At 32.8% G+C, this 144,179-nt stretch overlaps 4 protein-coding genes across 6 annotated transcripts in view; 3 read left to right on the top strand and 1 right to left on the bottom strand.

The window, feature by feature from the left end:
• Positions 1 to 483: 483 nt before the first annotated feature.
• Positions 484 to 90,174, bottom strand: LOC132718294 (dynein axonemal heavy chain 7-like). The gene is given in 73 exon segments (XM_060701983.1): positions 484 to 2,264; positions 2,731 to 2,834; positions 3,506 to 3,683; positions 4,082 to 4,234; positions 4,807 to 5,037; positions 14,480 to 14,491; positions 15,427 to 15,564; positions 16,124 to 16,309; positions 16,948 to 17,109; positions 20,638 to 20,649; positions 21,443 to 21,646; positions 22,446 to 22,607; positions 22,912 to 23,088; positions 23,512 to 23,604; positions 23,999 to 24,244; positions 24,545 to 24,823; positions 25,355 to 25,487; positions 25,922 to 26,055; positions 26,450 to 26,641; positions 27,068 to 27,221; positions 27,451 to 27,614; positions 28,313 to 28,427; positions 28,961 to 29,212; positions 29,552 to 29,694; positions 30,412 to 30,536; positions 31,019 to 31,238; positions 31,726 to 31,915; positions 32,248 to 32,477; positions 33,341 to 33,521; positions 42,470 to 42,588; positions 42,989 to 43,102; positions 43,475 to 43,616; positions 44,028 to 44,344; positions 44,970 to 45,186; positions 45,507 to 45,633; positions 46,042 to 46,210; positions 46,738 to 46,893; positions 47,501 to 47,698; positions 49,751 to 49,876; positions 50,906 to 51,217; positions 51,798 to 51,980; positions 52,574 to 52,723; positions 54,715 to 54,794; positions 56,202 to 56,250; positions 56,252 to 56,287; positions 56,597 to 56,724; positions 57,737 to 57,839; positions 58,247 to 58,415; positions 58,838 to 58,947; positions 59,348 to 59,701; positions 60,054 to 60,359; positions 60,697 to 60,970; positions 61,331 to 61,479; positions 61,949 to 62,212; positions 62,521 to 62,656; positions 63,671 to 63,807; positions 64,054 to 64,200; positions 64,835 to 65,138; positions 65,430 to 65,557; positions 68,492 to 68,506; positions 74,651 to 74,764; positions 75,442 to 75,600; positions 77,411 to 77,590; positions 78,182 to 78,365; positions 81,011 to 81,130; positions 81,627 to 81,825; positions 82,354 to 82,432; positions 83,842 to 83,946; positions 84,752 to 84,854; positions 85,147 to 85,276; positions 86,258 to 86,296; positions 87,493 to 87,682; positions 89,976 to 90,174. Coding segments are annotated over 73 exon segments (11,613 nt in total). The 5' UTR covers positions 89,991 to 90,174; the 3' UTR covers positions 484 to 2,057.
• A 2,963-nt stretch (positions 90,175 to 93,137) lies between these two features.
• On the top strand, positions 93,138 to 97,543 carry LOC132718296 (uncharacterized). The gene is made up of 4 exons (XM_060701986.1): positions 93,138 to 93,310; positions 95,093 to 95,241; positions 95,795 to 95,895; positions 97,032 to 97,543. The coding sequence occupies exons 1-4, from the start codon at positions 93,217 to 93,219 to the stop codon at positions 97,153 to 97,155; spliced, it is 468 nt and encodes a 155-aa protein (XP_060557969.1). The 5' UTR covers positions 93,138 to 93,216; the 3' UTR covers positions 97,156 to 97,543.
• A 3,943-nt stretch (positions 97,544 to 101,486) lies between these two features.
• On the top strand, positions 101,487 to 103,204 carry LOC132718297 (uncharacterized protein SCO4629-like). Its single transcript, XM_060701987.1, has 3 exons — positions 101,487 to 101,618; positions 102,076 to 102,199; positions 102,670 to 103,204. The coding sequence occupies exons 1-3, from the start codon at positions 101,514 to 101,516 to the stop codon at positions 103,134 to 103,136; spliced, it is 696 nt and encodes a 231-aa protein (XP_060557970.1). The 5' UTR covers positions 101,487 to 101,513; the 3' UTR covers positions 103,137 to 103,204.
• A 2,622-nt stretch (positions 103,205 to 105,826) lies between these two features.
• The window catches only part of LOC132718298 (tenascin-like), a 47,728-nt gene continuing 9,375 nt past the window's right edge, over positions 105,827 to 144,179 (top strand). The window contains exons 1-11 of one of the 3 annotated variants that reach the window (XM_060701989.1): positions 105,832 to 105,908; positions 112,649 to 112,705; positions 114,268 to 114,315; positions 124,130 to 124,234; positions 124,791 to 124,845; positions 124,882 to 124,943; positions 126,476 to 126,583; positions 128,478 to 128,543; positions 128,821 to 128,949; positions 142,040 to 142,189; positions 143,756 to 143,917. In XM_060701989.1, coding sequence (XP_060557972.1) covers positions 105,887 to 105,908; positions 112,649 to 112,705; positions 114,268 to 114,315; positions 124,130 to 124,234; positions 124,791 to 124,845; positions 124,882 to 124,943; positions 126,476 to 126,583; positions 128,478 to 128,543; positions 128,821 to 128,949; positions 142,040 to 142,189; positions 143,756 to 143,917 — 964 coding nt within the window. In that variant the 5' untranslated portion in view covers positions 105,832 to 105,886. Of the gene's footprint in view, positions 105,909 to 112,648; positions 112,706 to 114,267; positions 114,316 to 124,129; positions 124,235 to 124,790; positions 124,944 to 126,475; positions 126,584 to 128,477; positions 128,544 to 128,820; positions 128,950 to 142,039; positions 142,190 to 143,755; positions 143,918 to 144,179 lie in introns of all 3 variants that reach the window. The other 2 variants (XM_060701990.1, XM_060701988.1) reach the window with 2 other exon arrangements.

Here is a 144,179-nt window from a genome sequence, read left to right on the forward strand (position 1 = left end):
TACTTCAAGTACTAACAGGCTTTCTTACTTAAAGTACTAATAGGCTTTCTTTCTTTAAGTACTAACAGGCTTTCTTTCTTTAAGTACTAACAGGCTTCTTACTTTAAGAACTAACAAACTTATTTACTTTAAGTACATGTACTAACAAACTTAATTACTTTAAGTACATGTACTAACAGACTTCTTACTTTATGTACTAAAATACTCCTTACTTATGTACTAACAGACTCCTTACTTATGTACTTACAGACTCCTTTCTTACTTTAGGTTCTAATAAATTCCTGACTTTAAGTACTAACAGGCTCTTTCCTTGTATTATTCTTTTAAAAAATTGAAAGTGTGGATATGTATTCAATAATATAAAAAAATAAATTATTAGAGATTGCTTATGAAAGAATCACCTTTTAATGAATTATTCAGATAAACTGGACATTTTGTCATGGACTCACCTGCCTGACAGAACAAGAAATAGAAAAAACACAGTTTATTTGTAGACTTTATTGAGAAAACATTAAAAAATACAAACATGATAACTGGACGGCTTTACCAATCACGATATTAATACTCCATTTTCAGCAGCTAGCCAATGTAGAAATAAAAACTCATATGTGCATATTAAGAAAATATCACTAGAAACAAGTGCCGATTTTCCTGTAACACCCCTCTTATATGCAATGAAATATTCCAATAATCCTTCATATAAAGTCCTGTCTATATACAAGGGGGGTGACAGGTTTCAATTTTATAAAATTTCAGATTTCACAATTCAAATACATGTATACGTTTCTGGAAAACCCCGTTCTTAATAAACTAGCATCAGCAGTCAAAACTTCATTTTTCAAAATATTCCTATGAAAATACTTAAAAAAATGTATACTTTCTCTTATTGTTAAACATAATATGGATTTTACTATAAAAAAAAGAGAAAAAAAATACATGTAAAAATCTATTTACAAAATTTATCACAGACAAGTTAGGACTAACAAACAATAACAAAGTCATATACGATCACATTTATGTTTCTGTCGTTAATTATATAAAATGGGGATATCACGGTGATCAGAATATAAAGTTACTTTTGGCAATATCCAACCCAGAAAATAATACCTTTTCAATAATACCTAATTTTTAATTAGTGTCTACATACGATTTTACTGAATCTTATATTCGAAGGCAGCAGATTGCGCCAGTATAAAAAGGTCAGCAGTTTGTTCTCGTAGTTCAGATGTTCCTTTTGGCGAATGTATAACTTCAATTTGAATACTATGTTCCGATCTTAAAAATACTTCAAATACTGTTCGATCTAACATCACGTATAATTAAGCTTCAATAAACAATACTGTTATCACAAAGCAACAATAAAAATATCCCTCTAGAAAATCTAAAAAAAACCACTTGTTTCACATAAAGCACTGCGCGATATTGTCAAAATAAATCAATGGACGGAATGATATCTAGGTCAATACGATATTTAACTTATAGCACATAATTACATATATCACATTTTTATATAGTGTAAACAAAGTCAACAATGCATTTCTATCTTCGTGAAATTTAACACAAAGATTCTGCCATTCACCCACGTAAAAAGTTGTTTTAGCTTGTGAAAATAAAGTCCAGAGTGTATTGTATCACAAAAATATATATAAATGCATTTCTTAATAAAAGAACAAAACAAAAGTAATAAATATATTAATAAGTCCATTTCAATATAAATCACATATTTATATATATATTTATCAAAGTTTTTCAAAGTGTACATTTTTAAATTATTATTATGAATATAAAATCAATATATTGGTCACTCCACCAAAATGGATTGAAATGTGATCCATTCTGTTCTATTTATAGACAAAAACAAATACCAATTGGGTGCCCTGTAGTGTGGATATATAAAATTTCATTTCTCAAGATGAAAACATTTTGGAAGATAAATGTCTATTTCATTTTTTCTTAACTGATGATTGAATAAATTTTCAAAATAGAATGGTTATATCCAAACAATACAAGACAATTGTTCGAGGAAATATAGTGACTATTTTTAGATTCTGCGAGCTTTAATTATCAAGCTGGCAGAGTAAAGCCACGCCTCGCTGTACCCAATGGTCTTCGGGTTTGTCCGTCGGGACTAACATCCCGATAACATAATTGGTGGAATGTCCTGTGGTGGATAACACGCCACGACGTTCACTAGTCTTGTACACCGGAATGTGGTAAACACCGGTCTCATCCAAGTCCTGTTTCTTGCACGGTTTCACCCAGATCTAAAAACAGCCAGTAAATGATTTAATGACATTTGGGTTGAGAATTTATTAAAAAAGTTGCACGTTTTGTAAGTAAAATTTAATTTCTTTAAACTTATATTTAAAAACAAGTTCTGATAATTATGATTGATCACTTAGAATGAAACCTGGTCATGATTCCAGTACATCTGAAAACAAACCACGACCTACATGATATAATGTGCTATATCACCTAAGGTTTAAACTTTTATTATTGATTCTGCATTTGCACCATAGATTCTTAAGAGAAAATACAAACAAATTGCTCTCATACAGGTTCTATTTATAGAATCATTCATTTTTAAAACAGAAACAATACTTCTGTAAACTACAGACATCAGATATATTGCTTTATACACTTTAAAAATAAGACATCAAAAAATTTGGTTACATATATATCTCATATCGTTCTCACTTCTCTATATTACATATATTGAATAGATCTTACCACAGGCATTGGGTCAAATAGTATTTTAGGCTCGGATTCTCCAAGTAAATGAGTTTTACGATCCCATCGTGCGCCTTCCACATATAACCCTTTCACGTACACACCTATAACCAGAACATGACAATTATGATACACAGAATAGTAAAATATTTATATCAACCAAATATTTGTTTGTTTGGTTTTATGGCGCACCAAAACAGTATAGGTCATATGGTGCTAAAACAGGAACGATGATTTTGGCTTACCTCCGGTGTTACAAACTTTAAAGCAATACCAGGGGTCAAAACCACCTCACCTATTGGAGCTAAGAGATGTACAGACATGAGTTATTTCATCTCTTACGATCACACAGGCATAAACGATAGCTGCAATTCTTATGCTTCAACTATCACCAACAACCCAACAACCATATATAAATCTTAAAAGATATTTTGATAACTTTAAACTTACTTAACATGTCATTTTATTTCTGATTTATAATAATCCTTGTTTTAACTGCATATTGCAAAAATCCCTAATCCCTCTATCCCGATAATCTTTAGTTTATAGTTTATATGAATTTATTTTAGTATGATTGAGTTGTAAGCTAGCTATAAGCTTATTGAAACATTCACAAATCCGTTCCTGGAACCAACCAGTACTGCAATGAGTGTAAAGTTTCTTGCTCAAGGAAGCAATGGCTGACCTGCGACATTATACGATCAGGTTCACAAACTCACTCATAGACGATAATGTTAGGCCAATCATATAAATATCGTATTCATAAAATTTTTACCATCATCTGGTGCAGTAGTGTAGTCTTTATCCTCCAGCACTTCGTAATCAAATGTGAGCAGATCAATCGGTATCGTGTATTTACGGGCAAAGTTCTGCTGGGCACCAGTCAAGAAGGCCTGGGTGAAGTAGAATCCAGATATCCAGAAAATGCTCGGAGCGTCGTTGTCAAACCAGTCCTGTAATGATGATAAGACAAAATATTGTATAACCCTAAGATTTAGATAGCTGAGTCTGTTTAAGAGTAAGATGGATATTTATTATATACTTTCAAAAGAAATATTAAAGAATATTGATGAAATAAAATGCATATTTTCATTTTCCATATTTTCACTTGTTACTGCAGTGAAACATATTTCCCGTTTTTCACTTGTGTCTTGCTGAGAAATGACTACTAATTTACATATAGAGAGCTGACTGGTAGATAAGAGGTATTGAGGAGTTTTCTTATTGTTTATGTATTTTATCCACCTTAATTCTTTTGCTATGACAACAATATGAAATGATTCATCTAAAAATAACATATTTAACATTTAGAAAAGCTCAAGGCTGCTTTAAAAATAGAAATAATATATACCTGCAAGAAATTCAATCTGGCCATGAAGTCATTGACGTAGGAGCCGAGGGGTTTCAATGATGGGTACGATCTCTTCATCCACATGCCTGGGATTTTACCCTTCAATATACTCAAGGTCACTTCCTCAAGGTCAGCTGACATGACTACCAGACCCTGTAATGTGAAGTTATGACAATATCTGTTATCTGTTTCTAGTCAATAACCCGTTGCAAGAATTAAGGAATGTTCATTCTTAGATGTACCAAATCAAAGTAAGGCCTCAGTTATTTGAGTCAAAGTATTAACTTCAGTCAAAGTAAGGTCTGACAAAGTATTAGGCCTCAGTAATTGAGTCAAAGGAAGGTCAGACAAAGTAAGGACAGTCAAAGTAAGGTCAGACAAAGTATTAGGCCTCAGTAATTGAGTCAAAGGAAGGTCAGACAAAGTAAGGTCAGTCAAAGGAAGGTCAGACAAAGTAAGGTCAGTCAAAGTAAGGTCAGACAAAGTATTAGGCCTCAGTAATTGAGTCAAAGGAAGGTCAGACAAAGTAAGGTCAGTCAAAGGAAGGTCAGACAAAGTAAGGTCAGCCAAAGTAAGGTCAGACAAAGTATTAGGCCTCAGTATTTGAGTCAAAGGAAGGTCAGACAATGAAAGGTCAATCAAAAGAAGCATGGTATGGTTAACCATTAATGCTATCTATAAACCACAAGAGGTAGCACAAATCTGTCACCAAAAAAAAATCTAACCTTGATAGCTTTCCTTATGTTTGCTAAACTGCTACGGATAACAGACAGTAGTCGGTTAAATCGGACCATTTCCTGCACCAGCACGGTGTTCATACTCTGCGAGTAGGATGTTGGGAATTTACGGAGTGCTGCATCGGTGTCATAATTTGGTGGTAATTTAGACAAGATGTCTGCGGCTACTTCATCTACGATGTCATCAGTGGAGCGACCACCTCCTGATGAAGCTCTTGCCTGCAGAAAACATTACATTCAATCAATTAAAATATGCACTTATTTTTTTTCAACTCTAAAATGAAGAATTTGAATGAGAGCGACAAAAAAGCAACAAAGCAATTAAAATGCCAAAATGTATTCTTTAAGTGCCATAATACACTAAAATTACCATAATCTGTAAATTAAAGGTATATTGAAGATTAAAATCTGAAAATGAGGTTAAACTTGAATTTATTGAGAAGTTCTTAAAATTATTGTGAAGTAAGAGGTTTTAATTCATCACTGGCAATGTAATACTTTAAAATAATGAGAAACTCAACTACAGAATGTTAAATCTTCAATTTCAAGCATTTAAATTAAAACTAAATCAAATTCAGTTGCTGGAAATATCATCAATGTAAGAGATTAAAAGAGATAAAATAAAATATTCAGTTAAATTACAATAAAAAGGGAAGTTGAAAAAATTGCAATTTATTTGAATATCATAAAAAAATGTCTATTCTACTTAAAGACAGGTTTTCTACTTATAAAACTTTATCTAACTAAATGATATACAAGGGAAAGAAGCCAAGGATATATCAGTATTATAATCTAAACTAGCATAACAAGTGTTTTCATTTAATGATTTTTATCTTGTACAAGGTAAAATGGCTTTAGTTTACAAATTAACCCAACGAAGGGGAAATAACATTAAAATCTGATAAATATGGCTTTAGTTTACAAATTAACCCAACGAGGGGAAAATAACATTAAAATCAGATGAATATGGCTTTAGTTTACAAATTAACCCAACAAAGGTAAAATAACATTAAAATCTGATGAACATGGCTTTAGTTTACACAGTCATTAACCCAACAAAGGTAAAAATAACATTAAAATCTGATGAATATGGCTTTAGTTTACAAATTAACCCAACAAAGGTAAAATAACATTAAAATCTGATGAATATGGCTTTAGTTTACAATTAACCCACGAAGGGGAAATAACATTAAAATCTGATGAATATGGCATTAGTTTACAAATTAACCCAACAAAGGTAAAATAACATTAAAATCTGATGAATATGGCTTTAGTTTACAAATTAACCCAACGATGGTAAGATAACAGTTAATTCTGTGTTTACAAAGTAACCTAATGGGGGATAATAATGGAAAAGTCTTTTTTTTAAAAATTAACCCAACTGAGTGACAACAACAGTAAATTATTCAGCGTATTATAAAGGGTTCAGTGAAGAAGCCGGGTAGAACAAAGAAACGGCACAAATGTGCGACACTGATAAATGCAGATGCCAACACCAACACCTAGGTGAGTGATACGGGTCTTCCTATAGTATAACATTTATATATTGTATGTGATACATGGGGATATATATAATATATTTATATATTGTCTAGGTAAAAAATTCATTTGTACAACATTATGGATCGGAATCCAATACCATTTGAGCCATTTGAAACTCTAAGCTCTAACAAAAGAAAGAAGTACGGTATATAAAAGATAATAAACTCTCTATCTGACTATGATGAAAACATATTGGTTAGGTTTTCCCTATTATGTTTCAATACAATTAACGCAAAACATGTTATACCACAGTTTTAACAGATTTCTGAAGCATTATTATTGCTATACAGAACAGAAAATAAACATCATACTGTTATTTTTTATTTTTTTGACCAAGTTTTTCAAACAGTCTAATGGTTTCCAGCTTTACTGGTGGAGAAAGACTTCAGGTGCCACACCATGCAGTATTTCAAGTAAGAACCACACCCGAGTAGAACCACAAACCTTCCGTAGGCTATGTGGATAGCTTCCTCACATGAACAATCCAATGTTCCCAGTGAGATTTAGAAAACTCAACCAAACAAACAAAATAACCAAACCCCAACATGTTTAAAGGCCCATTTTGCACCAGAAATGTTTTTATTTCATTCCTCAAAAGCTTTTTATGTTTGGTGTACTTTTAGATTTCAAAAAGTTATTCATTTTCAAAAAACTTTAACAATCTTTTTCTTCTGTTGCTATTTTGGCAATGAGTGTAGTTTATTGTCTTAGTATTTTGTATGGAAGTCAAAATACTACTTTGTTAACATTTTGCTACTTCTATAACAAAATAATATTTGCACATTTAGCACTACTCCCTTTAGGTAACAAGCATCTAACATTCCTCTAAAATTATCAATTAAACGCTATAAAACTAATTCTTACACATCCTAAAGAAGTAGAAAATTATTCATATCTGAGGCATTATGTGCCTTTAAGAATGTTATTTATAGATAAAAGAGTAAAATTAGATGTTCTAAATATAGATGGAATAAAAAGCTTATATTATTTGAAGTATAGCGTATCTAAGATATTAGTTGCTGAAAATGAAACAAGGAACATCGCAATGCAATGCAACCAGGTTTTCAGCAAAATATTTCACAGAAGCTTTGTCATGAAGGGGCATTTGTTTTTAATTGAACTTTTAGGAGCAATTATGGCTTTTTTAATATTCCTCAAACAAAAATGATTGAGAAATTTTATGTTGTATATTCGCCTTTTTTTCCCAAATATTTTAGAAAGGTAAACAGTACTTTATTTTTGCTTAATTTTTGCATTTTTGCGTCTCTTGTCATTTTCTTTTGTCAACAATATTGGCGTGTGGTGTTTTGTGCGATATCAAGAAAAGTATGTTCACAATTTTAAAAAAATACTTGAATGATGTCTTGGAAGAAACATGGGAATTTAGTGAGCGCCAGGGCACTTGATGACAAAACTTCTGTGAAAGTTTGGTCAAAATCCATTGAGAAATGTAGGAGGAGTTGCGCACTGTAGAAATTGTTCTCTATATATTCTGTATAAGGAAAAAATATACAAAAGGCCATAATTCGGTCAAATATTATCCAATCACAAAACCCCGACAATATGTGCCAGGCACTTGATAACAAAGCTTCTAAGAAAGTTTTGTCAAAATCCGTTGAGAAATGTAGGAGGAGTTGCGCACAGAAGAAATTGTTCACTATATATTCTATATAAGGAAAAAAAACAAAGGGCCATAATTAGGTCAAATATATACCAATTGCAAAACCCTGGCAATATGTGACAGGGCACTTGATGACAAAGCTTCTGAGAAAGTTTGGTCAAAATCCGTTGAGAAATGTAGGAGGAGTTGCGCACAGAAGAAATTGTTCACTATATATTTTATATAAGGAAAAAAAACAAAGGGCCATAATTAGGTCAAATATTATCTAATCGCAAAACCCCAACAATATGCGCCAGGGCACTTGATGACAAAGCTTCTGTGTAAGTTTGGTCAAAATCCGTTGAGAAATGTAGGAGGAGTTGCGCACAGAAGAAATTGTTTACGCCCGCCCGCCCGTCCGCCGACATACCTCAATCTGATAACCAGTTTTTTCCTTCGGAAAACCTGGTTAAAAAACAGAAATCTAAAAGAAGAGAAATCTTAAGATTTTATACATTACGGATATTGAATGAGTGTAGATTTAATACTAAATTTATTGAACTTGTTGAATAAAACAATATTACGCCCGCCAGGTCATCACAATATATGATTTTGTATTCAACTATTCTACACATATCACATATCAAAAATAAGAAGAGTTTTCAATTAAAAAAGTCATTTTTTATTGACACGTCTATAGTGTAATGTTAACATATAGCGATTTAACACCATGTTTGCATATAACGAAAATGACATCACATCAAAGTGTTTTCACAGTAGTTTTTTTTATTAAATGGCTTTATTACACTCCTGCACCTTGGTTTATGTGATAAAAATATTTAAATCTACACAGACCTGACCATTTCAATTTTTAAAGAATTACTAGGCTTAAATGATAACAAGAGGGCCATGATGGCCCTGGATCGCTCACCTGACACAACCGCATCCAAGCAATGTCTTAAACAAGCATCATGACCAAGTTTGATGCGACTGAGTCAAACATGTGACCTCTAGTGTGTTATAAAGATTTTTCCATATTTGGGCAATGTGACCTAATTTTTGACTGGACACGACCCATATTCAAACTTGACCTAGAAATCATCAAAACAACCTTCCTGACCAATTTCCAGGAAATTTGGATCAAAACTGCAGCCACTAGAGTGTTAAAAAGATTTTTCTATGTTTAGCTCCTGTGACCTAGTTTTTGACCAGACATGACCAATCTTAGCACTTGACCCAGAAAACATCAAAACAACATTCTTGACAAATTTCCTGAATATTTGAATAAAAACTGCAGCCACTAGAGTGTAAACAAGCTTTTTCTATTTTTAACTCCTGTGACCTAGTTTTTGACCTGAGATGGCCCATCTTCGAACTTGACCTAGAAATCATCAAAACAACCTTCCTGACAAATTTCCAGAATATTTGAATCAATACTGCAGCCACTAGAGTGTTAACAAGCTTTTTCTATGTTTAGCTCCTGTGACCTAGTTTTTGACCGGAGATAACCCATCTTCGAACTTGACCTAGACATCATCAAAACAACCTTCCTGACAAATTTCAAGAATATTTGGATGAAAACTGCAGCCCCTAATGTGTTAACAAGCTTTTCTATTTTTAGCTCCTGTGACCTAGTTTTTGACCGGTGATGACCCATCTTCGAACTTGACTTAGATATCATCAAAACAACCTTCTTGACAAATTTCCAGAACATTTAGATGAAAACTGCAGCCATTAGAGTGTTAACAAGCTTTTTCTATTTTTAGCTCCTGTGACCTAGTTTTTGACCTGAGATGACCCATCTTCGAACTTGACCTAGAAATCATCAAAACAACCTTTCTGACATATTTCCAGAATGTTTGGATGAAAACTGCAACCATTAGAGTGTTAACAAGCTTTTTCTTTTTTTGGCTCCTGTGACCTAGTTTTTGACCAGACATGACCCATCTTCGAACTTGACCTAGAAATCATTAAAACAACCTTCCCGACAAATTTCAAGAATATTTTAATCAAAACTGCAGCCACTAGAGTGTTAACAAGCTTTTTCTATTTTTAGCTCCTGTCACCTAGTTTTTGACTGGTGATAACCCATCTTCGAACTTGACCTGAAAATCATCAAAACAACCTTCCTGACAAATTTCCAAATATTTGGATGAAAACTGCAGCCACTAGAGTGTTAACAAGCTTTTTCTATTTTTAGCACCTGTGACCTAGTTTTTGACCGGACATGACCCATCTTCCAACTTGACCTAGATATCATCAAAACAACCTTCCTGACAAATTTCCAGAATATTTGGATGAGAACTGCAGCCACTAGAGTGTTAACAAGCTTTTTCTATTTTTAGCTCCTGTGACCTAGTTTTTGACCGGACATTACCCATCTTCCAACTTGACCTAGATATCATCAAAACAACCTTCCTGACAAATTTCCAGAATATTTGGATGAAAACTGCAGCCACTAGAGTGTTAACAAACTTTTTCTATTTTTAGCTCCTGTGACCTAGTTTTTGACCGGAGATGATCCATCTTCGAACTTGACCTAGATATTATCTAAGCAACCTTCCTGACAAATTTCCAGAATATTTGGATGAAAACTGCAGCCACTAGAGTGTTAACAAGCTTTTTCTATTTTTAGCTCCTGTGACCTAGTTTTTGACCAGACATGATCCATCTTTAAACTTGACCTAGATATCATCTAAACAACCTTCCTGACAAATTTCCAGAATATTTGGATGAAAACTGGCAGCCTATAGAGTGTTAACAAGCTTTTTCTACTTTTAGCTCCTGTGACCTAGTTTTTGACCAGACATGACCCATCTTCGAACTTGACCTAGATAAAATCAAAACAACCTTCCTGACAAATTTCCAAAATACTTGGATGAAAATTGCAGCCACTAGAGTGTTAACAAGCTTTTTCTATTTTTAGCTCCTGTGACCTAGTTTTTGACCAACATGATCCATCTTCAAACTTGACCTAGATATCATCTAAACAACCTTCCTGACAAATTTCCAGAATATTTGGATGAAAAACTGCAGCCTATAGAGTGTTAACAAGCTTTTTCTATTTTTAGCTCCTGTGACCTAGTTTTTGACCGGAGATGACCCATCTTTGAACTTGACCTAGAAACCATCAAAACAACTTTCCTGACAAATTTCCAGAATATTTGGATGAAAACTGCGGCCACTAGAGTGTTAACAAGCTTTTTCTATTTTTAGCACCTGTGACCTAGTTTTTGACCGGACATGACCCATCTTCCAACTTGACCTAGATATCATCAAAACAACCTTCCTGACAAATTTCCAGAATATTTGGATGAGAACTGCAGCCACTAGAGTGTTAACAAGCTTTTTCTATTTTTAGCTCCTGTGACCTAGTTTTTGACCGGAGATGACCCATCTTCGAACTTGACCTAGATATCATTAAAACAACCTTCCTGACAAATTTTCCAGAATATTTGTATGAAAACTGCAGCCTCTAGAGTGTTAACAAGCTTTTTTCTATTTTTAGCTCCTGTGACCTAGTTTTTGACCCGAGATAACCCATCTTCGAACTCGATCTGTATTTCATTGAGACAAACATTCTGACAAAGTTTGATGATGATCCAATCAAAACTGTGACTGCTAGACTGTTAACAACCCAATTATTAGAGTGTTAACAAGCTTTTTCTATTTTTAGCTTGTGACCTAGTTTTTGACCAGAGATGACCCATCTTCGAACTTGACCTAGATATCATCAAAACAACCTTCCTGACAAATTTCCAGAATATTTGTATGTAAACTGCAGCCTCTAGAGTGTTAACAAGCTTTTTTCTATTTTTAGCTCCTGTGACCTAGTTTTTGACCCGAGATAACCCATCTTCAAACTCGATCTGTATTTCATTGAGACAAACATTCTGACAAAGTTTGATGATGATCCAATCAAAACTGTGACTGCTAGACTGTTAACAACCCAATTATTAGAGTGTTAACAAGCTTTTTCTATTTTTAGCTTGTGACCTAGTTTTTGACCAGAGATGACCCATCTTCGAACTTGACCTAGATATCATCAAAACAACCTTCCTGACAAATTTCCAGAATATTTGGATGAAAACTGCAGCCTCTAGAGTGTTAACAAGCTTTTTCTATTTTTAGCTCCTGTGACCTAGTTTTTGACCCGAGATAACCCATCTTCGAACTCGATCTGTATTTCATTGAGACAAACATTCTGACAAAGTTTGATGATGATCCAATCAAAAACTGTGACTGCTAGACTGTTAACAACCCAATTTTAGAGTGTTAACAAGCTTTTTTCTATTTTTAGCTCGTGACCTAGTTTTTGACCAGAGATGACCCATCTTCGAACTTGACCTAGATATCATCAAAACAACCTTCCTGACAAATTTCCAGAATATTTGTATGAAAACTGCAGCCTCTAGAGTGTTAACAAGCTTTTTCTATTTTTAGCTCCTGTGACCTAGTTTTTGACCCGAGATAACCCATCTTCGAACTCGATCTGTATTTCATTGAGACAAACATTCTGACAAAGTTTGATGATGATCCAATCAAAACTGTGACTGCTAGACTGTTAACAACCCAATTGTTGACGACGCACGACGCACGACGCACGACGACGGACGCCGGACATAGCCCCATCACTATACCTCACCTTGACCACTTCGTGGTCAGGTGAGCTAAAAATTGAACATGAAATAAAATTTAATGTAACACTGGATATCAAAACTTGAAGTACGATTCATTATTTTGTACAGTATCTTACTTTAATCTTCTGTACAGTGAACATCATACTTATTAGTTTTCTTTACTGAAATAATTTGATTGTAGCTTTAAGGTATGGTATTTTAAACAAAATCAAGAAATTATTGAATTATTTTAATTATTATTTTTTTACTTTATTTTTAAAATAGTACATTTGTACACTTCAGGGAATGCATGTGAATTCTTATTTTCAATTAAAATAGAGAATAAAGCTGAAAAGCAGAATTCTTAGAAGTAGTAGCAAGTATTTTCTAAGTAATAACTTACTGACTAAAATCTTGGTAGTTTTTTGAATAGTGAACATAAATTGTAATGATATCATTCAATTTCATTGAATATAAATGTAATGTATGAAAATAAATGAAATTTATTTAAAAATATTGATGAAAATTCTTACTTTGAATCTACAAATAATTTACATCAGGTAAATAAATATCCAATAGAATGATAATTACCCTATACAAAATTACTTGTACAGTGAAACCTTTACAGAGCAACCACCCCTGTAGAGCAATTACCTCTTAACAAACAAAAATTCTTTCGTGTTTTTTTCGAAATAAAATACTTCAAATCAAATTTTGCATCTCTATAGCAAAACCATCTCAACAACAACCAAACTCATTGTTTCTACCACATAGGGATTTGCTTTATTAAACTTGAAATTGCTACTTTAAAAACTACCAAGATTTCTAAAGTATATGTATATATATTAGGTTATATAGGAGGTAAAAAAAGCTCCCAAAACCATGCATGTATATATTTGATAGAATGTAAATCTAGAAGTGGTTTTGAAGACTACAAAGTTCTAGTCTTGAATACAACATTACATGCTGCTAAACTCCGCCTCGTTCGAGAACGGAGGGCTTACCCGTTTCTGTGAGGCCGATGAATGCCAGCAATGGTTTTTACGTGCATTTTTTTCATGGCCGGGTAGAGTAATGTGTACATACCACCAGGACACGTAAACCAAACAATTAAAATGAAAAAAGAAAGGCAAAAACAATGCATTAGCATAAACAGATGAAAAGAATAAACTTAAAGAAAAAAACAGAAAACTTAAGCCCATGAAAATTAATATAACAAATGAATATGCATGTACATATGTATAATATTGGTGTCATTCTTATCAACACAATATTTCATGCAATTACAGCATTCCTGATTATTTAAACTTATTCCATATGTGTTCACAAACCAAAGATGAAAAATAAGGCCAAATGAGCAAATTATTTCCAAACTATTCTAAAATCCATTCTTAGCCATGCAATTTTTTTGGTATAAAAAAATTTGTGTGCATTTTCATGAAGAGTGGTATAGTATATTAAACATCTATATTCATTTTTTACTACCTGGACATGAAAACTTAAGACAAGGCGAGTGATGTCACGAATAATTAAGTAGCTACGAATCACAAGTCAACATAACATTTGAAGTGAATAAATTCAGTTATTTTATCACATAAAGAAAAGATATCAATTATATTTTACAAACTTTAAAATGTACCTATCTACTGACAAAAGCATGATTTTAAAGAATTTTTACAGAGTTGAAGAGGCCTTAAAAGGGCCCCTGTTACAGAAGGGAAAAAAACCCTCCAAAGTAAATTTAACAAAACCTCATGTTTGATTTTTGATATTTAACTTTCTTTTTGCTATAATCTAGGGTGCTGATCAACATTCAAACAAATTAACATCAAACTTTGGTTTAAAATCTGTTCCGAACATTTTCATTAACAACAACAGAAACAACAGAGTTTCCACTAACCTGGCCCTGCGACTAATCAACGCAATAAAGACAGAAAAGAGATGATTTCATGAAAAAAAGCATCGCAAAAGCAAAAGTTCTATATCTTTAAAACCTTCTGTGAAATAAATTTTCAAATGTGAAAAGCTCAAAACTGTGAACATATATACTGAATGCGTGTAATTTTTTTATAATTGCCAAACACACGAGGCATATATGTATTAAAGTTTCAGACCAGCTTGTCTATCTATGAGAGCTTTTTCTTTACATTTTATTTTTTGTACTTTAGACTCAAGTATTCTAACATTTTTGCTGAACTAATTCTTAATTAAATGAGTCCAATACTGTTAAATTCGTAAGTTTGTAAAATAATTACAAATAATAAGAATATATTTATTTATGCATGTTATTTCTATATGTATAAAAGCATTTTTACATTAAATAACTCAGATATATACATATAAAATATGTGATTATATATATTGTTTAAGTTTCAACTCATTTACATGTATACAAAAGCAAATAAATTCAAACAAGAAGGAAAATTAAAATACAATACAGAATATCACCAAGGTTAACTGTACATAACCAAGACTTTTTTTTCACAAAATATGTTCATAAATCAAAAATGTCCCTGTTCCATATCTGTTAATAAGGTTAAGTTCAGATTTTGAAATTTTCACCTTGACTTTACTGTCAAGGTCATTCAGGGGTCAACGCCAAATTCAATATGTATATAAAGTTTTTGCCCCTCAAATGTATTTGTGCTCAACTATAAGGGGTCTAGCTTGTTAAATGAAAATATTGTGATCACGGTCAAAGTGGTCAGTAAGACGGACTGGCCATTCATGACCAAAAATATACCCAATGATATCAATCTGGGTGTCTTAAAAAAGTTAAAATCAAAAAGAAATTATCACACATGTTAACAAAGATGATCCGCTTTTTTCTAAAATTGTCTCCCTTACCTGAGTCAAGAGAATGTTCTCAAAGAGGGTTCTGGTCTCCTTCTGGTCCTTGGTGATGTCAGCGTTGTCGTGCATGCCAAAGATTCCAGGTTTAGCATTGTGTGGCAAATTATTGATGTATTCAATGTAGGAATCATACTGCAGAACAAAAAATAAAGTCACATGTCATATAGATCTATAGAATATAGATGTAAGTAATAAATTGTATTTTATTTAGGTTTTACATAGCACCAGTGCTGCCAAAGTCATATAAGAATTCTTTTCCACAAGCAAAGCCCCTGATGCCATTTCGTTTATTATTTCAAACATTTGCAGCATGGCACTGTAGAGTCATTTTGTTTATCATCTTTAACAATTCAAACCTCCATCTGATATTATATGTGACAATATTTCAGATATATAACATAGTGTCAAGCATATATGCTGAAAAATCAAAGAAAGGTTGAATGTAACAAAGTGACAGATGTCACAACTTCTTGATATATTTTACATAATATTTGTGGAAGAAACAAACAGTCGAACAACTTTCTGTTATATTTTACAAAATTGAACAAACAAAACTGTCAAGGACAAGAAAGAAACTGTTAAACCAAAAGGTCAAGGTCAAGAAAAAAACTGTGAAACCAAAAGGTCAAGGTCAGGAAACAAACTGTGAAACCAAATGGTCAAGGTCAAGAAACAAACTGTCAAAATTTACCTCCCCATCTGGAGGTGCCTTGTAAAATTTTGAAGAATCAAAGTAGTAGTTATCATCCTTGATGATCTCGGGACAGTAGAATTTGTTCATGATGCTGTGTAGCGTACGACGATCACGATCGTCAGTCACACGACCTCCGTAGTTACATTCTCCCGTCAGGTACCTAATAGCATCGTACTGTACATCCTGGTCACGAGAAAAAAAAAACAAGTTCAGTTTAATCGAAATTATTAAAGTGATAATATAAAACAAGTTCTTGCATTTTACATGTATCACTTTCGAGTCAGGTTCCTGGAACTAACCAGTTACTGATGTCACACTAGGAAACATGGTCGTGACCAGAGTATGGCATAAATCCATGATTCCTTGTTTGAGAGGCAGGCACCTTAACCACGTAGCAAACCTGCTCCTACTTAGCTTTTACTAAGAAAAACAAAATAAACAAGCAAATAAGTTAACTAATATCCCCCAATGAATTAAATACTACGCACACTAAGATAAAAAAAGTCCCCATATTTCACTGCAATATCTCAGTCAACAGATCTAAATACTTAATTTAATCTTTATTAAAATCTGTACCCTTTTTTTAAATTTTTTTTTATATTAACGAATATTTTCTTGCAGCTCAAGGGCAATAACTCTTCAGCATTCATTAATCAAACTGCTTTCATATCTTTTTTCTTTTGACTGGTGGGGAAGGGTGAGACTGGTAAGTAGCCCAGTCTACCTGTAAACAAATTGTACATACAGAAAATGAATGTTTTTTTTTCTCTACTTGTTAAATTAAGGGAAAAAGAAAAGATGAGAAATTTGTTTTAACTTACATCATAATCATTGAGGAACATGTTTAACTGTCGTACACTGATACGTAAATCTGTCTCGTTAAACTCGTAGGGAATGTTCCAACCGAGAGGTCCGAACTTTCTACGCTCCTGTATAATACCATGGAAGAAACACAGTCCGAACAACAGCTTCTTCCATGCATGCTGAAAGATATTCATACACATATAATACAAAATTAGTACTTTATTAAATCATTTGGATTCACATATCATTACCTTTGTGCAGTAATGTGTTAACTCCTTTTAAATTTTATTAGGAGTTAACCTATTACTGCACTAAGGTGACAATATATTATTTAATATTTATTACAAATGAACATCTTAGTGTAAATGTTAAATTTTATGACATAAACAATTTAATTTTTAGTAATGTTGCAAAGCTATGAACATATATGTTATTATACAATCATTAATTATATCATTAAAATGAGTTTTAATGTATTATCTTTACTCCTCAAAATATTGACTATTGTTAGAATATTACAATTATGGAAAGAAGAAATTAATGACATGTCTTCCCCTTAGTGCAATAACAGTCCTTCTAAATTTAATGGCAGTTAATCAATTATTGCACTAAGGTGACGATGTGTGAGTTGGGATTTGTTTACCCTCGCCAATGGAAAAATTACCATATGTGCGAGCATTTTTCTAAATCAAATTATCCTTAAATGACTTTAAAACACAAGTGCTAAAAGACGTGACAGTTTTTCAGTGAAACAAACAAACAAACATGAACACTTCACATAATTAAATTCTGAGGAACACATGCACATTTTAGAACACAATATTACCCAAATCAGGTAAAAATACCCAAATCAGGTAAAACAGTCATTCAAAGGGAGATAATTTGTGTAAAATCTTCAAACAATATAGTAAACAGTGAAATTCGATCAAATTTAAATTATTCATACAACTCCGTCTTACCTTTTGCTACATAAGATATATAATAGTTTTAATTAAAAACTTGAAGAACAAAACTACTACTGTACTTCACAAATGTTTCAATAATTTTACTATTAAAAATTCTGAATATATTTTAACAGTTCCCTGAAATTTTTTATTGCAAGGCTGAAAATAAGGTATTCATTATAAACCATTAACTACTCAAATTTAAATTATTTAACAAGAAATGTAAACATTTTGATAAAAAAAATGTTATGCCCAAATGTTAATACAGACTGGAAAGGTTTCTTACCAAGTGAATTTTTTCAAATTATTTTACATATTTGTCTTTAAGATTTGTTATCTCCTTAATTTACAACTTACAACGTTTTTTCGTTAAAGAATTTTCTTCTTAAAAAAGCATGCATTTCATTTCAACATACATATGTTTTGACTTGACAAAATTGTGACCACGAACATTACAATACTGAAAATACCGTTTGTATGATACGAATGTCAAGATGCTTCTTCTGAAACAAGATTATTTTTCAAAAATAACACTTTTCTTCTAGGATTCTTTTTCACATATAATATCCTCTTCTAGATTAACATACATGTGAACTTTTTTGATGATCAAGTGGGTGATTTTTCTTCAAAAAGAGGGAGATTTTAGAATTTGCAATAAACAAAGAAGGAAGTTCTGACATCAAAAAGAGGGAGATTTCTTTAATTTGTGAAAATACCCCTTATTTTAAGAAAAATCTTTGAAAGTATGGCTGCAGAAAGTGGGAGGCTCCCGCTTAAAGTGGGAGAGTTCACATGTATGGATTAATTTTTTCCAACATAACGTTCTCTTCTAGATTCGTAAAACAAGAGCTGTCCCTAAGACAGTGTGCTCGACTATTCTCAGTGCTTGATAGTAAAACGAGAGCCTGGATAATGTAAAAACCTGGATAATGTAGAATTTTTTAAGTTTGAAAATGGGCCATAATTCTGTCAAAATCTGTGTAAGAGTTGTGACTTGTAAAGTAAACCCCTATTACGCTCATATTTAAGTCTGCGATATTTCAATCCATTACCTTCAGTAATTTTGGAGAGACCAAATTGCATGAAAAAACTTAAACAAAGTGTGACGCCAACGCCTAGAAGGCTTCAATAGCTCTCCCTATTTTTTTAATAGTCAAGCTAAAAATGTTATCTAAAGCAATAATGAAAAGATCATAACCGTGAAGAAAATTTCAACTGCAAAAACTCTTCATCAATTCTAAAAATATTTGATAAGATGTTTTGTTGTCATAAACTATTCAATAAATTTTAAACTTTTATGACATTACAATGATGCTGTTCAAATTGTGTACAACCTGTACCAATTTAATTAGGATGGTAGCATGATAAGTGAAAGTATAAAGTAAAGGCACTACTCTGTAATTTTATCTGTATTTAATATCTAAAAATCTTAAAGTATTATATAAATATAGATAAAAAGGCATTGGTACTCAATACTAAAATTCAAATAACTGGTTATCCAACTCACTGTTCAACTTACCAATATGGCACTGAAATTTGGGGATATTAAAATGGCAACATTAAGTTGACCAGCCAAAAGTTTAGAGATCCCATGTAGGTCAAACTAGGCAAAAAACTGAATAATTACTGTGCTTATTTTACGTAAAACAAGACAATTTTATAATTTATATATCAAAACCTTCACATGCCTGAAATATCTTAAAAAGGTCATTTTTAATATACAGAATAAGGAAATGACAAAAGGAAAAAAAATTGTCTGTCAGGTTGGTCTAAAAACCTTACTTCTCAAAGTTTATACATTCCTTCAATATACAAAAGGCTCTACATTTAATTTACAATGAAAAATGCTACATGACTGTGAGATTGTGAAAAGTACCAATGCCTTTTTTCATTCTCTATACTATAATAAAAATCTGTTTATAATTTCTTGTACTAGATACTTTGTCTAGCTAACTAGTATACAAAAATTTAAGAAGAAAAGAAATATCTAGAAGTCTATTTATCTTTTGTGTTTAATATATAGGACACTTTTTAACATGGATGTTTTAAGCAGTTAAAATGGCACAGAATAAAACTTCTCAATGCTTTTCATAAACTTGGGTAAAGATAACCAATTTGGGTCTCACTGTTTTTTTTTTACCTAAACTGTCCTCTATATGTATCAGGAAACTCTTGATAAACACACACACAAATGCCAGAGAAGGAATGACCATAGACAGTGTCTTCAGAAACAAGAATTCTGAATGGAAGTGGTTAGATCAAGTACAAGTGTCCTACAACACCCAAGGTCCATTGACCTTACAACTCCTAAGTTTAACATGGAGATGCCAAATTAACACTGTCATCTCTATTATAAGATATTTCCACAATATGGCCGACTTTATTCAATCACCTACTATAGTGCTAATAGAATTTAAGGATGATTTCACAGTATCATTGGCTTTATTCAAAACAGAGCCATTAAATTTGCCAGATCAGAACAGACAGTATGCATGAACATATGGCTTCCTATTTAATCATTCTGTAAGACAGTCATTTTACTTTGGTACAATGGGGAAACATGCCATTCAAGAAGTGAATTTACTAAAACATGCTAAATGACCTATAGTAAGTCACGTTTCACCATGCTATGTGTGCATATTTGAAACACCATTCTCCAAAAGTTCTAAACTAGTTTAAAAGTATAGTGTATATAAAAATGTGCTACTTCTTTAAGTAAAGATAGCATTATATATTTGCTACTTTATTTTGTACAGTACTTACTAAATTTGTCGGCTATTCAAATCAAAACAATGCAAAATAATAATATATTTTAATCAATCTTATTTCAAAATCCTATCAGAGTAAGAAAAAATTCCCTTGATCCTATGCATTGAATATTAAAGGAATATAAAATAAAATCCTTATTTACCATATTAACTCATTTACAAGACATTTTTAACCCTTTTACTTAGATGGTTACAATATACATGCCCGACTTATAGGCAGATCACAAAAGTACTAAGATAACTATATGATTCAAAACACTATTGACTTTAGTATAAAATAAAAACCCTTTATGCTTAATACAGAACCAGCATAAAATAAAGAGCCTTTGTATGCTATAAAGGCCATGGAAAATATAGAACATCTACAAAATACACCATTACACTCATGTTAAATATAGATTCTATATAAAATATAAACCCTGACTTATCAGCCTTACGTCTTATATAAGTAAGTAAAAAAGGAATGTTCTGTAAAGATGCCGAAATACTAGTAGCTTCATAAAATATCATAACTTTACCAATTCTTAGTAAAAACAGAAATCAAAATTAGTAGAGAAATAATCAACAATATTTAATCCATGCAAAAACTTCTAAATGTTGTTTTCATTTTTCAACAGATGAAACAAAATTGACAAGCTATTAGACGATTTGTAACTTATACTTATGCAAATAAATGACAAAAAGGGAATGGTATGACATTAAAAAAAAAATAAAAAAATAAAGAAAGAAAAATGAACGGTCCTTAAAATCACATGAAAACTTTTACAAATCAATGTACATATATATTAGGGATACCATACCTTGTTTTTCTCTACAGAGTTGAAGAATTCTGTATCAGAAATTGGGTCAGAAAGGTACGATCTCATAATGTTGAAACGTAGACCTTTTGGCGGCTCATTGGTCATTTTAACACCGTTTTGTAAGATGGAGACAGGGAAAGTGTTTGATGGGTAACTTGTTAACCACAGTCGGAAATCAGGATGCACCGTTTCTGGATTCAATTCCTAAAATAACAAAATTTTAATATTACCAAAATATCTGTTTTGTTTGAAACTATTCATACAAAAACTTTACAAAACTATTTTGTTTGAAACTATTCATACTTTTTCTTGGGGAAAAGAGCTTGAAGTTAATATTGAATCTTTATAGATTCAATATGATGAAGATTCTTACCTCACAGATTTTTTCAAGTGTTGTCATCCAGGAAGTAGCTAAATGACAGTTCTGTAACATAACCCAAGTTCCTTCCTTTGTTCCTTTGTCTATCATTCTGAGGGCAATAGGTCCTTGACCTTGACCTAATGATAGGGAGTCAAACTTGGCACCTCCGAAACCCTGAAATTAGAACAGTTTATAGTAATATCACCTTTGCTAGTGTTATGTACTTGATAGAAATCATGTTTTACTTGGATATGCTATGTGATGTGACAACTTTAAATCTTTTTTAAAGTCTTTATGTACACCAATTTCAATATACATCTTTTTATTGAATTCTCTTTATTACATTCTAAATTAGAACGAAACAATAAACTTTTTCTTTTTGGATTTACGAAACTATCTGTTTTGTTTGGAACTATTCATACAAACAAAGAAAAGTCAAAACTATCTATTTTGTTTGGAACCATTCATACAAACAAAGAAAAGTCTAAACTTTACGAAACAATCTGTTTTGATTAAAGCTATTCATACAAAAACTTTAAGAAACTATCTTATTTGTTTGAAACTGTTAATACTTTTTCTTAGGGAAAAGAGCTTGAAGTTAATATTATACTTTTATTTTTTCAATATGATGAAGATTCTTACCTCACAAATTTTTTCAAGTGTTGTCATCCAGGAAGTAGCTAAATGACAATTCTGTAACATAACCCAGGTTCCTTCCTTTGTTCCTTTGTCTATCATTCTGAGAGCAATAGGTCCTTGACCTTGACCTAATGACAGGGAGTCAAACTTGGCACCTCCGAAACCCTGAAATTAGAATGGTTTACAGTAAAAATACGAGTCATATGCTTGGAAGAGATAATGTTTTACTTCCATATGCTATGTGATGTGACAACTTTAAATCTTTTTTTTTTAGTCTTTATGTACACCAGTATTAATATACATCTTTTTATTGTATTGTCTTCATTACATGCTAAATTAGAACGACAAGATTTTTTTCTTTTTCATTCAGATTTTAAGTTTCATATAACATGAAGACTATTTTCTGTCTGAATCATTTGTTTAAAATCTTCACAATAACAACACAATAGTCACACAAAAACCAACCTACCTGATCTTCTGCAAACTTGAGAAGAGCCGACATAGGATCACCACCAGGGGAGAGAACAAACAGAAGTGGAGCACAACTATTACTGTCACCAAAAGCCTTTGGTAGATCAAACGGAGGCGGCTCAATGTACTTCTTGCCAATTTTCTCCGTCACAAAGTCTTGTATAGCTGGGACAACCTATAATAGAAGAATATAACTGAATTTCTCCTCACTTCGTAACTGTGTAAAATATCTTGAACATCATGAACATTTTCATGGACTTCAAGTGTAGTGTGGTGGCAGTGAAAAGTTACCCTGCACTCATTTTCATCCATAAGCTGGTTTGATATAAATCAATTATCACAAACCCGTGCCGATTTTGCGACTCCGTAAATATGATATTGCACAGCTGTGCATATATTTTGATGCGACGTCATTTACGTTATATAAACATAGCATTAAAGCTCATAAAGGATATACCATTATCGAACATTTTAAAATGAGAATCATATAGAGAAATATCTGGCACTGTTTAATTTTCGTAATTTTATAAAACATTTATTCATCAAATACCTAAATACAAGTTTTGAATTTAGATTTTTTTTTCTTCACATTACTTACCTTGTCAGGTCTCAGACATCTAAGTACCAGCATTTTCTGGAAACTTCCCAGTCTATCTGCCCATTCTCCTGTTATTTTAAACTGTTGTGGCTCCTAAAATATTTAAAATTATGTCTTTAAAAGCACCCAACAAAGTTCAAGTCTAATCTGACACAGTACATTATATAAAACAAAGTCTAAATTAATTTGTTTAAATGCATCAAGTAGCAGCAAAAATCTGTTAATGTTATATGGCAAAATTCCTTTTCTGTTTCTTAATGAAGGAAAGATAAACCAATATTTCTGTGTACGTTATTTCATTTTTTACTATGGTAAAACCCTCAATTGTCATTTTGCTTTCATAAAATAAATATATGTTAAACAAAATGTGCCAAACTTCACGAAACTATACTGAGGACAATTTTCCCTAAACTTCAATACTGCTGCATGTTTAAAACTTAAAGAATGCCTGAAATAGCAGATCAATGTGACCATAGTTTAAACATACCACACTGTCGTAAAGCTCTTTCCACATATCTTTGTTAGCAGCAAATTTTGTTCTCATGTTTTTGAACGCGGGTAACTCATCCAGCCTACAAATCTCGTCCCAGGATTGCTGTGGTAACCATGTGGTGGGGTTAGCATGAGGGTTGTCCAGACCAATACCTCCTGTTAACAGGAAACGCCACTCTTCCTCGTTCACCTCTTTGTTGTGTTTTAGAATGTTCACACATAGCAGGAATGAGAACAGCAACTGCAAACAAAAACAAAAGTCATCATTTCAATAATATCCATTATATTTTTTTCATTAGTTTTCTTTTCATTTTAAAACTTCGTCACATTTTAAAATGGATTTTTTTGATACATAATTCATAAGGTAATGTGTCTAGAAATAACAGATATATACATGTAATTCATTTCTTAAAAATATACAAAATGCTTTGGTAAACAACTATAAAATGAGGATATCATTTTTTTAAACAATAACAAAATAGGAAAGCACTATCAGTCTTATATTGTCTTGTTACCATTATCAATATTTCAGCAGACGTACCTTATCTTTCTCAAACAGGGATCTACAGATGTTACAGTAGAGAGAATATGTGAAATGATGGTACAAGTTGTCCAGACGTTTCTTCAGGTCCTCAGACTTCTCGGCATTCTCGATGGAGAGACAGAAGAGGTTAATAAACCACATGAGCGAGTACTGGTACATAGGTTCAATATTGGCCAGGTCGGCAATAGAGAAGAACAAGATCGTGGAGTGGATAGCGATAGGTTTGTAACCAAGACGAGCAGTGTCAATCTTCTTCTCGGTCTCCTCAGCAATGGCCTGTAATATAGTAAATAATTTCCACGTCTTATATCTTTAAGTCCCTTACATTTTTTGGACTCACACTTTTCAATGAAATACTTAATATATTATAGATATTAGTGATATATACAGTCAAACTTGTGGTAAAAACAACCTCTGAATAAAGATAACCCTGCAAATAATGGGATAACCCTTTATTGATAAAATACATGTAGTTTAAAGTAACCTCCAAAAAAAGAAGGCATGTCTAAAAAAAACAAACTTATTTGTCTCTCCTTTGGCCTTTGTTCTTTGTTCAAAGCGTCATAACACACTTTTCTTAACTAAGAAATTTGGTTTCTATGCATTTCTATGTTGACATATAATACGTGTTTTTGAAAACTTTTGAAAATTCAAGATAAAGAATCTTGAATCCATGACCTTAACTGAGCTTCACAGACTTGCAAAGTTTTGTAATTAACAGAAAATTAAAGGAAAAATAGAAGAAAAAAAATCTTGAGAATTTTTGCACAAAAATTTCTTTAGTATCTATTATAGAAATATACGTACCTGTTTCTCTGAGATTTCATTAGCCAGTACTTTAGAAGATGAGAGTACTTTGATGGCTGTTTCATCTTCTAGAATGTTACCCTCGGATGTTGACAACACCTCCAGAATCTTATCTTCAATCTCCTTCAATTGTCTAAAACACAAAAATTATTACATAAATTGCTAACTATTCTATAAATCATTAAATTTTCAATAAATTAATCTGTGAATATTATTACAGGCATGAAAAGGCACATAAGAAGAACCACCGATGTTCTGTAAGTAAGCGTGTTAGATTCCTCTGATGGAAGAATACAAAGTCCCTAATGGGATTCAAACCCACAGCATATGAGGGACCAGAGACCTTTACCACTCTGCCATGGCCACTCCTTTATTTAACATTCATACTAAGAGATCAATAAAGCCATATCATGAATTCATAATGTCAAATTTTGACACTTTTTATGTCTATGGGTTTTTTATAAATACATGACAACTTTTGACACTTTTTATGTATATGTATTTTTATAAATTCATGATCACAACTTTTGACACTTTATGTGTATATATGTAAAAATGACAACTTACTTCTTGTTTTCAGCACTCTGTAAGATAAGGGCATTCTTCTCCTCCTCCAGTTCAGGTCGTTCCCTAGCAACTACAATACCTAGTAACTGATCCTCTAGACCTTCTGGTGTGATCATAAAGTTCAACAATGTGACCTATATCAAAGACAAAAGATGTTGTTTTTTCTTATAAAAAAATTCAAAGTCTAAATGTTTCCGATACATCATCCAATTAGCAAAACTCATTACTTTAGTGCAGTCACAGGTTAAGTCCTTCTAAATTTAATAGGAGTTAACCAGTTATTGAACTAAGGTGATGACATTTCAAACTTATAATTATTGTTATTCATTCAGAGAAATTGAGTCATTTACTTTATCAGAATTCTATGAACCTAAAATGTTAACCATCGTAACCGGGTCAAGACAGTTTTAGCTTCATAAATGTTTTTCATTTATATACTTTTTTTCCACATTCTTCTTGTAGATTTAAAGATTCAAAATATTTTATTCAAAAGCACTATCACAATTCCGGGATAGTTCTTTATCTCACCTTGACAGAAGTTTCCGGCAGGTAATGAGGGTTCCTTAATTTTGTTGTAATGTAAAACTTGAAGTCTTGTGAGTATTCAATGGTGCTGTCACCAAGACGAATACAGAGGGAGCCACCTTGCTTGAATGTCTGCTTCAATAACAGAGGCTCCAACATCGGGTCCAACTCTTCTTGAACGTTCTCTAGCAAAACCTGAAGTAGTTTTAATATGATAATAAGACATAATTGTGCACACCTGAAGCAGTTTTTACATGATTATAATAAGTTTTTGTACACACCTGTGGAAGTTTTTAGATAATTATGAGCTTTTGTACACAGCTGAAGCAGTTTTTATGTTATTACATGCATGTATAATAATCTACTCTATAGCAGGAGTAATTTTTTTCTTTATTTTTCTAAAAGTTTATTTACTTCACATTTCAAGTTGCCTATAAAATTTATTTTTCAGAGAGAGCCCATGAATACAGAACCTGCCCTGTTAGAAAGGCTACCATGTTTCTTTCACTTGCATGGTGAAGAGCATTAAATTATTACAAAGAAAACCCCACTTAAAAGGAAATGATCAATTTACAAAGTTCATATGAAACAATGAAGAGAAAAAAACCCAACGAAACTTACGGGTGTACCAAACTGTATGCAGTTTTCCAGTGTCCTCACAAAGTCTGGGTTGGTAAGTTTAATCACATGTAGATTATTAGCTTTCTCCATGTTCTTCACCCATTTGTTGGCCTGACCCTGGGGATCAATCATTAACGGCCATCGTCGAGAATTACTGTAAATATCGAAGAAATAAAACGTCTTGACAATATGACAACAAAACCAATAGCATTTAGAAAATATAGCTTAAACAGGAAGCGGATGATCCACAGACCAGAAATTAAATCCCACCGTACGGGACCACATGTTAATGCTGTATACCAAGCAGTTGCTGAGTAAACTGTTACGAAAATTTTTCCCTGCCCACCAGCTGCACCAAAAATCTACATGAATATATAACTTACGACAACATGATTCCGTTGTCCACGGAGAACTGATCTGTTGGTAGACCAGCAATATTCCATGCTCGTATTTTAACGGGTTCACCGAGGGTCGCAATAAGGGAGAAATCATCGGAACAGGGTATACCCTTGTCTTTCACAGACTTAATCCATGCTTCTATCTGGTCCTGAAATATTTAAAATAACAATGACAATCATTCACAACCTCTTCTTAAACCCTAATAATCTAAATATATCTCTGAAAATCTAAATATATCTATGAAATTCTAAATATATCTGAAATTCTAAATATATCTCTGAAAATCAACATTATCAATAACACTGATAGAGATAGGGAACTTGGTTTTACACTTCATGGCTATCTCTGTTGTTTCAACCTACGCTTATACCGTAACAAAATCAACAATTTAAGTGTTTTTATAAACCCTTACATGCTAAATGAAGTGTACATCTGGACAAAAATATTTATCAATTTTGGGAAAATTTCAAAATAAATACTGATTGAAAAGCAAGACGAGCTGGACATCGCAGTGGTTAAGGTTGTTGACTGCAAACCACTTGCCTAAAACCATTGCAGGTTCAAATCCTGTGAGGCACTTTGGATTCTTTCATGTGGGGAAGCTATCCAGCTAGTTTATTGAAAGTTGGTGGTTCTACTTGGATGCCCTTTCGTGCATGAAATAATGCACAAATGGGCTCATGAGGTCTTCCTCCACCAGTAAAGCTGGAACATTGTCGTTTGACATATACTCTGTCAGCGTGATGTAAAACTCAATCAAACAAACAAAAAGTTAACAGTGCAGCCCATTAACAGACAGCGCATACCTGTACGTTTAAGGGTATAAAAGTAGTCAATATAACTTACTGTTCTGAATGCAGAGGTGAATGATCCCAGGTAAGCTACAATACCAGATGACACCAGGACATCACCGGTACAGTTAGTATACTTCACTTTAAGATCCTTTGCAGCTTGTCCCCATCTAAAATATAATATAAAAGCATTTTAAAAGTTTGTTCCCATCTAAAAATATCACACAAAATATTTGCATGCTAGAGGCATATCACCATCTCAAATATCATATAATATCATTACATTTTAAAAGCTTATTGTCTCCAAACCTACAAACCTGTTTGTTTTTTTGTTTGATATTAGCACTGATTTTAATACGCATTTGGTCCACCTTATCGGTTTTCTCAAATAGCTATCAGTAATTACCAATCTTGCCACAACTGACCAAATACTTATACCACATGATTTCAGAATCTGTTTGGTAAAAGACAAATGAACCATTAAAAATCAATGTCACCAAAAATTAATTTTGGTTTTCACAATGAGAATTTCCAGCCAGGGCCCCGGTCACAAATTCAATGCTCCTCCCTTAATTTTTTTCTGCTAAACCAAGCTGGCCCATTTGCAAAACCAGGTTAAAAGCCCCGTAAAAGTTTCCCCTTTCAAATGACCTTTGACAGTGTTACTGTGACTTATAAACCAACTAACTCACGGAACATTTACCTGTCTTTCTCGCCACCTAGACCACCAATCAGCTGTTCTGCTCTCGCCAATTTCTTTGTACACATGTCCACCTGATTCTCCAGGTCTACTTTCTTCTTCTTGTTGAATTCCAGTTTCTCTGTCAATTTATTCAACTTGTCCTGCACTTCCTTCAATGATGCACGTTTCTTCTCGAGGGCAGCCATGGCTGTAGCCAGCTCAGAGTTGGCCTTCTTCAAGGCCTCCTTCTTTGGAGCAACTACTTTTGCTACTCTGTAAACAACAAACACAATTATATTCAGAAATTTGAGAAATTCATGATGTTTTAGAGTTCATGTAAAGAAAAAATTAAAGACTGACATAAGTCCAAGAGGTTTAATACTTTCACATATGTACACACAATAATTAATTTCTGTGGATAGAAAAAGACCTAAGGCTATGTTAAAACATATTATTAGTACACTTGACATAAGTTTTATGTAACTGGAACAATTTTCAAAAAATCTGTGGACAAAAGCAAGTACCTTGGGGATATGCACCTCCAAACTTATTCTTAAATTTATGATTTATGCAATAAGAAAAATTATTTTAAATAAGAGAACTGTTTTTTACCTGTCGTACACATCCATGGCACGAACCCACTTACACAGACCCTCACAAGCTGTGGAAGCCACTCTTACTTTGTCTGGTTCAAAATCAGGATTTGTCATAAATTTGGAGCGGATCTGTTTCATGTACGCTGGCGATATATTATCCTGAAATTTTTTAGAGAAAGACATCTATTAGTTTACATTTTGATACAATTTTCAAGATAATGAATATTTGTTTTGAATAAGAAACTGCAATGGTGCAGTATTATAATGTAAATTAGTTCAAACATATTTACTTATTTAAGCTCAATTGTCAAACAAGTTCTTGCAACTTATATTCATCACTTTTGAGTCAGCTTCCTGGAACCGCAACCAGTACTGGTGTCATATGAAGAAGCATGGCCGTGACCCTATTAGGGCTCGTACCCAAGATCCCTGGATTCAGAGGCAGACACCTTAACCATAAGGCCACGGTACCCCTTACTTAATTGTAAATTTTTTTCCCAACATGCAAATGTGATAAAATTGCAACTCTCTGAAGAGCGACCTTTTGTATAGCAATCATCTCTTTACTTCAACAGTATCAATTCTTGCTATAGTAAAAATTTACAATAAATTAACCTCTGTAGAGCCGCACCTCTCTATAACAACCAAACTTTTTGTCTCCTTAAGGGTGCTGCTATAAACAGGTTGTACTGTATTTCATGAAAAAGTAAAGAAGTATAACAGCTTTATTTTACGAGGCTTCATGTAAAGACTCAATCAAACTGAGTCTGCAATTTTCATGTAATTTTGTTGTGATTAATGCTTCCGAGGGATCACAGTTTTTCCACATTTTAACACATTTGCCGATTTGCATGTGGGCTTTAAAATATACATTACCTTATCAAAATTGATCAGTCCTTCTAAGAATTTCATATCTCCCAACATTTTCTTGGATGGTCCCCAGTAGTCTTCAATCTTCTTACCACTACCACTAGGATCTGGTACACGGTCCGGTTTGATACCTACAATGCAGAAAAATATAACTTTCATACATGTACAACGTATTTACCATTTTCTTCATTGAATATTTTGACTGCACTATCCAATTTCCCATCACATTTGGCTCATTTTATAGCTGGGACATATTCCCATTCCCAATGTAAATTGTATTTTTTATTTTAACAAAAAAAAATAGTAACTGAAAAACAGATATATGCCTAAGGTGGTTCTTGTAATAAATGTAAATTTGAGCTGTTTCCATCTACAGACAGAGACAAAGTTTCAATAATTGGAACTAATCTGCTAGACAACTCTATATTATATGTAAACCTTGATTTTGAGCAAAACACTACTTAAATGGAAATGACAATGTTTCAAAAAAATTATTTTGGGACAAGAAACAACAAGAGTTTTCAAGTTATGCTCCAGACAAACCAGATGAACAGAAAGACAAGGTGGCATATGCTCTCCCTTTAGGGAACATAAAAAACCCAGGATAAACTACCTTTGATGACGCATACAGCCTCAAGTACAAGACGGATGATTGAGGGTGGTTTCTGCATACTCTTAACGATGGTAATATCTTGTGTGGTCAGTGTGTTCAAAGCCTCAATGGCAGCATTGAGTGCGGGAATAGCCTCAGCCAACTCGGCGTCGCACTCGTCTTTGATGGCCTTAGCAGCTTTAGCTTGTTCGTTGGCAACTGCCTCGTCTGCTTTTACGACCTACAGTATAATTACGATGTAAGTATCACAGTTACAATGAAGCTAACTGTAAGTTAGATATTCAGTTACTTTTATAATTAATCGTAACTTTTTTTTTCTCAAATTTCTTTCCAGGTTTAATGCATTAATTCATCATCCATCCCATTTAACTATTTAATAAAATAAAATGTTTTTAAAGACCGGCAACTTTATTTTTACAGAACCATTTAACAGCAAAATTCTACTTTTTTACATCTAGAAGTATAAAATCATTTTTGAGCTTAGAATAGAATTATTTTCTGCTTTTTTTTTTTATAGACAAGTTACATTATTTATAAAGAATCAACTTATATAATAGAACTAGAAATGTGTCCATAGGACATGGACACCCCTACATTCCACTGTTTTGTGTCAGTTTACAAACAAACAGTATGACAGCGAGAAGGACAACAAAGCAAATCTTTCTGCGCCCCATCATCGCACATCACCACTAAGAATAGCAACGTACCTTCTCTACTTTAGCAACTTCAATAGAATCTCGTTCAATGATAACCATAATCTCGTCTACATCTTTACTTGCGGTGATCAGCTGGGGTTGTAGATCTATCAGCTCTTTCTGCATGTCCGATACCTGGGAACCAGCTGATGCTAGCTTTTCTAAACCGATCTCGTATCTCTTTTTCTGCTTCATTACATCACTAGAGAAAAAAACGTAGAATATGAACAATGAAAAAAGATTCTGGGAAAGACAGAGCAGTCGAAAGCAATAGAAACAGGAAATTTATTTAAGTTCGATTGCGAAACAAGTTCTTGCAACTTATATCAATCACTTTTGAGTCCTCTTTCTGGAACCAACCAGTACTGGTGTCACACGAAGAAACATGATTGTGGCCCAATTAGGACTCGAACCCATGATTCCTGGGTTGAGAGGCAGACACCTTAACTACTAGGCCAATTCTTAGATTACAAATCTTAATTCTCTACAGTAATAAAAAACCCCCCCAAGAAATGTCATATTCTTTCGACTTACCCTCGTTTAACATCCAGCAAAGATTTAAAGGTGTTAATCAACTCAAGATAGGACGTGGGTGTCACATAATTATGTCTCTCCAGTTCGAGGAAGAATCTTTCTGAAAGTTCACGTGTAGATGTATGGAAGGATTTACACATGTCAATACATCCTTGTCTCTCGTCCTCGTCCATCTCGACCTCCTCGAGGAAACGTGACGCCACAGCTTGTAAAGCATCTTCTGGCCATGACTGCAAGGAAACTTGTGTCATTTACACTTGATCAAGTCATTCACCTTTATTATAGCATAATCTTTACTGTGCTTAAATTCTATAATTAACAAGTCCAGGCCTCGAGGTCAAGCTCAAACTCAGATCTCAGGTATTTGATTGGTCAGAAACTGTATCAGAATGTACACTAACCAATGAAAATCCTGAGATTTGAGATGGAACTCAGAAAGAAGTTTTATAATCATGAGGCTTGCTTTGAATTTGGAATAGTCTATTAACTGGTAGTTTAAGGGATTTCAATATCAAAATATGTATTACAGCAAACATTGCAAGAGTCAGGTATGATTGCATCAACTTGCAGCTCGACCTGCCCTAACCTTATACTAATGGCACAGGTCTTGTTTTATTGCCTATTGTAATCAAATTATACAGGAACTTTTGATTTTTTTTGACAGTATTCTTAATTCGTCTTTTTAAATTCATCTTTTTAATTGAAAACAACAAACACACAACAACACAAAAGAAATCATACACAAATATCTTTGTGTCTTATGAAAAAGATGCTCAACTTGTAATCAGTATATTGTTACCTTAGTGGCTTAACTCCTTTTAATTTTAATGGGAGTTAACCCATTACTGTACTAAGTTGATGATATGAACTTATTTATTGACAACATCACATATTACATTCACAAACTGTCACTCATAAAGAAATAACCAACAGTTTATATAACCATTTCTTCTAATAAATTGTATTCTAAATTGGAAAATATTTTTGTAGTTCCAATCTACTTGTCTATAAGACTTATCACTCATAAGACTAAATCACGTCGGGGGGTCAAAATTTTACACTCTACTAGTAAAATATGTAATCTAAAATTTACCTGGAACCAATCAATTGTACAACAGTTAACAAGTGAGGGGAACTTCCTTAGTCTGTTACGGAAAGCCTCTCCAATAGGACTCATAGCGAGACAAATATGTAACTGATCTCTGACACGCTGTACAAACATGTTAAACAATGCGATCGGCGATCCATCGGTCTGTTTTGATTTTTCACGTTGTCTGAAATATTCAGAAAAATATCCGTAAAATTTAATCCAAACACCAAACACAAGACTTCCATGCTCTTATATATGGAAAGATTATAGCGAGGATAACTTTCGGTGAGCAAAATCAATGAAATCCCCGACACTATCTAATCTTGGAGACTTATACAAAAGTCCTGAATCTGGCACTGCAAAACAGATAAGCATTGTAAATTGTATGTATTCATAACAGAGTTCAAATTTACATATTGTATAACTTATATAAACACAGACAAATCAATCAGAATCGGATAATTCAAATTTAAATTTCGGTCTCCTGAGACTCAGACTTTATTGTATTTTATTTATCCCTGCCTCTTTATTCTCTTCATATTTTTATAATTCAATTAATTTTCTGCTGTCTCAAAAATGGTTTTTAAGTCATATATATATATAAAATTGTCAAATTTTGAAAATGATTACAACCAACTTAAAGTATGCAAAATATGACCTCTGTCTCGACATGCATATTAATATAATTTAATATCAGTCCTAAAAATATGACCTAAATTAATGAAACTATATGAAGAGCAATGCAAAAATCTTAGAATGATAATAATAATATCTGCATGAAATGAATACTATAACAAGAGGGCCATGATGGCCCTAGATCGCTCACCTGAATTATCAAACTCATCTAAACAATTACCTAGACAAGCATTCTGACCAAGTCTCATGACAGGTGAGTCAAAAATGTGACCACTACAGTGTTAACAAGGATTATCCATATTTGAGCAGTGCGACCTAGTTTTTTACCCAGGTGACACATATTCAAACTTGACCTAGAAATCATCAAAACAAACTTTCAGACCAATTTCCAGGATACTTGGATCAAAACAGTAGCAACTAGAGTGTTAACAAGATTTTTCTATTTTTAGCTCCGGTGACCTAGTTTCACATGCGATTTCGAACTCATCCAAGCAATTACCTAGACAAACATCCTGACCAAGTTTGATGATAATTGAGTCGAAAATGTGACCACTAGAATGTTAACAAGGTTTTTTCCATATTTGGGGCGGTGTGACCTAGTTTTTTCATCCAAGATGACCCATGTTAGAACTTGACTTAGAAATCATCAAAACAAACTTTCAGACCAATTAACAGAATATTTGGATCACAACAGTAGCCACTAGAGTGTTAACAAGATTTTTTCTATTTTTAGCTCCTGTGACCTAGTTTTCATCCGAAATGTCCCATGTTCGATTTATTCCCAGCAATGACCTAGACAAGTTTCCTGACCAAGTTTGATGACAATTGAGTCAAAATTGTGACCACTAGAGTGTTAACAAGGTTTTTCTATTTTTAGCTCCTGTGACCTAGTTTTTCATCCGAGATGACCCATGTTCGAACTCATCCGAGCTATCACCTAGACAAGCATCTTGATCAAGTTTGATGATGATTGATGCAAAAATGTGACCGCTAAAGTGTTAACAAGGTTTTTCTATTTTTAGCTCTGGTGACCTACTTTTTCATCCGAGATGACCCATGTTCGAACTCATCCAAGCTATCAACTAGATAAGCATCCTGACCAAGTTTGATGATGATTGATGCAAAAATGTGACCACTAGAGTGTTCACAAGGTTTTTCTATTTATAGCTCCGGTGACCTAGTTTTTCATCCGAGATGACCCATATTCGAACTCATCCGAGCTATTATCTAAACAAGCATCCTGACAAAGTTTGATGATGATTGGGTCAAAAATGTGACCACTAGAGTGTTCACAAGGTTTTTCTATTTTTAGCTCCTGTGACCTAGTTTTTTCATCAGAGATGACCCATGTTCGAACTCATCCAAGCAATTGACTAGACAAGCATTCTGACCAAGTTTGATGATGATTGGTTCAAAAATGTGACCACTAGAGTGTTCACAAGGTTTTTCTATTTATAGCTCCTGTGACCTACTTTTTCATCCGAGATGACCCATGTTCGAACTCATCCAAGCTATCACCTAGACAAACATCCTGACCAAGTTTGATGATGATTGGGTCAAAAATGTGACCTCTAGAGTGTTCACAAGGTTTTTCTATTTTTAGCTCTTGTGACCTAGTTTTTCATCCGAGATGACCCATGTTCGAACTCATCCGAGCTTTCAACTAGATAAGCATCCTGACCAAGTTTGATGATGATTGAGGCAAAACTGCGACCGCTAGAGTGTTCACAAGTAATTGTGGACGGCCGGACGGACGACGGACGACGGACGACGGACATTCACCGATCCTAAAAGCTCACTGAGCAAGCTCAGGTGAGCTAAAAATTGTTTTTTTAAAAATCAATAACAATTTCTGACAGTATGTCAAAATTTAATAACATTTCACTGTCACTTGTTTTATTTATCATTTTACAGTGAACAAGTTGAAAAAATAAATGTGCTGGGGCTGAGCATGCTGTCTTGGTGAACATGACATCATAATTGTGACACAATCTATTATCACTGAACAAAATGTCATAATGTGTGACATAATTACAAAATAACATTTTCATAATTTGTGACAGGATCACTGAACAATAACACAATCATCAATAGGAATAGCTGTGGCACGATCACTGAAAAAGATGTCATATAATAATTTGTGACACGATCACTGGACAAAATTTCATAATTTGTGACACAATCATTGAAAAAAATGTCATAATGTGTGACACAATCACTGAACAAAGTTTTCATAATGAGTGACACAATCACTGAACAAAATTTCATAATGTGTGACACGATGGTGCAGTTCACTGTAATACTGACATAACTTCACTACAACATACACAATTTCACTTAAAAGTCTGTCACACAAATCTCTCAGTAGGGTTGTCATGCTAGGACTTTTTGGCAAACAAATTCTCTTCATGCATTAAGGTGATGTAAAATTTTCAATGTTTAATACAAACATGCATTCATAACTTGCAAAAAATTGTTTCAGAAATGAGCATTCAGCCCTATATTCCACTATTTTGAAGTCTACAGACTTTGTTATGGATGAACAGAAATCAGCAAATTTATATACCCCTAGATATAAATGGGGGGCATCAAAAATGATTCATACCTCTTCATACACTATCTTAAACACATTGTACATCTTCAAAACTATTTTAGACATTGATTTGCTATGAGACTGGTCCATTTTTTTGGGTATCTTTAGATAAAGGTCAAATTTCTGGGGTAACATAACAACATGGAGTGCTCATAAATACAGTAATGTAGTGTAACATGCCAGTCAAAACCTTGCACATACAACACTATCCAAATCAACAATCACTTACTCTAACATTAACAACTCTGTCTGGTGACGCACTGACCTAATAGTGGAGATTTTGTTGTTGTTGTTGTTGTTGTCATTTTATTATAATTTATTTTATTTTCAATATATGCCATACAATAAAAAATCTTATTTTTTTAAGAAGATTCATTTTTTAACAATAAATATTGTTTACGAAAAATATGTCCAACAGCCAATATTGTTATGAAGATTGTTTAAGTTTACTTAGTTTTTGATCACTTATCATTTGATTATAAAATTCCAATTTTCAAATAATTTTTTTTTACATTTTTTCTGTGATCTAAAATACTGAAATAAACATTTTCAAATTTCTGATATATAAATATTATTTATATTTTAGATGACAACAATCTCTGTACTTACTCCTCTTTTGCTCGTTTTTTGGCCAACCTATATTATATAATCATAAAGTTATTAGTTTTTGGAACAAATTACCTCCCTTTATTATTTCTGTATAAATCAGTATTCTCTTTATTTTTACAAGTTACTTCCCTTTACTTCCATGTGGTATACATAATACAGTGTTATAATTTCTAACAAATTACCTCCCCATATTATCATACATTCGGATCATTACTTACAAATTGCCTCCCTGTATTATTTTAAAGTTATATCATTACATACAAATTACCTCCCTTGTTTATATTTCATACAAGAATTTGTAACAGAGTTACCAACGTCCCCCGCCCCGGGAGTTTTATATGAAGCATAAAATTGTGCTATTTCAAAAGATTGAGGTATGGATCTCAGGACATTCAGTCCAAAATTATGATCAATGCTGGATCTGCAAATGTAACAATAAATTTGTTAAAAAAATAAAATGAAACACGGAATTTAAAAATCTATCATGTTAAGCTTTGACCTCTAAGTGTGAACTTGACCTTGGAGGTAGGGGAGCAGGTGTTGTGCATGACATAACATCTTATTATTGTGACTATTTGTGCCAAGTTATTTCAATATCCCTTGAACTATGAAGAAGTTCTAGATTCAACACAAAATATACCCTATAACAGACTATGTTAATTTTTGACCTCTAAGTGTGACCTTGACCTTGGAGGTAGGGATGCAGGTGTTGCGCATGACACATCCTCTTATTATAGTGACTATTTGTGCGAAGTATTTTCACAATCCTTTGATCTATGAAAAAATTATAGACCTGACACAAAATATACCCTGTAACAGACTATGTAAGTATTTGACCTCCAAGTGTGACCTTGACCTAGGAGGTAGGTGACCGGTTTTTGCGCATGACACATCATCTGATTATTGTTAACAATTATGGCAAGTATTTACAAAAGTCCTTCATAGATAAGAAAGTTATGGACTGGACACGACATAAACCCTCAAATAGACAATGTTGACCTTGAATGAACAAGTACGACCTTGACCCTGAAGGTACGGGTCTGGTTGTTGCGCATGACACATCGTCTTATTATAACAAACATTTGTGCCAAGTTATCTCAAATTCCTTTGATAAATGACAAAGTTATGGACCGGACACGAAATATACCCTGTAACAGACTATGTTAATATTTGACCTCCAAGTATGACCTTGACGTTGAAGGTAGGCAACTGGTTTTTGCGCATGACACATCGTCTGATTATTATGAACAACTATGGCAAGTATTTACAATAACCCTTCATAGATAAGAAAGTTATGGACCGGACATGAAATATACCCTGTAACAGACTATGTTAATATTTGACCTCCAAGTGTTGAACTTGACCTGAAGGTAGGTGACTGCTTTTTTCCGCATGACACATCGTCTGATAATTGTGAACAATTATGGCAAGTATTTTACAAAATCCCTTCATAGATAAGAAAGTTATGGACCGGACACGAAATATACCCTGTAACAGACTATGTTAATATTTGACCTCCAAGTGTGACCTTGACCTTGAAGGTAGGTGACTGGTTTTTGCGCATGACACATCGTCTGATTATTGTGAACAATTATGGCAAGTATTTACAAAATCCCTTCATAGATAAGAAAGTTATGGACCGGACACGACATATACCCTCAAATAGGCAATTTTGACATTGAATGAGCAAGTGTGACCTTGACCCTGGAGGTAGGGGTCTGGTTGTTGCGCATGACACATCGTCTTATTATAATAAACATTTGTGCCAAGTTATTTCAAATTCCTTTCATAAATGACAATGTTATGGACCGGACATGAAAGTGTGACAGACGGACAGACGGACGGACAGACAGACGGACGGAGCCTATTTCTATATCCCCCATTTTTCTTCGAAAAGGCGGGGGACAATAATAAATGTTTAGATAGCCATCTTCAGTAGAATAATTAAAATATGTTATGTATGTTTTGTTTTTTCCTTATTTTTCTTCACCAATCTATACAACAGATCATCTTCAAAACATGTATAATAATAAGTTCTTATATGACAAACTTACACAAATGATTGCCTGAATAATATACCTGCTGTATCTTACCAAAATTTATCCAAATTTTCAGTAAAGCTATGTTTATCAATTTCATAACGACTGTCTAATATACATAACATCATATCATTAAAATGAACTGTAATTCAAAAAGCTCAATTTTACATGATCAACAATTTGATAAGCTAAGAAAAATGCATGTTTTTCACAAGACATCAAAAATAGGAAACATCATTGATTCTAAAGCTTTGTACAGCTTTTTTAACACAAAAAAAAATACCACTTTACGTCAACGATGAAATGAAAAACGTTCACATTCACGATAAAAATAATTCACCATCGTACAATAAACTTTGACCACTAAAAGACAATTTTCACCTGTTTTGAAAAGAAAAATGACATTATCATGCATTGAAAAAAATAACAATAAAGACATCTGAAATTGAATGTACAAATTGATTCACTCCGAGTCACAATTGACAGAATAACGAGTGTACGTTATCACAGATTTACGATAAATGTGCCAATAGTTACTTACTCGTTCGCCTTCTGTCGTGCTATTCTATTATTTCAGCAAAAATTATATAAATAACCTTAAAAATATATGTAGCTGATACAAGTATCACTAAAGACAGAGTTAAACTATTCCAATATCTCCTCCAATAAACATATTTATCTTGACATTCATAAAACAGTTATTGCTCTATCAGATTAAAACTACCAACTACAAAGTTTTAGAAGATGCATTAGAATTTATTGTATGAATATTTTTATGATTTCTACCTTGTCCGTCAAGTAAGGGTAATGCAATTTTATTAAGCTTTGAAAGCAAATTGTGTTAATATACAGTACTGGACACGCGAAACCCGCACAATTCGCGTATTCGCGGCGAACTGTCATGCTTTAAAACGCGAGTGAATTCGCGGCAACTTGAGACAATTGCCGCGAATTCAACTCGCGGCGATTTTGCCGTGAACATTTGCCGTGATTCGCGGGGAATAATACATGTTCATTTGTATAATAAATGTAGATCTATTTATAATTGTACTCTGTGAACTTGAAACCAGATATACATGTACAAGTACGAAAATTAATTAGAAGATCTACATGAAGTTGTATCAAGAAAATCTTGTAATGCTAAAATGCCCTTTCTCTATTTATCTTTGATGCCAACAGCAAATATAAATAACCACGGCGAAATCAAATAACACCGTTAAAACTTTCCATGAATGGCGGAATCATGACCTCAAATTCAATGTATAAATGCGACGCCGTACAAGTATGCGGCTCCATCGGCAGGTAAATAGTGTACATGTACACGTGTAAAAATATTTTTTAGGGGGGATACATATTGAGTTTAAAGTAGAGATATAAATATAATATATGTGTAAAAAGATATTTAGTTACATAAAAAGATACATAATTGATACGACATTAACTTGTTCATTTCTAAATGTATCCCCATATTGAAAACGTTACATAAGACATAAATTCAAGCATGGTCAAATTACACGTCTGTAAAAAATAACACACGCAAGATTTGTCTCCTATAATTTCTGAATGGCGGATATTTGCACCCCTGTTTTAAAAATGTTAAAATATTTAATTGTTAGTTACCGAAAATTATCGCCGATTGTTGAAATTCCATAGCGCTAAAAGACACAAAAACACTCGCGCAAAAAGAAGCATCCATAAATAAAAGTTATATAATGTTTCCATTGTTAAAAAATAAATACAAAATTTACACACGAAATGACCTCTGACAAATGACTGGTCGGCTCTTCTGAAGAATCTGTGAATCTTTGATGTTTACACACCTGTAGTTGTTGCCGAATCATCAAAGAAATGCCGACACTCGATTGACTTCCACCTCTTTTTTATATATCAGAAAAAAACTGTCATATTTCTTTTTGTCAAGGAATGATTACACATGTTTAATTATTGCTCAAGTAAAAAAAAATGTTGGATATTGATTGTGTCAATTATTGACATATTATTAATCGTAAGTGCATTTTGATTGTGATATTTTATTTACATTTTTATGATCTTGAAGATATTGTGCAATACTTGTGTCTGCTATCAAAACAATAATGCATATGAAAGGACCACAGCTTCCAAAAAATTATTTTTTCGGTCAATTTTATGACAGAATCCCCGCTGCTACAATTTACAATTTTCAACAATCATAATTAGCGTATAAGACGTAATAATTAGTTACACCTGTGAATCGGTGCTAAATGTCGCTTTGCATTGTTCTAAAAATAGAATATGTGCGAAAGTAAACAATGGATTTTAATTACATTTGTATTATTATCAAAATAACAATTGGACAATTTGTTATCGTGCGTTCTTTGATGTAGTAAATTTTTTACCTTTTGTAATTTCAATCTCGTTTTATTGTTAATTAATTTTCACCAGCACCTGATTGCTTTGTTTTAGTATACAAAATGTATACGCTGTACATGTTCAAATGCTAAATATTTATAAATATACATGACATTTACAAGATTTTTTTAAAGTTTTAGAAATTAAAGACCACGGAAATGACCAAGTAGTACTTTCTAATACAATTATTGCTGAAGATTCGCCGTAAATTACGGCGATAAATCGCGGCGATTTTTCGTGAACCGCCGTGAAATTCGGCGAACTTGCACGCGGCGATGTTTTACCGCGAAGTGTCCCGTCGCGACATAGACTACACTCGCGGCATAACGCGACTTTTGCGGGTTTCGCGTGGCCAGTACTGTATATATATATATATGAAAGTTTGGTTCAGTTGCCTTAGTGTTGTGCAATGCTGCAAACTTTTTATGATCAAGAAGTTTTTCTGTCCAAGTTCGTAGTAAATATGAAAGACTAAAAGCTATATTGAATATTTTTGGCAAAGATCTTCATTGTAGACAAAGATCTTAAAGGAAGACAAAGAACTTAATTGCACACTAAGATCTATATTGTAGCATTGTAGACAAAGATCTATATTGAAGACAAAGATCTTAATTGAAGACAAAAATCTTAAATGTAGACAAAGATCTTAATTGAAGACAAAGATCTAAATTGAAGACAAAGATCTAAATTGAAGACAAAAATCTATATTCGAGACAAAGATCTATAATAAAGACAAAGATATTAATTGAAGACAAAGATTTATATTGTAGACAAAAATCTTAATTGTAGACAAAGATCTATATTGTAGGCAAAGATCTTAACTGAAGACAAAGATCTATAATGAAGACAAAGATGTATATAATTTACCTGTCTAGCTGTCTCATCTTCTCACAAATTTCTTGTTTCTCATCTAATGGGTACAAGTTAGGAACTTCACCAGCATTTAGTAAATTGTTTATATCTTCAAGGAATGACTCTTGTTTAATCTAAAAAAAAAAAATTAGGTACAAAAATGAATTCAAAATAAATTGCAACAACAGTAACAAAAGAGCTCATCAGTACATGTCAATAATTACAAAGAATGTTTTTTTTCCAGTTTGATTAGGAGTTCCCATATATTATAAAGTGTATATGAACAAAGAATTTAACTTGTGCAAAAAAACATTTCAACCTTTTCTTTGAAATACAACAAAAAAATAAACCCCCAATATTTATTTTCATACAAAATATAAGTTCCATTGCCATTTTTTCTAATTAATACAAATTCCTTTTAGTAAGTAATTTACTATTTTCTAAAAAAACAAACTGTTGCATTACCCACTTACCTGTGTATCGGAACACTAAATTTTAATGTCAACAATTGTCATGAAATAATAAGCAACTAACCTGTGTATCGGAGAACAAAAACACAGCATGATTATCTGTCTCTGTGGCCTTCCTTAATATCCTCTTTAAATCTTCACGCCATTCAACTGATGTGTACGATTTAGAAATCTCGACCTGCAAATATTAATCATATTATTTACAACAACGTATATCATTTCCATTTAAATTGTTCAATTTTAATGTCTGACTTATTTTACAGACTCATGCAAACTTTAATGAAAAATATACCCAGTTCTACATAACACCCATAGAAATTGTTCTCTACAAAATTTTTTGGCAGAAAGGTAATAAATGGCAGAAAAAGATTAGTTTTCTATCTACTGCAACAAGTATATTGTCCCTGTATGTACATAAAAGATTACTCGATGTACGTAATTTAAATAACTATCCTTTCATATTCATGACAAGAACTATCCTTTCTCTCAAATGAAAACATAAACTCATTGAAAACTAAACTTACAATTACAAAGAAAAAGGTAAACATACCTGGAACAGGTCATAATCTGCCATATGTGCAGCCAGTCTAGTTACTGACTGTCTGCCAGAACCTCCCACACCCACTAACAAGGCGTGGCTACGTGGCTGTTTTATAATACGGGCAATTCTTGACACATGTTCAATTGCGAACCTGAAGTAGAAAAAATTATTGTTCCCTCATATATATTATTGGCAACTTTTCTTATTGTTTTGGTAAAATGTTAGTACTATGTTTTGCCATTCATTAAGTTGCAGGCAGTTTCTTAAAGAGAGTTTCTGAATTCTGTATGTTTCTGGATTCTATAATTGGACGTAAATAAATATCAGTGTCTTTATGCTTAAGGTACATCCCTTATAATAGCCAATTCTGCAACAGTGGGTACAGTATTTTGATGGCATCAATAAAGAGATGATGAACATTGAAAGACATGTTCGGTTTCACTAGTTACTCCATCAGAAGAAAGACCAAGAACTTGAGTATTGCTATCTATAGTTTAATATAAAATAGAATACTGATAAAGTTCAGATTGAAAAAAAAAACCACAAAAAAAGCCCCACTCACCTAAAGAGTACAAGGTTCATTGGTTTCTTGCTCATGTTGTTAAACTCGTCAAGGTATCCCTCAACAACGTGACGTAATTGTTCAAGATCTCTCACTTCAACGTAATGTTTAGAGTCTGATTTAGGGTCAGCGAAATCACAATACACCAAACTACGGAGGTCGTCCTCCGTCACTTTACCATCATTGTCAAAATCCAAATGAATAAACAGCTGATCGAAATCTTCACGTAATTTCTCCTTACATGTTTCTCTAGTAAAGTTAAATAACCAGTCTCTATCCTTGTCGTCCACCAGACGGTCATAGTATACACGGAAAACCTGAATAAACACGTTAAATATATACATATATATATATATATATATATATATATATATATATATATATATATATCTCACAAAATAAACATAATGAATGATCGAAACAAATTCTTTCATAGAAACAAAATAGAATTTTTATAGGGGTGGATGCATGGAGTTGCATAGAGGGTTTTAAGTTACACCAACACTGTTTAGGTCAAATTGTCAACTTTCCAGCTGTACTGGTGGAGAAAGACTTAGAGTGCTTTTTTACGTCATGCACTATGCAGAAAAGGGTAACATATTAAATGCAAATTACATTCACATGCATGAAGAATATCAATATTATCAATTAATTATTAAATAAATTGCTTCTTTTGCAATGATTGATAAATCATATGCTAAACTGCTGGCTTAGTTAAATTCATATATATTCATCACTTATGCTCAAGCAGATCAGTGCAAACTGCTATTAAGTTATTACTGTAATTTTACAATCATAACTACTACAGCAATTTACAGACAAAACATCACTGTAGTGATTATTATATTATTATTCTGAAGGAGGGATTTGTAGAGCAAATTAAATAATTAAGCTTTTGTCATAATCATCCTTAATAAGATAGTTTTATAACAAATATGTTACCTCGTGGACCCACAGTCTCTTCATAGAAGCTGGTTCTTCCATGGTCTCCGGTGTTGAGAGTAGAACACCTTGGATAACTCTGCCGAAGTCACGTGTGTTAAACAGATAATGGGACTTGGCTGGGGTGGGCAACAGTTGGTTCATGGCCTCCTTGTACACATGCAGTGTGCCCTGTACAATCTGGTCTATACATGGTTTAAACTCATTACTGAATCCCCTGTTAGAAAAAAGATAAATGACCTCATGTAATTATGCCAATACATGTATATTACTTAACCAATCAAAGACTCATATTTCGGAATTACTTGGGTAAATTTAAGTCATACTGATAGGAACATTTTTGTGGGTTCTTAAATTCGTGGACTGTTTATTTCTTCCAAAGGTAAAATGTAAATAATGTAATGCAAAACAATCTTATAGCCGACGCAAACAAATTTTGTTAGATCTTATATTAGTGGATTGATCTATCCACGAAAATCACGAAAATTAGTTCCTCACAAAAAATAATGATTTTGCAGTATTTAGTTAAAATGTTACCTGGAGGAGATGTGCCAGTCCATGATCTTTCTGAAGATAGTATTCATAGCATCATCGTCAAACTCATTAATTGTCACCATGTTAAAATGGCGGATAAATCTTGGTGTGACAGGGTTACGACCTCCACCTGTAATATGATAATGTATGATAATTCTTGTATTGTATAAAATGATAATTCTTGTATTGTATAAAAAGGTAATCAAGTAATAAGAATGTATGAGTAGGAAAGTCTTGTATACAATATTCTACTGTAATTAGCCTAAAGCCAGGCCAGTTTGCACACATATTGCCTGGCTAACTCTAAATTTTTATCTTGATATCCCCAAAATTGATTTTGGACAGTTCCAAAAATAAAAGCTCGACAAGGCCATTTAAAAACTTGATTAAGGCAAATACTTTTGATGTAGTTTGTTTTGCGACAGTTTAAGAATTTTACCTGTAGCGTCTCAATATGAATACCCCCATCAGTCCCTATTAACCATTACCTCAAGCAGATTTATGGTTAATATATGACAAAAGTGACAAAGTTACATACCAGGTGGTCCCATGCCAGCAATAAGCTGGATGTCAATCAGTTTGAGTGGTACAACATCCTTAAGATCATACCATGTCCAGTGATCTAACCATTGACGTAATAACTCAATTGGCGGCTGGGCTCCAAACTGCTCTAGTAGTGGCATGTTCAAGTCATCAACAAACACGATCTGTATCAAATAAATGGTGAAATAAAGTTCTGTTCCTTATAGTTTATCCGTTATCACTAATGCACTGAAGTAAATTAACCCTATGGCTGTAAGTTACATGTACATTTCTGTTAATGTGTCATTCAGCTAACAATTTTGAGATTTTACTTTTTTTAGATTAAGATCATTCATTAATGGAAAGTACATCTCCACTCAATGTAATTCATCATATTCAAATCAGTTCTTTTCCTATTTTTATAGCTAAGAATGGAAACAGATATCCATTGTTCACGTATTCTAGTACAGTAATGTATAGTGCACTGTTAAAATGTTTTGTAATTCAAAATGCAGGCATAATGACCTATTTTGATTACATTACTGCACATCTGAACTCAAACCATGCATTACTCAGCATCTATGCACTCAAAATTTTTCTACAACAAAACACTCAAAATCAATATCTTTTTCAACAAACTAGCTAAATATACAGATGTTGTAAAAATAACATTATCAGATTGGTGTTGACAACAACAACAACAACAACTTACAGCTTTCTTGCCCAGTGGTGGACCATAGACACCTTTTCTCCTCTTGTCTAGCTTGGACATGATAATATTCTGTGTTTGGTTGGCACTCGTTTGAGCCGAGAAGTTGATGATGTTCGGTTTGTACATTTCCTTGTCAAGCTTGTGAAGTAAGAAATCCTAGAAAATACAAAATGTGGAACTATGTAAGGAAAGGTATAATACTGTACTATGCGCCTTTTATGAATGAATTGCATTGTAAGGATGGCGGCCGTGTGCCATATGTCCCTTTAGATTGTACAACTTGATAGTACCAAAGGAAAAAAATAGAACCATTCATTGGCAAACTGATTGATTTATAATGTATAAATTTATGTGATTTTCCAACATGCTCATGGGTACATTAGCTGAATTGCTTCCTCGTATTATAAAAATAACTATCCTTGGTGGGAATAAAACTCACAACTGATTCAAAGTTAGGAACCTCAAGCAAACAGCCACAAAGGCAACAATATATATGTTTTATACAATGGTTAATTTGTTGGAAAAATTTAAAACTTTAATGGAAAGAAAGGACTAACTCACCATAGATGACAATTGAATAACCATTTTATTGATATTCAATTTTAAACCTTTGTATTTTTTTTTTTTTTTGAGATCTTAAACCTTGGTGCAGATAAATGGATTAATCATCTTAGATTTCCACTGGATACCCATGGGATAAAAAGTTATTAAATTTTTCGCAATTTTTAAAAAAATTTCTTTTTTTTAATTTGTATAAACTTACAGTAATATAGACACTCTTTCCGGTACCAGTGGGTCCGACAAACAGGCAAGCTTTACCATGCTGTACTAGCAAGTTCATGATGTACGTGTAACGTACTGTATCCACCGTCGGCACAATGATCTCGTTAAACATGACGTCTTTCGGGATCGGTGGTGAGTCCTTTAACTCCTCGGTCCATGGTACCCATTTGCCAGCTCCCTACAAACAATCGTCATATAATAAATAACCCTTATACAGACCTACGTGCCTTATTCTAGAATAGTTTTATGTCTTTTATAAGAGATATATCTAAAACTGAACTGTCTGGCAAATTGTAAAAATTTTGTACAACACATACGGTTATCTAACAATAATCACAACAAACAAGTGATAAAATTTTGTGATTACTATAAATTTATATTTTCCTCCCGGATACTTTTAGCTTTTCTATTTTTTCTACAAAAAAGCTAAGACTTCCTAAAAGTATTAATCAATGTAAGTTACAGAATCAAAATTTAAAACACGCATTTTTTTTTATAAAATTAATACAATAAATGTTCAAGCTTTTTTCTTTTATTTTCAATCATTTCTTACTTTTTACATTAAAATATAAATAGTCAAAAACCTGAGAGAAATAAAAAATTAGTGCTAAACAAACATGTATGACATTGATATATTTATACATAGAATCTAAAAATAACAGTCTAGGATTAAAATAATTTTAAGTGAATAAAAAATTCACTTTCACTATCAAAATACATTTACGACATCAAAATGAATATGAAAATCAAATAAAATGGAGTTGCATTTATTCCCAAGCATATCAATTAGAAATATCAAAACAAATTTATAAATTTTTGATGTCTCAACAATATTCTATATGAACAAACAAATATCTTCTCAAAATATTAAGTCTATAAATTATGTACATTATGAACAAAATACATTTTCTTAAGTTTGAAGAAATGTGTATTAAAAAGTCAAAGTTGGTGTAGAAATAACAATATTCATTCAATATTTAAAATATCCATGAAAATTCGAAATGTATATTCAATATTTATTTAATAATAAAGATGTCCATGAAAATCGTTATGTATATTAAATATCTTTTTTAATATTTAAAATATCCATGAAAAATCAAAATGTATATTCAACATTTATTCAATATTTAAAACGTCCATGAAAAATCATTATGTTTATTCAATATATATTTGTTAAATAAAATGTACATGAAAAATAGAAATGTATACTCAATCTTTATTCAATATTTTAAACATCCATGAAAAATAAATATTCAATATTCATTCTATATTAAAAATGTCCATAAAAAATCAAAATGTATATTCAATATTGATTCTATATAAAATGTCCATGAAAAATTGCTATGTATACACAAGACACAATATTTAAATATATATGCCGTGTAATTGACCTACACATATGGCTAACACAAACTAATTACACCATATCATGATCAATAAATTGACATAGAGAGAGAAGAGTTCTATATACATATCACAGACATTGACTCTGACAAGTGACGGGGTTACATACACTAATAGTTCCGAAAGATCCCATTCTCGGTGCCTTGTTTTATAAATAAAGCAAAGTTTTCATATACTTTCACAACCTACATATAATTCTTACACTACAGATTCAGGCTGTTTTTTTGTTTGTTTATTTTTGTATATTTTCACATACATTTCATTTATACAGATTCAAGTTATTATTAGGATAAATTTGGGAATAAAGTTTGAATGTATTATTGTTCGATATATGTTTATTTATAAATTTATTTATGTAATTGCCGCCAAATACTTATATATTTGATTTGCTCCAACAGGTTGTAATTATACTATTGGCAGACAGTGCAACAGACAATACACCAATGTAGCAGGAACATCTGCGTCTTTAGCATGCAAAGCACCATTACACGTATCTGGTTTATTTTCGTCCGCGACATTTTGATAATTTTATGTAAAATAGAGTTGAAAAAAATGCAACCCCTGAATTTGTTATCAAATGGTGTTAACACTGGACCACTGCATCTTAACTGAGACTTAATCAATTGTGATATCTTTTAAAATATCCACATAGGAAATAAAGGATGAAAAAATCAGGCTCTATACTGTTGGCAGCTCAACTTTTGTATTTTGATATTGAAATCCCTTGAACTTTGAATGGACTGTTTCAAATTCAAAGCTGGACTGATCCATTATAGAAATATAGCAGGTTAAGGGTTAAATATTAAAACATTGGATGTTACGTTACCTCTTTGACAAATTTGTAGTCATAGATACGACCTTTAGGTGGGAATGGGTTCATGTAAGGTTTCATTGGTGGTTCCACTAGCTCTGGCAAGCTGATTTTGATCCTTGTCTCTTCTGTCATACCACCCTGTTGACAAAACAATACATATATCTTAATACATACTAACTCACAACATGCTACGGGCTTCAAATTTAAGCAAGATAAAATCACCAAATCTTTTATAAACTGGTATTTCTTTACATGATTTTATATAACAAGTTATTTATAAAAAGATATTAAGTTATTTGTAAAATTTGAAAAAAATACAAATAACGCAACTTTTTTTCTGACAAAAAAGGAAAGGTCTAAATTTACTGTTAAAATTTATCAAAAAATTAGTTCTGCTAATAAAGTAAACATATACACTTGCAAAAATCATACATTTTTTGACAAAAAAAAAACAAACAAAACAAAACCATTTTCAAGAATTTCATGGCATTCTTTAATTTGAGTTCTCCCTAAATTTTACACATTTTATATTTTTACAACCACTTTTTGGGTTACAACAGTACAACTTACCGACATTAGTTTTTTTGAAAATTTTTATCAAATTGCCCACGCCTCATCTGTACAGACCCACCAATGCCCAGGTCAGGCAAAAAAGAAGATCCCCTGTAAAACCCCAAATTTAAAACTTTTTTAAAACGATCAAGTATTATTACCGTTTAACACAGTTAAAAAATTTTTTTATAAAAAAGGAATTAAGCAATCTTTTTACTATTAACGTTACTAGATAAATTATAGGTCTAATTTAAGTATAAAATCATAATGACAACAAACAGAAGATTCTTTCTAAAACATGATATAATTAAGTAAGAACCTGCGCTCCCCACCCTCCAAAAACAAAACAAATTCACAGTTTGATGGGTCATGTTTTAATCAAATAATAATAGACTTGGCATAACGCAGAAAATAACATTAAAACAAAAATATAATATATAAATTCAACGACTGATTGATCAGAGGAAATATATGACATAATTATGTTATATTACACTGAAAACAAGTTATAGAGAATAGCATTTTTACATGAAACATTGGCCTGATGATGAATTCAATATTCGCAAAAAAAAAAAAAAGAAAGAAAGACAAGAGAGTGAGTTTGGTAAGCTTTACCTCCAGCCAAGTCATTATCTCCCTTTCCTCCATTTGTGAAATCTTCGCCTCGTCTTTAAACTCGTCCATCTGTACGTCCATCAGATTCATCAGACCCTTTATAACTTGTGCATCTGTTGTCGGGGCAAGTTCTTTTACACCTCCCTTTCTCACTAGTTGTATACAAGCGTCACAAAATCTCTCAAATAAGTCATTTACGGTACTCTTGTATAATTCATTCAATGACGAGGGCATGTCGTTAAGCCATGATTTAACCAACGGCCGCCAGCCGAGTGTTGACGGCTCCATGTAGATCATACCACATCTAGATACCTGTTTTCAGAATAAATATAAAATATTAATGAAATGGAAATATATCATACAAAAAACCATTTTGTTTACTTTTACCAAATCAACAAAGCTATTTATTTCATGAAATTTTTTCATGGAAATTTGAGCAGGGTCTGAATAAAAATATGAATAAATAATGAAAGCAATTCAAAATTATACTTGGATTCTTCAGTTATATATAAAGTTATTATCAGCCCTGAATTTTTATTTCTCACTAGGAACAAGTGTGTGTGTCTTTTTTTTTTAAATACTATTCTTATTCATAGGCACTGGAGCCAAAACCACAAATATATAGCTGGACACAGGCATATATACATGTAGATGGACAAACTTGCACATCCATGCAGTCTGACCATATTGTCAACTGTATGCTGACCAATATTAAAATTTCCATCCTGATATCCCTACATTTGATAATGGACCATTTCAAAATTGAAAATGGACAATCCCGTTTACAAAATTCAACATGTTAAAGGCTAGTATATGTTTACATGTTACAATTTGTACAATGTTTTGCTTTCTTTAGCACAAAAATGAGACACAAGAATAAATTTAGACTTACAGTAGCTGGGGAGGCCACCTCAAGATCCATGGGCTCAAACATGAGGTTAGTTGTGTTAGCAAGCTGAATAATTTCTCCACTCATCAGACACAACTTCTTGTTGTCGTCAAGCACAGTGTTCATGTTCTCAATCCAGATGGCGTCAACTGGACCGTCAAATAACAGCCACTTCCTGTCTGGGGTCTGTTTAAAGAATAAAACAACCATTTATTGTAGTTATGTGAAAAGGAAAAGATAGCATTTCAATATCAAAGTAATCTTATTGAGATTCTCATCACTCCTCACTGAAATTTCTTTACCTTTTATTTGACTACTGTACACATTTTTTGCAAAATTTTAACATCCCTTTTTGCAACCTGCAAGGTTTTGCAACCTGCAAGGTGTTTACTAATTACATTTTTGTTCAAAGTATTAATGCATTTTCAAATAGTTAAAATAGAAATGAGATGTTGTCATTTTCCACCAAATTTGTTCATTTTTAAAATTGCATAATCATTAAATCTTTTTTAACACATGCTTCCATAAGCTAGCTAGAATGCTTCTTTACAAAGCTATCTGACCTAACACAATGTAGTTAAATAGCTCCATTGGTTTGACTTTCTGGTGTTAATGCCTATTTTTACAAATATTTTGGTCATATCTCAGTGACTGACCCACCGGCTTTCCAGGAAATGTAACCAGTAATTACCAATTATCTCCGTAAGTGAACCACCTATTAATCCCACACAATAGCTTTCCAGAAATGTAGATAAAATTAAAAAGAAAGCTCAACTTACTGTTGATGTAGCAAAAGCTCTGTACGAGACAGCAAGCACACCGTCGGACCACTCGTGAGAGACTGGATCAAAACAACCATACAACTGACCCATTGTGATAGCCTTCGGGTTGATGACAGTAATCTGTACCTTATTCTCCTCCATCAGTCCCTGGGAAGACAAAATATTTTGGTTTTACTATACAGTTCATGGAAAAGGGTAGTGAATACCCGAAACTAGTAGGTTTTAGATAAATTTTTTAACTTGTTTTGACGTTGTCGTGTGTTCCTCTTATTCTATTTATTGTAGTTCATTATTAAGATTAAAATTCTTTGCCAAACATATTTTCAGTTATGTTTTAAGTCACATTGACACTATTAAGGTCAAACAACGCCCTTCAATCTTGACTGGCAGAGGTAGTCCTCTGCCGTCCCTACAAGTCATTTTCCAAAAGCTGGCTTTACAAAACATAATAATTTTGCCTAGCAATAAATAATCCTGATTCTGCAAACAAGTATACAACTAGCAATTAAATTCAAATTTTCATTGACTTAAAAACAATATTCAGATGATAATAATATAAATCCAATATGACTTTGACACTTAATTTGAAAATGATATTTCAGTTCTTTATAACAGGTTGTTTGTGTTTTTTTTCGTATTTTTTTTTTTTAAGATATAATTTCAAAGATTAAAATACTTTTTGATATTTCCATGTTATTGACAGAACCAAGCTTCTTTTAAAATAGTACATGACCTCATAATCTAAACATTGCTACATTTAAAATTAGCATTATAGATTAATATTTTTTAGAAAATCGGGGGAAAATTTGGGTTACAAATAAACTACAGTGCTTTATTATCTACTATATATGTGTTTCGCATTATATGGTTTTATATATGAGTTTAATGATGAATAGAGTTTTTTTTTAAAAGGGGACTCCACTAAAGGTTTTATTGACAACAAAGGAAGGGAAAAATTTTTTAAGATTAAATGTTTCACTTGATGAAGATCCGTAAAACCAAATTATGACTTGTTGCAAATTTTTTATCATTGTTCTCCCTGGTTTTTTCCAGAATTTAATTTATGTCCAAGTTGCCAAAAATGACCAAAAATTCAAAAGTTGCAACGCTTTTCACTCTACTTGGGCTAAAAATAGAACACAAATATAAAATTTTGGTATATTTTTTGAATATATTTCTTTACTATCTTTAGTGTATCTTCCAGTTTTAAGTTTCCCAGATAATCTACAAAAAAATTCTTATTTAATGTTTTAGGGTTTTGAACCTCAGTGCAGTTCCTTTAATGGGAACAATTGCCTCAGTGTTTTTTGGGTGTTTTGTTTTTTTCTAAATGGACTGTGCATTCTGTAGACCTGTAAATGTCTTTTTTAATTTCTAAAATTTCATTTTCCTTTTCAACCCCAACCCAAATGAAAACAAAACACCAGGTTTTTTGAGATTTTTTTGTTTTTTAAAATTTTAAAAAAAGGAAAACAAAGAGTTAAGAACAGGAAAGGAAAAAAAAAAAACCCCACAAAGGCTTTAAAAATTTTTAAATTTTGAAAAAAGCAACTTTTTGGGGGTGGGGCTTTTTTTTTAAAGGTTTTTTTTAAAATAAAAGATTAAAACCCGGGAAATTAATGAAAAATAGAAATAATTTTTTATGAAAAAATTTTAAAAAACAACCCCTTTTAAATTTTTTGGAATTTTCCAAGATGAAAAAATTTTCAACCAGACATTAATTTTAATTTATAAAAAAAAAGATTTAAATACAGAAAAAATTTGGGGGTTTATAGGATATGAAAATTTTATACATTTTAAAATTATATTTTGTGGGGGGGGGGTTTCCCCTTAATTTTCCCTTCTCTCGTTTATATGGCATTCTAAAAACAAGTGTTCAAAATGAAATTAAACAAAAAATAAGGCAAGCAAAAAGTCAAACTTTCCAGAACAAAAATTTTAAAATAGGTTAAAAACAAACAAAATCGGTAAAACTATTAAATAAAATAAATGAAAATTAAAAATCAAAAAGCAAAAAAATTAACAACAAATAGATTATATTTATAGCAAAAAAATACAAAAATGTTGCGACAATATTTTTTTTTTCAAGGTGAGGTTATAAAGTTTAAAAACGATGATTTAGCGGATGTTTGATTTACCTTTCTCGGTATATCACCAAGAGCATTGGCTAACATTCTTGATGCTGGAAGCTTTTTACCACCCAAATTTGGTTCACCCACTATCATGAAAACCGTGACGGACAATCATTCATTTCATTATATCTGAAATATAGTAGTTATAGAATTGTATATTCTTGAAATTAGCCAGCAGTTTATAGCATTTATACTGTAATTATGGCTTTTTAAGATTGTATTTTTTAAATTTTGGAAATTTTATAGTTGTATATCGGAAATATAGCTTTTTACAGCATTTATATTTTAAATATAGCTTTTTCCTTAAATTTTTAAAAATTGTTTAATTTTAAAAATACAGCTTTTTTAGCTTTTGGTAAAATCGAAATATAGCTTTTTATAAAATTTTTATAGAAATATGCATTTATGGGAAATTTTATAAAAAAAGGAAGTGAAATTTAGCATTGATTTTTCCTAAATTTTAAAGCATTTATATCTAAAATAAAACATTTTAATTTAAATTAGAAAGTTATAAATTTTTCCAAATTATTTTTGTTTCCCATTTAAATTTAAAAAAAAAAAAGTTTTGATTTTTTAAATTTGGGGAACTGTAAGGGCGAATACTTTAAAATTTTTAAAAATTTTAAAAAAAATCCTGGGGAATTTTCTTAAAAGGGAAAAAATTCACCGGGGGGCCCTTTCCCATTGAAACCCCCCGTTGGGTCCTAAAGCTTTTTGGAAAGTTTGTGCCCCCGGGGGAACCAACCCCAAGTTTTTGAAACGGAAAGGGAAAATCGTTCAAAATTGGGCAAAAAAATTCTAAAAACCCCAACATGGGGGCCTTTAAATTTTTTCTAAGGAATTTTTTTAAAATTAAAAAATAAGAACAAAAATTTGGGAATTTTTAAAAAGCAAACAATTTTTTCAATTTGTACCAGTTCTTAAAAGATAAAAAAATTTTGGGTGGAAGTTTTTTCCCCGGAAAAAATTAAAGGGAAAAATTTGGGGTTTAAATTTTTTATTCAAAAAATTTCCAAATAAGGTAATTTTATTTTCTTGGAAAATGGAAATAAAAAAATTTTTAAATTTAAATAGTTTAATAAAAAAACCCCAATAAAATTAAAAATTAGAGAATACGGTTCCCCCAAAAATTAGTTTTGAGCGTTTTCTGGCCAGTAGGTTAAAAACCAGCAGAGGCAAGCCTTTTTTTCCTTGGAAAAAATTAAAAACTTTTTTGCTTATTTTGGGGTTTGGGTTAAAAAAAGGAAAATGTTTTTCATGGGGCTTTTAAGGGTTTCCCAAAACCCCAATAAAATAAAAAAATTCTGAACAAACTAAAAATAATCAAACAAAAATAATAAATTTTTAAAAAAAAATTACCTTAAGTTTTCGCGGGCAGTGAGCCCCAAAAATTTTACCCCCTTCTCTTTACCTTTAATCTTAGTGATTTGGGAAAAACAACTTTCTAGCAAAAACCTTACACGGCCACAATTTTTGACGGACAGGTCAGCGACAAAAAAACCCAAAAGAGTAAGGGGGAAGATCTAAAGCAATCATAGCTTTAATCCGGTACCATCATAGCCACTGTTCTAAACAAAGCCTGAAATATACACATTATCAACATGATCTGTCATATACAGTGACCTCACTTCACTCCAGTGAAAAGAATGAATTTTTTTTCCAGATTTTGTAATTTAAATTCAATCAGGAAGATAGTTCCCTTTTGTTAATAGGCTTTTGTAAACTTATGTTCCCTTGAAAGTAAATAACTTCATAAAAGAAACTAATATTTTTTCATTTTAAAATGTTTAAAGCAACAACAGTTGTGCCACTTTAAGTAACTTTGGTTACATCATCAAATATTTTTTTTATTCAACCAAACATGGAGGATAACAACAAAATTACTAACTTTAAGATTATCTGGCAACTCGGATCTTCCGGCGTAACCGGGGTTCATTGTGATAAACACCGAACATGTTGGATCTAATCTGAGTTCTGTGCCTTCAAATACTAGAGTATCTGATCCGCTATTGATGGCTGTAATAAGAAGTTATGGTAAGGGTTTTCCAAAAAAACTAACTACAAATCAAAAATACTGGGTGAATAAATAAGCTTACCCAGTTGGGGTCTCAAAAAAAAAAAAAAAAAAAAAAAAAAAAAAATAAGAATAATACTCATTAATAAATACAGTTGTATTTTAACAAATAAAAAGCTTCAATAAGGTTCTAATTTTTTTCATTCAAAATATCTTGTAAATGGAAAGCATAATGTTTTTTCATACAGAATTCATTTAAACAGGTATGGGTTTCCACTCTATTCAAAATTTAAGCATATTTTTTTATGACAATTGATACACCACACAAGTTTACGATACAATGTACAGAACTTTGTTTTAACATCCATCAATTACTTACCATTTCTCATACCTTCATATATATAATAATAATTAAAAAATAAAGAAAAATAAAAAACATCAAAAATTAGGAAATGTTTAAACCAAAAATACAAACAGGTGTTTTAAATTAAAATTTTTAAAATTTTTTTGAAAAAGGCCTATTTATGATATCTTTTATTTTGGCAAAAATGATTTTGCCAATCAAAGATTCAAAACTAAAGACTTAAAGGGTAAACTTTAAATAAATTGGGAAAAATTTTTTAAATTTTAATTAAAAAAAAAGGGGACTGGGTTGACTTTTGAACCCTTTTACAATTTAGCTGGTTTTTTCCCAAAAATTTATATTGGGGGGAACTTTTTAAGGGTTTTTTCATGGGTTTTTTTGGATAGGGCAATTTTTTGAATTTAAGAAACCAACAAAATTTTCCCAAATTCACTGCTTAAATTATTATTCCCAAAACACGTTTACTTAAAAATCTTAACTTTTCAAAAAATAAACCATCAAGGAATTTAAGTATCCATGAAAATGTTCTTTGTGATAAAATCACGAAATTTCATGTCCAAGAAAGCTAGTCTGTAGTATTTAAGTTTACAATCATAAAAATTTTTTTTGAGTGTAAAACTTCTAGTATTTATTAGTATAAATGTCTTTACCTCTCTGAATGGTAAGAATCTGCTGGGCTACCACTGACAACACCTCAAGATCAATTCTGTTAAACTCATCAAAGCATGACCAAGCACCGCAAGATGCCAAACCCTGTCAATGATAAAATTACATTATATTATATACATGCACATTTTTAGATATTTGCATATGTAACACTATGATAAGATATGATGAAAAAAAAAAACCCAATCTTTTTCATTTTTTTTAAGATATGCAGAGAATTTTACCAAGGATTTCTTTATATTCATTTAAACAAATTTTTACGGGGCCCTTTTTTCCCGCCAAAAGTTAAAATAAAACTTAAAAGAAATGGTTTCCCTTTTTAAAGAAAAGGGAAATTTTAAAAATTTTAAACCTTTTTAAATTTTTTAAAAAATTTTTTTTTTAAATTTTGAAAAATTTTAACCTTATTTAAATCAATTTGTTTGACTTCAAACTACAACAAATAACTTGATATTAGGAGTAATTTTTATCATGTATACAAAATAAAAGCTCACCTTGAAGAATTTACCCAAGGCAATGAAATCCAGACCGTCGGAACAGTTGAACACGACACACTGCTTGGCCACGGCCTTGGCAAGATCCTTGGTTGTCTCGGTCTTTCCTGTACCAGCGGGACCTTCTGGGGCGCCACCCAAATGAAGCTGCAGAGCTCCAAATAATGTTCTAATAAACAGAACAAAATAAATTGGAAGTAATAAAACAAGATAAAGAACTGTCTACATGGAACATTTATTTATTATGTGTAAAAACTTTATTGATATTTTAATAACTAAATATTTATTGCATAATGTTGCTTGTGTTCCATGAAATTTAATTATTACATTTTTCTGTATGTCATACATGTTTAATATGAAAACTGTCTATCAAACTGTGATTTTAACAGAGTGGCAGCATGGCTGAATTGTTAACATATCAGACTAGTAATCTAAGGATTGCCTGTCAGGTGGGTTCAAAGCCCCTTTAGGGACAAGCCAATGTTTCCATGAGCAAGAAACTTCACACTCATTGCTTAGTTTCTGGTGTTCATTTAATATTGACTTATATTAAAGGCATCTAAAGGATGTCAATTTTTTTTATTTATTTACCTGTAACATCTATCAGTCAATGGTGTGATGACGAGACGTCCTGTGTTTCCAAGGTACTCGTAACCGTACTTCAACATGGCGTTGATCATTCTTGTTATCATACGCTCATCCTATAGTGATATAACAATTCATATTTTAAATATGATCAGACGGTACTTGCAACTTTTATGGAACAAACTTTAATATTGATAATAACAAAGCATTATTGGTTACATTACTCTGATGAAAAACCTGGGCAACAAGATGATTTTAAAGAAAGACATTATATCACCCATATGAAATAAAGATTAACAATGTAAGTTAACAATTCACTCATCAAAGGATGATATTCAAGTCAGTAATGTGGCCTTATGAATTAGATGGATTAAATCCAACCACCATTTCAACCATATTTCCTTATGTGACATCAGTGCTTTTACAGCTCAGGCAGCAGACCCTAGAACTTTTCCGCAAAAGGTAAATAAAGGGACATTCTATAGTTTGAGACGAGTCGCTTGATAGTTCACTTACCTCCCAGTAATATCTAAGCTGACTTAGCCAGCTGAAATCAAACTCGCTGCTGATCCCAGTGACAGCAAGGTTCGCCAACACGTCCCTGGCGTGTACGTCTAATACAATCAAAGCCTGTAGTGTAGTACGATTCTGTTTGGATAATTTTCCTCGCACCATGGCGACAATGTCATCAATCTGTTTGTTGTTAACCTGTAAGTACTCATTCAGGGCATCTCCGCCTTTACGGATAGCTTCATGAATATAGTCTGTCCAGTATTTAGCTGTTACAGCTAAAACACACTGACCGGGCCAGATCTTTACCCAGTTGTCTCTGGGCTGTTTGGTGTAAGCATCCAAAGCTTCTCCTGTCACCTGTAATGAAAAATGAATAAAATAAATGCAGTATTTCTTCATTATTTTTTTATCTTTATGCAAGGGATCAGCAAATGAGAATTGAAGCTACACAAGATTGATCACTTGTAAGGCAGAGGTGTAAAATTAAGCTTTAAGTCAGCGGTATTTTGCTTCCATTTCCACTTTTAATATAGGTATTTTTGAAGTCTATTTATAACACAGTATGTAGGGTATAAACCTTATACTGAAGTAAGAACAAATTCTATCAGTGTGTAAATAAAATGCATGTATATATTTGATAAAGTCCCTAAAAAAATCTTTTGAAATTGGCAATATTTAAGAAACACAGTAAATTGAAGGTCAAGTTTACCTTATGAAGGGAAGCAATCATGTCACTTTCTAGCTCAAGCAGCCATTTCTCTACTTGACCTCTGGCCTTGGACGTTGAAATGACATCTCTGAGTTCGACCACTTCTCCTTCACTACTCAACATATGTGTAATGTCTAGAACATCTGTAAACTCAAGTTTAGCTATACCCTCAAAACATTTCTTCAAATGCGGCTGTACTCTCTTTGGATCTTTGGTCTCAGACAAGATTTCTAACAACTCGTCGTTTGACAGGAAGAAGAATCTAGGGAAGTACAATCTCTTCTTCTCTAAGTAGTCGTTCAAACCCTGTAAAAAAAAGCATATGTTCTTGTTGAAATTACACTTATTCCTAAAAAAAATTGTTATTTTGGTATTAACACACATATACATATGTATAATTTATTCAATCAGTTAATGTTTTTTGAGAAGAAAAAAAAATGTAAAGTACTATAAGAGTTTTATATATGAAATATTTCAATTTTCAATTATATTCAGATTTTTAATTAAAGTCCCTTGAAACTTTATTATTCCAGTCAGGCTTTAATCTGTTGTATAGACATTCAACAACCTACACGGCTATATGTGTTACTATATCATATTTAAGAATCTCCCCTGATGTTTCTTCTAACAAAGTTTTATTTACCTTCTGAATCAACTCAAGAAGCTCGTTCGATTTCTTCAGTCTCTCTAGAAGCTTGTCTATTTTGATCACTTCCAGCACGTGTTTATCTAGAACGGCAGTTTTCATGATATCACGCCAGTTCTTGTCTACAGTTGTGAATCTACGGCCCTCTTCCGGCATCTGTGCCATGATATCTGGGGAGCTGAAGATAGGCTCAAGGTAAAGCCAGGTGGCTTGTACTTTCAGCCACTCGTCCAGCACATCTTGTAGCAGCATCAACTTTCCCTCCCATTCTCTGTTTAAAGAAAAAAATAATGTCTCTCCAATTGTTCTCAATAAAACAGTAGCATTATCAAGTATCACTTCAATATAATATGGAAAGATGATTAAATCTGTGACATTAAGGGGAAAAAAAACATTTAAAGAACATGAGAATTTATTTCCAAAAAAAGGATTATGATTTCAAACCATTTAGTTCAATGACTCATTATCCTAAAGATGTTTTTTCTTGTATTTACTACTCATTATTTGTATCAAATGTTTGATAGATCTTTGCCAAAACTTCGTTAGCACTTACCCTGAGTATTTGAGTATAAATTGATAATCACTAAGCTCAGAAAGACTAATTTTAATACTAAAAAGTCACATGACTTACTTGATTTCATTTTCAAATGGTTTTATGAAAGGAGAGCCTCTCATTGTCTGTGTTTTAACGATGTGGTCATCTAACAACAGCTGTATATCATCAACGGAGGACAAAATCTGAGTGCCTGTATCTCTATATGGAATGATCACAAACTCAATCTGTAATAAATATAGTTTTTCTTTATAGCTTTCATGTACAACTTAAAATCATATAATGGAAACATGATTAAATATATACTTATAAAAAGACTAGACTATTCAATAGCCTTCATCAGGGTACTTATATATACTTATAATAAAATACTGAGAAATATTGATGAAATAAAATGCATATTTTCATTTGCCATATTTTCACTGTAAAAATTTATTTTTCACTGCAGTGAAACATATTTTCCTTATTTTCACTGATGTCTAGCAAGACTACTTTCATCTAACTTCAGCCAATACACACATCTTGTGGTATAAAAATAATCATATTTCACTTGTAGCTTGTAACCGCCACTCATGTCTGTACACATTGAACATAGCATCTGGAGCAATACAAGGTGTTAAATCTAGAAATTAAACATTATGTATTTTCATCGAGGTATTATATATAATATAAAGTAAATTTCTTATTTCTACTTACATCTGTCCATTCAGTCTTCATCTTGTCCATGGCTTTCTCCAGGGAATATTCCTTGCTAGCAGCTTCACTAATACTCTCAAACTTTGGTATAAACTGATCCAAGTTCATGTCCACAAACCGGGACAGACAGTAACTGTCGTCCGGCTTCAGTGTATAGCCGACAATTTCACTTATAGATTCCCAATGACGCTCTCGGAGACCAGGGTTAAACAGGGTACCAATCAGTGGCATGTGCTCCCTGAATTCTTCTACTTTTGATTTGACCTGCACAAATTAGTATTTTCATATAATTATTCATTCGTGATAACAAAATTAAATAAGTCAAGCTTGTATTAAGTGACCCTGCAATGGGAACACCAAAAGTGGTCGCTTAATACAATGATCTTTTAAGACAAAGCATCAGAATAAGAAAAAGATATAGATAGACAAGTCACCGCCAGGTGGGGGCAATGCTTGAAGTTTTTTTACTTTTTCTTTAAAAAGAAGATTAAGAATTTTTTTTTTTTTTTTTTTTTTTTTTTTAACAAACTTAAACGGTTTATATCCCTGAAAATGATTTTTATTGTACTCACTTTTCCAGCTATTTTCTTTGCAGATGGTACATTTTCGAAACCTTTCTCCAGTTTATATAGACCTCTCCAGAAATTGCCCACCTCATTCTCAACATCATCTGGATCCACACCAGTCATAGGTCCTTCCATCCAGTCCCTGAAGTGTAATTGTGCGATATTTAAATTATTTCATTCCAATGATCAGTTAGGGATATTTTCGCATATTCTGACCTTTATTTGGTAATTTACTTCCATTCAACCTGCTGTTCGCAATGTGTAAATTAATTTCTTTGTTCACCTGACAATATTTAATTTTTATACATATTCAAAATTTTCATGAAAATTAGCGAGAATCTGGAGGCATGCTCCTTTAAACCAGCTGAATGTCTTAAATGGTCCAGCTTCTATTTTTGGAACTGTCTTTTAACAACTTGGTGGAAATAAAGATGAAAACTCAAAGCTAGTCAACCAACAGTTTAGAACCTTGTCAGACTGCATAGATGAGCTGGCTGGCCTGAGTATTTCCTGGTGGCAATGAAATGGTTAATTATTTCTGTTCCAGCAGTCTAAGACTTAAATATTTCGCAAATTTTCTAATCAAAATGCTTTTTATCACACACCCGTGCCGATTTTGCGACTCCATAAATATGGTATTGCACGGCCGTGCATATATTTTGACGTGACGTCATTAGCGTTATACAAACATAGTGTAAAGGCGCGCTAAATGTTAGCGTTATACTATAGACGCGTTAATGAAAAATGACTCTTATTTCACTTAAAACGATCTTTATTTTTGGTATATGATAAATAGAATATTAAATTCGTGTAAGTTCATTACTGAATTTATTGCACTCGTTGAATAAAATAATATTATGCTCGCCAGAGGCTCGCATAATATAATTTTATTCAACTCATGCAATAAATTCAGTACTGAACTTACACTCATTCAATATCCTCTATATATCTTCCTTTATTTAAGAGCCTCAATGGTGGATAGGTTAAGGATGTCAACATCAAATCACTTTCTTGTAACAACTGTGAGAATTTGTAACTGCCTGTTTTTGGGGAAAAACAATCACATTTCATTAAAAAAAACCTTAAAATCACTATTTTTGGGGAAAAACAATCACATTTCATTAAAAAACTTTTTAAAATCACAAGCTCTACATACTTGTATTTGTTGTTGAATTCTACTGTAGTTTCATACAACTGTTGATATGGTCTTAATGTGGTGAGAATCTGCTGTCTCTGGGGATAGGCCGTCGTCTGCCAGCCAAATGCCTCTTCTTCTGCATTGAATGCTTCAATCTGGAAAAATATTGTAATAACAAATTTAAGAAGGAGCAGACACATGGGTAAAACAACAATCTTTTAGAATATCCTTGCCGGTTAGATAGGTATTTAACATCTGTATAAAGATTCAAATCCACAACTGTTTTGGAATATAAAAACAACTCAGTGATCAATTGTATATCTCCACAAAGGCCTGTTTATAACAATGTTACAAAACAATAATTTATATATGTTCACAAGTCAAAACAAAGTTTGATTTACCTTTTCAGCAGCTGCCTGTAGTTTGTTGTCGAGGGCCTGTGATTTACGGAGATATTTCTGGATTTCAGACATATCACCAAAGGTAGCGAATTCTTCTATCTGCTTGGCGTAGCTTTCCAATTCCTCCACAAATCTGTCTCTTCTCAACTAAAATATTATAGAAGTATAATGTATTAAATCACATTAACACATAATCAATTAACAGATCACATTGAAAAATTTGCTAAAAATCAAATAAAGCTCAAAAACACCGACAAATGATTTTCCCCCCCTAAACTATTGTTTTACACATAGAATTAAAAAAAACCCAGACATTCAACAAATCACTTTTACAAAATATGAGCTTATTTTATTTAAAAAATGAATCATTTAATATAAGTGTACCAATGGCTAGATATACTTTTGCTTGAATAGTTTGTTTGGCTGGTTTTTACACCAAGAACACTGCCCTGAAAAAAACCTTTAATTGCTGTGTATAGAACCAGCAATGGCTGAACCAGCAATGGCTGGTTAACAAATCTGCTGTCCCTAATGACCCAGGTGGGTAGATAACTTATTTTGAAACTGGTAAAAATGAGACAGTATTTTATTTCTTTTGGTTTTCATGCCAAGATCAATGGTCATGAAGAAAATTTGCCTTGGCCAATTTTATAATCAGTGACCCTTGATTTACAAATCTGCTGCTGTCTCTAATGAGGCTAAGCCAGACGATTTATTTTGAAAATGAAAAAGATCATACAATACTTGATTGGTATGTTCATTTTTTTGTAGGTTATTTTACCTTGAGTGCATCCTCATACTGAGATCTCTTCTCTGACACTATCAACTTGTGCTCCTCAAATATAGCGGGCATTCTTCCATGCCACATAAACACATTAGCATTCAACCGGATCTCAGCCGGTGAGAACTGAGCAAAGTCGGACAGGAACGAAAGCCTCTCCTGAGAATTATACAGTCTCTTTTCCATCGTGAAAATAATGTCTGATTCCACTTTCTCAATGTATTCTTTCAGCTCCATCAACTGTTCAGTGTTTGAAGGAGTGGTCAGGGCCTTCTCCGCAATCTGTTCATAGTCGTCACACAACCTTAAATGGAAAGAAGCAATTTTTTGGTCAATCTATATTTGGTTTTTAGGTAAAGTACAGCTAAACTGTTGTCGGCAGATCTCCAAGTGCTCATCTGTAGCATTTTGCAGACATTAACAATTTAGTAATAAACTCTACTCTTCTTTGATAGCTTGATAATTTCTGTACAATACTTGAATACAATATGTATTTTCTTTATGTCAGGTCATATTTGCGAATATAATATATGCAGTCAACTAAAAATATATATGTAAAGGTGTGTAATAAATAATAAAGTGCTTTTCTGCTTACATTTTGTTTTCTTCTTGGTGATCTTTGGCCATCCGACCCAATAGTTTCGTGCACAATGCATCGGCACGCTTTGAGAGGGCTCGCACCAGATCGTCGCAGTGTAGCTCAAACATTCCCAGTCTCAATACCTAAAGTTATCAAAATGATTCCTTATTAACATATGGCAAAAAAGAAATACATTGTGAAATTATCTAGAATATAAGTATCGTGTTACAATTTCTGTGCTTTACCTCAACCTACGTTAAAATTGTGCGCTAATATTGTTTTTCGTTATTGGACAATGAACTGATGTTAATATATAAAGACAAGACTGCTACTTGGTGTTTTAAGTTAAAAATTAATAAGATTATTATATATTTATGAACATTAATGCAACCTTTATACTCTTCAGTTAATGATGAAATATTAATATGATATTATTATAACATTAAGTTATAATTTTTAGTCACCACAAATAAACCTAAAGATGGCTTATTAAGAGAAGTTTACTACAGGTATTGTCTAAATTAGAATATTTCTAAAAGAAATGTGTAAGTGGTCATAAAATAGTTCCTAACACTACATTCAAGTCATAAAACAAAGAAATATCAGTTTTTCTGTGCTGTCCGATGAAAAAAAAATATTTTCGAAAATTAAAAAATTTAGAAACGAAAAGTGTGGCATGCCATATTTCAGTGATAAAACTAGGTTGATAAATTATGAATTAATAAGTCTTAACCCAACAATTCAAAAACGTAATTCTGTGAAAAATTCTTATCTACCTACAAATGTACATGTAATATTAAATTGTCAGTGATTGACTGTGCAACATTCTTATCTATCAAACTTATCAAAATGAGTAGTGACAGACTTAAGTTTAAGTGAAAAAAAGAGGAGTTTTTTGTACAAAATTATTGAAAAAATGATTCGAAGCTGAAAAAAAGGAAACATTGAGATATAAATTTTACAACATTTTTTTAAGGAACTTACACCAGACATTTAACAGCGATGACCTTTCACCTCCCAAGATTATGACTAAACAGACAGACAGACAGATACATGAGACAGGTAGAAAGCTAAAAAATTTCTTTAAACTATATTTGTTTTCCTATTCCAAGTTCTTAACCCGTAACCTGCTGAATTCGTGAAATTGATTTGCCATGCTTTGAAATTTGAACAATTCATTTAAAGTTTCAGTGATTTTAATATCAATTGAGCTCCGAACAGAATAGAGCCTGGGCCCAAGGTTAAAAAGAACTTTTTTATGCTAAAACTCAGACCTTAGGAATTTGATTGGCCAGAGACAAGCATAGAATAAATATTGACCAAAGAAAATAATGAGATTTGAGAAAGAACTCAGCACCTCCGGGCCTAATGTCAGACTGGCTGTATACTGGTGGCAACAGGGTAATTCACTTTCAATTCCAGCAGATCAAGGGTCAACAAAGGTCAATTAAATAAAGGTTATTAAAGGTCATACATCCATAACATTGCTTGTTAAAATTATGACATATTCAGACACTTTTAGTGTCATATAAGGATTAAATATACAACATCACTAAATGTTTTATTCAAAGAAATAAACAGTCAAGAAAATAACAATGTTTCAAGAAATATATTGTGATAGTTATCTCAAACAGTCAATACTTGAGATTATTTTAGTTTTTAGATCAATTAACAATCCAAGCTACATACACAAATGACAATTTCGATACATTTAGTAGATTTTATCAAAGAAACACAGGAGAGCAAAGAGTAACAACTACAAGAATAATTCAAAATAAAATTATTATAATGTCATATTGACATCATGTACAGGAAGAAAATGTTGAAAACACAATATTTCACAATGTTAGACATGTAAATAACTTCTTAATTTTAAACTTGAACAAATTAATTGTGAATCAATGAGACAGATTTACAGATCTGACATTAAACCTATATGAGAACTGTACACACATATATAACATGAGCATATTATAAATCTGAACATATTTTACATCTGGATACAAAATGATTGAAAAAAACTTCTTTTTAAATTTTGCAAGTTGTTATATAAATAGTAGCCATAATGGCAACTTTAGAGCTTAAGAAAATTCCTTGTATGAAACAAAATATGTATTTAAGGCACAAGCAAGTCCTTAGCTAAAACCACCAACCTTAAACGTAATCATTTCCCTATATAAACAAATTTCGTACATATGAACATTTTCAAGTATAAGGTTATGTGTAACCCTAACTGACAAATATTTTCTGCATATAAGAAGCATATCAATTTTTTATGGTTCTAACAAAAATAGTCAAGTTTGAAAATGTACCAGTAAATTGTAACAATGACCCTCCTTCAACCAGGAATAGTGGAGACTTTCGCGTTTTGACTATTGAATCTTCGATAAAAGTTTGATCCGACCCTCTGATCTAGATAGTCAAATAGTTAAATTCTCGGTCAATATTCACATTTTGATATCCAAACAAAACTGATGTATTGAGCTGGCAGTTCGAAGACAAGCCAAATTTAAAAACTTTGGCTCATTTTATGTACGCAGTCCCGAGGAGTGGCCGATGTTACAATTATCTAGTGCATACTTTTCCTGTCTTTAACCAATTTGTAGTATTTACATGCTATTTAAAAAGTTTCAAAGTGAAATAATAACATTGTGAAAGCATAGAGACCCATCATGCATACAGAGAAGAGGGGGGCAAAACAATATAAACATAAGAGTTAACCCTTAACCTGCTGAATTTATTAAATGGACTTGTCCGCCTTCCATTTTTGGTACTGACCATTTAACATTTTGGGGATATTAAGATGAAAATTTGTAGTTCGTCAGTTGACCGTACAGACCTTGGTCAGACAACACGGTAGCATTTTAGGGCTAATCTCTTTTGGTTCCAGCAGATTAAGGGTTAAGAATAAGCATGGCAAAGATTTGTGCAAGTAAGGGTGGTGGGGTAAAAGGGGGGATAAATTTTACTACTGTACACATCTAAAGGAAAACAACAGTATTTCATTTAAATAAACAATAAAATAGCATGCTATTGTATATTATGAAAACTTGTGTGTGTTGTCGTCTGTTATATACCTTGCCCCGGCCATTCTGTCAGAAATACAACAACTTTACATGTTTATACGGTGCTAAATACAACATTGACATAAAATCATCTGAGTGACTGGAATGCTTTATTCTGTCATTCAAGCAGCTACATGACTGAGATCATATAAATATACTTGCAATGCAGTATTTTTATATAATCTCTCTAAAAATTTCTATCGCATACATATTAATTCAAGTATCTGAACACTGTATATTATATGTGCTTAAATTATCAAGACTGATTGGATTTTACAAGGTATATCTTGCCAATTTGGGTTTTATTTTTTGGGGGGTGGGCAGCTGTTGGGAATATTTACTTTTTCTTGCTTATGATTTTTCTTTTCTTTTTTTTTTCGAATAAAATTATCTGCAGAATATTTGTACATGTAGCTTTGATGCAGTGTTCAATCTAGAATGCACCATTGATTAAAGTCATGGACCTGGATTCTGTTGCAATGACATAATTAACCTAAAAATGAAAAACTTGCTAGAAACAACAAGCAGTTTATGTGGTGATTATCTAAATGCAAGTTAATAATTCTTCACATTTACATCTAGTAACTAGCAGTGCTTTCATTCAAAAGCGAGAAAGTGTCTCTTTTATCACACAGATTGAACAACTAAACTTAACGAGCCGTGTCCACTAAACAATGATTCACAAAACTGAAATAGTGATCTTACTGACTCATGTGTAGTTTGTTATAAATCAAATGTTACGCAATAGTTCAGTGAAAATATTTCAATATGAAATATGAGATTCTTTTCATGACCATAATAATGCACCAGTAAATTGTAACCCGTCCCCCCCTGTGACCCCCTCGGAGAATAGCGGCAACTTTAAACCTTTGGAGTATCAATCCCTAGTTAAGTCCTCCACACCTCAGAGACAGACAAATGGTCAAATCCCTGCAATATTACCCCACAATGTTGAGCTGAAAATATCCTATCCTTATTCACCAGACAGTGCTGGGACGGATGGAAGTGAAGTTTTAGTTCATTTACCCTGCTACCCAACAGCCCTCTTACTGCCCCAAGGGTGTAGGGACTGGGGTTACATTTAACTGATGCATTATGAAGCCTTAATCCTATCCCTAAACATTTCATAACTCTTCCAAAAAATTTACCTTTTCCAATGTTTGACAAAAATTAATTACTTCATAGATAACAATTTACAATTAAAGCAGCGTTAAAAAATTTTGCATTTACAAAATCCAATATTCTGCATTTACAAAATCCAATATTTATCTTGAACAAGAATATTACAACATAATTTCAATATCCAATTTACTAACTTCAATCATGATTGGATTATTTTCAATTTGTACACCCTGGAAAAAGGTTAACACATATTAATATACACATAGGTTACGTGATCAGAACCGGAGTTCCGGTATTTGTTTTGTTAATGTGTAAATACGAGATCAGAACTGGACTTCCGGTGCTCGTTTTGTTAATGTGTAAAATGGTGATTTACTACACATTGTTAGGAAAGGATCTGACATTCTGAGATAAAAAATAATATGTACTTGGTGATTTACTAGAAAAATCTTAGGAAAGGATTGGACATTTAGACACAAAAAAAAGGGACAACAACATTGGTAAGGTCCAGTTAGTGTACAAATTAGGATGGCATAATGCATTAAAAAAAATTGTGCTAAATTTTTTCTTTCAATAATTCAGTTTTAAAGTGACATTATGCCCATTCAAGAGGAAATGGTGAGTTTTATGGTAAGTTGAAATAACTTTACATTTTGTCATATTTGTTTTCAATTTTATGAGAAACATCACCTGCATAGTGAAATATCCCTGTGACCAACATGAATATCTATAAATATCCTTCGAAAATCATCTGTTATGCTCAATCAATCAAAAGAGTGGGGCAGACTTTTTTTATAATTTAGGCAGTTCTTACATTTGCCATTATCAATAATTGTTTTATAATTGTATAAATGTCAATATTTTGAAATATCAACACAAATTCATCTGAGTTTGACAGCGAAAAAAAATGAGCATAATGTCACTCTAAATGGTTTCTGTGTATTTCATTTAATCTAACAATTTATTTTATAATAACAATACTTTATGAATATGTGACAAGCTCAGCGATTTTTGGCCCAAATGTGATATTTGGGCGAAAATGAGTTATGACTAGTTTGTGGTAGAACAACATCTGCTGAATAGCTGGAAACAATTATTTTTAAAAAATACTTGATATTTTATGAAATATTCGAATTTGTATAACATCACCATAACAACAAAAATTACATTTTTAACTTTTATTGGTATATACAAATTATAAATAATTCCATTGTTATACACAATAAAATAAAATAAAAAATTAAGTGATCATTCATCTTAGTGTAATATATGTAATATCTTGATATAAAAACAATCGTTTGTTTTCAAAAAAATCGGTTGCCATGGCAACAAAAATATTAGAAAATCATCAAATGCAATATTTTTGCACTTAACATGATTAATTCATCACCAAATTAATGCATATATTATATCAAAAGACAACAATATTAAAGACTTTACAGAAAAAAAGGATTTTTCATTTTACCCTTTAATAGTTATTGATATTAACTCTAAAACCTAAGAATTAAATTCTCAGAATTACAGTAACTTTTCCATGATTAAGGTTAATATCATAACTTAAGTTAGTCAACTTTAAAATGCACATCTATAACATGATAGCATATACAATATGAATCCAATGCAAAACAAATATTCTTTAATGCACTGATTGCAAAAACGGTGTATTTTGGTTGCCATGGTAACAAAAAATGCAAAAATAACTGAATGATTTAAAATAATTGCATTTTATTAAAAAAAATATTCCTTTTCACAATAACTTCAAAAGTCTTTCAGAATTTTAACCAAAAAAATAAATAGAAAGGGCTTGCACTAGTTATGTTCCTGACTAAATTTTCAGTTACAGATATTGACAGTGTAATCATATTCTGATCAGTGTGTTTTAAATTGTATAATATGAATAACATATTAGTATATTTTTAAATTGAAATAATTTCAATTAATTTAAAACAATTACAATAACAGATTCTAGCAATCACATGGGAAGTCACAAATGAGAGTTCACTTATGTCCTTGAATTATAGTCTTGCAACCCCATGTTGAGGGTTTGACCAAACAGGGTAATAGCAACTATGTCTCCTCATATGTCTTCAGTTTTTGTAAGCAAAAAGTGATTCATATATAAAACTTGTTTCACAATTAAGTAAAAATACTGTAACACCTGCCAATGTAGTATTCAGCTTTTTCAGGGATACTTCTAAAGACAAATTCTATGAGAATGTAATTCACTTTTGGTATACTGTCAAACATAGACAAGTCATTGACTTCCCACATGCCATCCTGAAATAACAAAAACCTGAATAAGTATAAATGAAACAATATAGTGTATATGATGATTTAACTACAATATAGTGTATATGATATTTGACTGAACAGAAATGAACTATAAGTAAATTGTTGTATAGTGTTGCACAGCTATTGGGTTCATATAATGTTTTGTCATCGTGTAAGGTCTTGTGTAATATATAACAGTCTATATATCATGTACAAGTGGCAGTAACATTCATCTTGAACATGACTAAAATAATCTAAATCTACATATGTGCATGTATTGTGGTTGGAACACCACACTCTTTATTTCAAAGTAAAGAGAATGTGGAATATTGCATAAATATACATGCTTACCCAATTGAAGTGTTTTTTATCTTGACCAATACAGTACAGTTGATACAAGGGATTGTCTTTTTTACTCTATAACCCTGGTGCTCAATAGGGCATAGAACTATGTCACACATTGTGCCTCCATTCCAACAATAGTTTAGTATATTCATCAGCAAATAGGTGAACTTTCTATGTCTTCTGAAAATTATGTATATATACTTTAAGAGCTTAGCATTATTGACAGAGTATTTGCATAAAACAATACAGCATTATTTTTAAATATAAACTTAAAATTTAGTTCATGTTACTGTACAGAGTTATGTAATTTTAAAACAATATATTTAAGATCTCATCTGACTTCATATATAAAATGCTAAATTGCAAATAAGTTACATTACTTTCAACTGCATTTCAGGAAATTTATCAATATCATTATTTGATAAAAAGGGTTGAGAATGGTCAGTTTATGATGATTATTTACATATGTATACAAAGATTACATTCATAGTAAATCATTTGATCTTTAAACCAAGTATCAAAACACTTACAAGTACATTTCCTTGAAGAATATGGCTCCAACATGCTGGATAATCATATTATCTACTTCAAAACTCTGATGAACTATGTTGAAGATCTTAAATGTATGTTGGCTGTCAGACCTAAAACAACAACACAAAATATTTCATCAGCAAAAAGTGCTGGCTTATAAATGTTAAAATATCCTGGTAGCAGGGCTTCTGTTATTAAAGTTTGGGAGTCATTTACACCTTGATTTTGACTTCAAAACTGTAATGCTTTTCATTCTTTACCTACAAAGTGATTTCCAATTACATACATTTTGCAGTCTTTGACTGCCAATGTTTGGAATTTAATGGAAACCCTGCTGGTAGAATATGCTATGTGGTATTAGTAATGTGAATATCATATGATTTATTGTAGATACTACCAAAGGCAAAGGGCTAATAAAAATAAATGCATTTTAATATTTATCTATGGTCACATCTTCAATTACAGTATTAGATCTATTTATTGTATTTCAAAAGCAGCATGCAGTACATGGATAACATTTCCTTTACTAAATTGATATTGAATTGTAATAGAAATTCATTTGTCAATAATTACAATACTGTACTGAAGCCTTGTCATATATTTCCCTTTTTAGAAATATTTTATACAGTATAAATCTACTTGATGTAGATCTTTGTCAAGCTCTTTTATTGTAAACAAATTGCAAAATATGTTTGTTTTCTTTTTTCTTTTATTGCAGCCTTGACTTCTATTTATTTTGTAAAGTAATCAATGTCTAATTTAGAAAAAAGTTAACAATAACTTTCTATAAAGACGTTAGACCATGACAAATACAAATCGAGTGCAATAAACAATGTATCCCAAAAAAATGTGTCCGTCATGACCTGACCTAGATGCCGGCCATGTTTTTTTTTATTTAAACCAGTTCAAGTGTCATGGTCCCATTTATTTTATTGTTTAAAGTAAAAATACGATGGTTATTCATATTCAACATATCAGAAAAAAATAATGAACAGAAAAAGCATAAATAATAAAAGATGCGCTTACCTTTATATTTATTTAAACCTCCAAATATGCAGTAAAATGACGTAAAAGGTACTGTACATGTGAATCTACATGTGTTTACTCGCTGACCTGACTCCTAAGTTAAAGTTTACACAGTGTATTCATTCTAAATATAGATTTTTTGGAAATGTTTATCGTGGAAGCTGAGAAGGGCTGTTCAAAAAGTATTTTTTGAGTTCTTTCTAGTTTATTTTATTCTTTCAACTCTCAAAGATACTCTGTTTTGAAGGGTAACCCTAAAAATTAAGACATGAAAACTCGCGTGACTTTACAAGCGTTTTTCTCACAATGATTAAAAACTCAATTGGGCCAAAAATCGCTGAGCGCGTCACATATATATATGTAGCATTTGGCATTAAATCATGCAAAAATCAACTAGTACATATATACATTTAAGATATCAAAAAACATAACATGGCATAATATAAATGCCTCATGCTTCTATGCATTTATCATGAAATAAAATGATAATTATTTGATATTTATAGCAAAAAATATATATTCATATAATAGTGTATAAATATATATATGAGCAAAATAGCCTTTTAGCATACTTGTCTATATATGAAATAAAAAAAGTACATGAAAATATGCCTATAAACAAAATAACTAACTTTATAACGCTAGCTTTAAAACATAAAATTGTTGTAACATAGTTTTACATGTATAAAATTGCCTAACTCTGGTCAAAAGTTTAAAAGGAACAAAAAAAAAAAATCTTTAAAAAAAATCTCAAAACTTTACTATTCTAAATTAAGCTCTGCCCTTTTGGGAGTCCAAACACAAAAACAACTCAAGGGGTATAACAATGTTTGTTTTGTTGTTTTTTTTCAAGAAAAAAAAATCAGACTAGTTTACCTTGATAGAGTTGTAGGTGATTTCTTCAACCAGTCTGTGGAATTTTTCAACTTCCTTTTTGTATTCATCAAATGTGTGGGTTTCCTTGAGGAACTGCTCTACATCTGCATCAGCCTAAAAATTATCAAAAATCACAGTTAAAACTTCATTCTGGTTACCAAGGAATCATATTCTAAAAAATCAACAGAAAGAATTAAAAAACTGAAATATGCGACATTTTATAAATTTGAGGATTTTAACATTTTTGATCAGCTTTGTCTCAATCATGATTTCTTTATCACAAGTTAAAGCACACAAGTAACTGGTACATAAGTGATTCAATAAAAAAAATTGCAGAAATGAGGACTGTACTTATGTTTAAACCTGCAGCTGTTTTTTCAAAACGCTAGTCTTGTATTCTAGTAAACATTACAATCATTCAATGTTTACATCAAACATCATTTACTTAAGTGTTCATATAAAGCTTGTAGTTGAGCTGAACCACTTTCCGTTCTTCTTCCCAAAACCAACCAGTACTGGTATTAAATCAGGAAATTATGGCCGTAACCCAGTCAGACTTGAACCCATGATTCTTGGGTTAAGAGGCAGACATCTCAACCACTAGTCATATCATCCAAAAGGCTATTTTTGCCTTTTATTGTGAATCTCTTCTAGAACACTAAGAAAGAACTTATTTCTAGAACACATCTCAGAAAAACCTTCATTATATGATGTTAAAAGGCATTTTATATGTCAGAGTTCCTATAAAGTTGTTGTTGTTACAATATGACATACTGATAACGGGGCTTTACCTGTTTAGAGATGAGGAAGTTATACTTGTCATATATTTTACAATGTTCAATGGGTCCGACAGATTCTTGTTTGATCAGCTCCTTCACACGCTCCTTGTGAGCCTCGAGGATGTCCTCCAGTATAACTGGCTTCAATGTGGCCTTTGATTTGTCCCCACTCTGTACAATGCACATAATTATAATCATAAATAAAATGATCAAATAATAATAATCATAATTAAATAATCATAATAAAAATCATCATCATCACATCATGGTATCATATAATAATTATAATCTCATAATCATGTCATAAAATTTTTTAATAAACTATCTTATAATAATAATACTAGTCACATAATGATAATCTTGTAATAATAATAATCACATAATTATAATCTCATAATTGTAATTACATAATAAAAATCTTCTAATCATAACCTCATAATAACAATAATATTAATACATGTAATAATAATAATCGCATAATAATGATAATTTTCACTTTATAATAATTATCAAAATATTTCCAGAGTTTTTTTTTAGGATTTTGCTTAAGCCTTATAAGATCAGTCTATGCGAAAGTCAATTTTTTTTTCAGGCCACAAGGACCGAGACCCTTAGGTTTATTTCCGGCCCGGATGATATTTTTCCGGCCCAGACATTTCAAGCATTATTTTATAATAACTCGGTTGAATGTAAAACTGATTGTCTTTCTTTAAATTAGTGAGACTATCAATATAGAAACATAAGAAGATGCTGACCAATTGAAATAACTTAAGCAGGGTTCTCACTAGGTTTTTAAAAAGAGGAGTCCTTGGACTCCCAAGCACAGAAAAAGCTTATTATTCAGGAAAATGGTAGTATGTCCCAAATGGAATACATTGAACCATAAAAGTGATTGAAAAGATTTGAAATATAATTACAAAAACCCTACATCATCAGACCATTATGCTGTTTTCTTCCAGATTCACTCCACACCCCCCCCTCCCATCAGAAAATATTCATTGTATGTGACAAACACATATACTGGTAAATACCTCCATCTCAACTAATGTGAACAATATATTTAGTAATTTTAATTCTTAAACTACATTTAAGTGTTATTACACACATTTTAACAAAACAAAGTTTCCTTTTAGTTACGATTTTTTAATGATAAAAAGCGGCATCGCGAAAATATGTGACAATTGAAAATTTGTCTGTTTCCTGCAGAAACATTCACAATTCTACTTGTTGTTGATTTTGATTATATTAGATTAAATATTTTTTGATTATTTTAAGATTGTTACTCATCGGCTATTTCAATAGGCATCATAAAACAAAATTTTCAAATCTGTAATTTACGGCAAAATTTACCGTTGTTGATGAAACTTTTTGAAGACAGAGCTGACTGGTATTTATTTGACAGGTACAAAATAGATCTAAGGTTGGTCAATATCTTTTTTAATAAATTCTTCGATCACCGGGTACTTTTTATCAATCATGTCATTGATATTTTTGACTTTTTAAAAATTTTATTCGGACATGAGGACTGACGGAAAGGAATTTTTCTCGGACCGCATGATTTTTATTCAGCCAGGACCGAGGACCGACGGACTTTCGCACAGACTGTAAGATATCACTCTACAATTTAACATTTTTGGCTTTAAAGTTAAATTGATCCTAACAAACTTTGGGGTTATTAAAATTCATACTTGTACTATTAAGTAAAAGATATTGTATAATGTGACAGACAATATGTTATCTTATTTGTCTGTGTTTAACAGTGGCTCTGACATATACGCACGACAGACAATATGTAGATACTAATAAAATCATACATGCATTATTACTCAATTCCCTTAAAAAGTATTATAATTTTCATTCTTCCAATGCTTGACCTAATACATTTATAACTAAACTTAAAGGGCTTATGTTTCAAGAAATTACAAAAAAGCTCGCTAGTATAGCACATTCAAGGCAAAACATTTAGAATTCTGTATCTTACCCATTCAGAGTATAGTTTAGTTTCTACTCGTGGGACCACCTGTGATGCTTTGATCATAACATCAAACACGTTCAGAAGGACCACCTCAAAGTCCTTAAATGTGGGCTCAAACTTGATCTGGGTGTTGTCCAAGATCAGCCTCATAATGAAACCAGGGTGCTCATAAGCCCTTGTTGATATCTGCAACAGAAATAAGAACATTTAAATAAATAAATAAGCTTTAATTCAACAAACTGAAACATGTTTTACTTATAATTTATGGAAACTAATTTCAGTTTAAACAAAAAATCAAATTTGGCCTTTATTTCTTTAATATCAAGAACCCAAACCCCTCTGGTAAAGTAACCACCCTGCAAAAACAGTCAGAAAATGCACCAACAATGCAATTGGGCATATCCCCTTATATTTATGTGTGAGTCAAAATTCCTGGACTGTGTTTCATAGAAATTCCTAAGTGTATCCTAAGTCTTAGAACATAACACTGTAAGGATTAGCTTAAGACCGATAAACATTTTTATCTTCAAATACTGTAGACCACAAATAAATTAATTCTATTGAGTTAAAGTTAAGTTAAGAACCTTTTTATTTGCAACTTTCTATAAAACGCTGCTCTGACTTGGCCCAACAGAGCAGGAAAGGCATTAAATAATAGCACAGCGTATTTCCTGTTCTCCCTGCACAGGCCTGGCAAGTTAGAGGTGGGCCAGAGTTACAAATAAACGGTGCATTTATAAATAATGACTTATAAACAATATTAAAGCAGTCAATTACAGGTGGTTGGACAAGGAGATCCTGGTAGTCTTGTAATGATAGCAGTGTCAGCTGCTGTAGATTGTCCGTCATCAGGGTCGCTGCACAGTTGAAGAAAGATTCAAGCTTCTCCTGATCCTGATTGCTGGGTACCTGCTTCCTCTTATTACCCTGGTAGAATATGTTCTGTACCTCTGGGAACCATCTATGTAAAAACAAAGAAAACATTCAATACTAAAACATCCAAACAGATAATGTAAATGTTTCAAACAATAGTAACATGAGTAACAAAGAAAACATTTACAGGCAAGAATATCACTTTCAAATTAAAGAAAATTCTAGACCAATAAATACCCATTAATTATATAAACTTTATTTGAACCAATAAAAGAAAGAATTTAATTCAAATTTCTTTAAAGTAAGGAATGACAAATCAATAGATTGTTCTGCAATAATGAATCAAGTTTTGTTCTTTCTTTTTTTTAATCTTCCGGACCATACATATTCATAAATAAAATATGAGCTGCAAACAGTAAACCTTTTATGCAAATAAAGCTTTAAAAAATGTAAAACATTCATTTTGGTGGGTGGCATTATATACTTAAAACATAAAAAGAATAACAGTGACAGGCTGTTTGTGGTATATTTTTATTTAGAGGTGGTCTACTTATTTTGAATAGGTAATTACTTAGTAGGTAGAAATGGCACTATTTATGACTCCATTTCATCCCGGATTTGGCTTATCTATCAAATGTTTTATTTCAGACCTGTAAATAATACTCTCTTAACTATAAATAAAAGATAGCATACTTGCCATAATTTCTAGGTTACTTAGGTCTATCTGTATATTTAATTCTTATTTCTATTGTTTATAGCTAAAAACTGGCAATAGCATATAAATTACAATTGTAGACAGATGGGCAGAAACACTGCATACATAAATTTAAAGTCTTTAACTAGGTCAGAAATGTTCTAATTTAATTAAATAAATTTAAAGTCTTTAGCTAGGTCAGAAATGTTCTAATTTAATTTGATTGAAGAGATTAATTTATCAATTGATTACTGAACAAAAAGGAATATATTTAAATCATGGACATTAATAGTTGTATCAAATCATCATGTTTTAAAATTTCCACCACAAACCCACGTGTTCTAGATTTTTTCTTTTTACGCAGTTGGTACACACTCAAAATACTTAATTTTTTTTTCGTCTGTTATTTAACAAATTTATCTACAGTTTACCTCCTGGTTTATAAAACAAGATTTGATAATCTAATATAGGATGGCAGTAGTCTGACCTTTTATCTAACAATAAGTATTGATTTAAAATCAATGATTTTGAATGTAAATACATTGAGTTTATGCCAGGTTTAAATCATAGGGGGGATTTCTGTACTGTATACAAGATTACACATTTAAATCTAAATAATTTACTTTAAGAGACCAAGATTGGCAAAGGGAGTTTTTTTGACTTAATATTATTTTTAGTACTTACATAAAAAAATTTTTTCATAGTATAATGTACACAGCAGTCAATTTCCTGATTTTACAGCAGTAATTTTCCTGATTTAAATTTGATGTACATGGCCAAGTTGAAAAGGACATGAATTTCGAAAAACTTGTTCCCTACCCCAGTGGGTTCAAACCCTAACAGGGACTTTGGCTTCTTTCAAGTCAGAAAGCCATCCAGCTAGCTTACAGAAAGTCATGCTTGAGCCTTAACCCTTTCCCCCATGAGCATATTGTGAAAAATGGCCATTTTCACTGAAAAGCCTCCTCTCACAAGTTCAAACTGCTATGAAACTATGAAAAATGCTTCAATACTAATCAAACTTGGCACAAATGTTGACTGGACCATTGCCTTTGTAACGACATGCTCAGTCTTAAATTTCCTGTTACCATGGCAACGAGGGGACATCTCAAAATTGCCAAAAATCACTTTTTTGCCTCGATTTTTTCCATCAAAATTTATTTCAAAGTGCTGCAACTTCTCAAGGGATTGAGATAGAGTCAAAGGCTTTTCAGCGTTGGTTACACGTTACCTTATGATCGACCTGGGGTCATTTTAAGCCTCTCACAAGTCCAAAATTTTCTTGGCGATGAGGGGGACTCCGCCCCCCTTCAAACCCCCCAAACAGAAGGGGGCACATCCCCCTTCTGGCAACCCCCTGATGTAATATTTGGATGGGGGACGGCGCCGAAAAAATGGTCAATTTTTTTAACAACATTTCTCAAACGAAAAACAGTGTTTGGGGCCTAAATAGGGCATTTTTTCACTGATTGAGGCCTCAAAAAGGGGGGGGGGGCAAAAAGCCGTCGAAACACGCTTATATAAGGGAAAAGGTTAAATAACATGGAGGGAAACCTGAGGTTTTTGTCCACCAGAACAACTTAAAAGTCAAACCCTCAGCAGTGAGGGGCAAGTGGATTGAAGTCGCTTCCTTAATCACTCAGCAATGGATGCCCATCAAATGGTCTGACAACGTTGATCTAAATCTAAGAATACCTGCCTTGAAGATCACCTCTTAATACAAACCAAATACAGAAAAAACCTGTCACAGAAGATCAGCATTTTCCTTTGACAACCATAACACAAATTTTTTTTGAAGAGGACTAGATCTTCTGTTGAACAAAGACCTATTTTACTTTTCACTACAAAACTCATTCTGAACAAGTTTGCACTACAAAACTCATTCCGAACAAGTTTACCTATCTATATGGACATTTTTTTGTTAGCTTGTTACAAATTTCATAAGAAAACAAAATTAATTCAAAACACTAGACCAAGTAGAGTAGACAAACAATGTCATACTAATTGGGTCGGTGTGTTGATAGTGGGAAGTTACTTACTTTTTCATGAGTTTTTCTTTGGCTGCCTCAATATGTCTCATACACAAGTTCTGGAAACCTCCAAGTTCCATGGACTCTAGACGATTGTGGAACTCCTCTATATCTATAAATCGTAGCCGTCTGAAATAAACAATAACTCATTTAATCATTTTGTCTGTAGTTTTTTCCTTTTTTCATAAAATCTATGAGCAATCATTTGATTTATTTGTTTGTTGGAATATTCATTTAATATATTCAGCAATATTGGTTCCATGAATATTCATTCATTATTATTTTTTAACTGACTTCTGAATATTCATTAGATTCATTTTCATTCATTGAATTTATAAATATTCATTATTTTTGCTTGACTGAATTATGAATATTCATCAGATATACTTTTGATTTTTGAATATTTATTATATTAATTTTGCTTCTTTGGAGTTACAAATGATAATTAGATTTATTTGGCTTCATTGGATTTATGAAAACTTATTAGATCTGCTTAGCTTTATCAGCATTTGGTTTTATGAATATTTATTATATTAATTACTTTATCAGATTCATTTATATTTATAAGTTTTATCTAGCTTACTGGATTTATCAGAGCTTACAACAAAGTTACAAAACAACCTACCCAAATGAAACATGCCAAAGGTCGAGGACCTGTAGCATGCATGGGTTGGTGACGTGAAGGTGTGATCCCATAAGATCAAGACCCTGTACATAAGATTTGTTCCAGGGCTTGGGTACAACCTCAAGTTCCTCTCTGTGGGGTGGAAGTTTTACTTTCTTATCATCGTCCTTCTCTCGTGGATCTTTCAGTACAAAATCAACTAAAAACACAGAAAATCATCAATTATAAAATTGTTCTTATTTTTTAACAATACATTGCACATATGTTTATAATGAAATGCAGCTAATTTTTGCCAATCTGTATAATACAAAGTTTTAAAGTAGCAGATTCATAAAATAAAATTGATGAAAAGTTTCTCTTGACCGCATCCAGCCCATATCAACCTCAGCTGATAAAACTGATATTGAAAGACTGAATGTTATTTGTTATCATGTTTTACAAATGTATTGGTTTTAGCTATGCTTTGGCACCAACTGTCCCAGAGTCTACATTGTTAACACATTGACAATCCGTAGCATCTGCTAAAATGCCATTAAAATTGGTTATATTTTGTACTCAGTATATTAAAATACCATCCATGACCCTTTGCTAAATTGTTTTTTTTTCTTAAGCCCGTCTGTTGTTTCAAATAAATATGAAAACCTTGCTGTCCACAAATTATCTAAAATTATCCACAAATTATCTACTATGTGTTGAATATAGGTAAATGTATATATGTATATATTACCAATAGCTTTCTTCACACTCAGTAAATAATCTTCTCTCATCTCGTCTGATAGATTGTCTATAGTATCTAGATGTCCATCCTGTTTATAAGAAAAATCAGAGACAGATGTTTACTTTCATGCCAATCCTCCCTCAACTGGGTAAGGCTTTTAAACCTTAATACTTTTTTTGTAAGTTTACTTGCTTTAAATTTGGCCCCTTATTAAACAAGAGCTGTCCGTAAGACAGCGCGCTCGACTTTTTTATTGCTTGCCAATAAAAAAAGTTTTTGCAGTAAAAGGCAATACAAGAATCTCTGTATTTTTAAAGTGAACTAGTTGTTTGATACCCTTGAATATTACAGCAATGTTTATATGACATAATTTATGGTAAAGTGAACAAGTGGATAGGAATGAATTTTTTTAGATTTTTTAAGTTTTTTAGTGCTTGCCTATAATACAAAACATTGACAGTTAAGGGCCATAATTCAAATAAAATCTTTGACAGAATTACCTTCTCCTGGACATGTTTGGGAATCATGATTGTAAACAAGTATTCCAACTTTCAAATTAATATCTCAAACAGTTCAGTCAAAAAGTGGACTGGTACTAAAACTTAACCAAGATTCTAAGTCGATAAAAGGCCTTAATTTTTAAAACAAATCCTTGACAGAGTTACCTTCTCTTGCGTACAGATGGGGGTAATGATGTGAAATAGCATTAAAAGTTTCAAAGCAATATCTCAAAGGGTTAAGGCAATAAGTGGATTTTACCCATATTCAATGTATTTTCTAAGTCAAAAAGGGGCATAATTCTGTCAAAAACCTTGACAGAGTTATGTCCTCTTGTCTGTTGATGAAGGTCGTGATGGTAAACAAGTATGGTCAGTTTCAAAGCAATACCTCCAATGGTTTTGAAATAAAGTGAGGTGGTACAAAAAACTTAACCAAGCTCAATACACTTTCTAAGTCAAAAAAGGGCCATAATTCTGTCAAAAACCTTGACAGAGTTATGTACTCTTGTCTGTAGATGGAGGTTATGATGGTGAACAAGTATGGTAAGTTTCAAAGCCATACTTGTAATACTTCTGAAATAAAGTGGGGTGGTACGAAAAACTTAACCAAGGTGTGACGCCAACGCCAACGCCGACGCCGGGGCGAGTAGGATAGCTCCCCTTTTCATAGAAAAGTCGAGCTAAAAAAGATCAAAAAAAGGACTTTTCTCAAATGACAAGACTGATATATTTTTTTACATTTTATCTTGAAAAATTCCTAAAATTTTAAAGATTTCTGCCAACCAGTTCCAGTTATCAGGCACATGTAATACATGACATTCTATGAGAATTGAAATTTTTTTTACATTTGTAAAATCATCTGAAAAAAAAGAAAAAAAAAAGACCTCAACAGGTTTTTTTTATTTTCCCAATTTTCTTACAGAATTTGGCAATTTTAAATTCATGACTTGTTGTATATGAATCAATGCAGTTTATTAATTGCAAGGCTTGTTCATACCTTTAATTCTGAGGAAATTAAAGCGAGAACATTTTCTAGCCAGGAGTCTTCCATAGGTGCCACATGCTCTGTGTCAATACCATGGTGAATATAATAATAATATCTCTGAAAAAAACAAAACAAAAAATATTACAAATATTTAAATCAATTTTCATCTTATTTATTATAAAATGTCATATTGAACCTTGATAAATTGTACCCTTATTTGAGATTGTTTGTATGAAAGAAATGAAAGAAGAGCTGAGCATGTGGTGTTAACACCTGTCTGTTAAAAATTCTTAGTTAAAAACGGGCCTAACTCTAAAAATATAGCTTTTAGAATGATGCTTCTTGTCAAACTACTGTGCCTTATCATGATAAGCAAGCATTCCAAATTTCTTATTGCTGAGACAGAGTCTGGTCAATGTAAAGCTAACTCTGACTTCATAACAGCTGACATTTATACATGTATGTCATTGCTTTAAAGACATTTGCACTGCCATTGTTAGAAATTTCAACCAGTTTATTTTCATTCAATCAAAATGTTTTATCTTTCTTTAAAGAGATTTAATGGGGGAGACTGTCATGTAATGTCTCCTTTTACAATTAAGCAATGAGATTAATGAATTATTTATACAGATGTCTCTGCAAATGGCCAATAGGATTTTATACATGTAATAAAACACTCTACATAGCACCAGTTTTTAAGCTAACCACTCTTAAAACAATTAATCAATAAATTATTGATTTAGAAAATAAACAGCAAACTCTTTGATAAAGAGGGGTAAAGAGGTCTGGAGTTAAACTCCTCAAAACATTTGGTAAACATTTGTGACTTTCTGAAACAGTTTTTTTATAAGGTGTTGTTAAGTTGTATAAAAAAAAGTTTGGCACTATCTAGATATAAATTATTTCAGTTTTCATCACATACCAAGATGTCTTTTTCGGCAGAAGTGGGTGTACCGGTTCTTGACAAGGGCTGTAACTCTCCATTTACTGAAGCTGTAGTGCTTTGTGGGATACCCTCCTCTTGCCTAAAATAGATTTATGATAGATAAATAAAAATGCAAACAATAAAAAAAAACACTTTTTTTCAGTTGATTCAATATTGTTTATGGTATCTTATTCAATTATATCTTATGTTAAAAATTCAATATCTTATGTTAAATTCAACGAACTCCGTATAACTAAGCTCTTAAATGAGCTTGATGTAAATGTGCTCTCTTACAAATAAAATGAAAAATCTATGGCAATTTTTTCCAATCATCCCAATTTGTTTTAACTCTCATAATATTCCTTCTAACACAGAGTTGAAGCATTACTTACATAATAATATCAACAAGAGCTTTTCTAAAGTTCTCTCTGTCTTTCTTTGGTTGTTGAAACTGTGTGACATCAGCTCCATTTTGTTTCTCTATTGGTTTTAGTTTGTTTGGTTTTCTCCTTTTTGGGTCTCCTTTAAAGACAAGAAAAATTATGTAAAAATATACCTAAACATAACAGTTTCTTCCTGGGGGCGACCTAAATCAATGACCTAGATATGAATCCAGAAATTTAAATTATGATTTCACTGTTTAACTTCATAAAGAGAACTTAATTATGATCAGTGAGTTTTCACCTTCTATAACATAGGCCTATATAAGGCATCTTTCAAATCGAAGTTTTCTTTAAAATCATGCAGTTTTTCCTAAAAAGCTTAAGTTACACCAGGATGTCACAAATAAGCAGTTTTAGCAATAATTCTTCCCAAAATTAAGAGACTAAGGCCTCTTCCCAATTAACTCAGAAAAAACACTGAACATATATCTAAAGTGTTTTCTTTTGTCTTTATGAATCATTTAATAGAAAAGGTAGAAATAGTTACTTATGAGATAGTATTTGGCTTATTTGTTACAAAAGCTGTAAGTTTATTTGAATAATATTTACAAGTCTCCTGAACAAACCAGAAAAGGTGTCTTTGATAGAAAATTGTCTTGACCCAAATAGTGTTCAAACCCATGATCATGATCACTTGATTAAGCTGCCAACATCTTACCTACTAAACCAAAATTCCCTTTCCCTTATCCAATAATCCCCTACAAGTTGACAACTATACCTTTCAGTGCATGATTTACATTGTATCATAAAATATGGACATATGTGCAACAAAAAGCTTCACCATTGTTCAAAAAACAAACACATAATGCTTTCATACTTGCATGATTTTCTTTCAAAAACAATTTTTTTTTCTTTTACATATTTGTTATTTTTAAAAATCAGTTTATTTGATTTTTAATACCATTGAAATGTTGTCAACAACCAATATTCAACATACAAATCAGTGCAATCAGAAATAAAACCTATACAGATAATCTTGCAAAGTTCATCTGCCTATCTAGGTGAAACATAACAACAGACACCAAATAAAATGCATTATCAATGTGTTTTGAAATCTTACCAAAACCATTATGGCTGAGCTCCAATCTTTCTTGTTTATCTACATATTGAGGACAGATACATGTACTGTGTGCAGGTATCATTTATATATGTATGTTTCCTATATATCTAAATTAATGATACTTTAATGACAAATAGCTTTGACATGATATACAAGTATAGACCAGGGACCTTTTACAAGAAGCACTATATACATGTATTTCTAACATTAAGACTATAATAACGTTTCATAAGACATGTTTCCTGTACCACGAGGGTATAAAAATTACATTTTGTCCAAAACAAATTTGTTGTTTTTCTAAATATAACTTAACAACACCTCCTTTTTCTTCATAATTGTCTCTAAAATAAATAACTTTATTCTCTGAGTTTAATATTTATTTGGTCATAAAATGGTTTGATCTTTGTTTAGCTATCTTGAAAAATAAATGTAAAAATAACTTGTTAAAAAATAAATGTTTTTATTGTATTTTTTTCAAATGAATTTAAAAAAAATCTTAATAACCCAATCTGAAATGTGTCTTATTAATAATTTTTTTACAAAGAGGGCACGTTTAAGTTTTCAAGTAACCCTGAATAAACTTAATCAAGTCAACAAAAGAGAAGTTCCATGTCATATGAACTATGATTGACAACAAATTTACTACTGATTTCAGCACAGTAAATACCTCTATTGGGAATAGTTTCTAACACTTTATATACTTCTGGATTTTCAATTCTAGCTTCAATTAACTTAAGTTCTGCAATAGCTCTAGATGACACTGTAAATCAAATGTGGTGCATGCATTGTCCCAAATATTTAATTTTAATTCACATCTTCTTTACTATCATGTTATTTACAAATGCAAAATTACTGTAAGAATTACTGTAAGAAATCACAGAAGCAGGGAAGTTTAAGATGGTTAGTTTGCATTTAACACCCTATAGATGCATTAAAAAATTTATGACATATCATTAAGACCAGGTTTCAAAGTTAAATGTATGTATGAGTTCTATATCAAAGCTCAGGATTTTCATTGGTCACTGTACATTCTTCGGCAGTTTCTGACAAATCATATACCTAAGATCTGAGTTTGAACTTAGGAGATTTTTTTATAACCTTGAACCAGGGCATTTCTTTCCTTTTAAAATCTTGCATTTTAAGTTTGTAGGTGTATTTTTTTTCCCAAATTTATAGGAAATGCCCCTTCCCCTACCTGTGAAAAAATTGAATGCTGATTTACAAGGAATACTTACTAGCAGTTAGTTCCCCTATCAAATCAATGTGATCTTTTCCATCATCTTCAGGCACTTTCCCAGATAATACAAATGATGGTGGATTTTGTTCCCACTGCGGTTTGGTCCTCTTGGAAGGCAACACAGGAAGGAATCTGATAGGATCATTTGTCCCCTTCCCTTTACTGCCCCCATTGGTCCGTGGGCTAGGCTGTAAACAAATGAATATTTCAAAATCTTGATGAAGACTTACAAGTCAAAATGTAAACTTATATTCAAATAATGATAGAAGTACTTTTTATGTATCGTATAAGTACCTAATCTCACTGTCACACCCAACCTATTCTCAAACCTTTCATTCATAAGCTGTTTATTTTTTACTAGAACTAGTAGAAGTGCCTATGTCATCATCAACTTGTGTGCATAAAAGCTTGGTTTCTGACAGACATGTCTGTTGCTGTCAAATGAAAACAATGCATAGGAAGGGATATTTACATTACATATGTTATTACTAAGCATAACTTCATATAAATTTCTATTACCTTTGTAAGTCATGTGAATACACCAGTAACTATTAATGAAAACGAATATTTAAAACAAAAATATCTTTAAGCAGGTACCTGCTTTCTGTAGAGTACTTCAATGTAAAATGATAATCATATGACAATCACTTCATTGGCTAAATGAAGAAGTAGAATTTAGAGATACTTGGAGAGGTTTGAGATTAGGTTATTTAAGAGGCCATGTCAAATTGCAAAGAAGGGTTGTACTTTTCCAAGATGAAAGGAGAGCTGTTTAAATTGATGAATCTCAGCCAAAATTTACTGAAATGTCAAATAATGATTTAAGTGTACATATGTTAAGAAATTTATAAAATTATATTCATTTGGGCTCTAAAAGGGAATTTGGAGGTTACGTACCACGGAGGTGACGTACCACTGCATAAATGTACCATTTTTGGAGGTTACGTACCACTATAGAAATATATAATAAAGTGATAATAAGGGATAAGGTGTGAAACTATCAAGTTTATTGTTCGCGCATTAATTGTATTAATTTTGTAATGAGATTAAATATGTATGAATATAAAAGAATAAACAACAAACCAATTAACGATAATTAATAAACAAGTTTTATTTACAACAGAAAACTGAAACGAACAAACGATGAAAATCATTAATAACACTAATATAATTACACGCACTAAACTGAAATGAACAGTACAATGAAACAAACCACGGTAAATATAAAAAAAACACTTTATAGTATTATTTTTTTATTTATACGCATTTCACTGAAATTAACTGAAATAAACAAAATAATCAATATAATAATATTTCATATGCATGTTAATATATCTGGACTCTTCAGCTTGAGACTCCAACTCAATGAAGGTGGGTCTCACGTGCTCCGCAGGAAGGTATGGAAGGGCCATCAGCTTTCTAATAAAAAGGAACTTGTCCCTCTTATCAGAGTATGCGGTGGCAAATAGGTTTTCTTATTAAGAAAGAAATTATGCATGCATGTTTTGTGTGATCGCCGCGAAATTTCATTAAATTAAATTCATCAGTAATACTTACCGGAGTTTGCAATTTGTTTGTGATTTGTTAGATTACTCATTTCTGAATGTGTGATAATCATACATAAAACGTTTGCATTTATATTAATTGCTCATATGTGATTTTTAAAAAGTAATATTAATGTTATAAAATTCGGTCTTTTTTTATAATTGTTATGCTCTATATTATTTGTATTTTATATAAATTATATATATGGTACGTATCCTCCAAAATATATAAGTGGTACGTAACCTCCAAAAATGGTACGTAACCTCCTGGTACGTATCCTCCGTGGTACGTAACCTCCAGTAATCTCTAAAAGACCCCTTGAATGCTTAGAAATTTGAGAACTGGTTTGTCTACGTCATTTCATAACACTGGCACAATTTACTAATCTAATATTTTTTTCTTCTTCTTATTTCTATTCCTAAAATGACAGCCTGCAAGTTGTCAATATAACATAATTGTGTTTGGATATGCATGTGATGCTGGCAATCAAATTTTCAAAATGAATGTATGAGAAGACAAATCTTAATTGTGAGACGTTGATCTACATTGTATTATTAAAAAATTCACCAATTCATTGCAACTGACAATCTTGCCAAATCAAAAACTAATTATTTTTAGAATGCCTTAAGCATTTATGATGAAACAAATGTAGAAAGATGCATCATTAAAACAATATCAAGATATCAAAACAAATGCAAACATCGAAGTACAATGTAAATGTTATGCAACTGTCACAAATTGATAATTTCTACCTATTTTAAATGTATATAAACTGCTTTAGAAATATAAAAACCGAAACGGTTATCACTCTCAAAGAATATGCTTTACTTTTAAAATAAATGTCAATTACGTAGAAGACTTTGACTTTGTTATAAATTTGTGTATTTGTGATTTTGTCATAAAAAATGCCAATATTTTTAATGGGTACGGATTTACCTGAATTTCAGCCATCCTCACAAGTTGTAAATGAAAAACACCATAAAAATTATCCTGTGAATCGGTTTATCTGTCCAATGTTTTTCAAAACAGCTGTTGGAAAGAAAAAAGTGAAAATATCCGATTGTTTTACTGCAAACAACCTGCTGTTTGAATTACAAATGGCCGATTTCGGCTTCTCTCGTTGCTATGGAATAATTTTTTTTTAAAAGATTACTTTTGATTTTGTTATACACTTAATCCTAATATTTTGTTATTTTAGAAAAGGAGTTACAAGTGAAATCAAATTTTATTGTAATTTAGAAAAAAATATTTTATTATTTTTGACTGTAAAGTTATAGTCTGTTTATAAAACTCCTATGGTTACGACAGAAGGAAAACCCGACGCGCACCTGCAAAAACGCAAATGTTAACGATTCGTTTCATTGATAACTCGTAACACAATAAATCGCCCGATTTTAGTGACAATTTGCCTCTACTTTAGAATAATTTTCTGAAACGTGCATTCAATAATTTGCATGAATTAATTACTAAAGTATTGTTTGTTTTTGTACCGAGCTTCAATCTAAGTCTGTGACTGTGCCTCCACTATAGGGGGATTTGCCATTTAGGGTCCGTTCGTTCGTCCGTTCGTGCGTGCGTTCTCATGTTGTCTCATGGGAACAAGACACTCTATTCAGACACTTCACCCCTGAATTTTGAAGACACTTAACCCCTCAAGACACTTCATTCCCCAAATCAGTAAGACACTTAACTCCTCATCTAATAGCTGAATCTGTACATAAATCTTGTCTCACATGTAGCTACACCGATGTACAGTCTTCACCTCCTCGACGTCGATGTCTACCTGGTGGGTATTGTCGAGTAACCCCGTTGAAGTTGAAGCTCTAAAATTGCTTGAGCCAGATCTAGAGTCAACAAAATTTTGTACAAAATTTGTGCACCTGTGGTTTAATTGTGGATTAATTCAGTTTGCCACAGAGTTATTGCCCTTGATTTAGTAAAAAAAAGTATCGTGCGTAGCACAAAAAGTATTTGACATAGAGTCATGAAAATTCACAGAAATATTGATCAGCATGTGAAGTCACAAGTGCACCTAGGGTTTCGCTTTAGATTTATTCAGTGTTTGTAGAGTTATTGTCATTGACTTAGAAAAAAATGCAATTATAAACTTGTGTCGTTCGTAGCCAAAAGGTATTTGACACAGGATTATGAATTAAACTTTACAGAAATGTTTGTCAGCATGTGAAGTTGTGCTACTTGGTGTTTTGCATGTGGACTTTTGGAAGTTTGGAATTTTCAACTTATGTCGCCCGTAGGTCTACCAGAAGATACTTTACCTTTAATTATGAAACTTTACAGAAATGTTGGTCAGCAATAGTACTAGTTGTGGGTGTACTGGGGTGTGCTTGTATATTTTGTCATTAAAGTTTTCTTGACTTAGTGTAAACTATTCCAAAATGTTGTGTCATGTGTACCTCTAAAATGATTGAGCTAGAATTAACCGTCAAACAGGAATGCTAATAAGCATGTAAAGTTGTGCTCCTTGGTTTTGCGTACACGTGGATTAATTTATAGTTATCCACGGATTTATATTACAATAATATAAATCCGTGAGTTATCTTAGAGTTTTTGCCCTTGTCTAAGTATTAATTTTAAATTTCAACGTGTGTGCCTGACGAAGCCCAAAAAGTACGTGTATATTTGATTGAGTCATGAAATATCACAGGACTGTTGGTCAGCATGTTTACGTTTTGCTTGTCGATTTATTTAGTATTTGTAGAGTTATTGAAATGTACGTGGGGCACCAGTGTCCTATGTACTCATTTCTATTTTTTTTGACAGAGCTATAATGTTTACAAGTACTAGTATAATGCTATCAATAAAAGGAATATTTTGTGTGTTTTACGAAAGGAAAAACATTAGTTTAATAATCTGTTGGGTATTTGAAATTTAAAATAGTCATCCCATTCGAATAATCATAATCATATTTGACCTCTAATGATATTTTGATAAAAAATCTTTTTTTAAGAGAAAACTTTTCAGGTTTCCTTGATCAAATTGATCAACTTGATCGTTTTGGTGTTGCTGTGGCATACGGGTATAAACAATCTACTTTGACTGCTTGATGTTACAATGGTGAACTTATTAAAATGTGTAACCATCTATTAATTTTTTTATATAAATCGTGAATACCATGGAGCTTTCCCGTTAATAATAATTTGTCATGAAAGTCTTTGTGAATATTCACGAATTCGAAATGCCGCTATACACACGGGTCAATTTATTTGTTATATCTTGGACAGAAAGATCCCAGATTATATCAATGTTCATATTGCCGTGCGCTGTTCGTCATTTAGTCGCGGGAAAAGTATACTTAACGTCCGCGCATGCGTCGATTATTATTTGTCTCCGTGGCTTCTGTTATCACCTGCTATTGTCTTGTATAACGTACGCTTATTAGCGGAAATTCACGAAAACGGCCGAAACTATTCAACTATGTCTTTATCTCGTGCAATTTTGTTAATTGTTTTTGTATGTCCAATCGTATTGTGCGTTGTATGAAAGAGATTTGAGAGAAAGTTTTACATTGTTTTTTTTAGCATTTCCTTTCTTCCAAATTCCCGCGAACTAAATCCTTCTCCAGGTCACTAAAATATCTTTATTCTTTTACGAGTATAGATATACTGAGTGTACTTAATATATAAATTCTATTTGTTTAATAAAATTTTTGGAAATATCTTATTATTAAGTTATTTTCTTTATTTATTGAGATGCTGTACGTGGTAGGATTTTTTTCCATTTCATTAATTTACTTGAAATTAGTTCTTATTTGCATCGCTCAATTGTTGTATTGTTATATTTAATGTATGTTTTAATTAACTTGTATTATAATCATGTTTAAAATTATGTTTTAGGCTTTTTCCTCGTATATATTACAATTAAATTGACGAACCTACGTCAGGAGTTGTAGATATAATTCTACCCAGAGACACAATCTTTAAAGAAAGACTGACAGTTCCATTCGAAAATATACACATGGTATTAGTAATTATTATTTCTGTTGAATAAATAAAAAATTATCTTTATATTATCCTTTAAATGATGTAAAGTGTTATCTTTCAAAATACTTTTAAAATTTCTTAGGGCGAATCGTTATGGAGCGAATCATTCTTGGTGCAAAACATTGTATATCTTTCCAAAATGTGATCACCTTGATAAGAATTGTTGGAACTTAAGAATGTTCCATGGTTTTAGAGATTTGGCTGGACTGGCATTCGGTATTTTTGTCGCTGGAGTAGGAGGAATTGCTGTATTAAACAGGCAAAGTCACCGTAAATAAGCATTTTACTCTGATGATTATTAAAACGTCCCCTTGTCAAAACGTCCCCATTTTATGATTTTATTTACAAACACATTTAGATATTTAGTATAGTATTATAAAAGACGTTGAGATATGATTCTTTTTCTTAAATTAACGGCTAGATCTATTAAGTTTTGTTGATATATTATTTCATTGATATGTATATATATAATGATCAATAGCCGCATGTGTTTAAACCCCGTCAGGTGTTTAAAGATGTTTCCTGTGCTAAATTGTTTCCTTGAGCAAGAAACTTTACACTCATTGCTCATTGTGGTTGGTTCCAGGAACAGATTCGAAAATGTATCAATAAGCTTGTAGCTTCCTACACAATCAAACTAAAATAAATTCTGTATAAACCAATGTAATTATATATTTTGACTAACATCCAAAGATGCATTCTGAGATATACATGTAATGTATGGTTGGGTTAGTCTCTATATTTCGACTGCAAGACAGACAGATTTTATAATCTGATATTTCATAGATGTCTGTCTTTAAGGGCAACTATCATCTATATAAAAAAAAGCCCTTAAGCGCACAATTTGTTGGGCTAGGTTATGGGTCAGAATCTAGCCTTTGCTTGTGAATTAAGAGACATCAAGGTAGCCTAATTTTTCATAAAAGGGTTTCAAAGTTAGTGTCAGTACCATTTTTTAAATGCCCCAGTTCTATGTAAGAAATTCAAATTTTGAGTTTTAAGGCTTATATGCCATGGACCTCAGAACTTTGAGTTTCTTTATACATTGTATGAATTTTATTTTATTTAATTTGATAGTGTTGGAAGCTGTAAGTTAAAAAAAATAACCAGAGCTATAATGAGTGATATGTTTACTTAATTTATATAATGTTTTTTTTTCTACACAAAGGGGAATAATTCAGTAAAATCCATGCTAGAGTTGCAGACCTTGACCAGTTTTCTACTTACTGTTGTGAGCTATTAAAGATCCTGTATGTTTTGTGATTGATATTGTTACTTGCAAAAAGTATATAATTTATATGCAAATAAAACAATTTTCAAACATTAAAGAATATGTTAAATGTGTACTGCAAATATTTGTGCATATTGTTTTTAATCAATAAATTACATGCATTCAATTCTTATTGACAAAATTTGACATAGAATTTATAGAAAATAAATTTCTAATTACCTCCCTTTATTTACATGAAATGTTAAATTGGGCAATATCTTTATAAATAATGCTTATTTGAACTTACAATATTGACAAATCTTAATTTGAGCATCATATTTATGAAATAAAACCATGAAAAAATTGTGTTACAGGATCTTTAAGTCTTAAACCAGCATGTCTCCTTTACTTTCATAATTTTTTTTTCAAATGTATTCAAAAGTGATATGTTATGAAGTAAAGAAAGAAAGTTGTTTACCTATTGCAAGCGACACTTACAATAATATATTTAACCATAAAGAGGTAAAAAAAAATGCAAAAAGTAGTCCCAACTGCATTAATCATGCAGTAGAATAATGATGATATATGCATGTAGGAATTATGACTTGAATCTTGATTTTTTTATAGCAATTCTTAAAATCTTAGTGCCTTTTTCTCAAGTTTGATTTTCTTGAAATCTTTAGCTCATTTGGAGGCATGCAGCTTTAAACTGAACCCCAAAGGATTGGTTTATGTTTAAGTACTATAAGCTTAAGTAGTGTGAAGAAGCTTTAGAAAAAGGGGCGATTTATTTATACATGCATGTATGTTACTTGTAAATGCTTCTGCACTGGATATTTCAGGCAAATTGAATGAAGCCGATTATATACAGGAACCATTTCGTATTCTGATGGAGTATCCACATGCCGAGGAGATCCTTGGAAAAAATATCAAGAAAAGGAATTTGAACCTATCTGACCCATTCAACGGGAAAAATGATGACTTTGCACAGGTACATTTATATTTGTTTGTTTGTTTGCTTAATTTGGTTTTACGTCATACCGACACATTATAGGTCATATGGCGACGTGCCAGCTTTACTGGTGGAGGAAGAATTCAGGTGCCCTTCCGTGTATTATTTCAGGCACAAACAGGCGCCTAAGTAGAATGACCGATGTTCTGTAAGCTAGATGGATATAGCTTCCACATATTAAAGAATCCAAAGTGCCTGTCGGGATTCGAACCCACAGCGGTGAATGGCAAGTGGAGGTACATTATATGAAATATAGCATCTGCGTTCTTTGCAATTGTTGCAATTGTTTTCTACTTTAGCGAAGGCTGTGGTTCTGATAAGATAAGGAAATTCATAAAAACAAGAAATTGGTATATTTTTACTTTTCAAGATTTTTCAAATTCTCAATTATGCCCCAGTTTTTTGCTCATCTGAGTGCCATGGAGTTTTATGCGTTCACTGAAAATTTATTGAATCTCAGTATTATACTATTTGCAGTGTTTACAAAATAGCATAATATCCATAATATCCTTTAATAATTTTCCTGTCACAGATTGTAATTCCTGTTGTTGGATCTAAAACTCAAGGAATGTTGTATACATGGTTATCAAATACTGCCGAGGAGAACGATTCTGGTAAAAAAACAGAAGAGAAGTAAGTGTAACAGCATTTTAGTATTGTAACAAATAAACCATGACAAGACGTTTTACACATATAATTATCTTCTTCAGACTTTCTTACTTGACTTTATCTCAGAAGTATATTAAAGGAACTCCACTGAGGCTGGAACATACGATACGCACCTCATCCCAGACTGAGGTCAAAAAGCTTAAAAACATAAATTATAAGATTCTTACAGTACATAAATCAAGTGAATTACTTAAAATGGAAAAAATATGCAAAGGATACATTTTGTAATTAGAATACGCTCAGAATTGAATCTAAAATCAACTCTTTGTCCGTATTTAGCTTGATTTAAGTTAAAAGTGATGCCATCATTTTTTTAGTTATTTTGCACAATGGAAATGATGATTTTGGAAATTATGCCTCAGAAATCAATAGTTTATTCATTGTTTACAAATGTCATATTTGGTTTAAATAATGAAGTTAGAGCATGCTTGATGTTAAACAACTAAAGAAAGTACCATTTGACTCCCAGGAACCATCATCATAAGTTTACCAACTGCAAGAGAAGCAAAAGATAATTCAAGATATTAAGACAAATTTTATTTGTACTACATGTACTAAGTTATGACAAACAGTACAAAACATAAGGTTTAAAGGAACTCCACTGAGATTGAGTAGCATAAAATAATAAATTTTGAAATTTTTTCTTAAATAAACTGATAATGTTAAATTTGAAACCAAGCAATAGATGAAATATAAATATACACAGTATTAAATTCATAATCGATTTTTAAATGCCATATTTGGTCAATTTGATTGAAAAGCGTTGCAACAGTTTTCACTTTTTCTGCCAATATGCACAATGAAATTGATTATTTCTGGTAAACTGATTTAGTGAATGATCTGAAATTTTGTACACAAGTTATTGGTCTAGACATACATATACATTTAGTTATACAAAAATCTTTTCGGTCCCTTCACATAAAAAAAAACCTCAGTGGAGTCCCTTTAAGCTAGTATCCAACATATTGCCGATGAGTAACTTTTTAGAACATAAAAATGTATACCAAGTTTTTGAGAAATAAAAATGATAGCATTTCAGGGGATTAATGGGCCTTTAAGGTAACAGCTATTTTGCTTAACTTCGGGATTTATATTTTCAGGTGGCGTGTGGACAGAGCAGACATTATGTTACCTACTCATAAAATACCCGTCACATTTTATAAACATCCAGAAGCTGAATATGTTGAAGATATCAAATTTGAAGAAAAAGATTTTCAGAGATGATTTAAGCAATTTGTTTAATTTTAGATAGTGCTAATGTTCAAATGTGATTCATTATTAATGTGAAAATCAAGTGCGTGAAATTGTTGTTGTACATTTTTCAGGTATTACAAATGTTCATGCATTATAAATAATGGATTATATGAAAATCTTTGATATTCAGATTGGTATACATTAACAGTGACATTATGTCAAGTTGAGAAGCATTGGCTATTTATTTAAAATGACTTCTATAATTAACCAAAAATTGATCATGACAAATCATGAAATGGTTGGGATACAAGATAAAACCTGCCTAAAATATAAAAAAGACTGCATTATTTATGAGTGATAAAATTGCAAAGGATATTTATTTATTTATTGTAAATGATAATGATAAAATGTAAAGCTATGTTGTCTTTTTACTTATTATACCCCTGAAACGAAGTTTGAGGGGTATATAGGAGTCACCAGGTGGTTGGTCTGTTTGTTGGTTGGTCGGTCCAGCGGTCTGTTGCATTTTTCTTTGTCCGGAACATAACTTGAAGACTAATGGTTTGAATTCAAAACAACTTCATACAATGGTCAAGCTCATTGGGAGGAAGTGCAGTGCACAAGAACACTAACTATATCTTTACTAATTAAAGAGTAATTGCCCTTTGTTACCTTTCCTTGTCCAGAGCATAACTTGAAAACTATGGGTTGGAATTCAAAACAACTTCATACAATGATCGAGCACAATAAGGGGAAGTGCAGTGCACAAGAGCCATAACTATATCTAAAGTAATTACAGAGTTATTGCCTTTTGCTACTTTTCCATTACTTTCTTTTTACAGACCATAACTTGAAGACTAATGGTTGGAATTCAATATAACTTAAAACAATGGTCAAGCACATTGGGAGGAAGTGCAGTGCACAAGAACCATAACTCCATCTTGACTCATTATAGAATTATTACCCTTTCTTACTTTTCCTAGTCTGGGGCAAAACTTGAAAACTCCTGGTTGGAATTCAAAACAACTTCATACAATGGTCAAGCACAATAAGAAGAAGTGCTGTGCAAAAGTACCATAACTCTATCTAAAGTAATTACAGAGTTATTGGCTTATTGCCCTTTGTTACTTTTCCGTTGCTTTTTTGTCCGGAGCATAATTGGAAGACTAATGGTTGAAATTCAATACAACTTCATACAATGATCAAGCACATTGGGAGGAAGTCAGGGCACAAGAGCCATAACTGCATTTTGACAAAATACAGAGTTATTTCCCTTTTATACTTTTCCTTGTCAGGAGCATAACTTGAAAAGTACTGGTTGGAATTCAAAACAACTTCATAGAATGGTCAAGCATTATAAGAGGAAGTGTAGTGCACAAGAAACATAACTCTGTCTAGAGTAATCATTGTGTTATTGCCCTTTGTTACTTTTCCATTGCTTTTTTCTTGTCCAGAGCATTACTTGAAAACTACTAGTTGGAATTCAATACAATTTCATATAATGGCCAAGTATATTGAGAGGAAGCGCATTACACAGAAATTCTAACTCTTTCTTGACTCATTTAAGAGTTTTTGCCCTTTGTTCCTTTTTATTGTCCAGTGCATAACTTGAAAATTAATGGTTGGAATTCAATGAAACTTCATACAATGGTCAAGGGCAGTGAGATGAAGTGCAGTGCACAAGAACCATAACTCTATTTGCACTAATTACAGTTATTGCCCTTTGTTCCTTTTCCAGTGCATAACTAAAAAACTTGTTTAGAATTCAACGCAATTTCATACAATGGTCGAGCACAATGAGAGGAAGTGCAGTGCTCAAGAAGCCTAACTCTTCCTGGATTTATTACAGTGAATTTCAATAAAACTTCATCAATGGTCAACCACATTGTAAGGAAATGCAACATACAAGAACCACAACTATCTTTAATTGCCCACAACCATAACTCTTTTTCAATTCTTTTACAAGGTATTCTGTTACTTGTAACTTCCTCATTTCCTTTGTTCACTTTAAAAAAAGGAAGGTTTTTACACTATCAACACATAACAGCTGGAAATAACCAACCAATTAATATACTGGCAATAGTAGGGATTTTTTTTCAATAAACAAAATTTATGCAATTTGAAATCTGTACTTCTTGTGGCATCAGATTCTAGTAAATTTATAAGAAAATGAATATTCAAGGGTAACTCTTTAGAATTGTCAGTGTGCTACCTTATTGTTGATTGCCAGATGTCTTGTTTTTTGTTATAAAGATGACATCATTGTGGAAATATATTGACATTTTTTTACCCCCCCCCCCCCCAAAAAAAAAAAAATCCTTCTATTTCTGACATATTTGTCATTTTGATATCATAAAAAGTTTTATGTTGCCATCATGGCCCCTTTGTTTACCAGTTTGCCCAGAATTCCTGTATTACTGACATATTGGTCATTTTGATATCATAAAATGTTTTATGTTGCCATCATGGCCCTCTTGTTTACCAGTTTGCCCAAAGTTCCTGTATTACTGACATATTGGTCACTTTGATATCATTAGATGTTTTATGCTGCCATCATGGCCCTCTTGTTTACTGGTTTGCCCAAATATAATGAAAATGTATAACAGGGAGCATCTAGGGTGAAATATAAACGTAAGTGGAAAATGTGTAACTGCATGTGGGGCCATTCCATTAACAGTAAAAACCGAAAAAGTTGATAGGGTAAAGTAAAATAATTCCTTCTAGAATCTAGTACCCATTTGTAAAAAAGCAGAATTTGTTGCTTTTCAGAATAATGAACTGTCTAGCTGTAACAAATAACATAAAGAAAATATCAATTTTATAACAGCTTGAAATCTGGTGGATGAGTAGGTTTTATTTGTTATTGCGTTTGCATTAAGCAGTTCTAAGTCCTTAAAGATGACATTTGAAAACTATCATAGATCTGTGATAATACCTGTTTTAATTGATTGTTGATAATTTAGAAGGTTTCACCGTTTGTTTATAATCCAAATATCACGTAATTTTATTAAAGTAAAATGAATAAAACTGTGAGTCAATACACATTTAATGTTATAACGAACATGCCTTGTAATGTTTTACACCACTGAATATTGATTATATTTCACGAAATACAAAGGGAGGTAACAACGACAAGTGACGGTCAAATGGCGTCTTTCCAGCTTTACTGGTGAAGGCGTTAGTGAAGGCTCAGATGTAAGATGCCGCTTTATACATGATATCAGACACATACCAAGATGTACCTCCTTTCATGATACTCCCTATGTACCTGGGTAGAACCAGCGACCGTTCAGCAAGTAGATAGATAGTGGTCCTCACACAAAATAAATCCAAAAACTGTTTATGAGGTTCCAGGTTTGATTCAAAACATGAGAGGTTTGTACGTAAGATTAACCACTTGTAACAGAGTATTATTAATTAAGTAAACATATTGTTTGACCAACAGAAGGTCACGCAGGTCATTCAGTGGCTTAATCTAGTCGTCATTTCACACAGAGGTGCATGTGGTTTCCATCTTGCGTCTTTGGTAAATGATGTGGCAATAGACTGCGGGTGTTGTGAGCATATACCTCCCTGGCAAAAGAAACTTCAGTAGTTCAACTAGAGATTCACAATTATTGGCAGGGTTCAATTATTTTTGAGGCTTATATGACAACTTTTTATCTGTTCACGAGCGTACAACGTTTTTACCGCGTATCAATCATAATAAAAATATGTTAGCACGAAAAGTGACAGTCCACATTAATTGTAATATGGTTGACAATCTCAACAAAACATATAAAGCGGTCAGAATAAGTACCCAAATACCACTACTTAGTAGACGCTTGCTATTATTTTAAAACTCAAATTTAACTTGCATACCTGACCATGGAGCTAAATATATATATCTGTGACCTGACGTAACATTTAATGCTCTGAATTTTTACAAGAAAATACTCTTTTGATAAAATGGTTCACAAATATCAAGCACATCAATCACATTTTCCTGACAACGCGCCGCGAGTCCTCTATTATTATTATTATCTGTAACTTTATTTTTCAGTATTTAAAACGTTGTAGCTTAGTGTAATATTCTGAAAACTTCAGCGACCGAAAGGAACTCCATATCAATTTACGGGTTACATGCAATCACCTTTTTAATTCAGATGTCTTGAAGATTATTTTCTTTAAGTCACACACCAGGGAGCATGGTTTAGACCAAATGTATTTTAATGCAGGCCTACACAGTGCCATGTCCAGACCTGATCATGCAAAATCAATCTGTATACTTTTATAATTAAGACGATAACAAAGATGCTTAGACGAAACATAATATTTCAAGATAAAGAAAAGTTACATATACATGTACATGTACACCGGTTTATTTACTTCCGGATAAAACACGTGACATGATAATGTCGTCCAGTATTAAAAAACCGTGTGTTTCAGAACAAGAAATAATGCTTGCAAGAGTCATATGGGACTACATGAAGCTAAATCACGTCTGCCAAAAGGTATAATCGTTATTATTTGTTATCACTAAGTTCGTGTACGGTGTTACTTTAAATAGACATGGTCATTTGTAACTCACAATCGGCAAATGTTCAAAGACTTTCAGCTATTTAATTTCAATGAAATTTATGACTACCAAACCTACCAATGAAGCTGGGTGAAGTGTAGATGTCATATAAAATAAGTCTGCTTAGAGATTTAAAATTATTTCCTCTGTTTGCTATAGAAAATACTCAGTAAATTAAAAACAATACATGATACTGTTTTCAAAATCTGAATTGGAACCCCACTCACGACGATGCGATTGTTGCGCATTCATATAGCATTGTCATGCGCTTATTCTAGTCCAAAATGAGATTCCAAATAACACAATCTGACAGGAAACCATATTTATAATGCTAAATATGTGCTTGTGAAAGTTGGAGATATTATTTATTTTATTTATACATTTTACTACAGAGTGATGTAATACTTTGTATGTGTAGCTATGATATACGTGTAGCAGATAAGGCAGCATCTCTGTTTCTGCAAGGAATGGGAGACTGGCTAGTGATTTCCGGAAATACCGGAAAACTTACAGAAAGTAAGCGGATAAATTATCATTATAATTGTTGCAGGAATTGTCGGATAAAGAGTTGTGAAGTTAATTCAGGGTTGTATTTACTTATTTAAGTTAAATAGCTTTTATTTTTAAGACCACGTGGCGACTTAACTTTTATGGTCAGTATAGATGGCACTTTGTTAGGTAAGGGGCCTTGGGTAGAACCATGAACCGAGCTTTTGCTAATTTGATAGCTTCAGCTCATCATTTAAATGTATAATTATATTGTTCATTAATAACATGCACCGGATATAAAGTGATAACTTTTAAAGAACTAACGTTAGTTTTTTGTTTGTAGAAAAACTCACAAGTTGTGTAATTTGTTATTAGAGATAAGTTGTGCAATTGGTGATGATTTTTTATAAAGAAATTGTAAGCTGACATATTTTGTGTAACAGATAAAGGCTGATAACGGCATTATGAATACCAAGTCCATTTTTATATTTTTTAAGACTTGTGGACAGAGCCGGAAGCAATCATTTTTGCGGAGAGGGCAAGGCAACTAGGTGTTTCTGATGAAAAAATCATCCTTGAGACAAAATCGACAAACTCTGGCGAAAACGTTCGTTTTACGCATAAGATATTATCAGAGAAAAAAATGCATCCACAGTCGTTTATCCTTGTGCAGAAACCGTATATGGAAAGACGTGCATACGCCACGTTTATGAAACAGTGGCCAGATGCGCTTCCTCCGGAAGCAGTGGTTGTGACGTCACCGGATATAGATCTATTGGATTATCCGAACGAGGCTACAGGGACGCTGAGTGATGTAATATCTGTAATTGTAGGAGATTTAGCTAGAATTAAACTTTACGAAGACATAGGGTTTCAGATACCTCAGACAATTCCAGATTGTGTGCAAAAGGCATATAATGATTTAATTACATGTGAAAAATTCAATACCCACATGCCTCTGTAAAACATATAGATTACTAAATGTCTAAATTCATATGTTTCCATTTTGTTTTGTACTTTAAGTCTTTATAGGTAAATGTCTCTTTCAATGACACAAAAAGTCTCATAGAAAAGATATAGATCTATTTACATATTGTTAAAAATAAAATTCCATTTATGTAATCTTTATCAGTCAAAAAGTAGCGTGTTTATGTACTCATGTACTCAAATTTCAGGTCAACTATTCATTTGTCCGCACACGTAGGCTATATGTAGTAGTCGCACTTTGTTTTATTTTCTATACATAGATAGATTCTATATCCATCATAACTTCATGTTTCAAAGACAGTTACACAATTTGAAAGCCTGTTTTTCGTATTCCTTCTTTAGATAAATTAATATTAATATATGTGCAACTATATTGCTTAAATATATATAGATTCTAAAACAACAACAAGACAAAAAAAAACAACAACAAAAAAAAACAAAAAAAAAACACCCCCACCAGAAAAACAACAATTGAAACGAGCAACAATAACACAAAATATTAACGAAAGGTTAATGATGGTCCTGGATCGCTCATCTGAGGTACGTTGGAAGAAAGGGTCGCATTCTTTTCCGATACAAAAGTAATTTTAACATTGGGTGTGTCAGTTTTTTACTACAGCTGCATAATCGATTAAATACTCAGAGATGGCCACATATTTAGACTATTTACAATGCGTTTTACTATAAAAGTCTATATAAATAGAAAAAAGGGTAGTCAACTGCACATTCTATAATGTTCCAAAAAAGTATTTTTTACATATAGTTTTGCTTGTGTTTTTACTATTTGAACAATAAAGGTCTATATAGTTAATACATGTATTCCAATTGATGGGGACAGGGTCAATTTTAATAATGAAACTTATAAGTTATAAGTGATGTTAAATTGCAAATATATATGTTCCGGGCATTACAAGATTTAAAAGACATGTTACCTATGTATGTAAAAAGTCTATACAACCATTTTTATCTAAGAAGCAAGATTGATATAACTTTTATCATGATTCACAAGGCAATGCTAATGGTGAGTCGAAATGACGCGTGCAAAAGTTAGGACCCTGCGGCCAAGATCATAGGAGTCAAATTTCAGGTAAAAATATGAAAATGTGTACTGGGACCATTCAGTCATCATTCATTGAGGGATTGAAACACAAATGGTCATAATCATGACTACTGGTGTGATACATGTGATTAAGGTTAATATATGCAACGTCAAGGTCACTAAAGATGATAGTAAAGGTCACTAAATATAATACAATATAGAGATTTGTCCAGAGCATATCTCCTACACATATACAGGGATTCTAATGAAACTTCATACAAATGTTCATCATTATGTGTAGCAGTGGCATGCGCATGTAATAGGTCTCCAGGTCAAAGGTCAAGGATACACTTGTAGGTCATTAAAAACGCTTGTCCGGAGTAAAACTTATACATGCATAAAGGGATTTCAATATAACTTGACACAAATGTCCCCGATTATAAAGCGGGATGTCGCATGCAAAATTTAGGTCCCTGCGGCAAAGGTCAAGGTCACACATAAGGGTCAAAGTTCAGATAAAAATATGAAAGGTATCATTTATTTGGGGGATTGTAACACAAATATAACTGCTGGTGTGAAACATGTAATTTAGGTTAATATGTGCCCAAGGTCAAGGTCACTTAAGATTGATTGAAAATAATAAAATTTTGTCAAAGAGAGCCATATCTCCTCCACGCATTGTGAAACTTGATTAGAAATATTACCACCATTTTGGTTTGTTTGTTTTTTTTGGTTTTTTAAAGGGATCAGTTGTCAAGTGCATGAACCATGCTTCTAGGTCAAAGGTTAAAGTCAAACATGGAGGTGCCGAACTTCTAAATTCATTGGGAGATTTTAATGAAACTTGGCAAAAATGATCTCCATTGTGAGGCTTGTTAATTGCACAAATTATTCAGGTCCCTGCCATCAAAGTCAAAGTCACACAGAGAGGTCAAAGTTTGTGTACGGGGCCATTTAGTCATCATTTATTGATGGATTGTAACACAAATTATAACTATCATGACTTAAGCGTGACACATGTAATTTAGGTTAATATTTGCAAGGTCAAGGTCACTAGAGATGATAAAATATCCAAATATTTTCCGGAAATTGTTCAGAGCATATCAGAGCATATCTTCTATATGCATATCTATAATACTCACATCTCTGTCAAAAGCTTTTGCGCCGGGCGTATTTTGCGACAATGTTGCCCTTGTTCAGTTTCAGGAACTTAAAATTCTTTAAAAATAGGTCATTTAAATTTTTAAGATAAAAAGCATAGGTTTAGAGAAGTAGGAGAAAAAAGCAGACCCGCTCTTTTTTCGTTTTTTAAATTTTACACACAGGCTCAAACGGAAGTAACCTACATGAAAATAAGAAAACAATTTTCATTGTGAATTATCTGCCCTTGAATTATGCAAACAAATCCAATTTCGGGCAGAAAACTCAAAAACAAGAACGGTGACCCAAAAATGTTTTTCGCTTAAAAATGTTTCTGTTATAATATTCTAACAGCACACCAAGTCTAAAGTATTTCTATTGAACAGTTTTAATTTTGCCTACATATCTATATTAAAACTCCTGTAAACGTCTTTAAAAAAAGGACACCGGCTTATCTATCGTGATTAGGGTTCACATGTCTTTATCTATTTAGATTGAGTCGTGAAGTTAAGAAAAAAAGAAACAACCTAATTTGTTAGACAGGAAAGATGAGACAAGACTGTCTGACAGGTAACAATTTTAAATGATTTAATAAATGTGTTTAATTTAATTTTCTTTTTGGTTCAATATTTGTATGTTTTTGGCTTAAGTTTTCTGCCTTGACAACTCCAGCAGACGAATAAGATATCGGACGAGAAATATAAATTTACATACAAGGGGGTCATTCTTGTTTGCAAAATGTGGCAATAGCGTACCGCAACGTTCGAATTGAAACCAGATTATTATATTGATATTTTGGTAATATTTTCTATCAATCGGAACATCTCGGCTATTATCAATAATAATAATACATATCCGAAGCTTGACGGAAATTGTCGAAATGTTGCAATTGTTTTTCTCGTGGTCATATTAAAACCCACAGATAGCAGATATATAAAACCCACTGATAGCAGATATCAATCATTTTAAAGGATGGCACAAAAAAAACCAAAACAACAACAACAAAAACAACGGAGTATATAGAGCTATCTTATTTCCATTGTGGTCCCATATTGATCAAATGAAAATTCCAAACGGACCGATAAAATTTCCAAGTTCTTATGTACGAACGTTCGTAATCGACAAAAGCTTTTTATGGACATTCTTTCTCTGATGTTGTTTTAAAATTGTTTCATAAAATTATCTTAAAGTCATGCGATCCTAATCTTGTGTGATAAGGAGTGCTTAAATTAGAGACACCATAGAGAGTTGTTTAACATGTCCGCTTATAAAGGGTTTTCCGACTTTTCTGCGTCAATTATTGACGCTGTGATTCAGTAACGTTAATTTCTACAATAATTAAAGATCCCGTATGTTGTAATTAAGGATGTAACAACACTTTAATGAAATCTTATATATGTATATAATTATTCTTCTAAAAGAATTTCCAAAAATACAAGAGTATGTTAAATATGTACTGTAAACGTTTAATCGCATGATAAGTAATCATTAAAATCTAGGCATTAATTTCTTATTGAAAAATATCGAAAATAGATTTCTAGTTACCTCCCTTTTTTACATGAAATATAAATTCGGTAATATCTTTAGAACTTACAATTTTGATAAATTTTCATTTGAGCATCAGATTTATGATATAAAACCATAACAAAATTTGATTTTATTGTTTTAGAATAATGATTCAATGATAATGACCACCCAATCGTTCAGTATAGAACGCATGATACCTTAATTTTTAAAGGCGCGTTGTGACTCAGAAATGCTATCAATTTTTTTCACAAGACCTTTTTGAGGTATCATGTAACAGTTTCCAAAATTACACTAATGTTCCATATACATGAACTAATCTTTTGCTGCTTTTGCTCTGTCAGAAATTGGTATATTTAAAATAAATTAGTATTTTGTATGGAAGTCAAAATACTACTTTGTTTACATTTTGGTACCTTTATGACACATTAGGGCACGTTCAGTGATCCTTTCTTCAATTTTTATACTTCTTAGATGATCATTATTATGAAAAAAATATTACAAACAGGCTTGACTTTTTTAAAAGAATTTGAAAAAAATATGGATTCCTGAGGCAAAATGTGCTTTTAGTGAAAAAAAGAAAATGTTATTAACACAAACTAATGGTGCAGTGATTATGACCAACATACTTCCAGTCAAATTGTTAAAAATAGAACAGAACAGAACAGAACAGAGTTTATTTCATAACTTGTACACACATAGGTACATCGTTATTACAAGCATTTTTAAATATAATTATAGGTCAGATATTTTACAATTACACATAAAGAAAAAAAACAAATCAATACAATACTGAGCAATGGGATATTTAATACATACAATGTGATACATTACATACACTGACAAAACTCCATTAATCAATTATATATCCATTTCTTTAAATTACTTCTGTAAATGAATAATGAAGAGTACTAAATTTAAGCAGAGAACAAACTATAACTTCGCTTTTAATCGAATTTGTTTGATAAATTATTTATATAATAATACACTGAAAAAACATCAAGGTATATATAATCAAAACTGCATCATAATACTATTGAAGATTTCTGAAGTAATCATTTCGTTTGATGTTTGCCTTTTTTAAATAATAACATAAGTTTGTAAGTACATTGTACTTTATGACTTTTAGATTGTAGTAGTTCTATAAATTTGGCCATACTAGGCCTAATGTAAAAATATCGCTTAATATATTGACTACGTAGATTTTCATAAGATAAGCACTGCATTTTAAAACAAAATGATATTCGTCTTCGAGTTCGTTAGTATCACAGAATTGACAAGTTCTTTCGTGGCGTTCTACACGGCCTCGACCATACCTTCCGGACTCAATTCTAAGTCTGTGGGAGGACACTCGAAGGCGTATAAGAGCGCTTCTTAAAGATTTACAATTAATCTTATCTCAATATAATTCATAACAGAACTGATCTTTTACATATGAATATAGATGACTGAGCACACCATTACTAGATACATTTGCACGCCATTCTTGTAAATAACAATCGATAAGTCTTTGTTTAAAAACAGGTAAGAACTGTTTTAACAATACACTATCGGGAAAATTCCATATTTCGGCAAAACCAAGTACCGCAAGCAGTTTTTTAATTTTACATGGCCAGTTATTTGTGCCATTTTCACATTTGTCACGGGCATTTTCGTAAATGCATTTTAATATAATGTTATCCGTATTCAGTAATTTAAACCAATACTTTATTATATGAGTGTACCTAATGATAAATAACGGATACCTCCCTAATTCCCCGTAGACCGATACGTTACTTGTACTTAATTTAACGCCCAAAATCGTTTTACAGTATTTGAGATGTACACGTTCTAACTCTTTGGACTTAGTGAAGCCCCAAACCGGGCAGGCATAGTTTAAGATAGATCCCACAAAAGCATCAAACAATTGAAGTGATATCGGAGGGCTAATTTCATATTGTTTTATATTATTTAGCAGTATATTTGAGGCTTTTAAGGCCTTTCCGACTATGTACTGGTTATTTAATACGAATGAGCCGGTATAATTAAACACCACCCCAAGGTAGTTGAAGTCATTAACTATTTCTAGAGACACATTATTGAAATGCCAGCGCTCATTACATTTTAGCCCACCCCTACGACGAAACACCACTATCTTGGTCTTAGATGTGTTGACTTGTAGGCCCCAGTACTGGCAGTTCTCGAATAATTTGTCTAAACTGGCCTGCAAATCTTCAACAGAATGGCCAATAATTGCCATATCATCGGCGAATAGCAGTATGATAAGGCACATATCATAAATAGATAAACCTGATTTAATGGATCCTTGCAGGAAAAGTTCCAAGTCTTCAAGAAAAAGGGCAAACATGACTGGCGAATTATTTAGGCCTTGCCTCAATCCAATGGAAATATTGAAAAAGTCAGAATAGGAATCAGAATGTTTAACACAAGACTTAACTATATTATACATAGACCTAAACATTTTTAAAAAGTTTTCCATCCAACCCAAGATGATACAATTTAAACCACAGTGCCTGTCGATAAACGGAGTCAAAAGCCTTTTGTAGATCTACAAATGCACATGGCAAACGTGACCCTTGCGAAATAACATGTTCTATGAGGTTATGTAATGCAAATATAGCATCTACAGTGCTGTGACCCTTTCTGAAACCGAACTGGGCGTCAGATAGAATATTATAACTTTCGAACCATTTCTCAACCCTAGCTGTTAACACACCAGTGAATAATTTTCCAAGGTTACTCAAAAGTGTAATGCCCCTATAGTTGTTAGGGTCATTTTTACTTCCCTTTTTGTGGAACGGTATTATATAACCTTGTGCCCATATATCTGGGAAATAACCTGAATTAAAAACAATATTAAAAAGATCTGTTAGATGGCCTCCAATGATATCAATCGATTCGATTAAGTATTCATTTAAAATATTGTCACTGGGACATGGCGATTTGTTTCGGCCGAGTCGCTTGACTGCAGCGGTTACCTCCCCTAGTGTGATAGGTAAGTTAAGCTCACTGTATGTAGGATCATGTAAATTTAAATCATTATTATCGTTAAAATTTTCAACCTCATTTATAACAGTTGTCGGAATATTATTAAACAAATCTGAAAAATAGTTTTTAAAATGCTCTACTGTTATATCATTTTGACATGACTGATTATTAGATTTAAAATATTTCCAAAACTCACGCGGTTTACTTTTTCTTAACTCCGAAAGCTTCCTACCTTCTTTCAATTTGTAAGCGCGTATAGAACGCGCGCGTGAAAAACTAAATTTTTAAGGAGTTAAACAGATAATAACTTTTTAAAACAGTTGTGGAGGATGCACAAAGAAGTTTTTAATCAAAGGGCTGCAGCTCTATGGTATTTTCTGATCTTTGCAATCTAAATCATACTGACTATCTGTATATACTTTCCTGTATAAGTTTTTTATATACTATAATTCATCTTACGCAGCGACAGCGTTTTGATTTTCTTCTATAACAGTTTGAAATTTACATATATGGAATTTTGCATGAAAAAAATAGAATTGCCTCGACTAGGATTTGAACCATAGGCCTCTCACACCCTCAACGAGACCGCTTACCTCTGCACCACGGCGAAGTTATACATATGAACCTTGAATAAAAACGAATACATTATGTAATTCTAAATTGAGAATTTCCATTTCGTGTTTGTAATCCTTATTAATTTCGAGGTATTTTGTTCACGATAAACGTGTTGTTTAACACTGATGAAAATAATTTATCGAAAATCTTCTCGCCAAAACAGTCCAACATGTATATATTCCACTACTCGACGTGTAGTACGCTCTGGAGTATTCGGTAATCGGCATAGCTAAAAATAGCATTTTCTTTGATTAAAATAATATTCATGATAATCCGAAGCTTAACGGAAATAACCGAACATTTTTCATTTGGTAAAAAATATATTCATCCGCGAAATTTGCGATTGTAACCTCATATTTCTATTGTTTAATCTAAACTTTTAATGCAATGTAATTTGTTAAATGCTTTCATTAAAAATTATTCTTTCATTTCAATTGCTGGTTTTTAAGCAGTTTTGAGTGAGAACTACTTTGCGTTGTTAGGACTGTTAGGAAATTTTGTGTTAGACCGTGGATGTTAGCTATGTATTTACTGATCTTACGATCAGAAAATACAAAAACTTTTGCAAGTGTGAAATGACCATCAAATAAACTTAACTATAATCAAAGGAGATCAGCATGGACCATGTCTTTATCGGATGGATGCATTATCAAAGAAATGCGAGACGATTTTCTTACCACAGTACCAGTTCTGTATCGATCCCGGGATCTTTACTGTATGATATAAATCGGTGAACATTCGTTACCATCTCGAGGACTTAAATTAAAAAAAAATGTGCATTAGAAGCATATTGAAGAATTTTTTCACGTCTGTATATGTTTTATTTTCGGACGAAGTCCGTCTGAGATCTTTTGACTTCCTGTAAAATTTACATAGAAGAACTGAATATTAGAAGGATTTTCATTTGTCATTTTAAAATTTCAAACATCATTGATCATTTTAAAGGCAGCGTATACACGTCCAAATTATCAACAATCGATAGCAACTTATCGGAAACAACCTTTCCAGTTCAATTTCTGGGATATTTGAAATCTGTGAACTTCCTCCCAATAGATACTTTATATTAATTCTCTCATGAATATCTTATTCAACATGAGACTTTACCGAGTTATGAATGATATTCTAAAATGACGAGACTACCAATAAAGCTACAATCTCACTTACATCCCGGCAGAGCACCGGTAGACGTCCGGGGTGATCCGGGAACGATCGGGGTACGACCGGGAACAACCGGGGTACATCCGTAACTATGCCGGCAACGTCCAGGATGATCCGGGATGATCCGGGAATTCGGCATTCGACCCCGGATGGAATCAAATATTTAATATCACCGGGGTGGTCCGGGATGATCCGGGAATATATAGCTTTGCCGGCTTCATCCTTAGCTCTGCCGGGAACGACCGGGGTTATACCGGGAAAGCACCGTAGCTCTGCCGGCACACACCGGGGATGATCCGGTATGATATAGCCGGTTGAGCTACGGTAGAGCCCCGGTATATGCCGGCAGAGCCCCGGTAACTACAGGCAGATACCCGGAGGATAAAGGTAGAGCTACGGTTGATCCAGGTAGAGCCCCGGCAAAGCCCGGATCATTTCAAAAGAATAACGACAATTTGCGATGATTGCACATGTTTGTATTAAAAAGCCTTCCCATTTCCCTTCTTTCCAGTATGGCATAAGGATTTTTCAGAAAATCATCATGGATAGATATTATATTAAATAAAAATTATGTATCAATGTTATCATTTTCGGGCGTTTTCAATCCACCGGGGTTCTACCGGGGCTCTGCCTGGATCGTCCTGGGCTCTGCCGGGGCTCAGCCTGGATCGACCGGGGCTCTGCCTGGGTCAACCGGGGCTCTTCCGGCGTCATCCGGAACGACCGGGGAAGCACCGGCATGATCCGTAGCTTCACCTGGGCTCTGCCTGGATGATCCGGAGCGCATCCTGGGTGGTTAGTAGGGAACTACCGTAGTGCTGCCGAGGTTAGTGTGACCGCAACAATAATTTCATCCCGGATCATCCCGGTAACTTATCGGGATGGTCCTGGGCTCTGCCGGGAGTAAGTGAGACCGAGGCTTAATGTCCGCGATAAACTTGTACAAACACAAGTAAAAGCAGTTTTACCTCGTCCGAGTATCTTTTTAAAGAAACTTCTTGTTTTACATATTTGTTTTGTTTCAGTTTTGTCGGTGGTAGCCGTGTTGAGTTATTTATGTTTGGTCAAAGGAACAGAGGGCAGTAAGTGTGTTGTTTTTTTCCAGAGATAAGACATTAGTTACTTTTATTGTAGGTTATTTGCATCCATTTTGAATTTTCTGTAAAAATTCAGGTGTTATTTTAATAGGTTATTGAGTATTGATATAATCGTATAGGAGCATAAAATATTTCACAAACCTATGACTTGGGGAAACTATTGTTTCTATTTAGACAACTATTTCATGCGTCACAGTGACCTTGACTTACCTTAAAATGTATAGAGGTTTCCTACAGGTTATGGTCAATGACCCTACTAGGTTAGATAAAAACTTGGACACAATTTATCTCACGTTATTGATAAGATTGACGGATTTACACAAAGTGTCTCTATGACATCGACCTTTGGCCGTTTACTTTAAATTTTATAGATAGCCTTAGGAACATTATCACCCTACGGACTGTAGAAAAAAGTATTCTCTAGATATTTGTCGTACGAGATTGTATTTGTTGGTGCCACTCACCTTTGGCCTACTGACAAAAGGTCAATAACAGTCATCCATAGGGCATGACTAACATTAGCCCAAAATCTTAGGTCTGTACGCCAAAGCGGACAAGTTTTCAGTGGTTAAGGCAATGGTGATCATGACATTTGACCTACTGACTTGAAAATCGAAAGGGGTCATTTAATAGTCATGACCAACCTCATATCCAATCTTAGACTGTGTGTTCTCTATTTACAAGTCGCGAAAGATTTTAGTTATCAGGCCACACTGACCTTGTTCTTTGACCTAATAACTTCAAAATGGATCATTTACTAGACATGGCCACATCATAAGAATGTAGGCCAAAACGTTCCCTTGCTATTGACCGGACAATCCTAGCTCTAGTGAGCAAGATCATAGGGCTTTGGCCTTTAACCATTAACTGACCAATATCATACAAACATCATGTATAATTATAAAAAAAACAAAACAAACAATCCTTGTCCATTCTTCGAAATTGAAGAACTAAGAGTGACTTTAGATGTAATTTTTTTTTAGACAGTAATGTATAATTAATGTATAAATTTTACATCTAGCGGAAAATGAAGTCATTTTTGGTAAAATTATTATTTAAAAATATGTCTGACAATTAGAATCAATTAAAGAAGGTCCATTGTAACCAATTAGCACTGAATCCGAAATATAGTCAACAGGTAGACCGTTTGTATTTCCGGTTTCTAAAAATATTGTACATTTTACTAGTATATCTATTAATAAATGTACTAAATTTAAGCGGACTGGTACACTATTTTATCGTACTATTCATGTGAAAGGGTCGATAAGATGCGGTTTGTGTTCGCGGTCTTTATCTGGTTCGCGGTCTTTATCTGAAGTTTGACGGAAGGGGCCGATGAGATGCGTTCCGACAACAAAAAACAGCGACAAGACGGAAATACTATCTTTTTAATATGTTAATCTTGAACAGCACTGGATATATTAAAAGGAACGATGACCTTTTTTACAAGACTTATACTTGTGTATTTTGCGTAGTCATTAATGTAAGACATGGATATTTTATACATAATTTTTATATTTATACATATTTATTTTATCTTCTTCCAGGTGACATATTACGACGATTCATATACGGAGATGCACATCATTCGACCGGTCAGTTTATTAGTTACTTACTTGTTGTATTTATATATTGAGAGGGAAATTGGTTGTCTAGAGGCCAACATAACTGGTTTTTGTTTAAACAGTACTTATTTTAGTTGGATTGTTGTGAGTATAATTACGTTTTTCAGAGTCTAGATTATGAGTATAAAAAGGTGTCCTGAGTCTGAGAGTTATGAGTATAAAAACGTTTTCACGAGACTAAAAGTATTAAAACATTTTCCCCGGTCAGAGTATGAATATAAAAACGTTTCCCAAGTCTATTATGAGAATGATTATAAAATATTATTCCCAGTCTTTGAGTATGAGTACAAAAATCGCTTTTCCCAGTTTGTAAGTATGAGTATAAAAATGTTTTCCCCAGTCGAAGAGTATGGGTATAAAAACGTTTTCCTCAGTCTGAGAGTTATGAGTATAAAAACGTTTTTCCTAGTTTGAGAGTATGAGTATAAAACGCTTTCCCCAGTCTGAAAGAATGAGTAAAAAAAGTTTCCCTCAGTTTGACAGTATGAGTATAAAACAGTTTTCCTGAGTCTGAGAGTATAGGTATTAAAATGTTTTCCCTAGTCTGAGAGTATGATTAAAAAAAAAACGTTTTTCCCAGTCTGTGAGTATGAGTATAAAAACACTTTCCCCAGTCTGAGAATATGAGTATAAAAACGTATCCCAACTCTGAGAGTATGAGTATAAAACGTTTTCCCAGTCTGAGAGTTATGAGTAAAAAAACGTTTTATGCAGTCCGAGAGTTATGAGTATAAAATCGTTTTCCCCAGTCTGAGAGTTATGAGTATAAAAACGTTTTCCCCAGTCTGAGAGTATGAGTATAAAAACGATTTCCGCAGTCTGAGAGTATGAGTATAAAAACGTTTTCCGCAGTCTGAGAGTATGAGTATAAAAACGTTTTCCCCAGTCTGAGAGTTTGAGTATAAAAACGTTTTCCCAAGTTTGAGACTATGATTATAAACACGTTTTTCCAGTTTGAGTGTATGAGTATAAAAACGTTTTCCCCAGTCTGAGAGTATGAGTATAAAAACGTTTTCCCCAGTCTGAGAGTATGAGTATAAAAACGTTTCCCCAGTCTGAGAGTATGAGTATAAAAACGTTTCCCCAGTCTGAGAGTATGAGTATAAAAACGTTTTCCCCAGTCTGAGAGTATGAGTATAAAAACGTTTTCCCCAGTCTGAGAGTATGAGTATAAAAACGTTTTCCCCAGTCTGTGAGTATGAGTATAAAAACGCTTTCCCCAGTCTGAGAGTATGATTATAAACGTTAACACGTTTTTCCAGTTTGAGTGTATGAGTATAAAAACGTTTTCCCCAGTCTGAGAGTATGAGTATTAAAACGTTTTCCCCAGTCTGAGAGTATGAGTATAAAAACGTTTTCCCCAGTTTGAGTGTATGAGTATAAAAACGTTTTCCCCAGTCTGAGAGTATGAGTATTAAAACGTTTTCTCCAGTATGAGAATATGAGTAAAAAACGTTTTCCCCAGTCTGCGTGTATGAGTATAAAAAACGTTTTCTCCAGTCTGAGAATATGAGTAAAAAAAACCTTTCCCCAGTCTGAGTGTATGAGTATAAAAACGTTTACCCCATTCTTCGTGTATGAGTATAAAACCTTTCCCCAGTCTGAGTGTATGAGTATAAAAACGTTTACCCCATTCTTCGTGTATGAGTATAAAACGTTTTTCCAGTCTGCGTGTATGAGTATCAAAACGTTTTCCCTAGTCTGAGAGTATGAGTATAAAACATTTTCTCCAGTATGTGAGTATGAGTATCAAAATGTTTCCTGGGTCTGTGAGTATGAGTATAAAAACGTTTCCCCAGTCTGAGAGTATAATTATAAACACGTTTTTTCCAGTTTGAGTGTATGAGTACAAAAACGTTTTCCCAGTCTGAAAGTATGAGTATAAAAACGTTTTCTTCAGTCTGAGAATATGAGTAAAAAACGTTCTCCCCAGTCTGCGTGTATGAGTATAAAAACGTTTTCCCTAGTCTGAGTGTATGAGTGTAAAACATTTTCTCCAGTATGTGAGTATGAGTATTAAAACGTTTCCTGAGTCTGTGAGTATGAGTATAAAAACGTTTTCCTCAGTCTGACAGTATAAATATAAACATGTTTTTCCAGTTTGAGTGCATGAGTATAACAAGAACGTGTTTGTTAAACACAAATGCCCCCGGCTCAGATTCTTGTCAGTAGCAATACTTCAAAAAATGTTTACCCATTCACTCAGTTATGGACAGAAAAATCGCCAAAAAATTGTGAACACAAGTTTTATAGCTTGACAAAGTCATGGCCTTTTTTATTGTGACAGATATAAGTTGCCAAGTCATTGCTCTGACTTGTGAAGTTGAAAAATATTCAACTTCATGCAAGTTATCTTCCTACCAAATATGAAATACATCTGTCATTAAATAAAGGCTGTATCGGCAAAAGTGTAAAAATCTATTTTGAGCACTGATGACCTTGACCAAACCGACCCCTAACTCTATCCAAAAGAAGAATACCATGTAAGTTATCTTCTTACCAAATATGAAATACATCTGTCAATAAATAAAGGCTACATGGGCAAAAGTGTAAAAATCTATTTTTAGCACTTGTGACCTTGACCCCTTACACCATCCAAAGGAAGAATACCATGCAAGTTATCTTCCTACCAAATATGAAATACAACTGTCAATAAATAAAAGCTGTATGGGCAAAAGTGTAAAAATCTATTTTTAGCACAAGTGACCTTGACCCACTGATCCCTACCCCAATCAAAAGGATAATTACCATGCAAATTATCTTCCTACCAAATATAAAATATATCTAACACTTAATAAAGGCTGTATAAGCAAATGTGTAAAAATCTATTTTAGCACTGGTGACCTTGACCCAACTGACCACTAACTCCATCAAAGTTTATGTTTTTATCAATTATAAATAACATCTGTCTTTAGAATAAGGTCAATACACCTGTAAAAATGTAAAAATCTATTTTTAACATTGGTGACCTTGACATTGGTAACATTGACCTTGACCCAAATGACCCCATAACACCCAAAGAAAGAGGTGTTTGTATTAAACTAAGACATCAACTAAAAAATAAAGGCTGTATATGAGCATAAAGGTTTATATTCATTTTTTAAACCAGTGACCTTGACCTTGACCCTAGAGACTTCTTAATCCAAAAAAAATTAGAGGACCATCAAAGGTATCCACCTACTAAATATGAAAGATATCAGTAAAGAAATTAAGCAATTAGGAGAAATTTAAGATAAATTCAACTTGCCAAATAGGTTAACCAGACAAGGCCCTATTTTCAAAGTGAAAAAAGGGAAATAAATGGGAAATATGGATGACACAGTTATATAACTTGGCAATATCATGTGCTTTGTATTGATAAGTAAGTGTGGAAATTAAAAAGCCATTAGTATAGATAGAACTTAAGATATTTCCAACTTGCCGTTTTAGGTTAACCATTATTCATTTTCTAAGTGCTGAAAAGGGCAATAACTTGGTAAATATGAAAGCCAGAGTTATGAAACTTGCCGCGATCATGTACTTTGTATTGATAAGTAAGTGTGTAAACTTAGAAGCCATTGGTACAGGTAGAACTTAAGAAAAATCCAACTTGCCGTTCTAGATTAACCTCGTACGGACAGACGGACAGACGGACGGACGGACAGTTCAATTATTATATGCCCGGGGGCATAAAAACGTTTTCCCCAGTCTGAGAGTATGAGTATAAAAACGTTTTCCCCAGTTTGAGAGTATGATTATAAACACGTTTTTTCTAGTTTGAGTGTATGAGTTTAAAAACGTTTCCCCCAGTCTCAGAATAGGAGTTTAAAAACTTTTCCCCAGTCTGAGTATATAAGTAAAAAAAAATTTTCCCCAGTCTGAGTGTATGAGTATAAAACGTTTTCTCCAGTCTGAGTATATGAGTAAAAAAAATTTTCCCCAGTCTGAGTGTATGAGTATAAAAACGTTTTCCCTAGTCTGAGAGTATAATTATAAACACGTTTTTTTTTCCCAGTTTGAGTGTATGAGTTTAAGAACGTTTTCCCCAGTCTGAGAGTATGAGTATAAAAACGTTTCTCATGTCTGTGAGTATAAGTATAAAAACGTTTCCTGAGTCTGTGAGTGTGAGTATAAAAACGTTTTTCCAGTTTGAGTGTATGAGTATAAAAATGTTTTCCCAAGTCTCAGAGTATAAGTATAAAACGTTTGTCCTAGTCTGTGAGTATGAGTATAAAAACGTTTTCCCTAGTTTGTGAGTATGAGTATAAAAACGTTTTCCCGAGTCTGAGAGTATAATTATATACACGTTTTTTCAGTTTGAGTGTATGAGTTTAAAAACGTTTTCCCCAGTCTGAGAGTATGAGTATAAAAACGTTTTCACCAGTCTGAGTGTATTAGCATAAAAACGTTTTCCCAGTCTGAGAGTATGAGTATAAAAACGTTTTCTCCAGTCTGAGAATATGATTAAAAAACTTTTTCCCCAGTCTGCGTGTATGAGTATCAAAACGTTTTCCCTAGTCTGAGAGTATGAGTATAAAACATTTTCTCCAGTATGTGAGTATGAGTATAAAAACGTTTCCTGAGTCTGTGAGTATGAGAATAAAAACGTTTTCCCCAGTCTGACAGTATGATTATAAACACGTTTTTCCAGTTTGAGTGTATGAGTATAAAAACGTTTTCCTCAGTCTGAGAGAATGAGTATAAAAACGTTTTCCCCAGTTTGAGAGTATGATTATAAAAACGTTTTCCCCAGTCTGAGAGTATGATTATACAACACGTTTTTCCAGTGTGAGTGTATGAGTATAAAAACGTTTTCCCCAGTCTGAGAGTATGATTATAAACACGTTTTTTCAGTTTGAGTGTATGAATCTAAAAACGTTTTCCCCAGTCTGAGGGTATGATTATAAAAACCTTTTGTCATGTCTGTGAGTATGAGTATAAAAACGTTTCCTGAGTCTGTGAGTGTAAGTATAAAAACGTTTTTCCAGTTTGAGTGTATGAGTATAAAAATGTTTTCCCAGGTCTCAGAGTATAAGTATAAAACGTTTGTCCTAGTCTGTGAGTATGAGTATAAAAACGTTTTCCCTAGTTTGTGAGTATGAGTATAAAAACGTTTTCCCCAGTCTGAGAGTATAATTATATACATGTTTTTTCAGTTTGAGTGTATGAGTTTAAAAACGTTTTCCCCAGTCTGAGAGTATGAGTATAAAAACGTTTTCACCAGTCTGAGTGTATGAGCATAAAACGTTTTCCCCAGTCTGAGAGTATGAGTATAAAAACGTTTTTCTCCAGTCTGAGAATATGATTAAAAAACTTTTTCCCCAGTCTGCGTGTTATGAGTATAAAACGTTTTCCCTAGTCTGAGAGTATGAGTATAAAACATTTTCTCCAGTATGTGAGTATGAGTATAAAAACGTTTCCTGAGTCTGTGAGTATGAGTATAAAAACGTTTTCCCCAGTCTGACAGTATGATTATAAACACGTTTTTCCAGTTTGAGTGTATGAGTATAAAACGTTTTCCTCAGTCTGAGAGAATGAGTATAAAAACGTTTTTCCCCAGTTTGAGAGTATGCTTATAAAAACGTTTTCCCCAGTCTGAGAGGTATGATTATACAACACGGTTTTTCCAGTGTGAGTGTATGAGTATAAAAAACGTTTCCCCAGTCTGAGAGTATGATTATAAACACGTTTTTTTCAGTTTGAGTGTATGAATCTAAAAACGTTTTCCCCAGTCTGAGAGTATGAGTATAAAAACGTTTCTCATGTCTGTGAGTATGAGTATAAAAACGTTTCCTGAGTCTGTGAGTGTGAGTATAAAAAACTTTTTTCCAGTTTGAGTGTATGAGTATAAAAATGTTTTCCCAAGTCTCAGAGTATAAGTATAAAACGTTTGTCCTAGTCTGTGAGTATGAGTATAAAACGTTTTCCCTAGTTTGTGAGTATGAGTATAAAAAAACGTTTTCCCCAGTCTGAGAGTATAATTATATACACAGTTTTTCAGTTTGAGTGTATGAGTTTAAAAACGTTTTCCTCAGTCTGAGAGTATGAGTATAAAACGTTTTTCACCAGTCTGAGTGTATGAGCATAAAAACGTTTTCCCAGTCTGAGAGTATGAGTATAAAAACGTTTTCTCCAGTCTGAGAATATGATTAAAAAACTTTTTCCCCAGTCTGCGTGTATGAGTATCAAAACGTTTTCCCTAGTCTGAGAGTATGAGTATAAAACATTTTCTCCAGTATGTGTGAATGAGTATAAAAACGTTTCCTGAGTCTGTGAGTATGAGTATAAAAACGTTTTCCCCAGTCTGACAGTATGATTATAAACACGTTTTTCCAGTTTGAGTGTATGAGTATAAAAACGTTTTCCTCAGTCTGAGAGAATGAGTATAAAAACGTTTTCCCCAGTTTGAGAGTATGCTTATAAAAACGTTTTCCCCAGTCTGAGAGTATGATTATACAACACGTTTTTCCAGTGTGAGTGTATGAGTATAAAAACGTTTTCCCCAGTCTGAGAGTATGATTATAAACACGTTTTTTCAGTTTGAGTGTATGAATCTAAAAACGTTTTCCCCAGTCTGAGAGTATGAGTATAAAAACGTTTCTCATGTCTGTGAGTATGAGTATAAAAACGTTTCCTGAGTCTGTGAGTGTGAGTATAAAAACTTTTTTCCAGTTTGAGTGTATGAGTATAAAAATGTTTTCCCAAGTCTCAGAGTATAAGTATAAAACGTTTGTCCTAGTCTGTGAGTATGAGTATAAAAACGTTTTCCCTAGTTTGTGAGTATGAGTATAAAAACGTTTTCCCCAGTCTGAGAGTATAATTATATACACAGTTTTTCAGTTTGAGTGTATGAGTTTAAAAACGTTTTCCCCAGTCTGAGAGTATGAGTATAAAAACGTTTTCACCAGTCTGAGTGTATGAGCATAAAAACGTTTTCCCAGTCTGAGAGTATGAGTATAAAAACGTTTTCTCCAGTCTGAGAATATGATTAAAAAACTTTTTCCCCAGTCTGCGTGTATGAGTATCAAAACGTTTTCCCTAGTCTGAGAGTATGAGTATAAAACATTTTCTCCAGTATGTGAGTATGAGTATAAAAACGTTTCCTGAGTCTGTGAGTATGAGTATAAAAACATTTTCCCCAGTCTGACAGTATGATTATAAACACGTTTTTCCAGTTTGAGTGTATGAGTATAAAAACGTTTTCCTCAGTCTGAGAGAATGAGTATAAAAACGTTTTCCCCAGTTTGAGAGTATGATTATAAACACGTTTTTCCAGTTTGAGTGTATGAGTATAAAAACGTTCTCCCCAGTCTGAGAGTATGAGTATAAAAACGTTTTCCCCAGTTTGAGAGTATGATTATAAACACGTTTTTCCAGTTTGAGTGTATGAGTATAAAAACGTTTTCCCCAGTCTGAGAGTATGAGTATAAAAACGTTTTCCCCAGTTTGAGAGTATGATTATAAAAACGTTTTCCCCAGTCTGAGAGTATGATTATACAACACGTTTTTCCAGTGTGAGTGTATGAGTATAAAAACGTTTTCCCCAGTCTGAGAGTATGATTATAAACACGTTTTTTCAGTTTGAGTGTATGAATCTAAAAACGTTTTTCCAAGCCTGAGAGTATGAGTATAAAAACGTTTTATCCAGTCTGAGTGTATGAGTATAAAAAACATTTTTCCCAGTCTGAGAGTATAAGTATAAAAACGTTTTCTCCAGTCTGAGAATTTGAGTAAAAAACGTTTTCCCCAGTCTGCGTGTTTAGTATAAAAACGTTTTCTCCAGTCTGAGAAAATGAGTTAAAAAACTTTTTCCAAAGTCTGAGTGTATGAGTATAAAAACGTTTCCCGAGTCTGAGTGTATGAGTATAAAACGTTTTCTCAAGTCTGAGTTTATGAGTAAAAACACGTTTTCCCCAGTCTGAGTGTATGAGTATAAAAACGTTATCCCTAGTCTAAGAGTATAATTATAAACACTTTTTCCAGTTTGAGAGTATGAGTTTAAAAACGTTTTCCCCAGTCTGAGAGTATGAGTATAAAAACGTTTCTTATGTCTATGAGTATCAGTATAAAAAATTTCCTGAGTCTTTGAGTATGAGTATTAAAACGTTTTCTAGTTTGAGTGTATGAGTATAAAAATGTTTTCCCAAGTCTCAGAGTATGAGTATCAAACGTTTTCCCCAGTTTGAGAGTATGATTATAAACACGTTTTACCAGTTTGAGTGTATGAGTATAAAAACGTTTTCCCCAGTCTGAGAAAATGAGTATAAAAACGTTTTCCCCAGTCTGAGAGTATGATTATCAAAACGTTTATCCAGTTTGAGTATATGAGTATGAAAACGATTTCTCCAGTCTGTGAGTATGAGTATAAAACGTTTTCTCCAGTCTGTGAGTATGAGTATCAAAACGTGTCCCAAGTCTGAGTGTATGAGTACAAAAACGTTTCCTGGGTCTGTGAGTATGAGTTTAAAAACGTTTTCCCCAGTGTGAGAGTATGAGAATAAAAACGTTTTCTCCAGCCTTAGAGTATGAGTATAAAAACGTTTCCTGAGTCTGTGAGTATGAGTATAAAAACGTTTTTCCAGTTTGAGTGTATGAGTATAAAAACGTTTTCTCCAGTCTGTGAGAATGAGTATAAGAACGTTTTCCCCAGTCTGAGAGTATGAGTAAAAAAACGTTTTTCCCAGTCTGAGAGTATGAGTAAAAAATCGTTTTCACCAGTCTGAGAGTATGAGTAAAAAAACGTTTTTCCCAGTCTGAGAGTATAAGTATTAAAACGTTTTCTCCAGTCTGAGGGTATGAGTATAAAAAGTTTCCCCAGTCTGACAGTATGAGTATAAAAACGTTTTCTCCAGTCCGAGATTATGAGTATAAAAACGTTTTTCCAGTTTGAGTGTATGAGTATAAAAACATTTTCTCCAGTCTGAGAGTATGAGTATAAAATTGTTTTCTCCAGTCTGTGAGTATGAGTATAAAAACGTTTTCTCCAGTCTGTGAGTATGAGTTTAAAATCGTTTTCCCTAGTCTGAGAGTATGAGTATAAAAACGTTTTCTCCAGTCTGTGAGTATAAGTATATAAACGTTTTCCCCAGTCTGAGAGTATGAGTATAAAAACGTTTTCTCCCAGTCTGAGAGTATATATATAAAAACGTTTTCCCCAGTTTGTGAGTATGAGTAAAAAAACTTTTCTCCAGTCTGTGAGTTTGAGTATAAAAATGTTTTCTCCAGTCTGTGAGTGTGAGTATAAAAACGTTTCCCTAGTCTGAGAGTATGAGTATAATAACGTTTTCTCCAATCTGTGAGTATCAGTATTAAAACGTTTCCCTCAGTCTGAGAGTATGAGTATAAAAACGTTTTCCCCAGTCTCAGAATAGGAGTTTAAAAACTTTTCCCCAGTCTGAGAATATAAGTATAAAAACGTTTTCCTTAGTCTGAAAGTATGAGTATAAAAACACTTTCTCCAGGCTAAGAGTATGAGTATAAAAACGTTTTCCCTAGTCTGAGAGTAGAAGTATAAAAACGTTTCCCTCAGTCTGTGAGTATGAGTATAAAAACGTTTTCCCCAGTCTGAGAGTATGAGTTTAAAAACGTTTTCAGCAGTCTGAGAGAATGAGTACAAAAACTTTTCTCCAGTGTTAGTATTAGACTAAAAACTTTCCCTTGTCTGTGGGTGTGATTATAAATACATTTTTTTCAATCTGAGAGTTTGAGTAAAAGATTTTATCCTCAGTCTGGTACGCAGTATGTGTATAAATGCTTTTTCCTACAGTCACAATTTTTATTGCAACGTAGGTTTAACTACTTTAAGGTTGTCTCCATGGATGTTTACACGGTTTATGTGTGACTCATTTGGATACAGCACAGTGTAGATGCGATCATGGTTGGACCGGAAGTAGGTGTGACGTTCATATAGGTAAGGTTCAAATCTTATAAAGGAAAGAGAATTTTAAAATCGAGTAAACAAACGTTAATTTTAATAAATTATTACTAAATTGACACTCTGTCTTTAATAATCTGCTTGGAATTAAACCAGTTTTGAAATTATTTAGATAAAATACCCATTTTGGAAATTTCTGAAGATTCATATTGTAATAATAACCTTTTTTTTTTGTATAAAAATGCATTTTTCTATTTTCGTTTATAACAATCACATCATCTAAATGTTATTATACAAACAAGGTTTTCATTGCAATTGTCTAAATGTTATTGCAAACAAGGCTTTTTTACAATGATAGCATCTAAATGTTATTACGAATATGGCTTTAATTACAATTAAGAAGATTTCATAATAACCGCTTTTATAACAATGACATATTTTAGTTCATTTACATGTACGGCTAGTAATTATGATTACAGACTTTTTTGTTCGTTTACATGTACGGTTTGTAATTACAATTACAGATTTTAGTTTTTATGAAAATAACGGTTTCAATTACATTTTATATAATAATTTTTCTTTTTCAATTTAGATTGCCACCATACATGCTTACACGGTTCGTGTTCATCATTAAGTGGACACTCATCATTAAGTGGACACTCATCATTTAGTGAACACTCATTATTAAGTGGACACTGTAGATGTCATGATGGCTGGACCGGAAGTGCGTGTGATGAACCTGTAGGTAAGACACAAACTACTTCATGATAATTCTATTAATCATTACATAATGGAAGTGTTGGGCTCATAAGTGTTTGAGATGTCTGCCACTCACCCGAAGTATTTTGGACTCGATCCTGACAACGATTAAGACAAGCATGTTTTTTCTCATATGACACCAGTCCTGGTTAGTTCTAGGACGCCAACTGGAGATTGTACTGGCTTAAATAAGATGACACCAGTACTTGTTAGTTTAAGGGCGCGGACTGGAGATGGTACTGGCTTAAATAAGTTGACACCAGTACTTGTTAGTTTAAGGACGCGGACTGGAGATGGTACTGGCTTAAATAAGTTGACACCAGTACTGGTTAGTTCTAGGACGCGAACTGGAGATTGTACTGGCTTAAATAAGTTGACACCAGTACTGGTTAGTTCTAGGACGCCAACTTGTGATGGTACTGGCTTAAATAAGTTGACACCAGTACTGGTTAGTTCTAGGACGCGAACTGGAGATTGTACTGGCTTAAATAAGTTGACACCAGTACTTGTAAGTTCTAGGACGCGAACTGGAGATGGTACTGGACACAAGTACTTGTTAGTTCTAGGACGCGAACTGGAGATTGTACTGGCTTTAATAAGTTTACACCAGTTCTTGTAAGTTCTAGGACGCGAACTGGAGATTGTACTGGCTTAAATAAGTTGACACCAGTACTTGTTAGTTCTAGGACGCGAACTGGAGATTGTACCGGCTTAAATACGTTGACACCAGTACTTGTTAGTTCTAGGACGCGAACTCGAGATAGTGTACTGGTTTAAATAAGTTGAAAATTCTCTTCAAAGTCGATTTAAATAAACGATGTTTAAACTAAAGGAAAAGAGAGCGTTCTAACAATTTTGTATTTATTTAAGTGTTTAATGGTGTCTTAGACAGGACAACATTATTTAGAGATTGCTTAATTAAAGCCCCATTATGACTCAGAAATGCCATCAATTTTATTTCTCAAAACCTTGTTATTTTTGGTATCTTGTTACAGTTTCCAAAATTATACTAATACACATGAACTGTTTTGTATGGAAGTCAAAATACTACTTTGTTTATACTTTGCTACTTTACAACAAATTACTGCACGTTCAGCACTTCTCCCTTCAGTATTTAGACATGAAACATACTCTAACTTTGTTATTGAAACTTAATTTAACACATATTTGACATATCCAAAGAATAAAAAATGAATTTCGGAGGCATAATGTGCCTTTAATATTCTGAACAATGAGTTTGGGCAGTACTCGGTTCGTGACATGTACACAGCAGAACAACAACACCCCCAAAAGACCCAACAACAACAACAACAACCCTCCCCAAAAAACAACAACAGCAACAACATAACCATGGACTTGGTTAAAGTTAAAGGTATTGAAGGTATTTTTCATGTGTATGATAAATTTCTTGTATATAAGCATAGAGTGTATAGATATACAAATTTAGATAAATAAATAGGTAAACTTTTTATTATTTTTAATGTTACTTTGTAAATACTTTGCACATGTTAATTGCAGATTTTGGAACATGTAGACACAATTCTGATTGTCACACATTAATCCGATGTGATTTAAACACCAGAGCGATTTGTTACTTTGGGCAAATGTGCGCATGTGTTCCCATTCGTAAGTGGCTTTTACTTTTGAAATACGTATGTTACAATATATACCCCGCCAACATATTGTAGAGGGGAGCTTAACTAAAATTACATTGTCGAATCAGCCGGTCAATCAGTCTGTCCGTCGTATATTCCATCCGTCTTCAATATGTCTACTGAATAAATCCAAAACTACACTGAAGGCTTCCTTCTATCTTGGCCCAAATAATCACCTCAACAAAGGTTGTGCAGAACAACATGTTGACGCTGTGCCTGTTCAAAGTCAACTTCACATTTGAAGGTCAAATGTCAGACAATATTGAATTTTTTATTTGTTCTATAAATCCTTCACCCCTTGACTGTGTCTGTGACTTGTTCAGTATCTGAGATACTTCACACGCGATTGTAAATCTGAGGGGATGAAAATGTCCGATATAAGGGGTGAAGGCAAATCCGATTGGATGAAGAAAACCAATATGTGGGGATGAAGAAGAAAGTCCTTAGTCTGAAATCGGTGTTAAGACCAAAACTGAGACAATTTTACGTTTCAAAGATAACGGCTTAACTTTTATAATTACAATATAATAACCCATTACAGATGGGTAATAAGACATTGCGAATAAAAAAGCCTCTCACTGTATTTCTTATCTTTTCTCCGGAAATGAATTTAATTATAGTCTACAGTCTTTAAATGAAGGTAAAACCGTTTATTGAAACGGACATAAGTTAGTCCGAAAGTTGGTTTTATGCCGAAGTACTAAGGACACACTTAAGACTTTCTATAAAACGCAGCCCAGATTGATATAAGATTTATACTGTTTGAGGGGACTTCAGATTGATCTACCTGTTATATAGTTATATAGTTTTACTGATTGATATATGTTTTAAACGTGTCATATACATGTAATTTTTCAGATTTATCTATTATTTTATAGTTCTACAGATTGATGTATGTTTTATACGTGTCACATGTAACTTCAGATTGACCTATGTGGTTTATAGTAGATATGTTTTTTTTTTTTGAAAGTGTTGACTCATTAATGTAAGAGTACAATAGAATGATATAGAAATCTATGTGTTATATTGAAAAGGTGAAAGACAACTTACCACTCTATTTTCGTGAATGACTTAGTTAAAGAAATAAATATTCTTAATCTTAGTATCATCAAAATCGGTGATATTAAATTGTCAATATTTTGTACGCAGTCGACATTGTACTTGACAACGATTTACAAAATACACGATTGATGTTATAAGGCAGACGACAACAAACATATCACATTTTCCATGTCGGAGATAACACCCTTAAATTGCTTGATACATACAAATTACAAATATCTTGGAGGATTTTATTTGGTAACAAAGGTGATTTCCCGCTAAATTGTGACAACTTGGCAAAAGGAGCTGGTAGACCGATAGTAAACTTAATTTAGAAAACTCATCATCAGAAAGACTTTGGATTAAAATCTTTTAAAACAAAAACCTTTGCAAATCATGTTTTATACCAATTTTAGATTACAGTGCTTCCGGAGATTTAAACATTCGCAGACGATCGACAATATTTAGAATAACGCGCTATTTTAGATTCGCACCATCACTTACTCTAATTGGGATCTAGTCGATATAGAAGATGGATTGTGATGTTAAAATATTGGAATAGACTAATTTGTGCAGGCGATAATTGAAGCATGCCATTAACTCGGATTATGCTAGGTGCACGACAACCGCTCAGTCAAAAATAAGATAACTTTTTTCCAAACTCATAATTAAACATTGTGAGAAATGTCTCTAAATTACGAACGTTTATCTCTTTTAAAAATAAATCCGCTAACATTTATATCAAGGTTATGTAACATGGTAGAAGCATTTCAGATAGAATTAAAAATTAACGGCGCTCCAAACATTTTTGACACATGTTTTAGATGCCGATCGACGAATGCGTTTTGTCTATAGCGGTGGAAATGGCTATGGCGTTGTTCAAAATGGCGGTTGGTGAATATGTTTATTTTCATTGTTGTTTGAATTCCAAGTGTTGGTGTTTCCATCATCATTATCATCATCACCATCATCACCATCACCACTTGTTATTGGATTTTTTTTATCAATTTTGTCGATTTTCGTAATTAAGCCCAATAAACGTTCGAAGTTAAGTGAAGGGAAAAAGAAATTGGCAAAAAGGAAACTCTTTTAGAATATTCATAGATGCTGTTTTTATGTTGCTATTCCTTTGATAAATATTTAATTTTGCTTTGTTGTGAATAAAAGGCGGAGGGTCACAGTGTGGACCGTATTACTGCACACATGGATCCTGCCAGTATACAAAAATGAACGGGGTTGAGACCCATAGTTGTACCTGTTATCCCGGTTGGCATGGCGAACAATGTGATCAGCCAGGTAAGGCATTATGAAGTACTTTAAAATCATTTACTTATTGCAATGCTCTGATATTTTATTTGCATATTGCAATAAATAAGAATATTGTGTGCTCTTAAAGATAAAGTATGCTTATCCTTGTGTAGAATATATATATATAATCTTTAAAGTTCTTCCTAAATATTTCTTATTTGAATAAAATAATGAATAAACTATGTATGGGAGACTGCGTTCCCCATGGTTTTCAAAAAAAGACGAAAAAAAAAGAACAACAAACAAACCGCCATGGTGAATTAGGCAAATTAATGTATAAAATATGAAAATGATCGTTTGTACTCAAATCAAGCTAAATTGACATATTTTAAGTCCTAGCTTGAACTTCTCTATAAATTCTATATATTTGGGGTTTTAAGTGTAAATATATCTATATATGTTAAACGAAATTAAGGCGCCGACTGAATCACCGAGTAGTTTTAAAACAATTCATGTGACTTGAACAAACCCTGGAAATTACAATAACAGATGTTTTAGATTTTGTATGATTGAAACAAGTTTACGTCGATCATTTGACATGTTTTATAACGTTTCCAGAGTTCACTTTGACAACTATTGAGAAACGCTCTAACCTGACCCTCGTGGGTCAATTTAGGAAACCACCATTTTATTCTATAAAAAAAAAGAAAAAGGAGAAAACTTTTGCTCCTGTGACTGCATAGTGAATTTGTTTTGAGAACGTTTACAGAATAATGAACGAAAAATACAAAAACTAAGAAATGAAAATTTTGCCTGTGTCTCTCTTTAATGACACTATATTAGAATTTAAACGTAAAATTTTACTTCGCGTGGACTGTGTAACAATTATCATTATTTTCTAACAGTATATTTGATCATAGCATAGTTTTAATTTGTCATAAAAATAGATAAATAAATAAATAAATAAATAAATTAATAAATAAAAAAAATCCAAAAAAGAAATCAATAAAATACGCATGTTACAGCTACTGTGTAGCAGGAGACAAAACCTTAACAGAGCAAAACGCTTTTTTTTTATTCAAGAACAATAACTCCGCTGATAATCATTCAAGTGAAAAACTTGTGTATTATGCACAAGAACTTGATCTACTAATCAATCCCGTAAAGTTTCATTAAAATTGCAACAATGGTATAAGAGGAGTTGTCCTGACAAACTTTATTTACACCCTTTTCATTCAAGCGCCATAATTGGGCAATAAAATCATTTAAGCGGAAAAACCGTGTAATATGCTCGAGTTCTTGACCTACCAATTAATACTGTAAAGTTTCATTGAAATTGCATTAGTGGTATAAGAGGAGTAGTCCTTACAAACTTTAAAAAATAAAAAATAAATGATAAAGGGCGATAACTCCAACAAAATTCATTGATGATATGCATTACTAGACTTAGTACTTATCATGAAATTGCAGTTTTTAAGAAACCAGCAGTTTTTGAGAAATAGTTCGGACAAACTTTTGTGTATCTGGCAACACCCCCCAAAAAACACCTTTTTTATTAAAGAGCCAAAAATCATTCAACCAGAAAGCCCATGCAATATACGCAAGGACTTAACGATAAATCCTTTAAAGTTTCATTGAAATTGCAGTAGATGTATAAGAGGAGTAGTCCGGACAAACTTTAAAACAAAAAAATATTAAAGGGCCATGACTCTTACAAAAATCATTGAACTGGAATATGTTGACAATATGCACAATAAGACTTGGTACTCTCTTCTTGTAAAGTTTGAATGAAATTGCATCAGAAATTTATGATAAGTAGTCCGGACAAGTTTTGTGACGGACGGACAGACAGACGACGGAGAAGTGAGCCCTACGTCGTAGAGGCGACACAAAAATGAAATGAAATGAAATAAAAAATTAATTAAACAAGAAGTATCTTTAAAAAGATACTCGGCCGAGGTCAAAGTTGTTAACTTGCATAGGATAAGCTACTACTAACCATTCAATCCGCAAAGAGAACATTTTATTCGTCCTCAATGGTTTAATTTCAGTTCATTTCTACCCGCAATGTTTTCCCCATTATTTGTCATCTTAGATTTAAACAATATTACTCACTTTATTCAATTTTAATAAAAATGGAATTTGATTTGAAAAGGAATTTATAAAAAAAGAAAGATTGGGTAGATACTGTACACTAATTCCGCAGAGAATTTTGCAACTGTAAATTAGTCAAAAGTTCGTTTCAATCGTCTTATGCCCGGTTTGAGAAGAGAAAATAATGACTAGAACAGATAAGAAGAGAAACCCAATCGAACGCAACAGTATCAAAAAGGCCATCTGTCAAATTTAATTTCATATATTTATTGAAAAGCTGTTAGAAACATATAGAAAATATCATTATTGTGTTTTTATATTCATTCTTTTTCAAACACTTCTTGCTATCGCGCAATCGAACAGACCTCTACATATAACTGAAGCTCTTCTAAAGTATCAATCGAACAGGCTATTAGTGTTAAAATGACCAATGAAAATTCTGCCTATATTCATTTCTTTACTGTTAATTTTAGCGGAAGTCAAGGTGAAATCAGTCGGCATTCGGCCGAAAAATGTGCATTTGATTCACAATATTCCCCAAAAGTATTATTCCATCAATACGTTAATGGATCTGTTAAAGTATAACAAAGAGAATAATTATTGGACGAATATGATATAGTTTCATCCTTCTTATACCAAAAACATTTTGTGCAATCAAAGAATTAAAGTAGAAAGAATTAACTATTCTTACCCTATCCACATGTATAGACTGTTCCACAATTATTTAAAATGGTCCTGACCCTAAGGAAAATACTATTTTCTCATAAAAATTCATGTATGACGAAAAGTTGAACAAATATAATATAGAATATTGCAAGTTTTCAAGTCACTTGTTTTAAAAAAAGACTGGTGAAGTATTGATTAAAAATAAATATGTTTAAACCATTGAAGACTGGAGCCTGATTTTTTTTGCCTCAAATATTTAAAGAATAGTGGTGCTATCCTTCTTATCCTGGTTTCTGTGTCCGCATTGGCATATCACATTGGTTTAAAAATTTGAAGGCAGCATCTTGCATGTTCAGCATCAAATTTCATGAACTTCTAAAAATATTTGCTTGTAACTTTTTGAGATCCTCCGTAATAGGAGATCCGAAGCCAATAACTCTAGTATGGTTTTTGAAAGAATTTTGGACCATTTTACCATTTTGAACCAAAGAAATCCAGCTTAAAGTTTTTCCATGTAATATTATTGAAGGTTACTGATCACGTATACTGAATGTATTCCCTTGAAACTAAATGAAAGGTCTTCGGGAACATAATCGTATGTCACTTTTCAATATCAAATTTACCCAAAACCACAACTCTAAGGTGGGTTTTACTGAGTAATGACCCCTTGTGAATTTACTGAAGGTATTTTATTTTTTATAAGTACATGTTTCTTTATCATTAATAGGGGTCACTATCCAAGGACCACTCATTGATTTTGATTGATTATTAGACGTTAAATTTGTAAGCTCAGTAACATTTTGGTCAAAGGAACTCCTCTGAGGGCCAAAAGTCTGAAGCAATAAAATCTGAATTTCTTGCAAAAATGAGTTGGGACACTTAAGACAGTAACATAAGTAAAATTGTATTAAGAAATATACTTAGAAATGAAATCAAAGTTTGTGCTATTGACCTGATTTGTGTCAACAGCGTTGTTTTGGGTCATTTTCCACAATTAGAATTATTCTTGGAAAACATAGAGAGCGAATGATCTGAAATTTTACGTGTTACACGTTATTTGGCTAGACATATATCTAATGTTACATTAAAGGGACATTATGCCTCAGAAATAAATAAATTTTTACCCCCCTCACAAAGGGTAAATCTAGAAATAATAGTTTTGTGTATGTTAGATGCTTAAAACGTAGAGAAAGTAGTGCCGAATGTGAACTTATTTGTAATATAAGTAGCAAAATGTCAACAAAGTAGAATTTTGACTTCAATAAAAATTACTAATTCACTTTACCTATACTAATTGCCAAAAAGCAACAGATAAAAAATACGGTTCAAGTAATTGGCCAATAATTGGAAACTACAATAGACACCAAAAAATGAAAAAAGATTTAGGGAAATAAAAATAAAAAGCATTTTTATTGCATAATTTTTGTTAGATTTATGTACGTTTAATTATTTTTATTTTTAAAGTTTGTCCGGACGACTACTACTAATGCAATTTCAATGCAATTTCATTGCAACACAAATTTACCAGGGCTAACTCTAAGTTGTAAAAGGGACATAATTTTTCTCGAGAAATTATTTCCAGCACTGTCATGTCCTTTTATGTTAAGTATGTAGTATCAAATTTTAGAACAATTGAAGGCTTTAATTTGAACCAATATACAAATGTATATGTTTTCGGGACCATAAATGAAGATTATTATATGAACCGTATGCATCTAACATTGATTTAGACTGAGTAAATGGCCTTCTGTGAAGTTAGAATTCTGGGTTAAAGTTAAGCAAGCGACATCAATGTTCAGAACGACATGTATGTGCTGGCGGTATTCATTTAAAACTATTCATTTAAAACAAATAACATCAGTTTTTAAAAGAAAGAAAATATTCACAAGAAACCTAATACATGTCTTTAGATCATTATCACAGGTCTCTACCCAAGCCCCATAAAACTCTTACATAGAATTGTATTGCCCTTCGTGAATTTAGAAATTTCTTGGTGCAACATGACTGATGTTTGGTCATTTTTTGACAACATTTATGCAATTCCCTTTTCATGTCCGTCGCATCCAGTACTTTCAGCACTTTGATTTTGTTAATCACCATCATTTCTTTGAAATCTGTCAGCGATTTATCATGTAGTTGTGGACTTCATCCGCACTATTTCAATGAGCTTTTTAGTGTTTTCTTTTAGATCAATAAAACATTTAATTTCATCAGATGCATCATGTCGTGGCAAGACATCTATTAATAAGGTTCAACCAGAATAGATTGTAGGAATATAAATCGCTGCATAAACTTAACCGTCACATAATGTAGTATTTTCGTTGGATTATTGTTGTTAACATTTCCCATTTAGCCATATATAGGTTATGTCATAAAAAAGTTTTTTTAACGGATATATAAAAACAATATCAGTAAATTGTTTCAATGGTGACGTACATGCATACCTCAAATTGAGTATTTTACTATTGATAAAATCAATTCCTGAAGAACATTTTTGATAATACTGTAATGTTTATACATTTAACGAAGCATGTACCGCCCTCCTCGTATTTGTAAGCTGTCATATATATAACAGTTATATAACTTAGAAAATATTGACAAATGAAAAACAAATTTACCAAGGAACAATTACCACATCAATACAATTACCTCAAACAATAACTTTTAAGATTTCTTTCATCTAAACAATAAGCAACAAACAATTTAAGTTACCTTTATATCTTTAATGATTACGATGTTTTGCTCTTCCTGAACTTAACATCTCTGATGAACTTCGACAAATTATGCCACGTTACGTTGTTTTACGCCATCCCGCGGAATACCGGGAATTAAAATTTGATTTGATTACAAGAGGAATTAACTGAAAAAAATCTGCAATTAAAGAATTTTTTACCAAGTAAGCATAGTAATCTTTAAGCAAAATACCGTTTTCAGTTTTACGTAGATTAAACATTATTCATAAGATTTAATTCACTTCTGTGCAGCTCACTAGAACCAAAGTTTCAAAGTAAAGTCAAAAATTAACCTGAGCTAAAAATTGTTCCTTTGAATAAATGAACAAATTGTCACTAAAGAGTTTTTGTAATACTCTTTCTTATGCTTAAACCCATCACTTGAAATAACTCCAACAACTCCAACAACAACAACAACAACAACAGCAAAACCAGACACCTTGGCGGTTTTTAATTATGACCAAGAGTGCAATTTCCATGGATATTGGACTCAGTCGGGATGCCTTTGTGACGACCATTGGTCGGGGAATAGATGTGAATATCGTAAGTTTCTATGGCAACTTTAAGTTATATAGTATTCAAAATTTGCTAAGGAATACTTTTTCTACAGTGCGTTACTTTTGTGTGTTTACAATAATGGTGAAAATTGATTTAAAGGAATTAAATATAATTAGTTAGGAATTGACTTTTATGAAAATAATGACAATGGAAGTGTTTCTTGACGTGTGCCTGTTGCGGAAAGAGTGTGCTAGACAAAAATCAACATTTTGGAGATCACATAGTGGAATAAAAAATCTTGCAAAACAGGAATAGTTGGCGTAGGGTGTTTAATACCGAGTATGGTGTCCGCGGGCATTAATTACGGCCTGGCATCGTCACCACATGCTGCTGATGAGCCTGTGGACCTTATAATGAGAAATCTGGGGCCATTCCTCTATGATTGCATGTCTTAGCTCCTGAACTGTTGTTGGTTGGACGTGGCGCGGAGAAATGGCTTTCTACAGCATACAAGTTCCCAAGCATGCTCAATTGGATTCAATACCGGTCATCTCGCTGGCCAATCCATGCGAACTATAGTTGCCTCCTCAAGATATCGGTTTGTGATGTGGACTCTGTGTGAACGGAACGGGCGTTGTCATCCATAAGATTGAAATCAGGCCGACTGCGCCAGCGTACGTGCGTACATGGACGTCTAAGATTTCATTCATGTGCCTTACTGCCGTCACCGTACCATTTTCAATGATGTGTAGGTCCGTTTTCCTCTGAGCGCTTATTCCCGCCCACACCATGACTGAACCCTCGTCAAAACGATCGTGTTCTACAACGCATGCTGGAGCTAAGCATTCATTTGGACTTCTCCAAACCCTAGCCCGTCTGTCCGTGAAGTCCACACAAAACCGTGAGTCATCAGTGAAGAGGACCGGGGTACAATCATTAACTGTCCAGAAGTCTTGCTGCTTGTACCCGTTTAAGTGAAAGCTCATGGCCATAAAACACAAAATTTTCATGGGTATGTTTTTCCACGTGCCTATCGTGCAAGGTGTACATGACAATTCGTTCGTGCCTGAAATAATGCAAGGAAGAGCACCTTAGCTCTTCCTCCACCAGTAAAGCTGGAACGTCGCCAAATGACCTATACTGTGTCGATGTGACGTAAAACCCAAAACAAACAAACAAACATGACAATTCGTAACTCAAGTATACGGTTATGAGGTCCCCGTACAGATTATCGTTAGCGGAAATATGATTTTAATACAAGCTTGCTTCTTTAAAAAGAAGCATACGAGAGGTATTTTTGCTGATGTAGAAGATTTATTTAATTCGAAAATATTTGGGGATTTTCTTACATAAACGACACAATTAATAGTTATAACAATTATTTAACAAAATAGAATTTATTAATATATATATATTGAATATAGTATCATAATGAAATTTTGTTTTACACTTCATTTTTTAAAAAAAAAATGAAAGTTTGTTTTACACTTCATTTCTTTAAGAATGTTTTGAATAATTATATACCGGAGAAACGGATTTTTTTCTTGGCACATTCGGGATACTTTTTCTAAAAGGGACCAATTTATGTTATTTCATCAAACCAATTTTAAAATAAATGATATACACCTCTCTGGCGTGGGTTCGATCCCCGGGAGATGCTTTGGTAGTTTAGCGCGGAGGAAGGTAGTTTAGTAATGGTGTAACTCTCCGGGAACGATGGTTAGGAAACTACCCGCCTATATGACTGAAATACTGTCTGAAAAAGGCGTAAAATGAAACAAACAAACAAACAAACACCAGTACTAGAATATCTTCCTCCGCGATAAATTACCAACGCATCTTCCGGGGATCACACCCTTTGGTGGTGGTGGTGGTGGTAGTAGTAGTAGTAGATTCATACATAGATTTGCTTACATACATCAGCCGCTTGCCTAGTGGTTAAGGTGTCCGCCTTCGGATCGGGAGGTCGAAGGTTCGAGCCCCCACGGGGAGCGTTAACTTAAGGATGAATGTTTCGCGTGGGACTCGTTCCGAAATGACCACTTCGTGAGCCTCAAGTTAGTTAAAATGATAAGCCAGCCCATGTTTGTATTATTGTGTTGTATTGTTTGTTTGTTCACTCTTATACCCTTAAGGGCCATGGGATTTTGTTTATAGATAAATAAAGAAAGTTTACCGATTTCTATCTATCCACCTGACACCTTGTACAGTGGTAGGAGTTGGGAGGTACATGGTATACAAGCAAAATGTATCTCATATGTCCGAAATGGCTAACCCTTTCAGTAGGGGTGACATTATAATAAACAAGACCTTACATCAATAAAGTCAAATTTATGAGTCAATTTTATGTAAAAAATCAAATGCCTTTTTACAATATTTTGCTAATGTATTCAAAATATTTGCATTTATAGATTGTAATAATTCAGGAAATTTTAACATACTAGTACGTGGGCGTATAATATCTTGGAATGCAATAAAATATAAGTTTAACAAAGTGATTCAAAGTTCAATTGATCTGCAATATCATGACACTGACATAGATTCTATTTCCTACTGTTTCTATCAATGTAGTTTCAGTAAAAGAATTTATGAGATGACAAACGTAATTTGGTAGAAGAGTATATCTTGAACCTGGACATTTGTCTTGGTTAAATATTCCGATTTTTTAAAATTAAGTTTTATTTCTATATATTATAAAAGTAAAAATTTGAGTATGTGAGAAGTTAGCAGTGAACAGTGAGCTAAGCAAAAAGGCATTTCAATTTATATAGGGAAGGTAATGATCTGCTGTAATGCTCAGCTGTATTGGGCATCTAGCAGGGCATTCCTAAATATAGTGTAAAAATGCTCTGCTGCAATACTCAGCTGTCTTGGCAATCTAGCAGAGCATTCCTAGCTTTAGTGAAAAAATGCTCTGCTGGAACGCTCAGCTGGCTAGGCAATCTAGCAGTGCATTACTAAATATAGTGTTAAAATGCTCTGCTGGAATGCTAAGCTGGCTAGGCAATCTAGCAGGACATTACTAAATATAGTGTACAAATGCTATTCTGGAATGCTAAGCTGGCTAGGCAATCTAGCAGGACATTACTAAATATAGTTTACAAATGCTATTCTGGAATGCTAAGCTGGCTAGGCAATCTAGCAGGGTATTACTAAATATAGTGTAAAAATGCTCTGCTGGAATGCTAAGCTGGCTAGGCAATCTAGCAGAGCATTCCTAAATATAGTGAAAAAATGCTCTGCTGGAATGCTAAGCTGGCTAGGCAATCTAGCAGAGCATTACTAAATACAGTGTAAAAATGCTCTGCTGGAATGCTAAGCTGGCTAGGCAATCTAGCAGAGCATTACTAAATATAGTGAACAAATGCTTTTCTGGAATGCTAAGCTGGCTAGGCAATCTAGCAGGGCATTACTAAATATAGTGTAAAAATGCTCTGCTTGAATGCTAAGCTGGCTAGGCAATCTAGCAGGGCATTGCTAAATATAGTGTAAAAATGCTCTGCTGGAATGCTAAGCTGCTAGGCAATCTAGCAGAGCATTACGAAATATAGTGTAAAAATGCTCTGCTGGAATGCTAAGCTGGCTAGGCAATCTAGCAGGGCATTACTAAATAAAGTGTTAAAATGCTCTGCAGGAATGCTCAGCTGGCTAGGCACTATAGCAGAGCATTCCTTAATACAGTGAAAAAATGCTCTGGTGGAATGCTCAGCTGGCTAGGCAATCTAGCAGAGCATTACTAGATATAGTTTAAAAATGCTCTGCTGGAATGCTCAGCTGGCTAGGCACTACAGCAGAGCATTCCTTAATATAGTGAAAAAATGCTCTGGTGGAATGCTCAGCTGGCTAGGCAATCTAGCAGGGCATTACTAAATATGGTGTAAAAATGCTCTGGTGAAATGCTAAGCTGGCTAGGCAATCTAGCAGGGCATTCCGAAATATAGTTAAAAATGCTCTGGTGGAATGCTCAGTTGGCAGACTAATTCTGAGTTCCAGGATTTATTGTTGCCAAAGTTTTATTGACATTTTCGAGTTCTAGGCAATCCTGAGGCACTCGCAGACTTTCAGGTATTTTCGGTGCCAATAGAAATAATGATATTTTTGACTTCTAAGGACCTGTAAGAGACTATTTCATTGTCCTGCGACTTTTTGAAGGACACTCGCAGACTTTCAGGAATTTTGGTGCCAATGCTGATATTGACAATTAAGACTTCTAAGGACCCTCAAGAGTCCATTTTGGTCATCTGCGACTGATTCTTGGACACTCGCAGACTTTCAGGAATGGTTGGTGCCAATGGAAATAATCATATTTTTGACTTCTAGGGACATTTAAGAGCCCATTTCATTAGCCTGCAGCGTATTGTTGGACACTCGCAGACTTTCAGGAAAGTTTGGTGCCAATAGAGATGATGGCAATTTTTACTTCTAGGGACCCGCCAGAGTCCATTTTTATGGTCTGCGACTGATTCTGGGACATTCGCAGACTTTCAGGAATCTCTGGTGCCAATGAAGATAAAGACATTTTTGACTTCTAGCGACCAACCAGTTCATTTCGCTGGTCTGCGACTGATTTTGGGACACTTGCAGACTTTCAGGAATTTTGATGCCAATGGAGATAATGACATTTTTGACTTTTAGGGAACCGCCAGAGTACATTTCTTGGGTCTGCGACTGATTCCTTGCGACTCGCAGACTTTCAGGATGTTTAGTGCCATTGCAGATCATGACTTTTTTACTTTTAAGGACCCCTTAGTCATAAGCAGAGCATTTTTACCCCTAAAATGTCATTATCTGCATTAGCACCAAAAATTCCTGAAAGTCTGCGAGTGCCAAATAATCAGTCGCAGACCAACGAAATAGACTCTGGATGGTCAAAAATGTCATAAATTGTAATTATCTCTATTGGCACCAACAATTCCTGAAAGTCTGTGACTGTCAAAGATTAAGTCGCAGACCAAAAAAATGGACCCTGGATGGTCCCTAGAAGTAAAAAATGTCATTATCTGCCTTGACATCAAACATTCCTGAAAGTCTGCGAGCGACTCAGAATCAGTCGCAGACCAACGAAATAGACTCGGGAGGGTCCTTTTGAAGTAAAAATGTCATTATCTCCATTGGCACCGAACATTTCTGAAAGTCTGCGAGTGTTCCAGAAACATTCGCAGACCAACGAAATGGACTCTGGATGGTCCTAAAAATTCACAAATGTCATTATCTGCATTAACACCAAAAATTCCTGAAAGTCTGCGATCGTCCCAGAATCAGAAAAAGAGACTAAAGGGTCCCGTAGAAGTAGAAAATGTCATTATCTGCATTGGCACTAAATATTTTAGAAAGTCTACGAGTGCCAAATAATCAGATGCAGACCAACGACATTTATACTTTATTTAAGAATGCCCTGCTAGTTTGCCTAGACAGCTCAGCATTCCAGCAGAACATTTTTACACTAATTTTCAGAATGCTTTGCTGGATTGCCTAGCCAGCTGAGCATTTTTAACACTATATTTAGGAATGCCCTGCTAGATTGCTTAGCTAGCTGAGCATACCAGCAGAGCATTTTTCGCACTATATTTTGGAACGCTCTGCTAGATTGCTTAGCCAGCTGAGCTTGCTAGCATAGCATTTTTACACTATATTTAGGAATGCTCTGCTGGATTGCCTAGCCAGCTGAGCATTTTTAACACTATATTTAGGAATGCCCTTCTAGATTGCCTAGCCAGCTGAGCAATTCAGCAGAGCATTTTACCACTTCATTTTGAATGTCCCGCTAGATTGCTTAGCCAGCTGAGCATAACAGCTAAGCATTTTTACACTATATTTAGGAATGCCCTGCTAGATTGCCTAGCCAGCTGTGCATACCAGCAGATCATGTTTACACTATATTTTGGAATGCCCCGCTAGATTGCTTACCAAGCTGAGCATAACAACAGAGCATTTTTTACACTAAATATTGGAATGTCCCGCTAGATTGCTTAGCCAGCTGAGCATAACAGCAGAGCATTTTTACACTATATTTTGGAATGCCCCACTAGATTGCTTAGCCAGCTGAGCATAACAGCAGAGCTTTTTACACTATATTTTGGAATGCCCCGCTAGATTGCTCAGCCAGCTGAGTAAAACAGCAGAGTTTTTTTTACACTATATTTAGGAATGCCCTGCTAGATTGCCTAGCCAGCTGAGCATACCAGCAGAGCATTTTTACACTATATTTGGGAATGCCCCGCTAGATTGCTTTGCCAGCTGAGCATAACAGCAGAGCATTTTTACACTATATTTTGGAATGCCCCACTAGATTGCTTAGCCAGCTGAGCATAACAGCAGAGCTTTTTACACTATATTTTGGAATGCCCCGCTAGATTGCTTAGCCAGCTGAGTATAACAGCAGAGTATTTTTTTACACTATATTTAGGAATGCCCTGCTAGATTGCTTAGCCAGCTGAGCAAACCAGCAGAGCATTTTTACATTATATTTGGGAATGTCCCGCTAGATTGCTTAGCCAGCTGAGTATAACAGCAGGGTATTTTTACACTATATTTAGGAATGCCCTGCTAGATTGCCTAGCCAGCTGAGCATACCAGCTGAGCATTTTTACACTATATTTAGTAATGGCCTGCTAAATTGCTTACCCAGCTGAGCATACCAGCAAAAAATTTCTACACTTCATTTTGGAATGCTCTGCTAGATTGTTTACCCAGCTGAGCATAACAGCAGATCATTGATTTCCCTATATAAATCGTAATGCCTTTTTGCTTAGCTCACTGTTAACTGCTAACTTCTCACATACAAAATTTGAAGGATTGTGTTGTCTCCAATTATATTCATTCTTATAAGAAAAAATACAGTAAACGTATTTATATCTACTGAAGAAGGAAACATTCAAACTTCTTTTAACCAGTATTTTGTAATAAACATCTTACCCTTGACAACATAATTATTTCTAGCATCACGATTTTTTTGCTACCTTTAAGCGATTACAGTGGCTGAATTTTTTTAAATATATTTTCCAACGTCTGTTTAAGACTGAATCGCGGCGTCTTACATAAAATGATATTTTTTGAGAGTGGTATTTTGTGTGTGTATTTTTTTAAAATCCATACTGCATTGTTGTATTGAGTTTGAATTGTTCTATTTTTTTTTTACTGTAAATCAGTCCAAAGCTCAGGACAACTAGATCCTTGCAATAATCACTGTGGTAAACATGGTACGTGTACAATGCATCATTCACAACAAGGACGTGATTACTGGAGCTGCAAATGTGATAATGGATGGCACGGGGGTCACTGTGGATATCAAAACATTGGTAAGAGATATAAATACTTACCTATGAATTTATTATAATTTTATTTGATTTTGGTTTGTTGGATTTTAAGTCATCCCCACGATGTAAAGATCCAGTTCCCGCTTGTGCCTGAAATAATTCACCATGGGGCATCCAATGTCTTCATCGAGCAAAGAAAATGCTTAAATTAAATGCTTAAATAGCCATTGCAATAATATTACCTTATAGAATGATGTACAGTGTTAAGCTAAAGAGAAAATGTTAAAGTATAAGAAAAGTTAAAAAAAACTATGAACAGAAAGATTACCAACGCACTGAATAGAATGAAAACGAGACTTACATGACATGATGCAATTTTCATTGTTAACTTAAGGAGAAAAAACCTTTACAGAAAAAATACGGATGAAAATAAGAAAGCTGGGGGACATTTTAAAACACATATTTTTCGAAAAATAGTCCGTGTTACATCAGATATAAAGAATTGTTTACTTTGAAGCAAAATACTGTTTTCAGTTTTACTAGATTAAACATACGTTATAAAACTTTATCACTATTGTTAAGCTTACTAGAACCATTGTTTCAAAGTAAAATTTTTGCATCGGAGAATGAATGCTGCGATGTCAATTGTCAACGATTATAGTCCCTAAAATTCTTTCTTTCGGTCCCGCTAATAAGTTACTCTAGCTAAAACTTGTTCTTTTTAATGAATGAACAAATTGTTACTGCTCTTTTTCTCTGAAACTATCCTAGTTGACCATTTGGAGGTCACCGCAAAGCTCACACTCACACGTTTAGAACGATTATCACATTATTATTACCTTAGTACGACAACTTTGGTCCAATAGAAAGTATCATTATAAGCAATGATTTCTAATAACCATGCTCCCCAAACCATTTATTTTTATATTGTAAACGATGATCAAAATGCAGACCAAAAGTAATTGATCCTAATAACCGGAAATTCGTTATAATCGATGTTTACTGTTTTGCAAACAAAAAAACAAAAAAAAACAAACAAAAAAAAACAAACACTGATCACACTTTATTCTGGTGACCAATACAGTGCTGTTATGATGCATTTTCATTTTGATTTACTGCTATATTTAAAGTTGCAATCAGACTTAATCAAACAATTACTTAACATTTTAGTTTTCTAATTTGTAACGATTAATCACTACAGAAGTGCCGTTTGAATTAAAGAAGTAACTTATTTTTTTTTTGAAACATGTTTTTATATTCAGGTACACGATGCAGCAACATCATGGTCCTCCTATGTGTCTGTCAATACTGTAAACTCAGATCCAAACAAACACATGTGTTGTGCGATTTTCACTTAATAAGTAATATGTAGGGTTGTGCCTCTGTAAGAATTATTACGCTACTAATTTGATCTTTTTGTTATTGCAGATTTATTGGGTTTTGTGTTCATGTAACAGTTTTGTTAAAATTTACAGTCAAATATCCATAGAGTCTTAAGACACTTTTTCTTCTGTCAATCATGCTATTCTAAAGTGAGAAAATACACACAAAAACAACAAAAAAAAACCAAACAAAAACAAACAAGCTTAATTTCTACACTTTAAATAGTTCCAACAACAACAACAACAACAACAACTACTACAACATCAAAACCAGATACCATGATGGTTCAAAATAATCATAATGACCAAGTGTGCAATTACCATGGTTATTGGACTCATTCGGGATGCCATTGTCGTGATCATTGGACCGGTGATAAATGTCAACATCGTAAGTTTATATAGCAACTGTATTTGTATTTTATCTAATAAGCGAACTTTTAAGGATTTAGTGTTGGTCCATCCAGAAATACATAAATTTGCAAGGACGACTAGGGAAGCACATTTAGGTTCTCATCGGTCGCCGTACAGCTGCAGTGACCTTTCAAAATTTATATCTTTTCGTAGTACTCCGTGGATATTGCATAGAGATAAATTATCATCCAATCTCATTTTGCGAAAAAGAAAACATCTATATGACATGATATTCTATT

This window comes from Ruditapes philippinarum, unplaced genomic scaffold (genome assembly GCF_026571515.1).
Source record: "Ruditapes philippinarum isolate M1 unplaced genomic scaffold, ASM2657151v2 ctg1573_1_1_1_1, whole genome shotgun sequence".
Lineage (NCBI taxonomy): Eukaryota > Metazoa > Mollusca > Bivalvia > Venerida > Veneridae > Ruditapes > Ruditapes philippinarum.

What these genes read in the sequence shown, in the direction of transcription:
- LOC132718296 (XM_060701986.1), top strand. Translation starts at nt 93,217, where the DNA reads ATGTTCCATGGTTTTAGAGATTTGGCTGGACTGGCATTCGGTATTTTT. An exon ending in ATTAAACAGGCAAAGTCACC is followed by an intron (nt 93,311 to 95,092) that starts GTAAATAAGCAT and finishes TGGATATTTCAG; the next exon opens with GCAAATTGAATGAAGCCGAT. An exon ending in AAAATGATGACTTTGCACAG is followed by an intron (nt 95,242 to 95,794) that starts GTACATTTATAT and finishes TTCCTGTCACAG; the next exon opens with ATTGTAATTCCTGTTGTTGG.
- LOC132718297 (XM_060701987.1), top strand. Translation starts at nt 101,514, where the DNA reads ATGATAATGTCGTCCAGTATTAAAAAACCGTGTGTTTCAGAACAAGAA. An exon ending in TAAATCACGTCTGCCAAAAG is followed by an intron (nt 101,619 to 102,075) that starts GTATAATCGTTA and finishes ATTTTACTACAG; the next exon opens with AGTGATGTAATACTTTGTAT. An exon ending in TACCGGAAAACTTACAGAAA is followed by an intron (nt 102,200 to 102,669) that starts GTAAGCGGATAA and finishes ATATTTTTTAAG; the next exon opens with ACTTGTGGACAGAGCCGGAA.